The sequence below is a fragment of the Xyrauchen texanus genome, chromosome 26 (assembly GCF_025860055.1).
Source record: "Xyrauchen texanus isolate HMW12.3.18 chromosome 26, RBS_HiC_50CHRs, whole genome shotgun sequence".
Taxonomy (NCBI): Eukaryota; Metazoa; Chordata; class Actinopteri; order Cypriniformes; family Catostomidae; genus Xyrauchen; species Xyrauchen texanus.
The window spans coordinates 12,727,473-12,849,628 of NC_068301.1; the positions used below are offsets into that span (position 1 = coordinate 12,727,473).

Here is a 122,156-nt window from a genome sequence, read left to right on the forward strand (position 1 = left end):
ATGCAGAAACATGGAAAAAGTCCACATAAACCTGTAAACTTGAATATGCTAGCAGAACTAAAAAAAATTAATTAGGTAATCAGTTTCATCAGTTTTTTTTTTATTAATAAATTACAAGTTTAAGTAAGCAGAACTGTCACATCTAGATTTTGTTCAAAACTTGAAATACTGAGTAAGTTAACTCATGCATTTGAATGATACTTTACTTATAATTAAACTCTTGGACTGACCCTTCCAAGTTTCAGTTAAATTTAAGTTTCTGTAAATTTAAAGAGACAAGTTCATTACACTTGAAACATTAAACAATTCAGATTACTTAAAATGTGTAAGTTTCCTGAACTCAAAAGAAAGAGAAAGTCATTTATTTGAACTGAATTTGAATAGATTTATTTTCCCTACACAAAACAATTAATTATTTTGAGCATTTGGGTTTACAGTCAATCTATTTTCATTTGAGAACTCTGTTTTAAGTTTCCAAACATCATTGTTTTCCAAAGTATGCGTAATGGAGACCGTTTTCAAAATGCTTCATTTTTCGGTGGAATAAAACGCCGTTCCAGTTTGGATGATAGGCCAAATGTAGCAAAATCAATGCATTTTCAAAATCTATTTTTGTTTTACAACTCTGTTTTCAGTTTCCGAACACTGTAATTTTCCAAAATATGCAGTAATGTAGCAAAATCAATGCTTTTCAAAAGAAAACATCATCCACTTGAACCCGTTGTTGTTTGAGAACTCAGTTTTCAGTTGACTAACCTCATTGTTTTACAAAGTATGCTGTAATCGAGACTGTTTTAGAAACGCTCCATTTTCGGGGGAGAAAAACGCTGTTGTATCTTGGATGAGAGGTGTAAACATACTGTAGCAAAACATTATATTTTCAAATGAATGGTAGTTGCTCATCCAAAACTCGCCACCAACGGTTGTGGTCCCAATCGGTTGCTAGGGCCTATTAAGTGTTTTTAGGGGTTATGAGGAGTAGTGATAATGATTCTTACACAACCTATATTCAAATTAGAGAAGGAATTATAACATATTTAATTAATGAGTAAAAAATATGAACCACTACATATGTATAAGTATTAATAAATATTAATGAGCTATTATAAAACCAATTAAATTATTTCTTTCACTCTTTATGTCCTGATTGGTCACCAGCACTTTGGAGAATTGGCAGAGACTCTTGATCATTGGGTGGTGTGGACTGGGCTCCATACACACCACATACACAACACACACATGCACACAACTCTGCCAGCTGCAGCCCTTGGCTTTTATATCTCGTTAAGTCCCCCTCCAGCAAAGATGTGTGTGTGTGTGTGTGTGTGTGTGAATGCAGGGGTATGGTGCTGTGTTGAGCAGGTGTGGTTCCAGGAGGGGGTGTGACTGCTGTGAGGTTCGGTGGAGTGATCAAGAGGGATTTGAGGCAGAAATGTGGAGGGACAGGATGTGTGTGTTCCGAGGATTAGATTAGGAGATTGGCAAGGCGTTTGGCATTACACTCTCACTAGGGTCCATGGCAAACAAACTTGTGCGCACTCTGTGAGGGTGCAGATGTGCCACCATTGGAGGGTAGAACTACACTATTAAGACCTCATAGTGCTGCTGGTTTAAACAATATATTCAGTTGTGTGTGTGAGTGAATTAAGTACAAGTGAGTGCTTGTTTTTTAAGTGCAATGCTGAATATCAGGGAATTCACTCAAGGAATCTGACACATCTGGTATCTGAGAATGTATAAGGGCATAAGACCTTTAGTATGCTATTGTCTACATAGAGTACAGTAGTCCCTATAAAGAAACAAGCATTATTATGTGTTACATTTCATAAAGCATGTAATGTTTAAAATATATACAAAACTGAATGGCCAACATTTATGTAAGAAATCCAAGCTGGCAGTTGTAAATTAAGAGCAAAAGGGAAGTAACTCAAAAGTAAAATAAAAATCAAATAAGACTTTGTTGTAAATCTTCATGTAAAGTGCACATCGTAATGGTGGTGTCTTGAAACAGTAGTGGAGACAGAATGGAGAGGAAGGGTTTCTAACTGAATAATACATGAACACAATATGTGACAGGTCTGTTATAATGTATGAGGCTTGTGTAGCTTGTTAACCGAAAATAAAAGCATAACTGGTACCCCAGACGGCAAGTCTAATGACTAAACCAGCTGGATAGGCTTTACTGAGAAAAAAAATAAATAATAAAAAATAAATATATATATATATATATACTATATATATATATATATATATATATATATATATATATAGTAAAAAACAAAAAAAACAAACCTTGTCACAGTGGTGTCCAGATGTTTCCATTAAAATACTATGACGTTTCAGGCATTTTGGGGATGTATATTTTTACAGTTCATAAACATATCATTAAAGGATAATATTACTATACCACCATATTTGAACAACAAAAATGTGCCTGATAGCCACCGTCAAAAGTGTTATCCACACAATAACAAAACAGAACAGGCAGAAAAGAGAGACACAGAGAGAAAGAGAACAACGTAAAGGAGATTTAAAGCATTGTGTGGGTTTCTTTATATGTAATTTTCTCACAGTTTGAATAGTCTTGGCTTCCATCAATCAAGTCTATTGGACTTTCTGAGCATTCACTGTGTGAAATCAGGAACAGTGTGAAGGTCTGTGTTGTGTTTGGTGGATGTAGCTTAAAAGCACTAGGAGTTACAACTGATTTCTATTTTGGGAAAAATCCTAAACCCAGTCTGTAGAATAATAGTTTGTTGACTTTGTCAAGCAAACATAATAACAAAAAAGTAATACCAAAATAAGAAGAAACATTACTATTTCAATAAAAAAATCAAATGAAAAGTGATAGATCATGATGAGAGGTCTGAAAGGCCCTGTTAAGGTGATTAAAAAACATGAATTACCATATGTTTGATTAAAATTTATATTAGGGTTGAGTTTTTTTTTTACATTGATCCACACATAATGTAGATTTATACAATACATAAGATAATTTTTACTGCCCAAAAATTAATATACATTTATCATATTTTCATGCTAAATTTTCTGTATTCCTTTAAACATATTATATACATTTTCACTGCACACAGAAAAGTGACTTACAGTTAACCAATTAACAGGCTTTTGCTGCATTTTTATTGGTAGCCATATTTTTGCCATCAGTTTTTTTTGTTGCAGTCTTTTGTTAGTTTCAGTTATGTCTTGTTTTGCTGCTGTAATTCCAATAAATGCCCAATAGCTGTAGATTTGACCATGCTGGTTATTCTTTAGAAGTGAAATAGGAGGGATGGGGCAGACAGTTAAGGACTCAAGTGTGTATGTGACCTTTCTATATTGTAGCAAGTCTGTGTATAAGAAACAGAGTATGAGGGCATTAGAGACTACTGCAGCCACCCCTTTCACACACTCACTCCCTTCATCTGCCAGTGAGCTTTAACTCATGCAACATTAATGCCTTGATTTATTCCCCACACTTAGTGAGAGAGGGAGAAATGTCAACCATTGTCAGCATCTATACATCCTTCCACTTCTCTCAACTCTCTTCTCTGATGCAGAGGTCAGCAGCACAGTGAGTCCCATCCGGGCATCCTTACGGAGTTTTGCTGTTAGCCTGATGTATTCGCAACTTCCTCTTCAGACTTCAATCATGCCAACACTTTTGGATTAGTCAGGAAATGCTGACAACACTTTCACACAAAAAATAAACACCCACACAAACACTTTACTTGACTGACACAACATTATAAATCACAATTTGGTGATAAGATTACAAGTGGGCTTCCAACAAATGTGGTATAATCAATATAAGAGACAGTAGATTAGATTTCTGATGGAGTTTGCATGTTCTCCCCGTGTTTGCATGGGTTTCCCCCACAAGTCCAAAAACATGCAGGTTAAGTGAATTGGAGACTCTAAAATTGCCCCGTATGTTCCACTGGGGGTTGCATCAGGAAAGGCATTCGGCGTAAAACTTGTGCCAAATCAAATTATATATATATATACACACACACACACACACATACATACATATACACAGACTATCACGAAGCGGACCCTGCACCAGCCCGGGACAAACGCAAGGAAAGAGAGAGATTCGATTTCTGATACGCCTATGTTTTGAATAAATTGAATACCTTGCATTTCTATGTGCTCTACTTACATGCCATAAAAGTTTTATTTCTTTTTTATTTTAGCTGACCAAAGGACTCCTAACATAAAAAGGCTAGATTTTCATTATGAACATGGTATTACATTACTAACCTTTCTTCATGGACTCCCAGGGGATAACCTAGCCATAACACATGACAAAGTGTGTAAATGTATGTATAAATCATTAAAAAATATAATTGCAATAAAGACAGAAATATTATATCAAACAAGTTTATTTGTTTAAGTACACACATTTTTATAAGAGTTAAGAATTTACTTCTTATAACATGAAACTGTTTGTATTTTTGTTTTTGTCAAAATTAGTGCACCAACTTTCATCTTCACAGCAGCCCAGCAACACGGAACTCACTAGACAAAAGACACATCTTTTCAAACAGTATTAGCAGAGTGTTCCACGGTCATGACCTCATTCAGGGATGGGCTCTCCAAACTGGAACATATCTTCATCGTAGAGGTCTTCAGGGAGCTCCTCATCTCCATCAGTAAAGAACGTGGGGAAGGGTGGGTTCTTGTTGTTCTTCAACCGATTTGGTAGAATTGTGTCTCTGACCTGATCAGGCAAACATAACCACAACATTTAGGCAATTGGAGATTAACATTGCTTAAAACTGATTCAGCATCTACTCCTGTTTGTCTAGATCATAGGTATGTTCCTCAAAATTTGACAAGGTACTATTATGTCATCATTCTATACTTTTGAAAATAAAAAGTGCATGCAAACACAATGCTGATAATATTTGATCGATTCACTGATGCTTATTAATGCACTTTGTACACACAAAACCTCTCTGTATTGATATAGATGAATCCCTCAGCACGAGTGCAAACAAGTCTACCAAGGTCAGTGCTTGTACTGGCGTGGACAGTACAGTATAACACTCTTACTTTAGCAGAACTCTGCTAAAACTGAAGACAGCAAAAGCAAAAATAAGACACTCACTATGAACTTTGTCTTCACCTTTAAAAAGTAACTCCTACGGACGAGTGTAGTAGACATTCTTGCATATTTCTGAAAGTGTGTGTGTGAGAGGGGTTTTACCTTAACCATACAGTTGCGGTGGCCTGGTACAGAACCGTTGACATAAAGAACGTTATATTTGGTGTTTACTCTCCATACCTGCCATAGGGAACAACTGAGTGAACCTACAAATGCACACACGCTATTTTCTCTCATGCATCATCATTACACTGTGACACCAGGTCACTTCATAAAAAGCCTAGGTTTGCTGAGGTTACACTATCTTTAAGTTTTTAAAGTGCACAGCTGCGCTTTGAAATTCTGTTCACTGTGTACTGTTTGCATCTTATGGAGTGGTGGTGGCGTAGTGGGCTAAAGCACATAACTGTTAATCAGAAGGTCACTGGTTCGATCTCCACAGCCACCACCATTGCGTCCTTGAGCAAGGCACTTCAGGTTGCTCCGGGGGGATTGTCCCTGTAATAAGTGCACTGTATGTCGCTTTGGATAAAAGCATCTGCCAAATGCATAAATATAAATGTAAATCTTGATATACCATATGGGTATTTAAAGTGTAACATGTCCATGAATGTTTTTTTTGTAAAAGACAGATCTTGGGGTAGAAGAACAGAGATATCGTTCAAATGAAGATCATGATGCATTGGAAAATCCCATTGCACCACCAAACAGAATTGCAAAATAAAAACCCCCCTCTAAAGGATTCCCTGTCTACCATTGGTAGGAAAAACCAGTAAATTCCTTGCTCAAAAGCTTAATACTTTGAGCAGGAAGTTGACATGTCAGACCATTCAAACAAGCAGCAATGTTTTGAAAGTGACACAAAGAAACAGCATTTACATTCTTTGGGAAGTCAACCAAAAAAAGGCTTTAATTACATTGTATTTTAACATTAGAAAAATTACACACCTCACCTAAATTGATTTACAATTCAGTTTGCAGTTTTAAATGTGCGTGCATTCCATTGGTGTACCTTTAAGCCATGAGCAGTGTCATAAACATTTCCCATCCTGCCTGGCATTTTCTTTCCTTTGAAAACTTTAGCTGGGTCCTGGAAGTGAAGAGATAAAGCCATTAAACATTCAAAGGTCACTTAAAAGGTCAAACTAAACTCTTACAGCAAAGCTCTCTTGAGAGACCGAACTGGACAGTTACTTAGATGGCTGCCCAAAAATACTGACATGAAAGTAGTCAGAGTGGAAAGTTTCCACAAACTCAGAAAAAATCCAGTCTGAGACACTGCACAGCAGAATACACTTTGTTTTCCCGGGAAGACATTCACCTTGAATAGCACCTTTGTGTCAGCATTGAATTGCAGCATCCTTTTTTGTAAAAGCTCAGCTACACATTAAAGGAATCTTTTGACTTAAATACAAATAAATCACTTATCGACAGCATCTGTGGCATGACATGTACAAGTCCAAATAGACTTCCATTGTAAGTGGATTTCTGTCAAAATATTATTTTCTGTGGCTAAAGGATTCATTTGTATTTAACCAATTTCTTAAATGCAAAATTACCACATATAAAACGAATGTTTGCTACAGCAGAACTGACACTGCAGAGCCCACTTGGATGAAGTGACTTCCATACATTGCATTTACTGCACATCTACATACACAAACAAACTTACCCCTCCTGGTCCCAGAGATCCAGGCCTCCTGTGCGTCTTAGTTTGGCCATGAGAAGCAGGCTGACCTTTGAATCCCCAGCGCTTCATTACACCCTGAAAACCTTTTCCAATGCTACATAATAAAAAAAAATTATATTTTGTTAAGATGCAAGCAAAACAACATTTTGTCTTTATATGTTATGTTACAGCATTGGAGATCTGTGGATGATGCTGCAAACAGGGAATGTCTCAAGTGTGCAATAGGGCTGAAAAGGCTGAGACACTATAATTTATAGCTCTTTGAAACAAAGCTCTTTTAATGAAATGTGAAATGTTTTAGAATTCAGTTTATTTTCTATTATTCATTGAGGAAAAGCAGAAATGACAAAAAAATTTGTATCCTAAGAACATTACTGGAAGTATATTCAGTTTCATTATTAATATAACATTATTATCAATGACCTAGCTGATGAAACATCTTAATCTCTCATTGGTTTTCAAAGGCCTTTTTCTCGAATATAATCAAGTGTAAATCTGCGTAGAAAATAAATCTCAGGCTAATTTACTGCAGAAAGAACTGATGTGGATCTCAGCCAGCCCTTCCATCCTCTCGCTGAGATTCACACACTTATTTTCTGATTAGGAGATGAGGCTCTTGAAATTAGATGGATTAGCAGTAAGGAGGGAAAGTAAGACGCACATTTTTGCTGACAAAAATATCAGTCAGTCATGCTTTTAAGCACTTGAAAAATAAATTTCCCTGACAATCCCTCTCTGTCAGAGCATGAAAACAGTAAGTCCGCAACAAAACTTGCTGTCAACTTAAAAAAATCTACTATTGAGTGGAAAGAACAATGTTCAGTTTAACTCTGTGGCTGCATACAATTACAAAACATAAGAATAGGATGTATTAACACTGCTTATGTATAGAAGACTCACGTTTTGGCTGTGATGTCCACATACTGGCCTGGACGGAAGTGAGCTGCATAGAGAGGTGTGCCTGAAAACACATACAACACAAAAAACAAGACAAAGACATGAAAATGTGAGCATGACTGGTGTGCAAATGTGTAATTATGGGTACGATGCAGAAACTTCTTTATCTGGTATAGAAAGAGTTTTACAAGTTACCTGGTTTGATGATAGAATTGTCTGACACACAAAATGTGGTAATTTTCTGTTTAGGAGGAATTCCTGCATTCTGGAATATCTCTAAATATCCCTCTGACCTCTAAAAGAGAGATAAATTGACTTTCAGTTACTTCACAAGTGGTCTACCAACTTATATTATCCTAGTTCTTAAAAAAACTGTTAAAAAAGGATATTGAGGGGAACAGAATGAACAGGGAGAAAGAGAATACATAAAGTAAACGGCTCTGCTGTGTTTTGGGAGTTGATTGACTGAAGGCTCATCGTGGAGGTCAGGAAAATTGACAATCACAGTTCAAGCCTCACTTTGTGGCAGCTATGAAGTACAGAGAGAAACAAACACCGCCCTTTCCAAATCTTAAAAAATGACTCACAATGACTTTTTGAAAACTCCATAGAACAGTATATGGCAGCCATTAAAAAAAAATGTCTCCATGAATTATTCTCTCATCTGTCCATTACTGCTACTCTTTTCTTTTCTAGGAACAAATTTCACTTAGAGAGAAATGAGAGTTAAGGCCCAGGTATACTTCACTTTTGAGTTGTGCGCACAGTTTTGAAAGTATACATCACGTGGATGAGCAGGAATGGACGCTTTCGACACATGTGCAGTACAATTGCTTCGTTATACACCACCAGAATATAGAGGGTAGCACCAAATTGTATCACTTACAGGACATCCACTCTTAAGTATTAAGAGGAAGAAAAACTGAGCCATGCGAGGAGCAAACGTGTGAGCAACTAGCACTTTGCTAGTTTTTTTTTATTATTTTCATGTTATAATCAGATAAGATTCGATATACCTAGTTACAAAAAAAAATTCTGCGAGGTAAACATGGCAAAGAAGTCAAAATCCTCAGGCTCTGGAGACATTAAAAGACACTTACTTGCTCAAGCTGAAAACGCTGACCAGGGACTCGATTTGGATGGCGTGGCGGGAGAGATTCAACGCCAACTGTCCAACATGTCTGTGATGCTGACGAAGGTTGTTGCTGACTTGGAGGATCTCACTGTAATATGTTGTTCGATCACGGTGATGAAAACAAAGTTCTCTTGAGTTGGTTACAAGATTGGCAGATGTTGAGAAATGGATTGATTATCTGGAGTTATCGGAAAGGAAGTTATCCGCTAATCCACTCGCGACCAAAATAGACATTGAAAGCATTTTGAAAAAGCTGGAAGATCTTGAAAATAGGAGCCGAAGGAATAATGTATTGATTGTTGGAATTCCTGAGCATGAAGGCAGAGAGATGGTGAAATTCCTAGATGAGCTCTTCCCAAGTCTGCTCGATATAACAGCCCATAAGCTGGAAATCGAGCGAGCTCACAGAGTCCCAGCTCACAGATCGTCTGAGGGAGACAGGCCCCGATCAATTCTGGCCAAATTTTTTAGATCATCTGATCAAGATCTTGTGTTGCGTGAGGCAAGGAGCAAAGGAAAGCTTTCTTGTAAGAATCAAGATATTTTCTTGTTCCCGGATTTTGCGAAGAGAGAAATGCGATCGATTCAAGGAGTGTAAGAACTCTTGCATCAATGGAAGATCACTTTTGCACTGATGTTTTAGGCCAAACTGAGAATAGATAGGAAGGATACCAAACAAGCACTGTCCTTCATAAAAACATTGGCGTGAGTAAGCCATTTGGTGTTTCTCATGTGAGTGGATTGACTCGCTGGTGTATTTTTTCATGCGGCCTCCGAGTGAATTTGACACTATACCATCCGAGGAACCGGGATGCCTGTTTTGTTTATTTTTGTGCTGGTTCCGCCTAGCGGCTGGAGTTTGTTTTGTGGAATAATACTGCTTTCGGACAGTTGTGGATGAATCTGTTCGTTCCTTGTGCTTATGCCTCTTGTTGGCATGAGTATCAAGTACAAGCATATGGCTGAATCACAAATTATGTATCAATAAGTCCCCTTTCTGTTGGTCAGAGAGGATTGTGAGGGGTTACACTCCCTACTACTCTGCGACCTGTATGAGAGTGGAATGTTGAGATCTTTTGAGAATTTAGGTCATCATTTTGGGATTCCCAGATCTCAGTTGTATAGTTATTTACAGCTGCGCCACATGCTCTGTACGGTTTTTGTGAGTAGCTACTTGCTTGATGTTGTGAACTAGATGTGAACCTGCAGTTCTGCTTTTGAATGGCCAGCGAGGAACGCCCTGAAGCACTCCGGTTACATTAAGCTTGTCATTCAGCATTCAGGATGCACACAAGTGGTTTTATGCTGCTCTGTATTGGAGCCTTTATTATTTCTTACTTTGATAGTTTTGTGCAATAAGATAAACCCTTATCCACATGGTGCTGGAGCCGGTGCTCATTCTGTTAACAAGTTTTAAAAACAACAACAAATCAGTCTGACAATAGTAATAATAATAATAATAAAAAGATCTCACATTAAAATCAACCAATGGAAATGCCCACATCCTTTAATGGCACAGTTCCTTTTCTAATTTTATATGTTATATAAATTATTCATAAATATATTTTATTTATATTATTTATATAAATATATTCATATTACTGTTGCATTAAAAGCAGCTTGTGATTGTTGCATAAAGATCAAATGACTGGATGTTCTCTAACATAATTCATAAAGATTGTTATATAGTAGTAGTCATTTATGTTGTCGTTCGTCTCAAATCAGTGAAAACATGGCCAGTTCTGATACAGGTTAACAGGTGCGAAAGTGGTAGGAGAGAGACAATGAAAAAGGATGAGTGAATATGGAATGAGAATGAGAAATGAGAAAGTTGCTCAAAAGAGGAGCAGAATTGCCTCCCATTTTAATTTTTCAAAATGCACCCGCACACAAAGGTCACCTCTACATCTACTGAGAGCTCAGTAATTTCTTTCTAGGAGCTCTACAGTTCTTATTATCCTCCCTCTCCAGAGAAGCACAAAAGCTCTAGTCTATTACCCAATTCAACCTCAGAGAGGTTAAGGATCTCAGGAAGGGCAGAGATGTTGACAAGTGCAGACTGATTGAAAAATGTTACTCACATGAAACGGAGAGACGTTTTTTCCTCCCACAATGAGAGCTGCTGTGTGCCCATTAAACTCTTCTTTGGATAGGTGTTTAACCACGTGACAATCCTGGACCTAAGAGAGAGAGCTTTTGGTGTGTTAATGTCACATTTACAGTGGCGAGAAAAAGTATGTTAACCCTTTGGAATTAGCTTCTTTTTTTGCATTAATAAGTCATGATCTTCATCAAAGTCACAAGTATAGACAAACACAATGTGCTTAAGCTAAAAACACACAACCAATTATAATCTTTCATGTCTTGGTAACACTTTATTTTTATGGTCCCAAGTAGATATTTAACTGACTATAAGTGACTTATCAACTGGCTTGCTATAGCTAGTAAATACAGTTTTAACAAACATTCAGTAGACTTTCAATAGCCTGTATAACAGTAGCAAAATAACAGCTTATCGACTGACTTGATATAGCTAGTAAATACAGTTTCAACAAATATTCAGTAGACTTTCAGTAGCCTGTATATAGATCTTTATAAATGACCTACTTACATTATTGTTGAGAATATCAGTTCAGCGTTTTCTTGGTGAATATAAATTAGTTCAATAACTGGGGTCTCTGATATTCGTATACAATAAGGTAATATTTAGTTAAAATAAATTATGAGACATTCAATGTCTCTTCACAAATTTGGACAGTTTTTAAATATTTCTTGTTGCTTAGAACTCTCAAAGATATTGTTGGTGAAGCAAAAACATGTGTGTGAAAAACACTTTGGTGTAAAGTGACTTCATAGAATTCAATGTATTCTGCAGCGCTGACACGAGAAATGTTGTTATTTCACAATAACAAAAATGACCGATTATGGTTTCAAAATGGCAAATTTCTCAGAAAGGTGAGGAGTTTGGATCCCTGATTTTTTTTTTTTTTTTTCATGCATTTATTTATTTTGTGGAATTTGATAATTTTCCATGGCACACCTGACAATCTTTCAGTGGTTGGGAAAAACTGCTCTAGATCATGGATCTTCCCTACTAAAGATTGATTCTGGTGTCATCAGCTCAGGGCCCATATATTCACAAAAAATCTTAAGGCTAAAAGTAGCTCCTAACATGGAAATTTAGGAGCAACTCTTAAAAATTAGGGCGTGTCACTCCTAACTTTAGAACTTGTAAAATTTGAATCCAAGAGTAATTCATGAAGCATTTTAATGCTAAAAGTCGCTCTTAAACCCACAACAGCTTAGAAGTCCTCCTAAGGACTTAAGAGTGACTCACAAATGACCCGAAGCATGGCTGCTATCGTCAATACACATTAAAAAAAGATGTATTAGAATATTATGACATAGGCAATACCTTTTAAAATGGTCAATCTATCTATCGTATATATACACATATACAAATATATCGTTGTCTGTGTTAGCTGACAAATAGCGGTTCCCTGTCTACCAAACACTGAGGACTATTTAAAAGAGCATGCTAATAAAACGTGACGTCATCCTTAGCAACGAGATCAACTCCACCTTACGCTTCAGATTTCCTTACTAAAACTTTCTCTTAGCAGTTTTTTTAATAGGTTTTAAGCAAAAACTCCTAGTCGTAAATCTTTGTGAATACGGACCCAGATCTTTAAAGGAATAGTTCACCAAAAGTGCAACTTTTGACATTTAGTCACCAGAGGCTCGTCATGAGGCACATTAAGACCCAGCTGCCCCCCTCACTAGACCCACTGCAGTTTGCGTATCGTTCAAACCGTTCAACGGACGATGCCATCGCCACAACCCTCCATCTGGCCCTCACCCACCTAGACAATAACGACTCATACGTTCGAATGCTGTTCATAGATTTCAGCTCAGCATTCAACACAATCATTCCCCAGCACCTGATTGGAAAGCTGAACCTGCTGGGCCTGGACACCTCCCTCTGCAACTGGATCCTGGACTTCCTGACTGGGAGACCTCAGTCAGTCCGGATCGGGAACAGCATCTCCACCACCACCACACTGAGCACTGGAGCCCCCCAAGGCTGTGTGCTTAGTCCACTGCTGTTCACTCTGCTGACTCACGACTGTGCAGCAATGCACAGCTCGAACCACATCGTCAAGTTCGCCGATGACACGACCGTGGTGGGTCTCATCAGCAAGAACGACGAGTCAGCATACAGAGAGGTGCAGCTGCTGACGAACTGGTGTAGAGCCAACAACCCGTCCCTGAATGTCGACAAAACAAAAGAGATGGTTGTTGACTTTAGGAGAGCACAAGAACAAGCGTCCGTTGCCTCCGCTTCTGAGACCGCCAATCCGCGCATCTAATCATGTGGCTCATTGTGCATGACAACGTGGATACTCCGCAAGTGGAGGCTCAAGTTACTCGCTGTGATCCACGCATAAATTTCCACGTGCCCTGCAGAGAGCGTGAACCAATAATTGTGACCACGAGGAGGTTACCCCACATGACTCAACACTCCCTAGCAACTGGGCCAATTGGTTGCTTAGGAGACCTGACTGGAGTCACTCAGCACACCCTGGATTCGAACTCACGACTCCAGGGTTGGTAGTCAGCGTAAATACTTGCTGAGCTACCCAAAAAATGCCAGCTTGCACTTTTATTAATGCTTAATAATAATAATAATAATAATAAGGGTGTAAAAATGCATCCATGTGATGAGGATGATGAAGCCATCTCAGATTATTTATGTTATGCAGTGTTCGGATTCTTAATGACAAATAGCATATTTCTACAATGGCATTTGTAACTTTTGATCTTGCATGATGCTGAATCGCCGCTATTGTAGGTGTCAGCGCAACACAAAGAAAATACTGAGTGGTCCTGTAGTATTGAACTATGCATCCAAAGTTCAATACTAAAAGGTATGTTGTTTTAAGAGTTTTACATATTGGAAAACAAGCCAAAACAAAAACATATTTTGTTGCAGTGTATAATGGGGCGAAGACTTCCCACTCTCACCTTTCTGTTCACTTCAATCTATCTTTAACTCCACTTCAATCTATCTTTAACTCACAAAAAAACAAACTCACTCATATTAATAAAGCTGCTAATTGACAATTTTCTTCACAATAAGAAATGCACAGTGACATATATTATGATTCAATAAGTCACAAGCCAATACATTATAATCTAGCTGAAGCAAATGTGCACACTCAAGGGACAAGCGTCCCCGCGACACAGTGTGCATCAGCTGGGTGCAGTTTCAATCTCTCCCCCTCAGATCGGGACATTCGCGCAACTCATAGAAGAGGCGCTGTACTGACTAAGTCCTAAACGAAGTCTAGTACTGGTTACTAATACAGCGGATTAAGTTTAGACGTGCGCCCGTGCAGCCTCACACATATCAAACGGAGAATTCAGTTTGGTTACTATTATCTAGCAAGTTTATTTTCCTCCATATATTATACAGCGGCAATATCTTAACTCATAATACATGTAACAAAAACAACAAACCGTTATCACCACAAAGGCAAGACACTACTAGGCACAGTCGAAAACTGTTTGCTTCCCAATTAGCAACACCTGTGTCTGTGTTTCCTCTTAGTTAAATGGCCTACCCGGGCTGACCCGAGATCAGCTGAACCACAAAGCACATACAGCCCCCTAGTGACACAGGACAAAATTACATAAAATAATACAAAATGAATATGGCTCATACAGGCGCTGACCGCACAGAGAAATGTCAGTTTGTAGTTATTTACATGATCTGCTTCCGTATTATTTGAACTTGAATAAAGCTATAACGCATTAAATATAACTGTATTAAATGTAACGCTAGGGTATTTCCTTTAAAGACGTTCGACACGTAAGTTTTGCTTCAGCAGATTGGCAGCTCCTGCTCCACTTATTCCACAGCGAGTGCCATTCTGTATTTACTTTGTATTTTTGCATTATAATTCCCTAATACTTTACGATCTACATCACCTGAAACTTTTTGGAATGTTTAGTGCATCTGGACTGTGAGCTGTGTAATGCTTCCTCTCCTCAGTCAGGCGTGAGTTGCAGTGCTGCTCTCATGCGTTATCATTAGAGTTTAAAGTGATCTCATGTTAATTGAATTAAATTAGATCAAATGACTATTCGACAATTCGACAACTAGCTCATTATATAGTAACACAGGGTTTAAAAATAATTTAGAGCTAAAAAGGCACCAATGCAATGGTTGTTAACATTACATGTAACTTTATTGTGCTTCAGTTTCTTGCACACCCTTGTTTTCACATGGCACTCCCAGAGATTTGTTTCTGGCTATGCCACTAGTTTTACTTATTTTGGGGAGAACTATTCCTTTAACCACTTTGTTTCTATACCCTGGTCATTACTATGTTAAAAGTGCTTTATGCTAATGTTCTTCTTTAGAATGACAGATACTAAACTGACACCAACTTGGGCCTCTCAGGCTGTTGTACCTGAAGCATGGTCACTACGTGTCTCTCTCCAGATTTGGTCCACACAGGCATCATTCCGAGTTTAACGGCCACAAGGCCAACCCTCCGACTCCCTAAGGAAATGCAGTGAATTCAGCATTACAGTTTTAATATCCACACAACTGCGACAACAGCAAGATCAATCGAGCACATATGTAAAAAATTACAATACTGGGCACAACAACTGCCATCCCAGCAGACCAAATTGCACCAACAGACTCCAGAGTTGGTGTGACCCACCTTCCACCCATTCATGTCTTGGCCAGGGTTCATCCTTAAGGGGGTTGAGTTTGTCTATAGTCTGTTGTCTGTATTCCTCCCCAACAGTCTTTTTTAGAAAAGAAGCATTGTCTTCTGTGAGGTGCTCATCCCACCAGGTGTCTGTCTGATGTGTCCTTACACACTGCACGACAGGGGCTCTGCTGAAAAAGAAGAGACAGCGGTATGATGGAAATCAGTATCAGGATAGATGGTTGAACTTTGTTTCCTGCTGACAGTGCTTACATTTCAAGAATGTAATACATTATGTTGCATTGCCTTTTCTATACAGTTCAAGACCTAAAATATGGTCTTCCACAAACAATGCATTGCACATGTAACAGTGAGAGTGTGCGTTTGATTTTTTTGAGCTACTGAAGCTCTAAAAACCTGTGCACTTCAAACTCAAGGCTGTATGTAATACTAAACGTTAAATAAGACAGCAACACAACAGCAACACACACACACACACACACACACACACACACACACACACACACACATATATATATATAGACATAAATAATTGCTATTTAGTTGACAATACTCATTTAGTTAAATATCTTAATAAACAGCAAAAGCAAACCAAGATAATACGCATTTACAAACACAGTATTTTACACATTTGCTATAGGTGAGATTAAATATGTTTTAAGTCAACTTTATGTTGTTAATGTGAAACCATCTGTTGTCAGATACCTTTCTAGTGTTGCTCCAGCTCTGCAAACGATTGTTGGGGCTCCTCTTAGTAAAGAATCACTAAGCCTGAAAAACCTACACGTCCACGCTGCCATCGTTATTACATACAAGAATCACACAACACAACACATTACAGTTTAATAATTCAGACAGACCGCAGCATTGTGTCAGACATGACAGCCTCGTGTTTGTCCTGTCTTACTCGAGAATGTCATTCCATACACTTCCGGCGTAACACGGAAATAAGATCGCTGTTTCTGATGCTTGATTTTCGTTCCTTTAAAATATAGTTCCCCGTAGGTCTACTGTAGGAACTAAAGAGCTTATTATTATTATTCTGTTGTCGAGCAAAAAATAAATAATATGTACCTTTATTATAAAATTACTGTAGTATTTTTTAGCTTTGAGAAGTACTCTCTATCTTCATCTTTTTCAAAAGCACTTAACCGGTCACAAAAAAAAAAAACAAAAAAAACGTTGTAATATGGCACTATTTCAGCTCAGCATTCAACACAATCATTCCCCAGCACCAAAGTGTAATATGGCACTTTTTGTACCACTGTCTGAAGATGATTCGCTGATGTTTTTCCTCTTTTGTAAGTCGCTTTGGATAAAACCGTCTGCTAAATGAATAAATGTAAATGTAAATGAATACCCAGCAATTTAAAATATACTTATTTTTTACTGGTGTCGAACCACCAACCTTCAGTTCCAGTAAACAGACAAAAACCTGAGGTCTGGAGCATGTTGTTTCAGAATAATAACACAGTAATACTCATTTCATAATGTGTCATAATCAAATAACACCACTAATGGTATTTTATCTAAATAATAGCCCTGACATAAGAGAAGAAAAAAAAAATTTGGTGCCTAGCTTCTTCAGAGAGGGGAAAAGGGGTTAGGTGTACCTTAAGTTCCCTTTTTACTCAGTACACTCAACATTGCGTAGCATCGTGTATGGGGAATACCTTCTTATAAAACCTAGTTGAAACCTCTCTACAATAACGGCAGTATTGTAATATTGGCTATGGTGTTTAAGCCCCGCATGTTTAGGCTCAAAAACAGGTGCACATACACCATTTCCTCAGAAATGCTTCCTTCAAGACAGTGATCATCTCTTGTCTAGAAGCCCTCTACCATCGCTGTCGATATACATAATGAACGGGCCTCAGCATCCTGATTCCCCGCAGTGCTTTGGCAGGGTTTGTCTATCCTTACAAAGCAATTGTATATTGTATATTGTGTGACATAAATATATATTACATTTACATTTATGCAGACGCTTTTATCCAAAGCGACTTACAGTGCAATTATTACAGGGACTATCCCCCCGGAGCAACTCCCCATATATTTCGCCCCACGCCCATACATTCTTCCAAAAGCTTACTCATTGACAGGACAAGCTGGATCAGCACTCCACGCAATGACTGTGCTCCTGGTATTTCAAGCCAAGCTCCTCAGGCAAATGGACAAGCATGGCTTTGATCCTGAGACATTCAAAGAGCTTCGCACTGCTACAGACTTGTCTAGATATCACAAATGTCACTGCACAGGCCATCGGCAAGTCCATGAGCATCCTGGCATTTCTGGATCAACATGTATGGCTGACCCTCACAGAAATGAGTGATAAGGAAAAAAACACTCTGTTGGATGCTCCAGTGTCTCCAGCCAGCCTCTTTGACAGCTCTGTGAATAAGTTTGCTGAGCATTACGTCATGACTCAGCAGCAGTCACAGGCTATGAGACACTCCAAACGGAGTATATCACAGCCGCTTCTCCCTTGCTATGTTTCAAGCCAGTGTCCAACTAAAAGCCCCCTACCTGCTGCCTCACCGGCACCTGCATATCAGCACGTGCAGCAAAAGTGCTCCTGATGGGCACAACCCTTTGAAGCGGAAACCAGAGCCCGTGGTTCCCTCTGGGTCTGCTCCAAAAAAGGCTCCCCATCCACCCTCTACTGCTTGTCGGGAAAGGAATACTGTTGTTCACAATATTGTTCAAAATGTTGTTTCTGTGTCTTGCACTCAAATAAATGCAATAAAAAATGCAATAATTGCAAAAAAGTATACAGCACTCGATGCAAATACACGAGACGCTCACACATTCTCAAAAAAGAGCCCTTTTCCTCTTCAAAGCACGCACATTATGCGCAACCGCTTCCCTATAGCGCATCATATCATACATTGAGCAAACCAAATTGCCCTCTGTCTCATTACGCAGAGGCATAATGTGGGTATTTCAGAATGGGTGCAAAAAACAATCAAACATGGTTATAAGATACAATTTGCATGCTTGCAACAAAGCCATTCAAAAAGTCGTTCTGTCTTCCACGGTTTCACCCCAAGATGTGCCATTGTTATGAGCCAAAATACACAATCTCTTTTTTTCTTGTTCCAAAAAAAGATGGCGAACTTCAGCCAATCCTGGATCTGAGGCAAATAAATTGTGCACTCATAAAGCGACCATTCAAAATGATTACTCAGAAACAGATCTTATCGCATGTACGCCCACACGATTGGTTTGCATTGATAGATCTGAAGGATGTGTACTTTCATATCCAAATTGTATCAATTCAAAGTCCTGCCCTTCGGACTGTGGCATCGATGTGGTTCTCGCCCTGCTGAGACTGTTGGCTGTTACTGGCGCAATCAGAGGATTTGTTATGCCAGCAAAAATACTTACTGCTTCAGCATCTAAACAGTTTGGGCCTCAATGTGAACTGGGCAAAGAGCACACTCTACCCCAGCCAACAAATCTCCTTTTTGGGAGTCCGCTTCGACTCCACGAGTGGGCGCTCACACCTCACGAGCAAGCGCGTTCAGGCCATTCTACAGTGTCTGTCTCAGTTCAAACTGGGGAGAACACTTCCACTGAAGCTGTTTCAGGAAGCGTTGGGATTTACGGCAGTGGCATCCGCCGTCATTCCATTAGGTCTCTTACACATGAGACCTCTGCAGTGCTGGCTGAAGCGCTGTGTGCCACAACATGCTTGGTGCCAAGGGTGCATGCGCATCATTATATCCCACCACTGTGTAGCTGCTTTAGCACCATGGGCAGCTCTTGCATTTTTACCAGCAAGGTGTTGCGCTGGGGCAAGTTATCAGGTGGAAAGTGGTGACCACGGATGCTTCCAACACAGGTTGGGGGCAGTGTGTGTTGGACGCCTGACTTTCGGCACCTGGACAAGGGCGAAGAAAGCATGACACATCAACCGCCTACAGCTGTCGGATGTATTTCTAGCCTTAAAGGTTTTTCAGTCTGAAATATTGAGTTGTCATGTCCTGGTTCGCACGGACAACATGAGAGTTGTGGCATATATAAACCGCCAAGGTGGAATATCCCAGGCTGCCAAAATTACAGCGCAGACCTACTGTCATGCCAAGGGGTGATACCAGGCAAATGGAGACTTCATCCATTCATTGAGGATTTGGGAAATATTAGGCAAAACAGAAATCTATCTATTTGCCTCAGTGTAGAATTCCTACTGCCCCTCTGGTCCTCAAAGTCCCAAACCCCGCTGGGAGTGGACGCAATGACACACAAATGGCCGGCAAAACGCAAATATGCATTTCCCCCAGTATGCCTGATTCACTCTTTCATATGCAAAGTCCAAGAGGACAAGGAAACGGTTCTATTAGTTTTGCCGAAATTGCCCAACCAGCCACGGTTGCCGGAAACCTTGGAGATGCTGTACAGCTCACCATGGGAAATACTACTGAGGAGGGATCTCCTCTCTCAAGCGCAAGGCACAATCTGGCATCCACAGCCCCAGCTGTGGAACCTGCATGTGTGACCCCTGAACAGGGCACACTAGACATTCCAGAAATTACACGTTAAGGCATGAACACCATTTTACAGCCCAGAGCACCATCCACAAGATGCCTCTACTTGCTAAAATGGAAGGTGTTCACTGATTTGTGTCTCTTACATGGGAAAGACCCAGTAAACTGCCCCGTTTATGAAATTCAAATATTTCTTCAAGAGCGATTAGACGCAGGACTCAAAGTGTATGTGGCAACTATTTCTGTGTATCACGCACATGAAGCCGGTGCCTCTATAGGCAAGCGTGATTTAATCATAAAATTCCTTAATGAAGTAAGACAATTAAGCCCACCTCGGCCGGCTACAGTCCAGACTTGGGACTTAACTTTAGTCCTAAAAGCTCTCGCAGGACCCCCTTCAAGGCTTTGGCCTGGTTGATTTGTGCATGCACTCCATTAGAACTGCACTACTGCTGGCTTTGGCCTCAGTAAAAAGGGTACGTGACCTGCATGCACTATCAGTCGACAATTCATGTCTGGAGATTGGTCCTGGTCTTTCAAGAGCCACTGTCAAGCCCAGCAAAAGCTATGTGCTTAAGATCCTAACCACGCCCTACAAAGCACAAGTGGTTCACATTCAAGGCTTCTTTCCTCCATTTAATTCAGATAAGGAACAATCATTGCATTCATTATGCCCTTTGTGGGCACTACATGCATACGTTGAGCATACTTGCCAGTTCAGACTGTCTGATCAGCTCTTTATATGCTATGGAGGACGCACAAAAGAAATGTCTGTCTCCATGCAAAGGCTCTCTCACTGGATTGTCACTGCAATTGCCCTGGCTTATGAGTCGCACATGCAAGTTTTTACAACCTAGACGTAAAGTCTTCTCTGTTTAGAGCACTTGCTATTCATTGGTCAAATATATAAATTATGCCCCTTCCTTTAAGTATGGGCTCCCATCATTTACACAACTGCCTGCATGCAGGCTATTATAATTTACCATAAAGTCACAATTATAAATAAACTCCCATCTCAGCTGGGTTCATAAGGCGTTAATTCATACTATATGACTATAGTTCATATATTGTTATGAGTGCTCCTCTCCTGGCCAACACTGCGGCATACTCATGTCGGTCGCCTTCCCACAAGACTGCGGCGTCATGTTCCTCTCTGGGAAGTTATGTTGAGTAGAGCGGCATAATAAGATTCTGTTCTCTATATGCATTGCTAAGCAGTGTCAAGTGTACTGAGTCGTAAGGTAACATCTCGTTACGTACGTAATCTCAGTTCTCTGAGACGAATGGAACGTGACATTGCGAACGCTAGTCACACTACAAGACTCTTGTAGAGTTCTTGAGGTACGAGTGATGCGCTCCATGTTCTCAGTCAGAAATACAGAGGAAATGGTGTTTGTGCACCTGTTTTTAAGCAGATAGTATCACGCCAAAACATGCTGGCTTAACAGGGCTTAAACACCATATTTCAGCTAGGTTGTATAAGAAGGTATTCCTCATATGCATTGCTATGCAATGTCTCGTTCCCTTCGTCTCAGGGAACCGAGGATACGTACATAACCAAGACATTTCCCAAGGAAACTTCTGTGTGGTACCAACATTATTTACACATAAAAATTTATGGCAAGTACAAACACAAAACACCAATTGTCAACATTGTGTAAAAAAAGAGCACCTTTTCCAATTTTGCAAACCCTTAATCAATTCTAAATATTTTTCATCGCAAATTTCTTATTCAAAGCACTGATTGTCAGGATCCTGTCACTTCAGTCGGCTTGGTTAATAGTTCTTTTGTCAGGATCCTGATATCCATGTCTAGTCTTTTGTTTATGTGTTGAGTAGGCTACATGGTTTCTGTTTTGGTTCTCCTGCCGTGCTCTCCTGTCAGTTCTCTGTCTTGTTTCTTAACCTGCCCCCTCATTTGGCTCATCTCCCTAATTACCCTCTTGGGTAGGTTTGCGCCAACTGTGCGTAAGGTCTCACGTAATTTGGGAAGTTCACACTAAGGGATTAGTAACTACTAGTTAGTTTGTAACTAAGTCAGTGCTTAATTTGGTGAGGCAAGACTTAACTAGTAGTTTGTAAGCTCTCCCTAAAGTAATGCGTAGTCGCATAATATGAAGCTTACCTGTATTTATCTAATAAGCAGCCTTGAAATTTGTACACAGAAGTGTTAAACAGCCGTGAACTTCAATTTGTTGTTACGGTTGATGTTCAAACCTTGTTTGCTCACGTAACTGTCAGCTGTTATAAATTATATCCCCATTAAAATACACTACCCAATAAAAGTAAATTTGATAAATAGTATATTTGCCCTGTGTAAATAACAATATATATGGAACTGTATCTAAAATAAATAAGAGGTGATAAATAAATAAATAAATACTAATATAACAGGCTGGAAAAATAGACATTTATTAATTTTAATATCCAATATATATTGAATGTGTTAATTTGACACTGGTCGACACGTCCTGAAAACTGCACTGTTTAACGGTTTCAAGCTGAAGAGCCGCTTAAAAGTACGTTTTTTTCTCTCACGTAAATGTAAACGAGTGTAAATGTCAACATCATACTGTATGTCGAAAGAATTGAAGCCTGCCACGCAAAACATGAGCTCACAGATGTCATAATATTTCAGTCTGCTTTTTTATTGCAACTGTTGATCCTGGTCAAAATCTTCCGTAAATATTTAGTTTATACGTAGGGTTACATTCTACCTAAGTTTAATGGTGCAATGCTCAAATATTTAGTAGTGTGTAAAATTGTAACTTAGTGCCCATTTACACCACAACTAGGCTATGTTGTAACTTACGTATAGCTGGTGCAACAGGCCCCTTGTTTCTCCATCTATTTAATATTCCTGTGCACTTTGTCTTAAGCCAGTTAATTCTGTCAGGGTTAATATAAGGAAGGGTCGAGGACCCAAGTTCAGATGCAAACAAAACAGTTAATTAAAGAGGAAGTATGTAATTTCTACGACACTAGCACTACCAAATTGAACTGCAAAAATAAAGGTTTTCACAAATTCTTTCTGAATATGGCCCTCGTCTGCCATTGGTCAAAAAAAGAGATAGTTCCAGGTCTAAGCTGGACTCTCAAAACAAACACAGGAATCTTTGTAGCGCCACAGAGACAGTGTTTACAGTTTTTAAGAAAATTAACAGATTAATGGCTTACTTATAGTTGTCTCTGCATATTAAGCTGGGAGAGGAGAAAGTATTTTAACACCAAAAAAGATACACACTTCAGCTTTAAATAAGTGCAAGAAAAAGAATCTCCGAAGGGCAAAAAAAAAAATCACATTTCCAGCAAAATAGACTTGGAGACAGGTGGAAAGGGTGATTGGAGGGACTGGTTGGGTGGCTGAACCGGAGGACACAAAAAAGGCAGGTGGGCCAGGATGAAGACGAGTGGCAGCCCAGCAGGCAGCGGTTACCCACAGATGGCATCATGGCAACTAGGACAAGGCAGACAGAGTCAGATGGGGAGCCAGGAATAGAGGGGCCCAGGGAAGGGAAGCCAGGGTCACAAAGGCTGGGCTGGACAGGAAGAAAATGTGGCCGAGACAGGCCAAGACAAGACGACCAGGGAAGCTGACAAAAGACAGATCAACAGGAAATACGATTAACGGGACGAACATGACAAAGTATAATGCACAAGGAGAGCACTATCAGACACCAAGAAAGAACTACAATGACCTGGCACAAGACAAAGCACACAAGAAGATTAAGGCCACTTCCACACTAATACGTTTTCAACACTAATACGTTTTTGTTTGAAAACGCACATTTTCTCTACATTCTGTCCTTCCATCCACACTGAGACTGCGTTTTTGACAGGGAAAACTGAGTTTTTTGAAAATGCTCTACCAAGTGGATACATTTGAAAATGCTGTCTTCGCTTTGTAGTGTTGACAGTGGAAATGGAGATACTGTTGTCAAGTCAAGTCATTTTTATTTGTATAGGGCTTTTCACAACACACATCAGCTTTACAGAAATCATGCTTTAACAGAAGATAAAACTGTAATAATAAAGTCTTAAAGTCATCATTGTGTAGTTTAATTAAATAGGATTGTAAAATAAATAATTAAATACTTGTATTTAGAACCCCAGTGAGCAAGCCAAAGGCAAGAAAGGTTTCTTGTGGCAAGAAACACAAAACTCCATAAGATGTTTGTTAATGGAGAAAAATAACCTTGGGAGAAACCAGGCTCACTGTGGGGGCCAGTTCCCCTCTGGCTAACCACCATGAATATAATGCCAATATTAGTTATTTGTGTGCAGTGCAAGTCATGGTTTAAAATGTGTAAACTAAGTAAGTGTTAAGGGCCAGTGTTTTAACAAAGAATTTGTATGAACTGTAAGATTAATGACTAATGTCTTTTGAAGTCCATCCTTGATTAACTGCAGAAGTTCACATAGATGCAATTGTGCTTGTTGGTTGATGAAAGATTTTGTTGGCAATTTATTTGATAGTCTATGTGTTCCATTTCAAGAGTGTAGTCCAAAGGTGATGCAGGCAGAGATCAGTGAGGTGCATCACTATTCAACCGACAGGTCATTTAGGTGAGGTTCGTTGGGGTCCTCCTAAGTCCAAGGTACAGGCAGTGGCATATCCTGCCTTACAGCTGGAGTTGGCATCAGTTCATCTTCTGAAATTCATCGTAAAAGACTGAAGTGATGTCTGTCTAGCACAGGCTGCAGTTAGTCGTCATCACTCAGTGACACACAACAGTGTTTTTCCTGAGACCTGAGACCTTTTATTCAGAAGAACGATGCCATTCTATCGGATGTCTGAGAAGTGACGCTGAGGTTTGAGAATGTCCTAAAATGAACACTGTATTCTTGTTGTCTCTAGATATCCCCTAGTCTTGTCCCATTGATCTGAATGTTTAATTATACACAATGGAGCTAATTGAAAGGCTGGGAGCATGTGTGCAGGGAAGTGTGTGCGTGAGCAGGTTTGTGTGTTTAAACGTCAAAGATTCCTCTAACTCACAAAGAGTTGATCATGCCTCTAGGACTACATTTTTCAAGGTCTTTCGATGCCTGTCAAAGAGCCTCTACATTCAAGCATCACACATTCATTTTGCATTAAGTGAATTACAGTGTTGTGTTTTGGAAAGACTCTGAATCGATATTATGGAGTGTGAAGACTTTATAATTCTTAATGGCTTGCAAAGTAAGCAATGCTGAGCTACAGTGCATACTGTAAAGTATAATGTAACAAAATCACAAATAGCGAAGTCAACAGCACAAACATTGGGAAAACATTTTTATTGGCAACATGCAAAATACAGTCCTGCGTCCGAATATCCATACTTCCCTACTATATAGTATGCCAAAAACAGTATGCCAGGGGAGTAGTATGTCCGAATCCATAGTATTCATAAGACAGTAAGTGAGAAATGCCCGGATGACCTATTACTTCTGGCGGGAATCCGAAGTGTGGATCGGTTGAACCCTTTCCTATCCCAAAATGCATCGGGAGCTGAGGAGACATCACGTTAAACCACTGGATTTAAAACAAATGGCGGAGAACCAAGGGGCGTTTTCATCAGTAAGAGCTTTATACACAAATAACATTTCTCATTGTGCTTAAATGGAGCGTGTTTAACTGAACTTGTGTGGATTATTTTCACTGTTGTTGTTGTCACGTCATATATTTTGGTCACGGGACCATGAGATTACCATCCATACTGCTTCTCACATATCTATAGAACATACTGTTTTAATGGCCAAAGAAGTGCATTTCTCATCAAATACAGTACATACTGTGACAGTACGCAGTTTCGGACGCAGTTCTGGCGTCTGTAATAGGTACGCACGCAACCCCCCAATACAGCTAATACAGCACCATAATACATACCTACTAATTCAAACATCTGAAAAGATTATGTTAAGCAATTTAGTAAAACAGCTGTAAAAAAGAATAAAAAAATCTGATCCCTAAATACTGTATGTATTCATGGAATTGAGTCCAATCCACATGCTTTCAAATAAATATTAATATTCTTTTTTATAGAGCTATACGCAGTATACTTTCTGAAACATTTGTAGTCATGAAGGCCCCACATCAAAAATAAGTTATAAAATTAAAGAAAAAAAAGGTGTTTTTAGGTGTCTTAGTGCCATCCTGCGCCTTTGTCCTTCAAATATTTTTTTTTCCAATATTTTTTCTGTCTAAAATGTTTTTTCTCTTTCTAAAAGTTTTTTTTTTTTTTTACTTGTAAGCATGAAATCTTATGCTCACAAGGTGACAGATGACAGCTGTGGAACTTGATCTCTTGCTTTATATCGAGATCATGATTCCAAAACATAATACCAAAACATGTTTTGCAAATCGTAATCAAGGAAAGAAACATAATGTTTGAGAGTCTATTAATACATGAAATACTACAATTAAATAAATATGCCTATGTAAACATGCAGTAGAGATGACTTTGACTGTTGCAACACCTGTCGCTGTATTTGTCAAAAGTCATGATGACACATTTCCACACTTTTCCATCCATTGTGTTAAAAGACTGTGACTTTTATCCTCGTGGTTTAGAGCATGCAGACAAAACACTAAAGAAAAAAAGAAATGTTTAGACAGACAATTTTTTTTTTTGTAGGACATTTTGTAGGAAGGCACTGACACCTGAAAAAATTTGTTTCACCAAGAGATTTTTTTTATTCACAGTGTGGTTCAGGGCTTCCATAAGGTTCTAATAATAATTATAGGAAAAAAATCAATGATAAAATGGTTGCACTTTAGATTATAGAGGACTAATAATATTTACTAAATGAGCATTGGTCATGCACTGGCCAATTACCAATAATCACTTGCCTCCTACACAATCTCTTATTGGAATATTGTGCTATAATGGACTATATAGCCCTTTAATAGCAGGTCTGTCAAAATAATAAAAATACAAAAAAGAAATAAAAAACACAGCACTGACAAATGCAAGTTGGAATCAGTCTGACATCTGAATCTAAAAGAAGACTGTCCTCAGTTGCATATTTAACTCTTTCCATATTTACACAGAATATGTGACAGTAGACCAAATGGTGCAGGCAGATTGTTGATTGGTTGCAATGAAACAAATTTTATGTCCCATTTTCCACAATGTCCCAAAGAAATATTTGGGCAATTAAGTCACATTAAAAAATGTATGAATGTCATTGCATTATATAACAAAATATCACTTATCGAGCTAAATATTTAACAAAAAATAAGGCTTTGTTAGGTTACAAATGATAAAACAATATATATACTGTTCAATATTAAGATATACTGTACTTTATAAATCCACTGAAAATCAACTTGTGGACAGCTGGTTAAAAGTAATTGGGAAATAAATAAATCAATAATGCAGATACCACTTGATTTAATATTTTGTTATCCATGCAATGAAATTATTTCATTTTAAGTGTGACCAATGTGTCCAAAAATGTCCAAATACATTTTGGGGCCACTGTACTGTACAGTATGTTGTTAATAAGACTAATAGTTGTATAAGAAGAAAAATATATGCTATGGAAATCCTAAGGTGTAAGCTTGATTGATAAACATCCAAAAAACTAGGATTGACCTGCCTCTCAATACTTATAGTGCTGCTGCAATCTCTGAAATGATCAATGAAGTTGTCATTAAGCTTTGAAGATCATTGAAATTGTGTATCGAGGCAACTCTATGGCTGTTTGTAGCTCAGGGGCTAAATGCCATGGAAGACTCATAGTCCGATAGACATTTGGGCTTGATGCCTTTTCCATTGTAGTAATCCACCACTTGATTGGGGACCTCAGCCAGTACGCTTTTAGCCAACGCTGCAGGAGAGGCCTGTGTTGAAGAAAAGACAGAGGGAAGCATGAAAAGAATAAAACGGAAATCTCACACTCTTTTTTGCTTGAGTGGGTGATGCAGGAAAGGTGTCACTCTTATTTGTCTCTGTCTGCAAAACTGGTGGAGACAAACAGGAGAAAACAGCTGGAGAGAACTAAAAATAAAAGCACACGCTCAGTTTCTCGCTGGAACATTAGTATTGGATAGCCATCTTCACACCTCCAGAGTTGCGTTATATTTATGAATTGTGTGATATTGCTGAAGTTGACCTGAGATAGCAAGTTTCCTAACAGTCATCTCACTGTGAGGAAGAAGCCAAACAAAGCCTTCTTTGGCTGTAACTGAATGAAAAGCCTGTACATAGTTTAAATAAAGACAAAAACTAGAATGATTTTAAAAAGCAACTAACTACCTTTTTTCCATACAATGAAAGTGAATGGTGACTGAGGTTAACATTCTGCCTAATATCTCCTTTTTGTGTTCCATGGAAGAAAGTTGTACACATTTGGAACAACAGGAGAGTGAGTAAATGATGACAGAAAGGTTGAACTATTCCTTAAAAATCATCTAGTAAAACAACTCCCACAGTGCTTTTCACAGCTTTCACCATAATAATTACAATAAATTACTTATGAATTACTAAATACATTTGTATCAATAATTTCACATTGAAGTGGAATTACTGTGAAATATTTTGTCTGTTTTGACTGTGAATGTCTCACTCAACTCTTGTAGGTCTATTGGAGAAATAATATTAAAGGAATATTCCAGGTTCAATCCAAGGTAAACTCAATTGACAGTATTAATTCTACAGCTGCAATGTCTGTGTCCCTCTCCCCTCCATCCAAGAAATGTTCCTTGCAAGGTGCTCCAGCAAAGCCACCAGCATCATGAAGGACCCCACCCATCCCTGCCAAAGTCTCTTCCAGCTCCTGCCTTCAAGAAGACAGTACAGGAGCATCCGAACCAGCTCTGCCATACTGCTCGACAGCTTCTTCCCTATGCTGTCTATTGATCTTAACTTGTATTAATTGTAATATTCTTTTAAAAAAGCTGAACTTTGAATGACCTCAACTTAGACGTAAACTTAAGAGGCAAGGATATATCTGGATGGGAAAACGCTGCACTTAAAGAAATGTTTTCATAATGAAGGTTGTTCAACATGAACTATTTCACACTCCTTAATTAAACTAAACACAGGTGCTGTAAAATCTAAAAGCTTTGATGTTTTCCTTCCATGATGTTCCACATCTCAGATGCTTGTTATTGGAGCTGAGACAGACAGCTGGGAGAAAAATGCACAGACCAAAGAAAGGGTAGAGATGAAAAGAAAGGAGGACAATTTTTTATTATGTATGACACCCCCATACTTTCTCTTCCTGAATAAAACCTGACCAGAGGTTCCATACAGTCTCCTAAATCACCAAATGTGGCATGAAGCATTTGTATTCATTAGAAACATCTGGCCATGAAGCTTTGATTTATTAGTCATCTGTTATACTTCCAAAACTTTATGTTCTGTTCTTGTAGTCATATGTTTACCGTTTACAGATCTTCTTATAGTGTTCCATGAAAACGGATTAGTTTAAATGGCAGCAACAGTCAACTTTTAAGCTACTGCCAAAATAATTAAAAGGGATACATCATGAGCAATCCAATTTTGTTTATCTTTTGAAATAAAAAAGTTAATTGTAATTTGAAAACATGGGCATTTCAGAACTTCCTCAAAACTTTCTGACATCAGACATATGAGTACATTTGAACACTTGAACACATGATTGGCAATATTTACACATATATAATGTCTGTTTGTTTTTAAGAAACTCGGCTTGCCCAGTCACAGTGAGGCAATAAGAAGGCAGGATAGATTTTAGTTCTAAACACCAGAATAACATGTCTGATGAAGAGTTAAATTTAGGAAAATCTGCCAACCGTTGGGCTTCTCCTGGCTATGTGTAGCTTCTTACGCTCTGCATTTCCTTCTAAAAAAATCCCAATGTCAGAAGCTTATATATAAACAAGACTCCTGATCATTTCAGTCCGACCTTGACAGGTTTAAGATTACATTTCAGTGCAGAATGTTTTGTACACCTGTCACAATGTAATGCAAAAGAGGCTGTTATTGAAGAATGGAGCAGTTATAATGGAAAGTTACATGGGGGAGTTACATATAATTATATATAATGAAGTTCTAAAAGTATGTTTGGGAGGAGCTTGTGCATCTAGGCCTGCCAATCATATCCCAAGAATATGCAACGGCTGCGTCCTTCGAACCGCCGATGATATTACAGGAGCCCTCCACCTCCTCATCTCTACCTTTATATTTCATAAAACCTGTACCAATTATTTCAAAATTGTCTTTCCATTTATTGCTTTAGTCCGATCATCCAGGTGCTCAAGCCCCTCTGCTATGGACAGCACGTCAAAAACAGAACTACAGTACTGTGCAAAAGTCTAAGACACATAAGATGTTTCAAAAAAACATTTGTCTTAAAATAGTTATTTATATCTTCAGCTTTAGTCTGTCATTAGGAAATATAAATTTAGACTCCCAAATATTCCTTTTGCAAATAGAATAGAATAGAAGAACAGGGAGCCCTGCAACAGATGGCATTACCCCCAGAGGGTCCCCCACTGAAAATCGAGTCAGTCTGGGATTACATGAAAAGACAGAAACAGATAGAAGAACTGTGGCGAATTCTCCAAGAAGCTTTGAACATCCTTTCTGCGAACAACCAAGGAAACCTGTGTTCAGGTGTGCTTAGGAGAATTGGTGCTATTTTGAAGGCAAAGTTGGTCACACGAAATATTAATTTAGCCATTTTTATGTTTACTGGACTTTGATTCTGGACTAAATGACAACTATTTCACAAGTGCCTAAAACTTTTGCACAGTCCTGTATATGTACCAGTGAACTCATGAAATACTGTATATTAGACTGAACAGCAAACCCGCAGCTTATGAATAATAGTGCAGAATAGCGCTGTATCTCCTTTCACAGAGGCAAAGGATTTTGAAATGATTCTGACCACAATTTTTTTTATTGCCACAAAAATAAAATACAATTAAAATAATAAAAAGAGCAAATAAAATATGATTTAAAGAACAAACATTAATGACCCATTTAAAAAATGTCCATACAAGGGCAATAAAACTCTTAAGCTGGCTATTGTCTAGCCAACATTAAGTTTGCCAGTCATATGATTATTGTTTTTACTTACATGTTTGAAGTTGTGGAAGGGGACAAACTGAACGATGTCCCTCAGGACAGGTTCTCCTTTGGGCGAGCGCAGTATTCCATCATCACCATCCAGCATCTGCATGTCACTGAAATCTGCGTTGCCCACACCGACGATGATGACAGACATGGGCAGGTGAGAGGCATGGACGATGGCCTCTCGTGTGTCTGCCATATCTGTGATCACTCCATCTGTCAGTATTAGCAGAATAAAGTACTCCTAATGCCATAGAGGAAGGAACAGAGGGATGGAGAGTGATAGAGGGAGGGAAAGAAAAAAAAGGAAATGTGAAAGAGCAAACAAACATTGAAACTCACACATACATTAGCGGAGCACTTTATTAGAAACACCTATACACCTACTTATTTGTGCGATTATCTAAACAGCCAGTCATGTGGCAGCAGTGCAATGCATAAAATCATGCAGATACAGGTCAGGAGCTTCAGTTAATGTTCACATCAACCATCAGAAAGGGGGAAGAAAGTGATCTCAGTGATTTCGACCGTGGTATGATTGTTGGTTCCAGACAGGCTGGTTTGAGTATTTTTTGTAACTGCTGATCTTTTGAGATTTTCAAACACACTCAGAATGGTACCAAAAACAAAAAATATCCAGTGACCGGCAGGAGATGCCTTGTTGATGAGACAGGTCAACGGAGAATTACCAGATTAGTTTGAGCTGACAGAAAGGCTAAGGTAACTCAGATAACCACACTGTACAATTGTAGTGAACAGAATAGCATCTCAGAATGCACACAACATGTCGAACCGGATGGGCTACAACGGCAGAAGACCACGTCAGACCTTTTGTAAAAAGGAGTTAACATGATCAACGAGTGCGTTTATGTGCACATTCTTACACCAATTATTAAGCCTTGTGGGGTTGTAAATGCATTAAACGACTTTCCTTTATCTGTGTAAGGTCATTAATGGCATAGACTGATCAACTGGTGTAGATTTGAACCCATCACCCCGATTCTGCATTTGCATGTATACACCCTTACCGCCGTTTTTACTGGCTTCTCCAGTGTGCCCAATTGTTGCATGCCTATTCGTGGTTTGAAGTTAAAAGCAAAAAATAACTCGATTATTTCAAATCTCATGTAAACACTGGTTTCTTGCTTTGTCTGTTTTTTTTTAAAGACGTTGATTTTTTTGGAGTAAGTAATAGAGCAGAATCTTAAATATTTATTTTTCATTTTACATCACAATGTTCCTTTAAAAAAATGTCAAAAACCTAAAATGTGTTCATTTGTTTCAGGTTTAAATTTATCCTCAAATTGTACATTTTCAGACTGTTTCTACCCTTCTAGATCCTACTGAACATCACAGTAGGCAATAAATTGGGCATTTCTTCCACACCATGTTTTCTGTCAAGTAAAACTGCTAATTGACTTGTTATAAAAAAGGCAACAGCAGTAAAGCAGATGGTGGCGAAATGGTGCTGGCCAGGAATTGAGCTCTTAAAAGTCCAATTAAAGGTGTTCTCTTTCTAAGTCTCTCTCTCTGACTCACTAACCATGGCCTCTTTGGTATGCATCTCCTCAGAGGCAGAGTTGGCAACTTTCTGGATGATGGGAGCAATATTAGTGGGACCGTATAACTGGATTTTCGGCAGGCAGTTCTGATAAGCCTCCACCACACCTTGAATACCTGCAAAACACAATAAAATGGGTACAGTCATTTCTGAAAACCACTCAGGGATGAAGTGACATGGGAAACATGTAACAATTAAGCTGGGCCTATATTCAAAATATAGCACACCCTTGAGTGCTTTATTGCTTTTATAAAACCGTTACTACATATCAAAAATATTAAGGACATAATATTCATTTAAGCATGATTTTATCATGCAAATTCCATAAGTGCATCCTTCCACATGAAGATCAATTCGGACTGTATTGAAATTCCTTTTTGAAAAGAAAATATACATTTTTATCAAGGCGTGACGTTTCTTTCATTGAAACTTATGTGACTCACCAGCACATTCTGGGTTGTCCTCATCAAAATTCACAGCGAAATCATGTGAAACCTAAAGAGAGAAGAAAGACAGCTTAGTGACATGACAGCAGCTTCGATTTTCTTTTCCAAAAGCACAGAGAAAAAAAACAGATCAGTTTAAACTCTGAATGCACTTTGAAAACAAAATCTGTTCAATCAGATTTACACACTTTAAAGTTAACTGTTATCTGGTGTTGGCATGATGTAATTAGAGCCCGTCTAATGTAACATTTAATTTATTTATTTTACTCATAGAGTTTGTATGGTTCATTCATTCATTGCAACCAATGAATGGGACAAGAAGACCATGCATAAAACATTGAGGTTTTCTGTGGCTTGAACCACGGTCAAGAAATGTATTTTTGAGTCATCTAATCACATCCTGGTCATGACCTCTGATTGGAACATGGCAACCAATCAGATGACCTGATTTTGAGTGATTGGCATATATTAGCAGGTGATGAGGTGATTACTGTAAAAGGGTATCAGCAGTTCATGAATTATTCAGAAATCTCCTGTCAGGTAACTGTGAGGGATTCAGAGCACTCTGGTTTCCATGGTGATTTATTGTGTTGTATTGGAAACTTCTTGCAGTCATAAAATCAATTTACAATTTCATTCACCTTTATATTCTCTACTTCATAGTCATTTGTACAAAAAAACAAATAATACTAATTATTTATCGTAAAAACCACTTCATTGCTCAATGTAAACGTGATTACTGAATTATATATGATTTAGTCTTAAAGGTGAAGTGTGCAATTTCTGCATTTCTAGTCTTAAATAAAAATAAATTATTTTCAAACAGGTTTTCCAAAAAAAAAAAAAACACCCCGTCCTCCATTGGTTGAACAAACTCACAAACTCACACTATCGGTTGAGCCAATGTTGCTGTGTCTGGCACGTTGGCATGCTCAAAAATACACCAATGTTTTTATAGTGCTACAGAGCTTACATTTTTTGAGTAAATCAACCTATGGTCTTACTTACAGCCTTTTCTGTATACTATACTGGTATAAGTGAAAGTGTTTAAACATCAATAAATTAAAAATGATACAATTCAAACTCATTTCAATATTAAAACTCTATATTCTATATATACAGTCAAAGTGACTGGTCATTTGAAATAACTGACCAAATACCATTAAATTACAAATAATTAAATGTAAATAAATGATATGCCCTGAAAGTTTAATCAAAACCAAAGCTCTTTTATTTTTACATATGAAACAATCAACGTACTTTGAATTCCGGCGGGATTTGCGCTCCAAAACCAAAAGCGGGAAACATTTTGTCGCTGAAAACAGATCAGAAGCAGAGAGGATTAATAAGAGTGTGTTGAGTCCCAGAGATGAGCAAAAAGGTGAGGAGGAATGTGACATTGTGAGGGGTCAAATATAATTGACTCAGAGCTTAAGGGAGTGACTGAAGTGTACACACACAATCCTTGACATGACAGCAATACATCATATAGGCCCTGGCAGTCATAAAGCTGAATGCATAATTGATTGATTAATTAGTCTGAAAATTTGGTTAAGGCCTGTTCTGAGACTGATGTAAACCATTGATTAGTCAATTTCAAGATGGAGTTGATCATTTAGTTGGTCTATTAAATTTTGTTTGGCAAAAAAATCATGGCTGGTTGCCTGCTTGATTAACTGATTTATTGGTTGACTGACTGAATAACTGATTGATTGAGTGTTTGATTGGTTTTGTGGGTTACCTGTCATAGTCCTGGCAGATCTCGCCAACAGCAATCAGGGCTTTGAGGTATTCGTTGGGCTGGTAAGGGTGGATGTAGTGGAGGGAGCAGCTGTTTCGAGGATCGCCATTTGAAGCAGTGAAATCAATCGCTACCTGTACAACAACAACACTATTTTTATATAGACACAAATTTGAATTTATTATAAAAGAACGCACACACCAGAGGAATGGGAATTATGCACTGAAAAGTTTGCAATCTGGATAGGCAGTGTTCAGAAACAAGGTGGAGACATCAAGGAAGAGTCTGTACTATGTACTAGGGCTAGGTATTGATACGGATTTCTCAATTCGATTCAAATCTCGATTTGATATTGATTCATATGGGTACATTTCTGTTACAATGTCTGTTTTGTTTTCATATCAATTAAATTATCTCTATGCTAATGCCCTTAATTAAAAAGGATTTTTTGATTTTCAAATTGTACGATTTGAAAATCAAAAATGTAAATCTTACAAATATTTTTTTTTCATTTGTTTTTCATCAAATTGGTGACATTTTAGCTTTTGAACATTTTTCAAATTCAGTCTATTCCATCAAATAATGCCTTGAAATTGCATATATTATGTTGCATATATATTGTTGTTACATTTTATGGTTTATTGAATAATTTATACTATTTACAAGTATTTACATTGATATGTAGAACACGCGCTTAATCAGTACCGTCTCTTTAAGACATCAGCCAGTAAGCACATATAACGAGATAAGACATGTGTAATTCTTTAGTGCATCCATATGTGATTAGACTCAAATGTTTATACATTTTTGTTTTTAATCCACAACTGACTGAAAAAACAGAAAGGGTAGTATTAAAAGAGACATTATTCAATGACATATGGATCCGTGGATCTCGTTTTTTGAAACACAGAACGAGTTAAACTGAACTTTTACTCTCATAGCGTTGTGAAAGGACCTCTGTGCTAATAACTTCTCCTCTATACTACTCAATCACCGGTGAGTGAAATCGACATTTTATTCACTAAGCTCAAGATTTGGCTGCACATGCGATTGATTTACTTGCATTATAGAGGGTTGCCCCATAGAGTGAAAGATTGATCTGGGGATTTAATAATTGAGATCGAGATCGTTGAAACAAAGATCGCGATGCATCAGAAAATCTATATTATACTGTACAAGATAAATTCTCATCGATTCAGTTACACATTAAAGAACAGAGGTGTCCAAAAGTAGTTAGAGGATGCTTTTTTTATATTCGGGTATTGATAGATGCCAATTCAAGCCATTAAGTTAAAAGAATGGCTCATCGGAAAATAAAAATTCAGACATTTACTCACCTTATTGTTGTTCCAAACCTGTATGACTTCGTTTCTTCTGTGGAACACAAAAGAAGATTGTTAGGCACAATGTTAGCCTAAGTCACCATTCACTTTCACTTCATATTTTTTCCATACAGTGAAAGTCAATGGCGACAGAGGTTAACATTCTGCCAAACATCTCCCTTTTGTGTTTCATGGAATAAAGAAGGTCATACAGATTTGTATACATACTGGTGGATAAATGATGACAGAGTTTTAATTTAGATTTAAATTAGATTTTTGGTTGAACTATCCCTTTAAGATTATTCCAAAAACACATCACAACAGTTTCCTGATTGCTTGACTGAACTACAGTTACAAAGATCCAGCCTGTATTGACTCTTGATTTCAGTGGGGTTTGTTTTCTTTTAGTCATCTACAAAGTCTTAATAATGGCATTAAGATAAATAGTGGTAATAAAATTGAAAATGCCTTCCAAAACCACTTACTGTGAACTGAATTTGACAACCTCCCATGATGTAATCCAGAAAAGAGTGCATCTTTATGATCTAAAACAGATAAAACAATGAATAAAATAGTTACATTTGTAATCCAAGGAGAAAGATTGTTGCAAGTGACCTATTGAGCACTTAAAAAAAAACTAGTGTGATTTCAGATCTACTCTTACAGCATTACCAATCCATGGAGAATATCATGTTAAATGTTCACCTATACTTGTTTTGATACTCTTATTCGGACAGGACTAGTTTTCCCTGAGGAGGTTAGGGAAATTCGTGTTTCACAGATGTACTTTGGGATTTTAATCCTGTCCGAATTTCGCACACAACTTCTGTAAAATTTCCAGAGCAAATTACCTACTGTTTTTCGGCTAACTCTAGGGTCCTCTGAGAAATCTAATCCCATCTAAATGTGAATGTCTGTGATTGCTCATGTTGAATTTTTACAACGCTTCTTCTAATTTATTTTGACCTACATGAACTAACGTTACAATTGTACTTATGTGCGCCAATCTTCTGCCTGCTGCGCACCTTTTAATTTGGATGTAGATTTTTTGCCAACCAACAACGACAAAAAAAATTATAATAAAATTAACAAGGAGAGTCAAATCGCAGAAACTGATAAAACTGGCCACTGTAATATCACTTGAGATACTCAACTTAATTTCTCTGCTCATTTATGTAATGTTATAATTATATAATTCACAGATAAGAATTGTTTATTTCACTGGGTTTATTATAAGCAGCCACTTCTATAAACTCATGCAAATGTTATTTTAATAGGCTTTAAAAAAATTATTTAATGTATAATTAATACATTACAATTAAATCATTAATTATTTAAAATAACATTTTAAATGATGAGTCATTTTAAATTTAAACAAATAAAGTTTAAAAGATACATCAATTTTATCACCTATATTATGTGTTCAACCTTCTGTAATGCACACATCTGGAAAACAGACACTCCCACCTCTGTAAGAAACACAGAGACCTTTAGTCCCGTCTGATTCAGCATTAAACTTCTTTTAAAATTCTAAACGTTGTTTAGAAAACAAATCCTGTCCGAATAGGCTTAGACCAGCTAAGCCTAGTCCACATTTAGTCAAGGCTGCTTTATGCTGGTTTGGTTGTAGACTAGTTGGCAGACATTCTCACCTTGCACAGGGTTAGAATCACCATCCCAGAATTTCTGTAGTTCTTCTTTTTCATTTGGTATTTAGGGTTGATACACTCCCATTGTAGCTGTCAGAAAAAGAGTCAGTAGAACACAAAACATGAGCACTGCGTTCATTCATTCACTCACTCATCTCTGCCCTAAACCCCATTAAACCACATCATGGATTGTTCAGACTTGCAAGTATTTCATCAGATTTCAGAGATATGCTTGTGATGGATTAGTATAGAGGTGGATTAGTAGAGAGGAAGATGCCCAAAGGCTTACAGGCACATTTACAGATACAGAAGACTCAGTATAACAATAGCTCAGGAGAATCTTAATGAGCATCACATCAGCTAGGCCTACTGACAATGTCAAATATCCAAAGATCTCAGCCTGTAATTCATGGAAAATTGTGCTGAATTAGTTCAAATGATACAGTTACTCTCACAGACACTTAGGCACGATTATCTCAGTCTGTTCTAAAGATCTTAATAAATAAGGTCATCTCACTGTAGAGCATGTGTTAAGTTTCCCTCCACCCCTAGAGACTCAATATATCTCAGTTTCCTGTTAAAGCACATGTTTGTGAACCCCGCTGGCAGAGTAATCAATGGGAGCTGATGGACGAGGTTTTCCACTGATTAACAAATGTGATGGGAAGCATCTGTAGAAGCCTGTCTGCTTTGCACTCAAGAGGATGGTAGTGAGTATGAAGTTAATGTAATTTAAAGCCACACATTGAGTACTAATCAGCAAAGCCTGTAATAGATTTAAAATGAGAAAGGCAACAGAACAGAGTGAACTAATTCAGACTCTTAATAGGATGATGTTTATTGTGTATTTGGTAAGGTAATAGTGTGTGTCTGTTTAGGTCTGATTTTGTGCAGCCTGATCTCATGAAAATTACGTGACCGTGGAAAAAATTTTGTAAAACCAAATTACGTGCTTCATTACACATTTCGCTGCAGTTTACCAGTGAAATGTCCAAAAAGTGCCAAAAGCGAGTGAATGGTGTCTTAATCAGACAAGATTTTTAAGTCGACGTTTAGATGGAGATTTTAATGAGTAAAACGTACCACACTAACCTTAAACTTCGACCTAAACCAAACTGATAGTGTCCTAAAAGCAAATGAGAGGTAAACAAAACAAACATCCTTACCCTAAACCAATGCCTAAACCTAACTGATAGTGTCCTAAAAGCAAATGTGTCATGAAAAGCACATTTTCTGTAGCAACAATATTGTTTGTGCCACTTTGTGTCACATGTCAGTTTTCATGCTTGGCACAAGCCTCGGTCTTCCAAGTTCAAAGCCCAACAATTACGTGATCACATCAAAGGAGTAACGCAATATTCTATTGGGTTACATTTAAAAGTAATGTTACCCAACACTGGACATAATATTGATTAAAGTTATTGAGTAAATTTAACCTAAACATTTCAGTTAACACACAGTTACTTTTACTTACAATCTAGTTTACATTAGGGATGGACTGAGTCTTCATGTTGTGAGCATCTGAGTCTTCATGTTGTGATTATGCAATGCAGGCTGTACTTCACTTCATAATTCATACTTCAATACTCCATATTTAATTTATTAAAAAGTGATCTTTTAAAAGGATTGTCAGATTTAAAAGATAAATGAGATGCATAATCTACATCATGTGCTGAGGATACCTGAGCAGTTTTGAGACAGCACCACCTATAGTTCAAAAGATAATCCACACTTGTGTGCTGATTCTAACCTTGCCATGTCTCTTTACCATCAGTCTGACATGTTACCTGAGTGGCACTGTCAGAGAATATCTGGTCACTTTTCTGAGGTTATGGGTTTGAACCATCACCTCCACAAATCATACAGTTTACATTTCTGTTGTTACTGCTTTCTAAATGGTTGCTGGGGTTTTCTCCAATCAAATTTTTATATTCATTTTGTTGTAAAGTGAATAAGAAGTTGATTAATGATTATGATGATTAGCTGTGATTGCTCTATGCTTGGTATGTCCCTTTGGTGACTGTCAGCATTGTGGTGCAGTGAACTGTGCAGTGACCTGTTAAACAGGAAAGTGTAGGTTCAAATCCATCCTGAGGTGTTGTGTGTGTTTGTGCTTTTTGGGATCTTTGGGTTGTGGTTAATGTTTTGCAATGCTTGCCATTTCGGTGCTTGGCCCCGTAATTGCTGCTTGCAGCTATATTTATTTTTATATTTATTCACTCTTTTTTCATTTGCTTTCTCTGTTTCTGGTGTTCCTAACACTAACCCTAACCCTCTTTTTCACTTTTCTCTTTCTCTGCAGGTAACATTGCGTTCACAGTGACAATAGATCTGATGTCTCCACATAATCAAGGACAAAAAGAAGGTCAAAAGAAAAAGGGTGAATCAGTGGGAGAGACAAACACAGGCAGAGAGGCAGAAAAGACTCGATGGAAAAATTGTCAGACTCAATGGAAATAGTATCAGATGTGACAGGTAGGAGGACTAGAATATCAAAAGGGTAGCTGGAGATGAAAAAAGAAAACTGGGAAAAAAGGGAAATAAAATAAAGAGAGAGAGAGAGTCAAAAGTCAAGAGCAACCATAGAAAACTGCAGTACAGAAACAACTTTGAAATATTGAAAAAGAGCCATGAATCTATAGACTATAATAAGCAGTTTAACTGATTTTGTTTTTCCACCCAAATTCATTCATTTCCATATAATATTAACGATTCCACTGGGTTTCATTCGTTATAATTTTTTTTAAATCGCAAAAGATAAAAGTAGCACCCAACAGCATCATTACATTACTGGATGTTCAATAGGGAACTATTTGAGATTTTATCTAACAGCTTAACATGCTTAAGTGAGATCATTTTGATGATCAGCTGCTAAACACCTTGCTGCCATTGGTCCAAGTCATCTGTATGTGACCTGAAGCGCCACTTACTACTTTGTTTACATTTTTCAGTTAGTATTCAACATGAACATACCCGCATGCAAGACCATGTCATGAGATTTGCTTTGTTTAATTAGTCTACAAAAGGAATCAAACCTACTCAAATACACTTACATGCCAACTGCCACAAAACCATTCAGACATCAGTGTAAGATATGCCTCTATAACCATTCCTTTGTATGAATTCTGAATATTAACACCCTTTTATACACCCATCTTTGCAGTTATATTAGTGTTAACAAATGACAATAACAGAGTGCAATTGGTGCATATTATGGCCACGTATAATATGCTGATAAGCGCCATGAATTCAGAATCGAAACAATACAAATTAAACATTTTCTACAGCGTATATATTACTTTATATCATAATCAACAGCTTCTTTACTGACCTCATGTGAATTCTACTCATAACATAAGGCATAAAGTCATTGATAACACATTTTTAAGGTTTTACATGTCGCGTCCTCATATTTGAATGTACTGTAACTCTGAATGCCTCCCTTAGTGGTGTGTCTGGTGTCTGAATGTTCACAAACAGTACACCGCTGCTCAGCTGTTTAGGATTTATGTGTACTGCTGAACAAAGAACGAAGAAGAACTTCTCCAGAAGAACATGTATCTGACCTTCAGTCACCAGACACCATAAAAACACCACTACACTGAAGAAAAAAAACCATTTTGTGGTGCAGTAAATACAGCAAAAAAGATGAAGTACTTTCTACACTGAATAAGTTAAAGTGTGAACTTAAAAATATTCCACAAATTCTACATTTGTACTCAATTCAAACATCTAAAAGTGAACAGTCTAGCTTATTTGTAAATGTTATATATGATTGTTTATCTTTACAATGTGTCATCATGTATCAATCCTAAAGTATAATAAGTATAACTAATCTTGCCATATTTATATGCTAATTTGAGCCCTGTCATGCAAAGTGATGTTGTCCAATAGACTACATGCATTAAGATTCCCTGTGGAAGGCTCCTGTATGTTATGTGGTACATGATTAAACATGTGCTTATAAGAAAAGTTCCAAATGTGAAATGTACCTATAAAGTGTTAATATCAATTGCACTTAATTTTTTCAAGTACCATGTAAATTAGTGATGGGCGATACCACTTATTTTCTTTTCGCTCTGATACCAAGCACTTTTAGGCCAGTATCACCGATATCGATACCAATAATGACACCTCTAATAAATTACATTTTTATGAATTCTTTGGGTGAAATTAGTACCTTAAATTATTACTTAAAGTTTTTGTATATATTTATGGGCCTAAACTGGAAAATTATTAGGCTGCTTTGTTTACCTTTTAAAAATTAGTATATATAAGCAACATATAAAACCACAAAATTAACCATAGATATTAACATATGGTTACTATTACTGAATATAAGTTGCAATATGGATATTACAGTAATGCTGTAGCAAACCCATGGTCAATTTATCAAAACCTTGGTTACTGCCAAAACAAAAAACAAAAAAACATGGTTACTGCAGTTGTGGTTACTAGTCATGGTTAATACAATATTACTACTGTAAATCCATAGTTTTCATAAGGGTATCATTTATTAACGAGGATTAAATATCATTATCAATGTTTTAACACCTCTTAATTTAAATAAACCAGTAAAAATGGTCACACGAGTCCATTATAATACATGTCATGTCTAGTTTTGTCATTACTTGGTGTGAATAACTCCAGATGCTGTTTTTCTGTCATTAATTCAGGAAAGCACTGTTCCCTCTTTGGGTGAGCGCTGTCTGACTGCTGGTGTATTTGAGCATTTCTGTGCTTCAAGATGAGCAGAAGAAAGAATTTTTCCAGTGCCTGTGCAACTATTCGCTCATATAATTATTATTTTCTACTTCGAAGCTTATGAGATGCATTAATATTCATGTTATCTAAATAATGAGATCACTGGTTAAAAAAACTTCAGAATCGATATTTTTATGAGAGGATCGATATTCTTGATCAGTATCAGAACTATCGATACTTTAGTATCAATCTGCCCATCCCTAATGTAAATTAGATTGTAAGTAAAAGTAACTGTGTGTTAACTGAAATGTTTAGGTTAAATTTACTCAATAACTTTAATCAATATTATGTCCAGTGTTGGGTAACATTACTTTTAAAAGTAACCCGTTAGAATATTGCGTTACGCCTTAAAAAGGTAACTTCATTAATTAAAAAGTTTATTTTTATGGAAAGTCAAGCTTTACGTTACTTTTGCATTATTTTTGCGTTACTTTTTTCTCACAGGCACTTTCTCTTCTGCTATGCTATGCATTTCATACAAATAAGCCATGCATTGCATACAATAGACATTACAGGTCATGCTAGCTACTGTACAACACTCATGTCGAAGCAACATGGTATCAAACAGATGTGTTCAAATCATATTTATAATAAAGAATTAATAACATTAATATCCATGATTTGTTTTTCCATCAACATGGCAGCCAATATGAATAATGAAGAATAACCATTGTCTTACCTAAAGCAGTAAAGTCCAACACTTGAACCTGCATCATATATGTCATCATGTGCTGTGCCCATCGACAATGTCAGAGTCAACTTACAATGTTTTTCAAAAGTCTGGATAAAATTCAGTGGCGAATGCCAGACTAAAATGTTCAAGGAATGTGTCTGATAATAAAATTATATTTTTCACTTGAGTCATCTCAGTGCATGCTTGTTTTGAGTTGTTCCACAGTGTGTACAGATGCCACTGGTTGATCGCATACAACTTCAAATTGCATGTTGATACAACTTGAACGGAATAGTATTTAATGCTACCATAATGTCATAAAAATGGTTTAAGTCATGAATCAAACTATTTGTTTATTATAAATCATATAATATTTTTTTAGAAACTAAGGCATTTTCTCTACCTACACCATCAATGTAGAATGTTGCTCAGAGCAACTGATCCAGAGTCAGCTTTTCTCATCCCATTCTCCCAATTATGTAACATGGAGAAGTTTGGCTGCATAAGTCAGTGAATTGAGCAAGTATTTCAACCTGTGTATTATGTCCTGGCCAGTGTAAGACTAGTCTTATTATTACTCTGCCTAAATGCGTTTACAAATTTTTTAATGCTGTGTGTATTAACACATGAATCAACCGCGTGTCACTCAACCAAATGTTGAACTTATATTACGCTAAAACACACAATTTTCCCGGCTTGTATAGCTAATGCGCATGCATGTTAGCTAGTTGATTGACTGTATCTAAAAAGTGATTGGCTTTCTACCTGCAAGGCGGGACTTCCTTTTACATCCATTGACTGTTGGGTGCTAGAGCTTCTTGGTTGGGCGTTCTAATTTCTCCCATTCATTTAAATAGAAATGACTTGTCTCTGCTAAATAGTCTCTGGCCTCTCACTCTACAGAACTACAATGCCCATCATGCACTACGTCTCCTCCCAGAAGTTTGCACACTTTTACTATTGATTTCTTGCAATACAGGGAAAGTAGAAGTGTGCAAAAGCAACACATTACTTTATTTAAAAAGTAACTCTTTTTAAAAAATATTGTTACTTTAATTGTTATTCGAAAAAGTAATCTCATTATGTAATGCGCGTTTCTTTTAACGCACTACCCCCAACACTGATTATGTCCTGAAGTCATGTAGATTTTTCTTAATTTAATACCATTCAAATTTGCCTAGAAATATTGTGTGCAAAAATATGGCAAATCTTACTAGTGATTTTTTTTCAGTGTACATTTAATGCTTAGGATTTTTTTTTATTTTATATTAAGAGCAATAGTATTAGTACTAAATAAAATTATTATTGTTGAAATATTACTCAACTATCCAGTCTCTTGAGTGAGTCTGTATCAGCAATAGAGTACAGAAACTTTGTCTAAACTAAAAAAGAAAAGTCTTTAATGTTCGATTCGGTATATTTGTGAGCTACAAAATTTCCACAAACGCTCAGTGCACTTAGAATTGAGGTTCAAAAGTTCGATATCATCAGACCTCATCAGATTATAAAACAAAATGTCAAAGACCCTGTGTGGAATGTTTCTGTATCTTCATAATCAGGTGTTTTCTTAATGCAATGGGGATGCACATATTGTAAATGTGATTTGGAGAAGAGCAACGCAAGAAAGGTGAACAAGTTTATTTCAATTAGTAAAATAATATTTTATTTCACTTTGACAAGAGCACTTTGTATGGATGAAGTGATCTATTGTATTGCAGTGTCTGTTTTGTTAATGTGTGTGCGTGTGTGCATTTGTGTGTGTGTGCGTGTGTGTGTGTGTAAGCATATACCTGCTTCCCATCCATGGCTGATTTCATCTCTTTGAAGGTGGTTTGAAATTCTCCAATGAAGTCGTGTTTGCCATTAGAATCCCAGTCCCATACTGTACACTAAAACAAGAAAAAGGTGATCATTTTTCAGCAAAAGATGACATGATGACAAAATAGCTACGTGACAAATTCTAATCTGAAAATTACAGCTAATCACTTTCAATGGGCAATATGAATCATCACAGGATAATAGCAGTACATCATTAAATTAAATAAACTTTATTGCCCATTAAAGAACAAGCAAAATCCTGCATTTAAACTAAGCTCATGAACCACATTTAAATCTGTAAATATTCTTTGATTTAGGTGCAAGAGATCAGTCCTTGGAGAACTAAGCTGAAGATGCTGTGCAAGGTAGTTTCGTAAAGCAGTACGATACATTCACACAGTCAAATACACACACAAAACTCTAAGACTCATGCAATGAGTATGTGTGTTTGTGCATGTGTCTATTAAAGAAAGAAAGGGGTATATACAGTATGATTTGAAAGCATAAAATTGTAAAGAATTGGAGTTAAAAAAAAGGCTTTTAATGACATTAGGATTATGAAAGGTATAAAGAAGGGATGTACACAATTAATTGATTAATCAAGTACTCAATCAGCTTTAAATAGTAAAAACACTTCTAGAATATTGCAAGTTAATTTTTGTTTGTGCCTTTGCCTGCCGTGTGCAACATTAAAACTGCTCCTCTCACCTCTCAGTATGTTTCTATGTGTCCCTGCAAATTTATGTTGTTATTGTTGTTAATTTTTTTATCTAGATTTTGTTGTTTATGCATGGTGCTCTTTTTTTTATATAAGAAAAACTGGTTAAAAAGTTTTAATTCTACATTTCAAGTAATCGATTACTAATTTTTTAGTGTTAGAGTACTCAACTACAAAATCAATTGAAATGCCCATCCCTATATAAAGGTGAAAGTAGGTATAGCTAAGTAGCAAAGATTTAAACGTAAAGGTAAGGTCTTTTTTATCATTTTATCATTTTTATTATACTTTCACCTATCATGTCTTATTCTACAGAGACAACAATAAGTAAGCCAGTCACAGTGTAAACAATGTTCGTATGCTCAGGATATCTGTATGAAAATAAATGTATCATTATTTCTGCAGTTGTTTTTGGTAGTTATTTGGCCTTGTTAATTGAAGGCCATTTAAAATATTAATATAGAGGTGTTGTAGTTAACTTTTCTGCTGAAGGAGCGAGAACCAGCCACATAACTCAACATATAAAACTCACACCTCTTCCACACAATAAAAAGTTTAGCTTTAAACCTCCATTAATCTTCACATAAGCATTCATGCACAAACATTGATTTTTATCCTGCAACTGCTTCCAGGAGCAATATATCTCAGAAATGAGAGATTGTACAGAGTGTAAAAAATGCACACAAAATAAACAGTGTGTCCAAAGACCAAGCTCTGAGATTAATAACATCACAAGTGCATTCAAGATGAAAACAACATCAGCTTTTCTTACAACAGTGAGACTAGATGTCACTGTGGCAGGGCGGAGGGCGGGGCCAGGGCCGGGTCGTGATCCTACACACCCGGTCCCGTATTAGGCTAATTAAGCCTCCGAGAGGGATAAAGGTCGACTGCAGAGGATTGTGCGGGAGAGAGAGATAGTTTACAGACATGTCCGTCATATGTGTGTGTTTTTCTTTTAAGTTTATCATTAAAACTATTATTTATATTGTCAAGCCGGTTCTCGCCTCCTCCTTTCCATTGATCCCTTTACAGTCACAATTAATTTTATAGATCTTTTATCTAGCCAATGTTCAATCTGAAACAAATTTAGCAGTCTAAAGTTTCAAGATAGTTCCGGAAAAGCAGTTTCTATAGACTGTGAAAGGAGTTGATCGTCATACAAATGTACATTTGTATTTGGCAGATGCTTTTATACAAAGCACCTTACAGAGCACTTATTACAGGGACAATCACCATGGAGCAACCTGGGGTTAAGTGCCTTGCTCAAGGACACAATGGTGGTGGCTGTGGGGATTGAACCAGCAACCTTCTGATTACCAGTTATGTGCTTTAGCCCACTACACCACCACCACCACTCCATTTACAGAGGAGTACTGCTGCCGAAGGTCATCTTGTAATTATAATACTTATTTAATTTTAATATCCTTTGTCATGTTGTTGGTTTAAAGATTTAATGGTCACATCTGTACGACGGAGTGTGTTTGTGTGTCATTGTGAGTGGGTGTTTGTCAGAGGTGGCAGGAAAAACAGCACACTGTAGCATTGCTGTTAATGACTCATTGATGCTGAGACATAAGCGGGTGGTAATCAAAATGTGAAGGCCATTTAAAATATTAATACAGAGATGCTGTGGTTGACTTTTCAGCTGAAGGAGCGAGAACCAGCCATAACTCAACATTTAAAACTCATACCTCTTCTACACAATAACTATATTCTGTCCTTCAAGAATAATGATCTAACATAATTTCAATCACATTCATTGCATAAATATGTGCTCAAACAATTGATCATGAGTGTACATAAAAGTTCAACTCTGCACTCAAAACAGCAGTAGTATTACTACAGTAAAGCATGTAGAAACAGAGTGAGCTCTCTCAAAGCAACAAGCAACTAAACCAGCCTGATATAATGAAAATTACATAACTCTGGCGACATTTTAGCAAAATGATTACGTGATTCATTACACATGTTGCGGCAGTTCTGAGATGACATTTGCAAATGAAATTGTCTCCCAAACAGATTTAGTTAATGCAGTCGAGTTTTTAATCAACTAAACCTACCTCCCTGCCCTTAACCTTAAACCTTAATGTTTGTAAATGTAGTTGGTTTATGTATTACAAACGTTAAATGTATCGTCTTATAGGGCGGGGTATTGATACAGATTTCCCAATTCAACCAGTGTGGTGGTGGTGTAGTGGGCTAAAGCACATAACTGTTAATCAGAAGGTCGCTGGTTCGAGGCACTTAACTCCAGGTTGCTCCAGAGGGATTGTCCCTGTAATAAGTGCTCTGTAAGTCACTTTGGATAAAATCGTCTGCCAAATGCATAAATGTAAAATTAGATTCTGATTGATAAGCTCTCAATTAGATTTCGATTCAATATTAATTAATATGGGTATATATTATTTATAATGTCCCTTTTGCTTACATATGAAAGAAATTCTCTCCCAGCTAATGCTGTTAATTATACAGGGGACCTTCTAACTAGGTACATTATGAAAATATTAACTTTACTAATTATATTTGATTGATTAATTAACAAATCTGTGTATTCAATCAATACATAATATAATATATTTAACATATAAACGTTTTTTACTTTTATAATTTAATTGCATAATTTATACTATTCACAAGTCTTTACATTGATTCGTTGAACATATGCTAAGTTGAACACAGCATATCTCTTTAAGAAAACCAGCACAAGACCTTTTGTAGATGAGCACGTTAACGAGAGAGGACTCGAATGGCTTTTCACCACTATACTACACAATTACTGGTGAGTCAAATGTAAACATTTACCTGCCAATGGTCAAATATATACTTTTTACACACATTTTAGCAAGGGTGTAACTTTGGTTTGAGAAGTGGGGGGGACACAATGATGTTCTCGATCGAAAAATGTTTTCTATTTGAATCCCATTTCCTCCATTTACATATAGGCTACATTTAGGGACTATGGCGATACAAAATCCAGGAAATGGATAAAAAGTTGTTTATAATGATAAATTTTGCCAAAAGAATAATAGGCTACTAAACTATATATAAGAAAAATATGTCTTACCTTATTTATTGTTTAATAGCCAAGACTTGAGAGAATCATTTTATAAAGTAAAAAATTTCACAAAACAAACTTTTATTTCAAACTAACCGTTTAATCTGACATTAGTCAGAGACACATCCACCAAACCGCAGGTACACAAGATTATTTGTTACACAAGATGCAAAATTGAAATACAATCTCACAAACATAAAAACAAACATTTAACTTTAATATAAAGAGATTTTTTAGTGTCCTCCATCTATCAATTCAATCCCATCTCTCCATATACTAACTATAATTTCTGTGTGCTGCGCTCATTTGTTTTCATTTCTCCTCATGAGGCGGGATCCTAAACAGCACAACCTTGTTACCGTCCGGACAGTCAGCGGCTGTTTGCTACGGAAGCGTATTGCATTCACTTGAGAAAAAAAATCCACTCTGTTTTTCTGAATTAACGACTTAATTATCTCAGAATTACGAGATAATTTTTCATTAAAAAAATATTTTGTTCTGTTTTTCTGAATTAATGAGATCCCTCAAAATCCTGCCAGGAGCTCTATGGGAGCTAATGTGAAAATGTATTAGTTCATCGACAACCACAGAACTTGCTATTATATTAATTACAGATACAAATTTGATTATTTATATTAAATTATTCTCTTTGTAAAATAAAAACAAATCAATACAATAGCTTATAAAAACATCACCAAAGTGTATTTCAATGCATAGTAAAAACCTTAGACATGTATGAAACACATATAGGCCAAACCCAAAATGGCCAAAGCGGTTAATAAAGAATATGAACATTCAGCTAAACTGTGGGAAAACTGATTTAGAAAGCAATATTTGTTTTACTGTGAGCAAAAATATCATGCTGTAAAACTATAATGAAAATAATATGCTATAAAATCATTATGAACGAATTCTCCTAAAAGTGGGCTCACTTGAACAAAAAAGGGGCCCCTTTTAGGAGAATAATTTAATATAAATAATCAAATTTGTATCTGTAATTAGCTACAATAGCAAGTTCTGTGGTTGTCGATGAACTAATACATTTTCACATTCATTAGAATTAAAATTTCGTGTCCTGGTGTTTATTATTAATATAACAGATTCATTTATTCATGGATTTTGATTCCAGTAGCGGCTACATATGGATTATTTCCAATTTCCAATAACTCCAGAGCGTTGTAAAGTCCAAAAGTCAACATGTTTTGAAAAAGGATAGATGTAATAATTTCCAAAATTCACAACATGTTTTTATCTAACGAAATATTCGCCTCAATCCATGTTTGTTGGCGTTTAGACTTTCAAAACCATTTTCACTGTGGTGGAAAAAACTTGCTGTACACAAAGCGAGGCACGCACCTTCGGGGCAGTCTAGCTAATATATAATATATATAGGCCTATGTATTTATATAGTCTAGCACTATTATATATTACAAAAAAGATCGTATAATGTAGGACTATCTCATGTTAAGCTAGGCTCCATTTGATCCATATTATTCTATTTTATTCAATACATTTTTAGGGTGATGACGCCATAAAATATGACGACAGACATTAGAAGCTTCATTCTAAAACCTCAATAGAAGTTTCGAATGTAAATATGACGTGACATTTGGTACAGTCTAGTATGAACGGTCAGAATGACCGCTATGGCCATTCTAGTAGTTATAGACTTCCGGTAGTTCTAGTGTTAAATGCAAGTACAAGTCTATTGCTTGATTAGTGTCCTGTGGAAGATCAAAGCGTGTCTCAGCCATGACAGTATTACAAATGTCATAGACAGTAATGTCTTTGTATTGAAGGCCAAGTTTAAAATATATCTCTATAAATTCATGCGCATCCAAGTCTCAGACGACTCAAAGTAAAATAAAACCGGATTAAACTTGAAAGGCGGGACATGTTTACTTCCATGCAATCCAGCTAAAATAGAGCTCCTGGCAGGATTTTGAGGGATCTCATTAATTCAGAAAAACAGAACAAAATATTTTTTTAATGAAAAATTATCTCAGTAATTCTGAGATAATTAAGTCAGTTAATTCAGAAAAACAGAGTAGATTTTCTTTCTCTCAAGTGAATGCAATACGCTTCCGTAGTTTGCGGATTGCTAATGTCGGCAGATATTTTTTTAAAATTAACTTACATTTTAAATGAACAAATATTGTAAGTGAACAACAATAGCTCAAGTTTAGAAAAACATTTATTATTAAGACTTTAAAAAATATTTCTGCATCTGAGTATGAGTTGAGTTGAGAATAACAATAAACTAGCAGCCAGAGTCTGCTTGTCATACATTGCTGACAGAAAACGCTGCGGTTTAAAGTGGACTCATTTTCATGGTACACAGAATGTTCTAGGGCTAGGCAACATTAAATGTTTAGCTAACAGTTTGAAGTTACCTAGCAACAATGTATGTTAACGTTAGCTCAGTCAATGTTAGTATCAACAGGTGTAGACAAAATAAAAATTACCCTGACCTGATCTAATTTACTGAATCAACCAACTCACATCTCCTTTCTTTTTTTCATCCATGAAGATATTAAAACCTGTTGCTGGCGTTTCATGACTGACTACTGCGATACCGGCTGCTCAGTAGAACTTTCAGTGCGCTTACAGTTACACTATTAAGAGTGTGCACGAGACGTTCCTGCCTGTCTCTGTCAATGCGCGCGTCCACGTACAGGCACGCAGACGCGCGCACTGACAGAGACAGGCAGGATGTCTGTATTCTGCTCGGTCCTGCTCCTCCGTGGCGATGACGGCGCGCGGTTAAAAAAAATAATAACAAATGAATTTGAAAGTGGGGGGGACACGAACAGGATTTTGAAAAGTGGGGGGGACATGTCCCCCCTGTCCCCATAGAAAATTACGCCCGTGCATTTTAGTGTGAAATTTGGTTGCAAATGCGAATGATTTCCTCTCATTGTAGCAGAGGATCGATCTTGGGATTTAAGAATCAATATCGAGATCATGCAAATGAAGATCAAGATGCATTGGAAAATATATATTTTTACCACCTCTATCTATAACGTGATTCTAAGGGACCAGGTTGCAGCTAACAGTTACACTGCCCTGTCTTACACAGTATATCTATTGATCTATTTCACAACAGACATGACGTGATGCAGTGGTTTTCAGTTCTGATATTTAAATCCATGGATCTGAATTCAATACGTGTTTGCACTGCAGAGACATTGCTGTCTGTGGAGCACACAGTGTAAAGAAGCCATGAATATTAAACAAAACAGTTCATGTTTGTTTAGAACGATGAAACCTTAAATAGTCGTTTTCCCATCTGTCTGATGCCCTTGAATATCCAACACTGAGAGCATCAAAGTAAAGAGCCAACATTGAGCTGATCGAGTAACTTAGCTTTCATAAATTATGATGTTGGCACTCTTTACACCCTGTCTTTTACTTACTTTATAATTTACATAACAGCAAGCTATGTGATGTGAACATTTTAGAATGGCTTTACTTCCTAATATCTTTTGTGCAAAATTTGATGAGTTCTCAGTATAGGCTAAACCTTATCTCAATGCTACATCGTTATGAGAATATATAAAGAGCGAATCATTCTTCGAGTCAGATTATTACAATATAGCTCCAAATCCCACTTCTGCATTGGCATACCAATGAGTATTTTACACATGCAGTGCTGAGATCTCTAGGTATGTGTGTTTTGATGGAAAAAAGAGAGAATGAAAGTTATACAATCTTGGTAGATTCCGCGCACTGATTAAACAAGCAAACATACACGCGAACGGAGTATTTAATGGAAACTGAAATATTTGTATCTTTAAATAACTGCAAGAACAACTGATACAGCAAGATCATTATTTTTCCACAAGCACACACAGCAGTCAAGACCACACTATATAGTTATGCAAAATGTATACTTAACAGATACTTTGACTGTAATGATCTTGTATCTGATATAAATTATCAGACTCACTACACATCTTTTGGATTAAGTGTTTACAAAGTAAAGTCTTAGGATGTCTAATCAGACAATTCCAGAAATAAATATAATTTCACTGAACTTGATAAATAGGGCCTGCGTAGCTCAGCGAGTAAAGACGCTGGCTACCACCCCTGGAGTTGCGAGTTCAAATCCAGGGCTGCCGAGTGACTCCAGCCAGGTCTCTTAAGCAACCAAATTGGCCCAGTTGCTAGGGAGGGTAGAGTCACATGGGGTACCTCCTCGTGGTTGTTATAATGTGCTTCACACTCGGTGGGGCACGTTGTGAGTTGTGCGTGGATGTCTTGGAGAATAGTGTGGGCCTCCACTCCTGCTATGTCTCCGTGGTAACTCGCTCAACATGCCACGTGATAAAATGGGTGGATTGACGGTCTCAGATGCAGAGGCAACTGAGATTTGTCCTCCGCCACCCGGATTGAGGTGAGTCACTATGCCACCACGAGGACTTAGGGCACATTGGGAATTGGGCATTCCAAAGTGGGGAGAAAAAACAAAAAATAACTTGATAAAAAGGATTTGGCTGTCACAGTGCACCTGTGAGGTAATTTGCATCTGTTAATAAAATAAAAATCTCTAGTCATTCCAGCTCCAATAGACACCCTCCAATAATTACATGTCAAGATAAGCCTACATAGTTTAATTTACTTTGAGACTGATCTTACTTTCTGGTCCCAATTCAGTCATGTCTGGTACTTTTGTTTACAATTGGATCCAAGAACAGGAAGTTCTCAAAACCAGGACAGTGTGGGTTTGGATGGACTAAAGGGCAATAACATCAATTTCTGCCCTTGGTTCCACCATGTCTGCCCTTCTCAGCTAACTGTCAGGGCCCTCCACACAGCCAGGCTCCATTTACCCACTCAGTAATTAGCTCACTATGAGAGATGTCAGCTGCAATGGTGAGGCAGAATGGAAAGGACTAGCTTTACATAAATCTGCCAAGATGATTCTGATCTGATGTGACCAAAATTGTCAAGCTGAAACTAGAATAAAGTGCAAGAAAAAACCTATCCTGAAATAAAATCCTTGTATGGGATGTGTTGGTGTTGATACTGCATCAGTAGTATGTCAATGAGATGATCCAATTGTTTATAATATGTTATAAACTTCTTGAAGAGCATGTCTAATCATCACCTGTATGCTATTCTTAGATTATTGATTTATAATAAATTAATAGTGGATCCAGTCAAAATATAATTTTTTCCAAATGTTGAAATTGGCATGTCTACCTATAGCATTTAAAGGGATAGTTCACTCAAAAATAAAAATTATCATAATAACTATTCCTTTAAAACCTGTGATGCTAAACCAAATCAGGGTTGTGGCTTGATTTTTGTTCCAGGGCATTATTGAGATTATTGCAAATGTCATCATGCAAAAGGAAAAGTAAAGTTTGTCATACCCTTAGTTCTCGCTCTTGGTCTCCACTGCAGAGTGTGTTTAAAGAAACTTTGAATGATTTCCAGACAGGACTAAGGTTGTTCATTATAGTCTGCAAAATAGAAAAAGCCAAGATCAGTTAATACACAAACATTATATTTACAGAATATGTATATACAGTGCTGGGCAGATTACTTCTGAATTGTAATCTAGTACTGATTACAATTTACATGACTAAAATTGTATTCAGTAATAGAATCTCTTAGATTTTATTTTTAAAGTAATCTAATATGATTGCTTTTGGATTACTTTTGACCTAATTCTTGTTTATATGTCCCTTATATACCCTTGTTATTAATGACACTTGTGGCCATTAAGTGAACTGCAGCCAGGGGTCTGACTATGCAAGACTGTAGTTTGAATTAATCACTTTTCTTTGCATGATACATTGACTGCATTTATACGAAAGCCTATGTCGGCATTACATAGCTAGCCAGCTTTATCAATAGATGTTAGCTAAATTTGGTGGATGATGACAGTAGCCGTTTATAAAAGTGGTCAGCAGGTGTTCCTCTCCAGGAGACCTTGAAAGATCTGCCAATGAGGAATGACTAAAAACATCCAAGCGCAGTTCCTGTGATGCCCAGGTCAGAGAGGGTGGACAGGAGGATCTTCTGTGTCGAAAGCAGCTGACAAGTCAAAGATGATGAGGACGGATTACAAGTACAAGTACTTGATTTTTGTAATCTTATTAGATTATCCAGATGTAATCCATTACTACTCAACACTGTTCATATAATGTATGTTATTATGTTGTTGCATGTGTGTATCGCACCTCTGTTCTGTGCACCAGTGATGCTGTGCCATCATCATTCACTCTAAAGATTTCCAGAAATGGATCTGACTTGCTAAAAAAATCCTAAAGAAAAACAAAAACTTCTCAAATTCATTCTCATTAATAAGATACATAAAACATTCACAATAGGGAAGAGAAGAGAAAGACAAAGATAGAGAGCTCTTTAATGAATTTTTTATTCATTCATGCCTCAATCCTAGGCTCATCTGTTGTAGTAATGAATGGCCTGTCTTTAGTTACTCAAATTTAGAGACTGAATGGGACTTAACCTGAATGCACATTCTTTTAATATTGTTTTTTTAAATGGTCCTTTGTGCATTTAGACTCAACGCTGTGTTCATTTTGATGATGGTATATTAAAAAGAAGAACATATTTTGTTGCCAGATTTAAAGAAGAAAATGATCCATTGCTTTAGCTTTGAAGTAATCTATATGCTTGTGTACTACACTGTGTTGACAAAATTATCTTTTAGCAGACATTTTCATTTTAAATGTCTCTGAAAAGGGACCAAAAATATTGCACTCAAAATAAGTTTGTCTGTGTTAACAATGTTACCAAATGTTTGTCTCTATTTTATTAAAAAAAAAAAAAAAAAAAAGTGCCTTCAGTGCAATTACTAAGATGTCACACCTTGTCATCCAGTTTCTTGGCACTGAAGGCTAACTCCACATAGTCATCATTCCCAGACAGCTCTTCCGCTGTGACCTGTGATTTTTAAAGAGTTCATCGCTCAGGTTATAACAATACAGAGTGACTTTTGTGTGTGAATTAATTCAGGGGTAAGAAGTCTATTCTTACTGTAATAGATGATTTTCCGGATGTGTTTCCTTGCTTCAGTAAAGCTTTGGAGAGTTTTCTCTGTGACACAATCTTTAAAGGAAGAAAAAAGACCATGAAGCAAACAATGGCATGCAAATGAACTGTAAACCCTGACAAATTGAATATACTCAAAGAATCATTCAAGTAGAGAAGTGAACTTATCAATATAATTACAGTCAACTAGTTACAAGTATACTTAACTCAAATTTGCAATGATATAGTTTTACTTTCTCTTAATAATTGTAATTGAACTGGATAATCCTGAACGCAATGAAAGCTACTTCTTGAAGCATTACTTGAAATGCACGTTCACATGCAATATACACCAATGGGAACATTAATCTAGGGTGACCATATTCTGTCCATGTCTATGTACTAAAATAAAAAATTTGAATATTTACTATTACTATTATTTTGAATGGCCATGGAACATGAAGCAATGTGAGATAACAATTTTACCTGGTCAGAAAAAGTAATCCGTTAATTTACCTGATGAACTTTCACCTTTTGCTGACCCTTTATGCTTCGCAGAGCTAATGTGTGCTTCTAAATCACTTGCACCTTTATTAGCAACTGACACGTAAGTGCAGCTTTACATGTCATACATTCTGCTTCCTACGGATCTCGATCTGGACGAAAGTATGGGAATTTTTTGTGCAAATCTTCTGTAAATGTGCACTTTTCTTTGGGCATTGTTTCCACTCAGCTAACATTTGCTGCTAATGTCAAGCAACTGTTTAATGCCGAACACAACAGCGCTTCGTGCGTTCGCGGAGAGATTGACAGGCAGGAATTTGGCCAATAGTTGCTGCAAGTCTCTTATCTCAATTGGTGAGCGAGAAGGCGGGACTTACAAAGAGGGGTTAAAGCAATGCAAATATGCGCACACTCACAATAAAGTATTAGAACAGATGCACATCATAACGCAACTACAGCCGAATCACGGACATTTTCGCAAATGTAGAAATCCCGGCCGGACGCATTTTTAAGGTCCGAAAAAGAGGACATGTCCGGGAAAAAGTTAATTAATTAATAACTAATTAATCACAATGGTGACTTAAAATGAAACAACAAATTGTAACAAACAATATCACCAACACTAAATTAAGCTATACTGCACAATTGCTTTTTAATTACAACTTTCCAAATGCCACCATGCTTTATTTATTTACTACCCAGTGAGCAGAACCAGTCAGATTTAATCAGAATGTGTTCTCAACTTGGACAAGTTTGACAAGCAAGAAGCACTGGAAACAATACTCTAAAACGTACTGTGTTGCAGTGTTGTGCAACTAAAAGTAGCAATGCAAGTTAACTAAATGTTTTATAGTTCGGCTATTTTCACAATAGCATAGCTTTTCCAACAACGTTAGCGTTGAAGTGGCGGTGAAGAGCTTCAAAACATTTCATCACTATTTTTGTATTAGGCTATATAACAAACAAAGCTGTACAACATGTAGCACTAAGAAATCCAGATTTCTTAAGTAAATTAGTTTATTTTGACAGATACATTTTGTTTATAATTCTTAAGACTTACACTGACACCTAGTGGCCTGGATGCAGCATCATTCAAACGCAATAGTTTTCAGTTACATACACCTATGTAAAAATGTACAAATCACAGCCATGAATAATTTAATCCATGAGTGAAAATGTTCAATAATAAGGGGGTTACTGAGATTTAGAAGTTTTATTCAGCTATTTATGTGATTCTAACATGGCAGCCCCAATGAGGGAACCCTCTCCATGAAGAATGAAACCATTTTTATTAGGTTGCTGATATGCCAGGGGTCTTCATCTCTTGTGAGCGGTCACGATTTTACACATATGTTTCAAAACTGCAATTAATTTCTTAAGGAGTGCAGCTTTTTTAATGAGGAAAAATTAGTGCACCTTTTAAGTGAACTAGTTAAAATAAGCAGATTCACAGATTCACTTATATGTCATGTTGGAAAGTATAATTAATTTTAGTGAATCGGTTTGTTCGAATCATTCATGTAAATTAATCGTTCAGCAATTCAATTTATCTGCAGATAAATATTTAGTTAATTGCTGCTGTTTATCACTTTGTAAGCCAGAAAGATTAGATTTTTTGTTGTTTTTGTGTCAGATAAATACTGTTCTGATTGCAGAATTAGTATATTGTTCAAATGGTTTTCTTCCATAAATAGCAACAATTTCAGTACTTTTTAGTATCTTGTAGAGTAGATAACTAGTTTGTTTCAGCCTGATCTCATGAAATTTATTGGACAATGGTAACTTTTTAAATCCAAAATGACACGTTTCATTACACGTTTGGGTGCAGTTTCCTTGTCAAATGTCCAGGGACCACCAAAAGGGAGTGAAATTGTGTTGTAATCAGATAAGGTTTATCTGATTCATTAAAGGGATGTTTTAATGAGTAAAATGTACCTCCCTAACCTAAGTCTATAGCCTAAACCTAACCAGTAGTGTCCTCAAAGATAATAAAGATAAAGATGAGGTGAGCATAACAGACATCCTTAACCAACACCTAAACCTAAACCTAACCAATATGGTTCAAAAAGATAAACGAGAGGTGAACAAAACAGATATCTTTACCCCAAACCATATAATAAGTGTTTATAAAATCATAGTACCTGTGATTTGTGAATAGAACGTTGTAGCTCCTCTAGTGTTAATTTCACCAGGAAGCGGCATGTAAAACTCAGTTTGCAAACATATAGTTATAGTAATGTTCATTCTATAAGACTAGTTAAAATTTTTTTTTAAAGGTTTAGCTTGGCTGTTGCTGGTTTAGCTACTGTTATGAGTATCTTGGAGCTTAGAAAGCTACAATTTCATAGTAGCTTCCCCAACACTGCCTTGTTGAGTTCAACTCAAAAAAATTATTAGCCAACATCTGTATTTTCAAACCACATCATATACACTACAATAATAAGTAGTGAAAACTAGTGAAAATGTAAGTAGTTATAACAGTATTGACCAAAGTCCATACTAGCACAGGAAAAACGTCTTTTTTTAAAGTCCGGCTCCATTATGTTCTTGAAGTCTTCCTCAAATCCTCTTTACCCTCTTATGTAACTCCATTTAACTATATATCATTGATTGTAATCTTGTTTTATTATAGAATAGATTTAAAGAATTTTGAGTATAGGCCTAATAGTCCTTCTGCCCACCGGGCACCTAACTGCTCTCTCGAGCCATTTGCTACCCTTTTGAATACACACAATGCCTCTCATGCACTCAACCACTCTCTTACGTACTCATTACATACACATACTTTCATCTACCCCACTGCGCTTCTGCTAAATGTGCACTCTGCTGCTTTTCTTTACAATCACCTGTCCGAGCGTGCACTCCATGGCACCCAGGAAGTCAGCCTCTTTAAGTCCATTATGGTTGCTGCTGATGTCATGCAGCTCAAAACGGAGCCGTTGCACTTCCTCAAAATAGTAGTCTACAGTGAAGACTTTGGAGAAGACAGGACTGATGCTGCTGCGTATCACCTCTGTCCGGTCCACCTGTAACCAGTCATAACGTGACAAATGTTAGAGTTCTGGTGTCGATTTTGATTGAATTCACCACATTCAGGTGAGGCGGCTTTAAAGCTCTTCCCAAATTTCCCTGTCTGGGAGCAACACAGTCCTATTCAAATCCAATACCTCAATCCAATGCATATCATGAATTGGTTCAGTTTACAGTTATTGTACTTAAAGTGCCAATTGTATTTGCTTCAAATGGCAGATAATTACAGGCATTATGCCAATAAAAACCTCTTAAAATTACATAGCTCATATCCATCCTAAAATTTAAAGAAAGAATTAAAAAATAATGTTTTGCATTAAAACATTGAAGCCTTCGTCTAGAACCATTTGAAAGATGCATTGTGACTTTACTTTTACAGTAAAAAAAGGATATACTTTTTTAAGTATAATTATTATAAGCATTCTGTATATAAAAGTCAGTGCAGAAAATACAATACTACCATTATGTGTAAATACTTATTGCATATTTTTGCATTACAGTAATTCGAATATGAGAATGAAACTAATTTTTGAATTCCAGTGAAAATGTGCTTAATTGTCATTAAAATAATATGCAAACAATGACAAATCCAAACAATAGTCCTAAAATTGGTCGTAAACATTTCATGTGCAATGTACATATATATGGCTTTGAAGTGAAATATGACAAGGACATTTTCTTGACGGTTTCATGAAATTCACACATAACCGCATTACAAACACATTAATTTATTTTTAGCTTTAGCGCTTTCTGGTGGTATTCAAATGGCACTGCCTCATTAATTATGGATGGTATCCTTAACTATGCCAATTAAAAAAAAACATATGCCAGAAACAGCTGTTTGAGTCGAAACTGAAACCTTTTCACAGGTTTTCACAACTAGTGAAAACTAACAGGCCACTTCAAACGCTTGAGCTACTGCAGCACTTGAATTACTGCAGCACTGCACCTCCTCACCTTCTTCAGTTTTATTAGTGAGGCACAAGACAGCATGACAGTTAGGACAGTTTTTTTTGTTTTTTTTTGTGTGATCTGATGGAGCCGTTTTAAATTGCTTTCACATCACAGCACAGAGTACAGCAACAAACAAAAGGCTCAATGTTTGGTCAATATTTATTTATTTTTAATTTTTTTTGTAAATTCTGTTTACAACGACCATAAGTGTTGGCTACCATTATTATTCTCCCACAGAAAAAACCTGTGAAGGCATCATTTCAGCCCAAATTTCCTAGACTATACATTCCATTGACAGAATTTATTAATGAGCTATGAGTCTGTTTAGGAATGTTTGTGATTTCACCACTTCAGCTGTCAAAATTCACACATAAGCCCTTTAATCTGCTTTAAGATGCTCTCTCTTTTTTCTTTCTTGTTTCTTACTGAAAGACCTGAATTTTTTTTTTAACTTCAAGCAATTAAAACTATTTTACATTGTTAAAACAAGGTTTTGTCAAGCCAATATTATAGTTTGTCTCGACAAACTTTCAGTATCTAGTTTAATCAGTACTTCTGTACCACACAAAATAAAATATAAATATCTTCTTTTCCCTAACCTAAGCCAAGTAATTTTTTGTAATGTAGGGCAAACATGCAGTTTGCATAGCAATTTATAGTATAATAAAAACAATTTCGTCAGAACTTTTCATATAAAAATAAAACTTATCCCTATAAAGCCTAACATGAAATAACAGTCAGAAATGGTTTTTAAATGGAGCTGTTGTTGAACCTAAAGACGTATATTGTATATATTAGTGCTGTCGATTTAATGCGTTAATTCAGTGCGATTAATTTTCTTAAAAATAACGCATTAAAAAAATTTACGCAATTAGTCGCAATGCCCCCGGACCGTAATAAGGAAGATTCCTGAGAAATGCAAGCTTGTAGTACCACCTGTTTACTCCAGAGGGCAGTAAGTGAAACTTCAGCTGTATGGCAACGCGCAGTTTATACAGAGAACAAAACAACCCTTCAGCAAGCAGCACAACACAAACATGCATTATGTTCTTGTGTTCAAAACACTTGATGGAGCGCAAATTCAAACTAAAGGATCTCAAGATGTATTCACAAAAATATATTTTTAAGTATTAAAATATATTTAACTTGACACAGTGACCTAAAAAATTTATGTTTATGACGCAACACATCCCGAGACACTACACAAGCATCTGTCTGATGCAGGTGTACATTGACGGGTCCTTAAACAAGCCCTCATAATAAATCTCAAACTGATTGACAAATTCACTTGCAAAATGGATTGCTGTGAACTGTATGCTAATGATTGGATTATGATCAATAATATGGTAGTAAACAATCAATTGTATTCTAAAGCCACTTTTTGTATTTTCTTATTTATGATTAACTCTTCTGCCACAAGAATGTAATGTAATTAAAATTACATTAAAATAGCATTTAATATAAAACCATGAGATTTCTATAATGACTGAGCAAGCAGCATATGTAAAATAAATCACACTTTAAATATACAGTATCTTAAAAAAATTATATGTCAGTTTTTAAAGCTTTCAGTGGACATGAATGGAGTGGAATGATGATTGCAAGATATACCTCAAAAGCCTGTTGTATCACAACTGATACACTCATTTTCAACATGATTTTTCTATAAAAATAATGAAATTATAAGTAAGTACATGTTGCGTCAATTCAATAAATATACATTTTTAAATATCAGTAACAACATAAACGTTATTGTTAATTTTACTTAATCAAAATCTGCAAAGATTTCACATCCAAAAGATGTGCGCATCACAAAAAAATAAATGAATGTAGCCATTTTAGAAATTCTATTTCAAGGTAAAAGCATGGACAAATTTCACCAGGAGGCAGTAGACATCTAGTACACTGTATACAATTATGTTTTTTCAGACTACGTTTTAATCATGTTGATGACGTAGAGCAGGAGTGGGGCACCCCGCTCCTGGAGGGCCACTGTCCTGCAGAGTTTAGCTCTAACTCTAATCAAACACACTTTCCCTTAATTTTTTCCAAGTAATGCTGGAGAGCTTAATTAGTTTGCTCAGGTTTGCTAGATTAGGGTTAGAGCTGAAATCCGCAGGACAGTGGCCCTCCAGAAGCAGGGTTCCCCATCCCTGATGTAGAGGCTTTAGAATGTCATGTGTAAAATATGATACAGGCAGCATTATAGGATTGAATATTTGCTAAAAAAAAATTTCATTTGAAACAGGAAGAAAGGGTCCTTTAAGAGGGTCTTGTATAAGCTGAGGGGATCACATATTCAAGCGTGTATGAAACATTTGTTTTCAATGTTGATGGCCATGAGACCTTGCAGCTCAGTACAATATAACTATACAAGGGATTGAGCCTATTGAAGACTTGAACATACTTCAAACCACTGTCCATGGGACTGCATCTTGAGGACTACGCAGGGATCAGGCTTGGACAGAGCATCCCTGTCAGATATTCCTTTGCAGGCCACACGGAGCTCCACTTTTGTTAGACATGGGCTGTTGAAGAGACCCAGTGTGGTTGCGGCTGACTCATAGATGTTACTCATTTTGCTTTCCTGTGTTCAAGCTGTGATGGAAAAGACAACAAGTTTAGTTCAGTGTTAGTGCTGTATGATGCTGTTTACATGTCCATGCCATTTTATTCAAGAGTTTCCATGTTCACTTTATGAACTCAAAGGTCAAACAATATAAAATTGATGTTCAGTCATGCCATAAAGTCGAAACATAAAATTAACCAACAATTAACCAACTCTGGCAAGAGAATGTTCAGTGAGTACATACTCAATGTGAACATGCACACTGCAAAAAAATAAATAATAATTATATATAAGATAAAGTATTTTGTCAATGTCAATTAACATTCTTAAAACAAGACAAACTTACTTGAGAAGCAAAATGGCATGTTTTTAGAGACATCTAACAAAACATAGTTGGGTAAAACATGGCTAAACGCCCCCCGGGTTGAAAGGCACATTTGATTTGATTTGATTTTCTCCCAAAACACTTTCCTAAATACCTGTTTGTCACTACACTGCAGAACATTCCTGATAGTGTTTTATGTCTAAAGATTGATTTTGAGGTAATTTGATCTATATTTAATAATTTTTAAAATGTTGCAAATTTATGTAGTTAATGAAAATCCCTGAAATGATCTCATACATTTTGAGACAAGGATTTGTCATTTCGGTTTTGTTCAATGTGATTAAATCAAAACTTTTACAATAACTGTCCAGTTAGTTAAAATCCCCCCTATATTGCAGGGGTTAAAGGCCATTAAACACATTGCTTTTTTAAGTGGGGTGAACATATTTATTATGACGAATGTTTTAATGGGCTCACATTGACTGATCCAATCACAATAGAGATTCATTTGTTTATAGAATACTTGAGATTTCTATATGTGATAAAAGTTGTTTTACCCTTTTCTCAAGTGGTTATTTTGAATAAGCATTATCATCATTTGTTTCTCAAAAAATAATTTTGCTGTCTCAAAAGTATTTGCATTTGATTACAAATGTTGCACTATAACTATTGTCCCAATATCTACACAATATCATTATAACACCCCTGGGGGTCTTTTACCCCATATGTGGGGGCGTTGTACCCCAAGTGTGGAGTAAAAGGCTCCCTCGCCACCTTGTTTGAATAAATTTTGATCAAACGAACCTTCTGTTATTATTTATTTTCACACAAATGATATAGCTCCATCATCATCCTCCATCCTTAAGGTGTGCCTTAAACCCTGTTGTATATATACTGTAAGTACATACATACATACATACATATATATATATATATATATATATATATATATATATATATATATATATATATATATATATATATATATATATATATATATATAAACTTGTATGTATGTATGTTAGTTACATTATATAAAACCAGCATGAAGCAAATTGTACTGGCAAACATTTGACACTAGTCTCTGGAGGAAGGCAGTCATTGAAATCATTTAAATGAAAAATACTGCACTTCTGAATGGACACGTTCTAACACGATAATTGTGCTGTGCTGATTAAAACAGAAAACGGAAGTCTAAGTTAGAGGAACCGATTACTTTGTCTTCTAATGAATTTGCTGGTCACTCATGCACCATGTGGAATGAGCTCAGCGCTGTTCCTGTGGGAGAGATTCCCTGCAACACAGAGCGCAGAGCTGACCCGAATACTCAGGCTGCGATCACACCACAGTCTCTCTCCCTCTCTGTGTACACTCAATTATTCATGCCCTCTGCTTCTTTTGAGTGCCACATTTTTATTATCATTATAGTTATTTTTAGATAAAGGAGGGCGACATGCTGTTACGGTTTACTGAAACACTATAAAGCATCCTAACCCTATAGGTGGACATAACCGTTTTTCCAGCTGGCAAACCCGTGCAGTTTGTACAGTACGCGTATCCCACTTTGACGCGTCATTTTAATGCACCTGGCACCTCAGATTAATTGAAGCGGCTGCGCGTGAATAGCGCTGTGCAGGTGTTCGTGTTGCGCGCTCGGACTGTTCTGCATAAAATCTATTGGAATAATCCTGGAAAGCGTGTAGTCTAATACAATATGATGAATTAATAAAGCATTCGCTGGACCAGCATTACGTTGACCTAGTTTTCCTGCTGTTAATATTTGTGGTATACAACCAAAATGGGGTGTGCGCAACAAACACCACTTCAGTTCAAAAGCCTGTCCACATGCGACATCGGCCAGTACAGTAGGCTAACACCTAAGGCAGACAAAAACTTGTGCGACTTCTTGTAAAAAGTGCATGCACGCTTATTATGTAGCCTAGTATTAAACTCAGTGATTCTATCTTTGAGAGACACCAATTTCTAAAAACATTTGTAGCCTGTAGCCTATATCAAATGAATTGCCATTCAGTGGCAATAGAGATGATACTACATACCATATAGTAGCCTATATCATTAACTACTATGCGCACAACGGGCGTTGCATGCACCGAAATGGGAAATACAGTAGGTCCCCTATAGCTACACTTTCTACAAAAACAGTCAACAGAATCATACATCTTTTGTCGAAATATGATGTCAAGAAAACATTGCATATTTCGGTCACGTTTATTTTAGATGGCTGTTACTCCATCAATGCGTAAAACATCTCCTGAAACCTGACATCACCTGACAGACATCAAGCCATCTGGAAAAAAAGTGTCTGCGTGAATTCGTGAGAGTTCTGATGTTTTGCGATAAAAGGCACCACACTTACCCACTCTTAAAGCACGAGAGCAAATCCTATGCAATGTCTGAAAAAGTTCTTCAGTCTTCAGATCGTGTGCAGTGCAGTTGGCGCACTGGATTCATTTTCCATCCAAGGACACCGATACCATTTCCAGATTCTCTACGGAGACGATAAAAACAGCTCCATCGGGTTGTGCGTAAAGGTGATGGATAGTCCTACAGTCTCCTCTCTCAGCATAAGAGCAGGGCAGGCGAGTGCACTTCAGTTAACTTGATTGTTTAATCCCTCTATTCTGTGAAAGCTAGAGAGCAGGTGCAGGGTGCGAACATTGTGTAACCCTGCACTCTGGCGGTTAGTTTAGTGAATTACAACTGCTATGATATAAGGGTAGATAGAACCTTTTAAAGATAACAGATCTGTTTTGATGGATGAGATAACAAAATTAAGTATTAAGAATTGTTTTACTAAAATGTTTAGTTCTTTCTTTCTCTTTTTTTTATGACCACATGACTATTAAATTATAAGACTAGTAACTATTCTACTTGACAAATATGGTTGGTTTTTCACACTTAGGCCTATTTATGTATTTAGTTAGTTAGTTAGTTAGTTAGTTAGTTAGTTAGTTAGTTAGTTAGTTAGTTAGTATGGAGAGAGGGCTTAAACAGTAAACCAATGGGAGTTGCCAAAGGTCCAGTCAGATATGACTCCTATCTTACTCTCATTTGTTCTGTGTGCATATTTAGATATCTCTTAGGAATTCTTGTGATTAGGGCTATGCTTGTGGCTCACAGAGGTAGCTTATCTATAATTCTGTTCTATTCTATTCTACTCTATTCTGATGTCCTGAACTTTGATTCGAGCTGTGATTGTGGCTTGCAGTGGATTCTAATATATTATTTTATTCTATTCTGATTTCCTGAGCTTTGATTCAGGCTGTGATTGCGGCTCCCATCGCTATCTATAATTCTATTATATTATACTCTATTCTATTCTAATATTATGATTTCTATAATTCTATTCTACTCTGATAGCCTGAACTCTAATTCATGCTGTGATTGTGGCTCGCAGTGGTATGTATAATTCTATTCTATTCTGATCTCATGAGCTTTGATTCATGCTGTGATTGTGGCTCGCAGTGGTATGTATAATTCTATTCTATTCTGATATCATGAGCTTTGATTCAGGCTGTGATTGTGGCTCGCAGTGGTATGTATAATTCTATTCTATTCTGATCTCATGAGCTTTGATTCAGGCTGTGATTGCGGCTTGCAGTGGTATCTATAATTCTATTCTATTCTGATATCATGAGCTTTGATTCAGGCTGTTATTGCGGCTTGCAGTGGTATCTATAATTCTATTCCATTCTATTTTGATATTCTGAACTTTGATTTAAACTGTGATTCTGGCTTGCAGTGTTATCTATTATTCTATTCTCTTTGGATATCCTGAGCTTTGATTCAGGCTGTGATTGTGGCACACATTTGTATCTATAATTTTATTCTATTCTATTTTAATATCCTGAGCTTTTATTATTGCTTGATTGTGGCTCACAGTGGTATCTATGATGCTATTCTATTATACTCTATTCTATTCTATTCTATTGTAATATCATAAGCTTTGATTTGGGCTGTGATTGTGGCATGCAGTGATATCTATAATTCTATTCTATTTCAATATCCTGAGCTTTGATTATGGCTTGATTGTGGCTCTTATTGGTATCTATAATGCTAAACTATTATACTATATTCTAGTCAATTTTATTCTGATATCATGAGGTTTGATTTAGGTTGTTATTGTGGCACGCAGTGATATCTATAATTCTATTCTGATATCCGGCAACCTATAATTCTATTCTATTCTATTCGGATATCCTGAGCTTTGATTCAGACTGTGATTGCGGCTCGCAGTGGTCCACGCCCAGGCTGAAAAGCAGCGCTCTGGCTCTGTGCGATACATCCGGGGCACATTCAGGGGTGTTACTCAAGCCTGCGAAGATGGCGACTACGGGCAGAAATACACTCCTATCGGTTAGCACAAATGTAAATAACAGCACTTCCGAAAGCCAAAACCCCGATGAGGATGACGGACAGAATTTATGGTAGGCCAAACCGGTTCTTTTATGCCCCCATTAAATCCTGGATTCATGTGCATAACATGCCTTTAGGTGTCCCAGAGCCGCATGTGACAGTTAGCCGCTAACTTGCCAATTATCCCAGCCGGGCAGGTACACACAGGCCAGCCTTAATCAATGATGGCAATTATGCTTATTCTGTAAACCCATGTGTTTTTAACAGCTAACCCCACTCGGTTTCTTCCTTTGTTCAGGTCGTCAATATTGAGTGAGGTATCTACGCGTTCCCGATCAAAATTGCCGTCAGGAAAGAATGTGGTGGTTATGGGTGGGTGTTGTTTCCTCTCACATTTAATGTCTCTTGTGATCGGTGCATCCTCCTCATCTGCATCCATTGACTGGTTAATATTAAATAACGTGTAGAGTAAGAGGAATGCAGGGACTGCATGACCATATTTCATAGTAAAAGCGTGAATGTTCGCATTGATTTGATTGTGTGCTGTTATTGATATTGAGAGCTCGGCTGAGGGCACGTCATTGTCTCCAGTCATCATCGTCAGACATAGTGCGCAAGGAACACATCAGTGTTTGTTGCGGGAATTTAGTTTTACAATCATCAGCCATTTGTTCAGTTTCAAAGCTTTGTATGTAGTTAAGACTGTAAGGTTTGGTGAATGCAGATAATCCGCACTATCAGACATAGTCTGTTTCTCAAAGCCTAGTGAGCTTCCTACATAGACAGCATGTTTGCGTAGGAACAAAATGCTGCCTATGATGTTTAAAAATGATCCCACGATGTCAAACAATGGTTCCTAGGGGCTCGTGCATTTAAATGCTATCTAGGTAGACAGCTGACTAGGTTTTGAGACAGCCACTGATTGGCGCATTATTGCTGATTCAATGGAAATGCTTTTTACTCATCATAGTGTCAGAAATGACAAACTGTCATGCAAACTCTGGATGTTGTTTTTATCTATTAAATAAATAATTTAGAGATACAGTTTCTATGTTTCTGTGTTTTTCAGTATAGGTTAGAAAAAAAAACATCTCTCATTCAAAGCTGTTAAATATATAGGCTTTTATGAAATTGCCATAGAATACTTTAATTTATAGCAATTAAGGCTTTAGTTAAAAGCACTGTAACATGTAGGATTCACATGGCTGGTTTTTGGAGTATTTCTCTGTTTATTGTAAGAATGTGCAAGGAAAGTACTGTTTATCTTTGATATTAAATGTTTTTAATGTTTGTCTGAGTATGTATGTAAACACTGACTTGTCTTACAGGTGAGGTGGGGTCTGGGAAGACCACCCTCGTGGCCAGACTACAGGGTGTGGAGGAGTATATGAAGGGGCGGGGCTTAGAGTACCTGTATTTCAATCTTCATGATGATGACATTGATGGTAAGAATTAAAAGCCAGTTAAGAAATTGGATGTGTCCTTTATTGAAATATTGAAATGTATGTTGTGAATTTTAATTAGAATAAATGCTATAATTGGGCACAATTGAGCATAATTGATTTAAATTCAGATCTTAATGTTTTGTTGTGTAATTTGCATGTGATTCCTTTTTGACGTACCATTAGGCATGAAGCATAAATACTGGTACTGTTTTAACCTTGTGTGACCCCGCGTCCTTCTACGCAGACATTGTGTTTTGGCTTCACTATATGCAATGCATAATTTAAATTAATTTAAAACGACTGATCTAAGTTCAGAAGACTCTGGGCTGTCAGTAAAGGGTTAAACTTTCATCGTGTCATGTGACAAAACAACATGGTGCCGATCACAGCGGACATTTCTCTTTTGGAGAAACGCAAACAAAACTACATCTGGCAAGAAACCTCATTAAGTTTTTACATTGAAACCTGTTTGAGTCAGTCTCTAGTTTCATCCAATGTGCCATTTTGTTTTTTAAATTTGGTTGGTTTGGCTGTTAAACACAATGACCATTATAGTGAACAATATTGTTAGTGTTTCATTAGAAATCCTATATTTACTGTGCATTTTAACATTGAGAAAAGGCTTTATATGGAGTTAGGATGAAAGTATGGTGCATTTTGAACTGTTCTGAGACCAGTGCAGACAGACAGCACACTGGAGGTTAAGTCATTCACTAAATGGGGTGCAAGGGAGCATGCTATAGATTTCCTATGAAGCTAAGTGCATTCACTCCTAAAATTTGAACAAAAGTTCAGTTTTAGGCTGCAGATGATGTTTAGACCAATCATCATGTTTGGCTGACATGGAACAATAGTTATCAGTACATAGAGTCTGAATTTATAATGTATCATTTTATTTTAACATGGTTGGCAGTGATCGTAAGATTCTGGCCATTACTTTGAATCAGAATAAATTATGCTGATTTCTGATTAGAAAAATGCAGCATTGGCTATCACTTGTTTGTTTGACTGGGCTATGTGAGAACATTGAGAAATATTGTAACAGAAATTAAAATAGATGTATTATTAAAAGAAATTATTTGTGCTTTTCCAAATACACATCGTTCAATAGCAGCTTTACAGAAAATCAACAGTGATGTCTATAAGGTCTCAAAAACATGAATAACCAACACTCCTGGAAACATAATAAAACAAAAAAAGAATAGAAAAAAACTGTTCTGCTGTCCAAATATGTGGACACATTTTTGGAAAACATTTTTTATTTTTTTTTATTTTTTTATGTTTAATAGGTACAGTTACTAATTACAAATAAAAAAGGGAAATGGATAATGTGCACAGCAGTCACGCTCTGGTCTCAGGAGGTTAAGTGTTTTTTTGTCTAATGACAAACAGCATAGTAATTAAATAAGGGTGTGCAACATTCAATGATAGAACTGTTACCAGCCTTTGCTGTGATTTGGCAGATCATGCACGGTGTAATGCATGGGTGCTGGATGGAGACCTGTATCACAAAGGCCTGCAGAAGTTCGCTCTGTCCACGGAAAACTTGGCAGACTCACTGGTCCTATTCGTGGTGGATCTGTCCCGGCCGTGGCTAGCCCTTGATTCGCTGCAGAAATGGGGCAGCGTGGTGAGAGATTATCTGGACAAGCTCAGAGTGCCTCCTGAAACCATGAGAGAGCTGGAGCATAGACGTGAGTGGTGTCTTTGCATGTGTCTTTCGATTGGTGAGTGTGTTTGCATGCTAATTATCCTATAGGAATGATCTAGTGTGGTGATGCATTTTGATCTCTGAGAGTCCTAAAGATTGCTGCAGGCTTCGGTAAATTATATATCTTGTATGTGCATGAATTAATTTCGCAGTTCATTGAATGTGTGATGCTTAATGTGACTGTCTATGCAGTGGTCAAGGAGTTCCAGGAGTATGTGGAACCAGGAAGTGACCTTGATGGTGTGCCCCAGAGAAGGAATCCAGAATCAGAGGAAGAGAGCATCCTGCTGCCCCTGGGGGACAATACACTTACACACAACTTGGGCCTGCCTATAGTGGTGGTCTGCACTAAGGTATATCTGCTGCCTCAAGTAACATTAAAGGCCAGATGACTTATTTTTGTTGATGTATTTCCTATTGAAACAGAATGTTTTGGCAGGGTATATTGAATGGCTCGTTCATTTCTTTACATAGCCTAAAGGCTTAAAGGGATAGTTCACCCAATAATGAAAGTTTACTCGTCATCATGCCACCCCAGATGTGTTTGAATTTCTTTCTTCTGCTGAACACAAACAAAGATTTTCAGAAGAAAATCTTGGTTCTGTAGATCCATACAATTCAAGTGAACGGTAACTGTGATTTTTGGAGCTTAACATTTTCAAAGGCAGCATAAAAGCAATACATACGACTCCAGTGGTTAAATCCATATCTTCAGAACCAGTATGATAGGTGTGGGTAAGAAAGAGATCTTTAAGTCCTTTTTTACTATAATTTCTCCTCCCTGTCCAGTAGGTGGCTGTATGCATGAAGAATGCGAATTGCCTAAAATGAAAGAAGAATGTGAAAATGGAAAATGATTGTAAAAAAAAAAAATTGAGCAGATGAAAGAAAGTCATACACATATGGGATGGTATGAGTTAAAGTAAATGATGAGAGAATTTACATTTTTGGGTGAACAATCCATTTAAGCTATGTCGCAGCCATCAACCATGATTGCTGCTTGCTAGTTGGTTGATGGTGGTATTAGGGGGCTGGACATTCTCTTTCTAGAGAGCATTTAATTGGAAAGTAAGCTATGTATTGCATCATTATTTTAGGTCAGAGGAGAGACTGAACATTTTAAATGCATATATCTAAGGTTAATCTAAGTGTACTTTTGGGAGTGTAGTAGAATATAGATGGCATCAAAGCTAAAAGACTAAATTAATTCAAAGCCATATAACTCCAGTTCTGATTTCATGTAATCTATTCTGCAACTAGCAGGCTGTTTATTGTGCTACACCGTCACCAAAATGCATTCATACCACTCTGAATGATTCCTGATGTTCAGCTGGTGCTGTTTTAAGATTTAGATTTTTTTACTTGTGCAATATGATAAGCTTGGCATTTCTTATTTTTATTTATAAAGTTGGTTTTGCTTTAAATAAAAGGCCCAATTATATCAAGTTACTAAGCAAGCATGGAATTGTATATTAGTGGAGTCTGCCTTTTCATAATTCTCTCTCTCTCTCAATTTCAATTTAAAAGTACTTTAATGGCATGATTGTGTTTACATACAATATTGCCAAAGCATTAATACACAAAACAGATAATGACAAAGACAAATAATAATAATAAAATGGTAACAAATAGCGATAAAGATAGAATTAAAATAAGGTGCCAGGTAATGAATCAAATAAAAATAAAAACTATAATAACAATATACACTATACAATATAAAATAAAATAAGCATTTAACAGGACATTATGAACATAAGAGAATAAAAGTACTGTGAATGAAGTACATTAAGGCAGTGATTGGTTTCTGATGAGGTGCAGCTCAAAAATGAATTTAGCTGCAACTGATGCATGATGGTCCTCCCCCAGTAATACCAGCATCTGATCAGTTTCTGCCAAACTGGAAAACTGTGGCATGAGGTTTGAGAGTTTGTGGAGGTATTTATCTCTCACCTCTGTAAATTTCTCACAGTGAAGGAGAAAGTGTGTCTCTGTCTCGACCTCACCCGTGTCACAGTGACCACAGACTCGTTCTTCCTTTGGAAGTCATGTTTGTCTGTGTCTGCCTTTTTCAGTGGCCAGACTGTGATCACACAGTCTGTATTTGGTGAGGATCCGTCTCTGTTTTGGATCTCTTAGAGTGTGGAGATATTTTGCTAAATTATATGTTCTGTTTAGGGCCCGATAACATTCCAGTTTGCTTTGGGTTTTACTATCATTTTCCCAATGGTCCAAATATATTTTTGCTTATTTTGCTTTTTTTTTTTAATGATTTGGTTTATTCTGATTTGGTTTAGTTCAGCAGTGCTGATCTGAAACTGGTGTTTGTTAGTTGTTAGTGGGTTTGTGAGTTTCAGAGCCAGCTGACAAAGGGGACTGGTTTTAGGCTTCAACACTTTGTGTTTTAAGGGCTTCATGTTGCAGTGTGTTAGGGGAACTTGAATTTAGGTGTTCCAAAATTTGACGGATCGTTTTTCAATATGTATAATAAGGGGGTATCTGCCTAGTTCGGCCTGGCATGCATTAGTAGGTGTTCTTCACTGAACTCTTAGAATGTTTCTACAGAATTCTGCATGCAAGGATTCTATGGGGTGTTTGTCCCATCTAAAGTAATCTGCCAGACAGAGTGGACCCCAACCTCATAGCCATACAGAGCAATAGGCATCATAATACTATCAAAGATTTTACACTAGATTGTTACAGGAATGTCAACTTGGGTAAATTTGCCCTTAATAGCATAGAATACTCTTCTAGCTTTCTCTTTTAGTGCATTCACTGCCAGACCAAAACCCCCTTTAGCACTAATTTTTAGACCGTGGTAGTCGTAGTGTAGGGTGTGTTCTATTGCAGTGTTCCCCAGAGTGAATGTGTATCTGTGTCCTGTAATCTGGCTTTTTTTCTGGAAGGTCTTAATTTTTTTTCAGATTCTCTCTCTCTCTCTCTCTCTCTCTCTCTCTCTCTCTCTCTCTGTAGTGTGATGCTATCAGCACTCTGGAGAAGGAGCATGATTATAAAGACGAGCACTTAGACTTCATCCAGTCTCACATTCGACACTTCTGCCTGCAGTGTATCCTTAACCGGCACCCCATCCAAACAAGAGCTGTAATGACACTTACATTTATTTTTGACATTTAAATTTGCTTGAATTTTTAAATGTCTGCAGTGTAGTGTATTTTCTTTTTTTATCAGAAGACAATAGCAGGGCTTGCTCTTGTAGAAGAACTGCATCTTAGACCCTGTTTCCACATGGTATTAAGATGCGTCTCGGGTGATCCAATCACATGTGGTCAGGTGAGACACATCGCTGTTTACACCTGGTCATTTAAATTCCTGTGACCACTTGTGATCTGATTTGAAGGGGATTGTCTGTTTCATGATGACATACATCAGTCACCATGTCAGGGTGTTACTGCATGATAATACATCGAACAATTTCAGAAAAGACAAAGAAAGCACGAAAAAAATGGCACACTGTTTCACTGCTGCCGGGACACATACAGGATGAATTAGCATTTACACCTCAAGTGTGATCTGGTCACATGTGTTTTTGACCACATTCCTATGTGCTTTTTGTAATTTGATCACAAAACATTTTAGACCTGTATTTAGGGCTGACCACATGTGATCGGATCACCTGAAATGCATCATAATACCAGGTGGAAACAGTGTTTTAATGTCTGGTTTAACATTGGAAAGCGTATATGGAGCTCAGATATTCCTGCTAAAATGTAGCTTCATCTTGTTGTTCTCCTTTACAAGTGATCTTCAGATGGGGCAGCATTACTCTACACATCTATGAAGGAGAACAAAAATCTAGACTTATTATATAAATACCTCATTCACAGGTTATACGGCTTTCCTTTTAACATCCCAGCTCAGGTGGTGGAGAAAGACTCTGTGTTTATGTAAGTGTTTGGGTGGCGAGCCACAGATGCAGACTCTAGCAGAAAAAAAATATATTTTTTGTTTTCTTAAATTTCCTTAAGAACAAATTGTGGAAGGTTTTTTCATGCACTACTTCATAACATTAAAATGCAAATTTCATATTGTGCATAAAAAAAATGTAAAAGTAGCACCATTCGAAGGTATACGCATTCATGTTGTGTGTTTCGCTTTCAGTCCATCGGGATGGGACAATGAAAAAAAGATTGCCATTCTGCATGAAAATTTCCAGACGGTAAAAGCAGAAGACAACTTTGAAGATGTAATAGTGAAACCTCCAATTAGAAAGGTACGGTTTCACTCTTAATTAACTCTTAACTGGATAACCTACAATTAACTGGATTTGCAATTTCCAAAGAGTCTCTTTTACCCTACAGTTACTAATATCTGACTTTGCTTTGCAGTTTGTGCATGAGAAAGAAGTTCAAGCTGAAGATGACCAAGTATTTCTAGTAAAGTTGCAGGTAACCGCTCTATATATGCACAATATCAAATGATTTCAAATGATATCCAGCATGCCGAGGAGGTATGTAGTTTTGTGTTAAGAAAAGTAACTGGTTGCACACTAGGCATAGATTGTTCTTATTATACTCATTTTGGTTGAAGTCTATGTGGGATAAATTGAGATTCATTCAGAATGCAGCTCAATATTGTCAAGTAACCTTTTGCAAGTCAAATGAATCATTACTGAATAATAAATATATAAACAATGAATTATTTGTTTCCTGTATCAGTCTCTGTTAGCTAAACAGCCTCCAGTCACTGCAGGAAGACCAGTGGTAAGTATTTTACATATTCTACATTCAGATTTTAACATGGGACTCTGTATTGAATCATGTTTTGATGTTTTCTTTCTGGCTGTGAGATATTTACATTCAAATGCATTAATGTAGAAGACCATTTTTATTCAAAGCAACTTACAAACCAGCACAAATACAGACACTAGCGTGACAACATATCATATCCTATGGGTGAGTGTGTATCTGGGTTCCCACAGTCATGAAAAACCAGGAAATATCAGACAATTTAAATTTGTTTTCCAGGTCTGGAAATAAAGGTCTGTTCCATTTTCAGTGCTATAAAATGTTAAGTGATCTAGATATTGTTTTTGTGTATATATATATATATATATATATACTCAAATGTGCTTGCAAGCCAGAGTAATGTCTGATTTGTCACTGAATCTTTCTTTTTTAATGTTTTTTGAGTCAAAACTGTTAATAATAATAATTAAACAAATTGAAAACGCCTGGAAATGTCATGGAAATTAGTCAAGTCAAAAGGTTGGGAGGCTACAAGCTACTTTAATTTGATGAACAGTAGAATTCAACGAAACATTTCAGTACAAAAATGAAGACTCTGTGACCCATTTATTTGCATAAACCATCCAAACAAACCGATTCTCTAAAATGAAATGGACATCTCTATAGAAAGAGGACAGTTTAGGATAATGCTTTTAATTAGTGCATTCACTGACTTGAGAAGTTAATCTCAGTCAACAGCATTTGTGGCATAATCTTGATTACCATAAAAACTGATGTGGACTAATTTCTCCTTTTCTTTAAAAAAAACTAAAAAATCGAGGTTACAATGAGGCACTTACAATGTAAGTGAATTGGGCCGATTTTACACAGAAATGTGAAGCTTATAATTTAATAAAAGCACTTGCATTAATTCTTCTGTTTTAAAAACCAACTTACCTCACTGTTACCCAATTTTTTGCTTTTTTAAAGAAAATGAGGGACGAATCTAAATGAATTTTTGTGGTAATCAACATTGTGCCAAAATTGCTATTGATTGAGCTTAACTTGTATTGAACCTGAAATCTTGCTTGAATGGACAAGTTACTGAAAACAATGAAATAAATAAAAAATGTAAATAAAAAAATAGTAAATTTTTTTGTTTTTGTTTAACAGGACCCAACAAACAGAGCTCCCACCGGCTCACCAAGGACGACCAATCGCTCCGCAGCAGCAAACGTGGCTAACGTCATGCCCATGCAATCAGGTACCAAGAAGATTGATCCCAACATGAAAGGTGTGTATACACACAACATATTTAGGATGCATGCCTCTTGTCTCCTCTCCACCTTTCTCTGGGTTGTTCCAAAACCTAGTTTGCTGCCTCATTGCCTTAGCATCCTAACAGAGATGGAACCTTACAAGTGACTGATTTGGAACACCGTCTACAAAGGCAGCAACTTTGTGCGCTTTGCATGGGAATCTTGATTCTTAATTGATTCTAAGAATCTGATGTTAGCATGTTGCTAAGCTAACTTTCAGCCTGTCAGTCACAATGTGTGGCACCTTGGAACCTTTTTGGAATTGGCGTGATGCCCTAATAAGCATAAAAACATAGCACATAGAAATACTATGAAAAAAGGCCAATTTTTAATTAGAGTGAACTGTTTTTATCCCTAGGGTTGCCATTGAATGTATTGAATTAGTATATTTAAAATCAACATTTCTCTCGCCTCGTTCACCATCTAGGAATGAGTTTTTCACTGAGCCCATCATAATGGTTTCTGGGATTGCCTTCTTCATAAGGGATACATGCAATGCTGCACTAGAATTTGGCCAAAGTGAGGTATCTTAGGAGGCAGCATAATTATGTTTTCTTTTGGAACGGTCTTTGTGTTGGGTGCTCACTAAAATGCTTTTGACATAGGCAGCTTGCTAGGTTTTGCAACAGAGTTTCTCTCTCTTTCCTTCTGTATACTTTCTTCTATTTTCTCTTCTTTGCTGCATCTATAGCTTTCCAACTTTTGGGAGCAACAGTATTGGGAACACACCTTTCTACTTCCTGGGGATCTATATCTCCTATAGAGATTGGGGACAATGCAACATTTGCCTTTCAACACGAGATCCCATCCTCTTTCGTGTTTCAGTGTTTGTTCACCTGGATGTTGGAAATGTTGATTATGAATACAATTTTAGTGTGTTCAGTGACTGTTTTAGGATCTCAGATCATATGAAAATTGCTGCCCATGTTTGAAGAGGATTAGAAGAGATTGTTGGTATTAGGTCTGCTTTGGCTTTTTTCATTGCTGTCCACATTGAATTTCCCCCTTAGACTTTTAATCTTGATTATCAGCATGTTTTTAATTCCAGTTTAGAGTTTAGTAGATTACCATTTTGAGCTGATCTTAGACCTGTTTTGATTTTCTATTTAAAGGAATCTTCCAGGTTCAATACATTTTGAGCTAGAATTACAGCATTTGTGGCTTAATGTTAATTACCACAAAAAATTATTTAATCTCGTGCCTCGTTTTATAAATATTTATAAAAAGCAACTTAGAATGAAAGTGAATGGGGCTAGTCCATAAATGTTAAAATATACACTTTTTCGAAAGTATAGCCACAAGATGCAAATATTATGTGTTAACAAGTTGCAGATGCACCGATATGGAAATGTTTGGCCGATACTGATTTTATCAAAAAATGGTTGGCCAGTTAAAATATTTTGCAACTGTTTTACTTAGAAATTATACTTTAAAGTACTAAAGCTTTTTTTTACTGTTTTAACAATAAATAATTTTCATTGAACGTAAACTGGATCTGTTGAACACATCACAGTCCAAAAGTTTAAAGAGAGCCACAATGAAAGATAAATAGAATCGTAAAAGATGAAAAAAAAAAAATATATGATAACATGATAGATGATGTGATTTTGTTTTTAATTTTTTTACTTCTAAAAAACTTACATTGTACATGTACAGTATGTACTGTATATAATAGAACAGTTTAAATTCATACCATGCATATTTTGGGCTATTTCATGGAAATGTCAACCCCATCATTTATATAAAATAAATTTAAATAATTAACCAAAGGAACAAAACCCTCATTTTAAATTCTTTATCATAGTGGTATAATGATAATGCCATCCAGAACACTAGAGGGTGCCGCTTGCTCACAAATTGCTGACTGAAGCGCTGATTGCAGACTATATTTGAAAAAGCAGCCTTTAGTAACCGTGCATGAACATATTGCGATTTCAATCTTGATTCAATCAGTCATGCAGCACCGTGATACTTTAATGCTATGGTTGGGTAGGGAAGGCTGGTCTTAGGTCAGGATCTGCTGGCGCCTCAGGCATTATTATTGTACTGATTATTATTGTTTTCCTCTTGTGGCAGGAGGTCAAACCAGTGAGGGTGTACTCGCTAACTTCTTCAACAGTCTGCTGACTAAGAAAGCGGGCTCGCCTGGCCCGGGCGGCCAGCCCACGGGGGGAGGGAACAACACTCCAGGAACAGTCCGTAAGTCAGGTGAGAGATTCTCATTGAAACTCTCATATATTACTTCATTCATGTGTGCAATCTATGTCACCTCATAAATGTGGTGTGTTTGAAGTGTTTTCACTAATGGCTTAAAGGGATAGTTCACCCAAAAATAAACATTTTGTCATCATAGTCTTAGTAAGTTGCTCTTGTTAGACTCAGTCACCATTCACTTTTATTGCATTGTTTTTTTCATACAAAGAAAGTGAATGGTGACTTAGGCTGACATTCTGTCTAACATCTCCTTTTGTGTTTCATGGAAAAAAGAGAGTCAAACGAGTTTGGAACAACAAGAGGGTGAGTAAATGATGACTGCATTTTCATTTTTATGTGAACTATCCCTTTAAGTTTTGTATAAACAGACTTCCAATATAGCTACAGATACTGAATATGTAATAAAAGTTGCTCTGATATATATTACAACCTGTAATCAGTTAGATTCAGTCCTTTTTTTAAGATTCTCAACCCGTTTTCAACATTGTGAAAGCAGTAATGTGACAGTCAACATTTGAAAACACACTACTTCTGTGGACTGTGCTTTGTAAGAACAGAAACATTGTCAATCAGTTTTCCTACAAAAAAAAAGCTTAAGAGTCTTAAAATAGAATTAAAATATCCACAATGGAAGACTTGCATCTTATGAATCATAGATCTCAGAAAGAGTTAGGCAATGTTGACACAAAAGCTTGATGTTGAAAATGTTGGAACATTTCTATGAATCAGAAGATGTTATTAGTGTGAGGTCACTTAAGTTTGTCCCTTGTTCTCCATTTTTGCTTGTCGTTATATTGTTTTCATCACTCCTGTTCTCCTCCACCTTTATCCTCCCATCCCAGATCTTTGACATCATCGATGGTAAAATAAACATATTTAATTAAATTCTTCATTGCATGTGCAGCTAAAACCTCAATCCTGCTTCTCTTTCAAGCTGACAAGCTCTCACCCTGATTGTTCACACAATGCATATCAGATTACTTGGTAATAATAACCCAGTAATCTAACTGAAACTGAGACAATCAAGTCACATGCGAACATGAGAACTTTGAAAAAAAAACTTAAAATTACAATTTTGTAATGATGTGGTTGAAAATGAGAAAACGTAGTGTTTGGGCTGAATTACTCAAAGTAATCGCTTGTGTTAAAATGTTTACCAAGGGTTTCTACAGTAAGTCTACATATTAAAAATTCAGCTTGCACACTCCAAAACTAACACAACTGATGCAGTGTTCAAATCCATTACTGATTTGCTGATTTGCGCTCCTTTTTTTTCTTTCATATTGTTTGCATCTTCGATTGTTTTTAAACCCATAATGCAGCTTGATTTTATGGGAGTGTATTAAAGGTAATGTACCTCATTGGCCACAGTGACCTCTCCCAGTCCTCACCCTATGCCCTCATATTCGTTTTGTGACCATATATGTGTGTGTATATGTCTACTTTAATTTTTGACATGACCCTCTCTCTTTATTTACATTTTGTATGTATGAATAAGTGCGAGTGAGCAACATTTCTGCTTCTGAGTCGTGTCAATTTGTTCATCAGTCTCAATGTGTAACCCTTTTTAAACTGTCTTCCATCACATGTGCGTTAGCCAGGGGGTGTTGGCCACGTTAAGGTGTGTTCATGCAACACTTTCCCTCACTTGCATCCAATACATTTTCTTTAACCAGTGCTGCACTCCCACTAACATCTGCTGACATTTTTTTTTATTTTATTTTTTAAGCACGCATACTGTAAATGTTTATCATGGTCCTGCTTTATATTACACTATCAATGTTGTGGAAGGTCCAGTGTCATCTTCATGCATGGCATTCTCATATTATGTTGCTGCGTGTCATGAGTTTCAAATTGCCCAGTTAATACAGCATGAAGTTTAATTAAAAAGCATTGGTTGTCTTTTATTTGTCAACATTTTCTTGTTACTGATTACGTGCAATGTTTTAAAGCCCTGAATGAGCAGATAGTTCACAGCACAATTTCCTGGCAAAATACCTTAATTAGGAAGTTCTTAATGCATGGTTAGTGTAATTGTGTTTGCAGTATGTTCCTCAAATGTTCCACAGCAGCATATCACACATCAAGTTTAACACCATGAATGTGTGCGAGTCCATGTGCGTATGCAGATCCATTAACACTTTTCAAATTCTTTCAACTCAATTCATTCCACCATTGTATTTAATTTTTTTTCCTTCAATTTCTAAAACAATTTTTTTAATAATACATAATTCCTGTTTCTGTAGATCTTTCTCTACCTATGAATACACAAATAGTTTTATATCAATATAAATCGATAGTCGAACGCGAGCCTGTCGCTGTGTGCATACACAGCGCATGAACGCTACAGCAGCTCTGAGACACCATGCTATTTCTGTTCAGGAGTAAAGATGTCTTTATAGACCTTCAGACTCGAGTTAAATAAATGCAGGTATCTCCGGGCCTCCTCAAACACTCGCTCTTGACTTCCACTGTTGTTGTGTTTACCTTCATCTGTTAATGTTTAGCGGCAATTTTATCCTCTAGTTAGCACTTCTTCATTACAGCAATGGCTCAAACGTCAGCGTTGCCACCTTGTGGACACACTAATTAGTGCAAATATTTCTATAAGCATTCTGCGCGTTCAAAGACGCACGGTTAGAAAAACTGTGCTTTCCGCGTTCAATGCTAGAGCACTTGGCTGATGACGAGATTTGCGTCACGTGTCTGACCGAAATAAACTTTGGGCTTTATTATTAGATGATATGCATTGATTTTGAATCTGGCCTGTTCTGACTGAGAAGCAGATCTGTAATTAATACAAATAATTCAATAAATATTACGTTTAAAATAAAATTATTTGGACCACATAAAATAACTTTTAGTCCAAACATACCCAAGCAGTGTTTGCATACATGAAGGAGATAAAAACTTTGGCTATTAATTTATTTTAGATGGCCAGATGTATTTTTGAAATAGTTTTTTTATTTGGGGTATATTTAATATTAATAATACATTTATTGAGCAGACTATATTTTATATAGGTTACTGCATACTTGGATTATTATGATTTATTTGCTGATAATTACCCTGATACTGTAATTAGAAAAACAAAAAATTGCTTATCCCTTATTTTGAGTGTGAAATAAGTAACAATGGTTAAAATTTAGTTTCTGCTCAGAATGAACCAAAATGAAAAAAATAAAGACATTTTTATTTATTTTTGATTAATAATTAGTATGTAGTCCCTGTTGGCCAGACAGAGAAAACCTGCTGTAGCTCAATTATCCACCTTTTTCCTGACTTCTCCATGGGCGACGCCATTACAGCGAGAGACTTCCTCTTAGATGCTCCACACTTCCGCTTAGTTGTTGTTATTATCAACTAGACTAACGTTACTGCCTGGTAAGGGCGAGCAAGGGTTTGGATGAATATGCGCTGTTATAAGGTGTTATAACAACTACAGGTGGCTTAAAAACTGCTGTAAAATGAATGTCACAACAAGCCCCCACAAAAGCTACCAATGCTGAAACATTTCAAGTCAAACCAGATGTAATAAGCAGGGGTTGGAATAAACTAATTCTCTGTCATTCGGCCTTTTTTTAAAAAAAACATTGATGGATAATTCCAAATAGCCTGCTGTCCGTTATTTTAGAAGATAGCCATCTTTGGAACCAAGCTCCTTGTTGTTTTTATTAATCATCTGTACGAGGTCCATATCTCATGTCGCGCTGTGAGTGTATGTGAATGAGGTAGAGAGAGAGTTGTTGTTTTGAGAGTGTGTGAGAAGGCGGCACTTGTTAATGTAGAAATAATGCCATAAATTGGAAGATGTTTAAATGGAACTTATGAGGACCACAAACACACTTTTGACGGACATGTCCTCTTTTTCAAACCTTAATAAAGTATCCGGTCGGATTTCTAGATTCCACAAATGTCTGGGATTAGTTTTTTTGCATATTGAAGTGCACAGCGAGAACCGTAATGAAATCTAGCACTTCATATTCATGGATTCTCTCTCTCTCTCTGCATGCTTAAGACTGTGTGTGTGTGTGTGTGTGTGTGTGTGTGTGTGTGTGTGTGTGTGTGTGTGTGTGTGTGTGTGTGTGTGTGTGTGTCTCACTCACTCACTCACACACACATATACAGGACACGTGCAGCGAGTGCCAGATTCCAGTAACTTTACTATGTAAATGTGTGTGATTGTGTACTTATCTATTCAGGATTGCCGTCTAAACCTAGTAGCCATATGCATTAATTAGTGAGAAAGTGATATACGTTAAGTAAACTGACTGTTGAGAGTGATAAGTTGCAAAGCGGAAGTCTGTTGCATCTGCATTGGAAGAATGCGCTAAGCATAATGGGTAATTTTGCTGCCAGTGAAATAGGTGGTCTTTGCATGTAAACTCACTGAATGGCTCCTCAAGTTCTTATTTGGGCTTCCCACGTGCTCTACTAAATCAACCACAGCCACACAAACACTCACATGCTAAAGTGTTGATTTAAGTGTACATGTATTGCTGCTATCGCAAGCTGAAATGTCACTGACTTTAAAGCTTTGGTTAACACTTCTTCCAAATAACAAACATGTGGTTTTAACTGTGGTCAATGAAAAGCTGCCGTACACATATTAATATACTCTGATTGTATCTTGGCCATTCACAGGCTCCAAGCTGGGGTTGACAGACGTCCAGGCTGAGCTGGACCGGATCTCCAACAAATCCGACCTAGACTCCGCTCCTAATGCTACCACGCCCCCTGGTGAAAATGAAGAATCCTGAGGCGGGGTTTATTCACTGGCAAGCCCCCCTCCCCCCTCTTTTACACTCCGCTCTCTCCACCAACCCTGAACCTGCCTCCCTTCAGCCACCTCTCCTCTCTCTTACTCTTTCTCATAATATTGTTCAGATGGGGGGATTTATTCCTGTTTATTCCTTGTAAAGCCAGTGACTTAAAGCTGCATGTCAGGCAAATTATGATGCTATGTCTGTCTCCACACACACGCACACATGTACGGCAGATGGGTCCGTTAAACACAGACAGACTGAAAGAAGGTTGATGTAGTAATTAAGAACACTAGATCAGATCAATGTTGGACACTAAAAGAGAGACTTAGAAAGGAAATGGAGATGTAGAGCGAAGTCAGAACTAGAAAGTGAGGGGTCTATGTGAAAACTTTGTTAATGTATATGCAAGTTAGATACTTTTCCATGGTTTTGGTAGTGAATCATGTTCTTATGAGTAAAGAACCATGTATGTCTACAGTGAATGTCATTTGGCTTCTCACAAACAAATGCCCATTTTTACTTCTCTAAATGTCTTAAGCCTCATCTGAACAAAAAGTTATAGAACAATTAAGGGAAGCATCACATTTCAGTCATTGTAGCAACCAAAGGATATGATCAAACAATGTGTTGGATGTGGCCACCTTGTGTTGGTATTTTCGTTAAATGATCGGCTTTATTATTCTTAAAGGGACAGTCTACCCAAAAATGAGTTACCATAATTTACTCTCTCATGCTATTCCAAACCCAAAAGTCTTTCTTTCTTCCATTGAACACAAAAGGAGAGGTTAGGGTCGATTTTGGGACTGACAGCCTCAGTCACCATTCACTTTCATTGTATGGAAAAAAGATGCATTGAAAGTGAATAGTGACTGAGGCTCACAATCTGCCTAACATCTCCTTTTATGTTCCACAGAGAAAAGTCGTACAGGTTTGAAATAACATGAATGTGAGTAAATAATATCAGAATCTTTTTTATTTCTTTTCTGTGAACTATCCCATTATTATACACTCCTGCACTTCCCTATTCTTAAAGCGTATCAATAACAGGAACAGTAACTACAGAACAAACTTAATGACATGATATCAATACTTTATTTTATAATGTCTGTAACCCCTGACATTTTTTTGCGGCTGAGAAATTGTCAACAAGAGTCACCTAGTAAAAACTCATCACCTGGTATCCATTGAGTACAGTCAATTTAAATATTGTACTTTTACACAATAGTAGGCAAAGACACTAAAAATAAACTCTTACAATGCTGATTGGAGCAGAGTAGTTCAGTAAGTTGGACACAACTTGTTGCAACGCACCAGAGACTTTTTAGGCTTAGACATGATTTATGAAGTCTTCTATCTAAGCTAAATCTTCAGCTTTGAGCGTTTATCATTGAGATTATTGATGACAGAGTAAAAAAACTACAAATGTATCTATGTTCATAATAACTTATGAAAATTGGATGTTTATGTGTATGTCTTTTCTCATCTCTCAACTACAGCTGGTTATGACACTGCTTATAAATGGATGCACTATAGATAATGCGAACAAGATCAGTATTACTGTCTTTTTATTGGTGTGTGTGTCTGTGTGAGTGTGGGGGTGGGTGGTTATGAGCTAAATAAGTAAATTCAGCAGGACTCTAAGTGGAATTGTCTGTTTAGCGACTGTAACGGCTAGAATTTATTACTGGGAGGGGAGGGGTGGTGAAGCAGAGGTGGTCATGGCAGGTGAGATCTGAGGTCACCCTCACCTGCATGTACAGTCATCAACCAAACTTCTTAGGAGGGGGAAGGGGAAATAAACAAGCGCAAAAATGATCCTGTAATTTCACAAGATGTAGTGATGTTTCTCTGAATCAGGTCTGTAATCATTCTATTAAAGTTGTATTTATTGGGAATGGGTGGTGTCTGTCAATGGTGTGGGTGGAGAGACAAGAAACCAACAAACCTTTTCATGCTATTTTGTTCTGGACAAAGTGAAATTGCGTAAAAAAGAAGTTGGGAAATTTGCTGTCTTCTGAAAAATGTATGATGTGTAATATCAGGGTTTACATACATGATACATTCCTGATATTCAATAGGCTATTTTAAACAACCATTTAATCTTAATCATTGCCATCACAATTGCATTATGTCCCGCATATTTCATAGTGACTTTTAACGACCAACTGAACTTGATTGTCATCTAAAATTAATTTTAGCATCATAATTCAATTGACATTTTCATAAGAAGCTCTGCAAATGCGATCCGAGGTAAAAATCAATTTAAACATTTAAAAATGTTCAAAAGCTCCTTTTCTGAAAGTGAGCGTTGGATTGGACAAATAGTTTTATCTAATCTTGAAAAAAAGTAGAAATTTTTGAGGATGTCATTCAGCCACTTTGTTCGTCTACAGAACAGGGTAAGGCTAATTTAAGTTTCTGTATAGAAAAGGCAATTGTATAGACCTAACAATACTAAGTTTTACATTTGTAAATTATTTTATTATTATTTAATGCTTTATTCATTTGGTCATTTATTTAATACAGGGAATTTTGCTGGGTTTTTTTCCAAAAGTAACCTAAACAATAATTTCATTTTGGGCTATATGTTAGTGTTTCAAAAAAGCACACTGAAGCTTTTCTCCTAGTATTGTGTATTTATTTTTAATTTAAAACATCTTTGTGCGTAGAAATAATGTTTTTGTATTGTTTGTATTGTTCTATTATTTTGAATGGTGTGGAAAAGCAACTTGTGCGCTATGCCGTTAAGTTCAATTCATAATCACGTACAATAAATTGCTTTCAAGGATGTATGTTGTCATGATTAACACAGGCTAAAAATTTGTTTGCAAAAAATCCTTGGATGGTGTTAAAGAATGTTGGTTGTGAGTGCTATGAAGAATAATTTACTCTATGTAAACTACTCCTCACACCCAAACTATTCAGCACTGGTTGTATAAATACTATTATTTGATCACAAAATGAAGGCCTTACTGAGGCAGCAACAAGAAGTGAGTCTACATAAGACTTTACAGCAACCACAATGGGACAAACAGAGACAAAGATGAATCCCAGTGTATTGAACACAAACTCCTATTGGAACAGAGAGAGAGGGTGAGTGTGTGTGTGTTCAACAGGAAACAGTTATAGTTGAATGTAATTTTAAATCATACTACTACACTGAAAACGCTAATAAGTTGACTTTACTCAATTGATTGAGTAAACTCCTTCCCTCAATTGAATTGAGTAATTGTGTCTCCAAAACTTGTGTTAAGATCACTTAATTTGATGTTCATATAGAATGAACTTAGCTATTTAAGTTAAGGTAACCACATGCAAGTAGACAACTCAGATTTTCCTTTTAAATATTGTTGTTTCTACATAATAATTCCAATAGAATCGACTCAAATTGAGATCATGCAGTAAAACAGCTCAAATAAAGATTTCAACTGTGGTGGTGGCGTGGTGGCTAAAGCACAGGGCTGTTAATCAGAGGGTCCCTGGTTCGAACCCCATGGCCACCACCATTGTGTCCTTGAGCAAGGCACTTAACTCCAGATTGCTCCGGGGGGATTGTCCCTGTAATAATTGCACTGTAAGTCGCTTTGGATAAAAGCGTCTGCCAAATGCATAAATGTAAATGTAAACTGATTCTAGGTGAATCATAAATTAATCAGTTCTCCACATGAACGCATATAGGCCTATGCCTTTACTTCAGTTGCTCATGCACAAAGAACTGGAATTGTGTTTATTTTGTAATTTGACCAAAGGGGACAAAGATTACTTGAATGGTGACATCACATGAAACAACAAACAAAAAAACATAAATAATACTACAAAAGAGTTAAAACATCTATGAATTCTTAAAAATAACCATTTAAATGCATCCATAAGTTACCTTTGACCAATGAAACATGATTAAATAATTAAATGTCCTAAAGCCTAAATTTTGCACTCAATCGTTTGAGTTAACACTTAAGTCTATGGATTTAAGATACATAAAAGGAGCAGATATTAAAGGTATGGCCTGAAACTTGCCATTTCAAGTAACGTTTAAGTAAGACAACTTGATTTTTCCTGTAATGACAACATTAGGTTTTACAGTGATAATCTATTATACATGTGACACATATATAGTTAGCCCATCTGAGTTTCAGTAAATGAATAATAGCCTACTATACAGCCAAAACCCATTTTACAAAGGACACGTGACACAAGGTCAATTTATTTATATAGCACATTTAAGAACAACTAGTTTAGGCTATACCAATGTGCTGTACATAATACAAATTAAACAATAACAGGATACAGAGGAATAAAAAAATAACAACACAAAAACAAGAAATTACCCATAAAATGGACAATAAACATTCATGTAAAAGCCAAGGAATACAGATACGTCTTCAGCCATGATTTAAAAATAAGAAGAGAATGGCAGACCTAACGTCTAGAGCCTACTGTTCCATAATCTAGGGCCAGCAACAGAAAAGGCGGGAGGTATATGCAGGAGAAATTTGACTGAGGATCTGAGGGTTCTAGGGGATTGTTGATAGCTCAGAAGTTCTGACAGATAAGAAGGGGCCACGCCATTTTTGAAGTGGACCCAGCGTGACCACTTCAAGGAACCCGTATGCAAAAAACAAAGTTGTACACCGTGGCGCGAACTCATGCGAACGCCGTTAGGAGAATCACCTGTGCACATATAATATGTTTTGTTTTAGTCAAGTTCTTTTTTACAGTCTTATATTAAAGGTTCATAACAAGTACGAGTTTGTACATACCGAACGCGTTCTTGTGCTCAAAGAAGCATAGAACAGAACGCAATTGTTGCATGTTTACATAATAATACAATCGGGAAACAGCGCGAACAGAAGCAATTCGGTGTGAAATTAAACGTGGAAAAAGTGTTCATGAAGCATAATACATACTGTATTGTCAATTAATATGACTTAAATGTTGATTAAATTAAATGACTTATGTACTGAGTGATCTTAAGAATTCATTGTTTTGATCGTAAGTGGTCTAGTCAAATAAAGTCCCCATTATCATTTACTTATCCTTTAAAGTACTAGTATCGCTGTGAAACCACGTACACTGCAAAAGCAACGCGATAACACTATAGAACGCTCTCATTATAATCAACGAAGCAGTTCACACTAGGGTTGCGTCATTAAAAGCATTTAAGATGGGGTGTAACAAAAAGCGCGATTTCGGTTTAATTTAGGCGTAGGAAACGGAATCCGACACGTTCAATTTGAGTTGCTCAATTTTATTTAGTTTGCACACTGCATGACTCAGAATCCTGAGAGCATGAATTACAACAGGAACACATTATTGCTAAAAAGAAAAGTGTCATGCCTGATGAGAGACATCTGCAGGTGAGTTAAAGTGTATAGGCTACATGCATTTGTGTTTTATAATAACTTCTACTGCAGGGTTGCCAACTTTAGTTACCTGGCTGGATTGAGATTGTGATGACACAGGCTGAATCAATCACACACAGGCATATTTAACACTAGTACTATCTTTAATCAAACCCTGCAGTGCAAATAATAATCAGTAACAATGACTTACTTGCATTGCCTATTGAGATACTGGAGTTCTTGAACCTTTTTAATTTGACAAATGTGTTTACTTCAAGGTGGCGGTGCTATGGGAAATCAAGCTTAACAAATGTAATTTAATAACACTTATTTGCCTTCTATTTGTTTAGAATATCCCTGTACAAACTAGTAGACCGCTTTACTGAGTTGGGGCAGTGCTTCTAGTGAAAATATTTGTTTCCTACTGAAACATAGTTTTACTTTCATCAGGCTCTTAAAAAATGTCCAGTAAGTCAATTCTTGAAATATCAGGCATCATTAGAACAGGAGGAAAACTTTGTCCAAAAGTTGTATATGATGCATGTAGGTCAAGACTTTAAAACTCTTTGTTATACATTGTGCTTATAATGCACTGTAGTTTTATATATATAAAAAAAACATCATGGTGCTAACTTTCATAAATTCTGTTAGTCAAGTCCAAACATCACGACACACATTTTTAGATTATAGGCTACAAATAAGAGTCAAAGCACAAAGGTGAAACATTCAATATCTGTTCATTCACAACTAGTCAGTAATCCTTATGAAATAATATTCCATACAATCAAATATGTATTGAAATATCCTGTACGTGATACATCATGTCAAATAAAAGAGTAACATCTAAACAAATCTGTGTATTTGTGGATATACTTCAAATACATAAACAAAATGCTAATTTCTTCATTATTAATAAAGACAAAAATCAATAGTATTAAATATTTTTTAACTTTAGCCCATACCTGAAGAGTATAAGTATACATACAGTATGATACATACAGAATTTAAGTTTGAATAAAAAAACACCATCTAACACCTTCCTTCATCTCTGTTTGCCAGGATTTGAAATTGAAGAATGCACTACCAGCGTAACTCAGAGAAACAAGAAATGCGAAAAACTGGAACAGAAAAAGAGAGACGCAAACTTAAAAAAAAAAAAAAACTTAAGGCAAACTAAAAGACCAAATGTATTATTATTGCTTTTTATTTATTTTTTGTGAGGTCCTTATTAGTAAACATATTGTTTGAATCAAGGAGCTTGGTACAAATTACATTGCATGCTACTATATAGATACCTAAAAATTATGATTTAAGATTATTACCGTTGATGCTGCCCAGCAGATGAAATCATTGTGACCTTTGTCCCGTTTATTCACCAACATTGCCTCGACAATAGCAGCCGACATGTACAATACAGCTGCACTGCAGTTGAAAACGAAAACCTAAAAGGTAGAGAACTAGTTATATATAGATATAGATTTTAGACTCAGGTACTTATTAGTATTTATATAAGGGTATATTATGCATATTATGTTGTGACTGAATTATGTTTTGTAAAGCACTTTGGGTCAAGTCCTGTTGTTATAAATGTGCTCTATAAATAAAGGTTGAGTTGAGTAGTTAGAACTAACAATTCACACTGTAATACATTCTTTCAAAATAATTCAGGTATTTTGTAAGTTTTGACTAAAAGAAAAGCTGTTTTTATTTTTTATTCAAGGTCTGTTTCCACATACTATGATGGTATTCTTTAAAATTCAATCACAGATTTGTATATACAAGAATTTACTATGAAACTGTATTGAAGTGTACACACCAGAGTAGTCCATGGAACCTGTTGGATTTGTCCATTGGCCAAGATGATGATTAGGAGGAAGAGTGTGAGAACCCAACAGAAGACAGACACAAACAACACCCATCCAAATGGGGGAAATCGGAAATAGTCTGTGCTTGCAATCAAAGTCCACACCAGCAGTCCTAAAATCTGTGGTATAGAAACATGCATTTAAGCTGCTTTAAAATATTTAATGCTCTGGAAAATTATATTAAAATGTTCTAAAACATGATCATTCTGTTATCTGTAACCAGGGATTAAACTAGGATTTTAGGAGGGGGTTTAGGTGTACTATAGGCAAGATATGACATGACGACTCCTCCCCCTTCCCAAAAAAGCCCATATTTGTGATATATATACATACCAGTGTTTGCTAGGAATAGAGTAACAAAATAAAACAATTGATCAAACAAAAATGTAAAACACATATATGGATAAATATCAAAATATCCTATATGATGTTTGCAACTGCATATGGGTAGATATCAGCAATTGATTCCGAAGGTGTAGGATTCCGTTTCAGATATTTAAAGCCCAATTAAATTCCAGTAAGACCAATTCTGTAACCAACCATATCAGTGTAGTAGTTCATGTTGTTATATGTCTGACAAGCCAGTTAAAAGTGTAATTTACATGCAGTATATGGGGAAAAACAGAAAAGCAGAATGTTAGGTCTTTAAAGTTTCAACTTCTTGTATCTTTCAAAGATGTGGGCAGTGGTGGCTCAGCGGTTAAGGCTCTGGGTTACTGATCAGAAGGTCAGGGGTTCAAGCCCCAACACCACCAAGACACCACTGTTGGGCCCTTGAGCAAGGCCCTTGAACCTATCTGCTCCAGGGGTGCCGCATCATGGCTGACCCTGCACTCTGACCCTAGCTAGGCCCTTGAACCTATCTGCTCCAGGGGTGCCGCATCATGGCTGACCCTGCACTCTGACCCCAGCTTAGCTTAGCTGGGATATGTGAAAAATAAATAATTTCACCATGTATATGCAGAAATGTATGTATATATAATGTGTGACAATTGATCAATTAATTAAATTAATTAATTAAATTAAATTAGATGTTAAACAGAAAGTTTTTAAATCTTTCTTATTTAAGTTATATATTTGGATGGGTTGTGGCAAACCTGCTTTAAAATAAAAACATAAAAGCAAAGCCATCATTTTCAAAACTGGGTCATTGAATTAAACTAGCCCTTGGCAGTGATTTTAAATATAGTTCACTTCCTCTAAAACACACTGACCTTATCTTCCCTCATCGAGTGAGGAACATTTAGTCTGACCACAATCACACAAAGAACAAGATGAGTTTCATTGTCAGATTCCTTTTAGAGAATCTGGAAAAAGAGGCTTTGTTGGCTTCTTCATTAAAGTCCTGAGACCTGAGCATGACTGCTGTGTGCATTTTCCATTTCCCTTTTTGATTTGTAACTAGTAATATCTAATAAACGTGCAAAAAACAAAATAAATAAATAAATCTAGAGCAAATAGTTTTCCTAAAAAATTTCAGCAACATATGTGGAAAGCGGTACCAAGTTGTAAGATTTTAAATCTTACACCAAGCTATAGAAAGTATAATTTTTTTATTTAATTTTTGTTTTTATTTGACAAATTGTTTATTGAGATTCCAGGAGTGTTGGTTATTCATGTTTTTGAGACGTTACAGACATTTCATCAGAAATCAGCATAATTAATTCTGATTCAATGTAATGGCCAGCATCATCCAAGCACTGCCAACCATTTTTAAATAAAATTATACATAATAAATCCTTAATCTACTGATTACCATTATTTCATGTTTGCCAAACAGGTAAAGGGGTCCAAACATCATCTGCAGCCTGAAACTTTTGGTTTGGAGTGAATGCACTAAGCTGCATAGAAAACGTCTCGGTTACACACGTAACATTGGTTCTCTGAGACGATGGGAATGAGACATTGCGTTTGCTAACGCATATGGGGAGTGTCCTTCAAACACCATTCCTTAGAATTTTCTGACTGAGGGACAAGGAGTGCATCACTCGCACCTCAAAATAACTAGGAGTCTTCTAGCAAAGCCAGCGTTCGCAATGTCTCATTCCCTTCATCTCATGGAAATGAGGATACGTGCGTAACCAAGACTTTCCCTTTCAAGTCAGTACACTTGACATGCATTTGCTAATACATATAAGGAACAGAATCCCATCACACTGCACTACACAACAACCTTCCAGAGAGGAAGTCATATAGTATGAATTAACCCCTTCATGAACCTAGTCAGGAAGGGAGTTCCTTTATAATGAAAGTGCTTGTGACTTTATGGTGAATTACAATGGCCTGAATGCAGGCGGTTGTGTAAAATGATGGGGAGCCCGAACTTAAAGGGAGGGGCATAAGTATATGTTTGGCAAAAGAAATACCAAGCGCTCTAAACAGAGAGGACTTGTAAAGAGAGAGATGTTGCGTCTAGGTTGTAAAACCTTGCAAATGTGTTTTGAGAAAACCATCCTGCTGCAAAACATAAAGCTTGTAAAGTCACTCTGTTCCGTCATGCCCACGAGTAGGCCACGCCTCTAGTTGAGCGTGCTTTAACACCAATTGGGCAATCTTACCATGCAACTCTTAAGCCAGGGCAATCGCATCAACAATTCATTGAGAAAGTCTTTGCTTGGAGACATACATTCCTTTTGTGCATCCTCCATAGCACACAAAGAGCTGATCAGATTGTCTGTGCTGGCGGGTGCACTCAACGCATGCGTGTAGCGCCTGCACAGGGCATAACAAATGCAAGGATTGTTCCTTATCTGAATTAAATAGAGGAGGGAAGAATGCTTGATGGTGAATCACCTGCATTCTGAAGGGCATGGTTAGAACCTTAGGCACATAGTCTTTTCTGAGTTTGTCAGTGGCTTTGAAAGACCGGAGCCAAACTCCAGACATGAATAGTCAATTGATAGTGCATGTAAGCCACGACCCCTTTTACTGAGGCAAGAGCCAGCAGTAGTGCGGTCTTAATGGAGAGCATGCGCAAATCAACAGTGTCCAAAGGCTTTCGAGGGGGGCCTGTGAGCGCATTTAGGACCTAAGTTAGGTCCCAAGTCGGGACTGTAACTGGCCAAGGTGGATTTAATTGTCTTGCTCCTCTAAGGAACTTTATGATTAAATCATGTTTGCCTATAGTGGATATAGTTGTCACATACATTTTGAGTACTGACAGAGTGAGTCCTGCGTCTAATCACTCTTGAAGAAGTATGAGAATTTCATGTATGGGGCAGTTTACTGGTTCTTTGCCATGTGAAAGACACCAATCTGTGAACACATAAAATTTTTGCATGAAGAGGCATCAAATGGATGGGGCTCTGACCTGTAAAATGTTGTTCAAGACTGAATGCATCAGTTCTAGTGCATTTTGCGTGCTCCTTTCAAAGGCCACACGTGTAGGCTTCGCTTCTCTGGCTGGAGATTCCAAACCATACCTTGTGTTTGAGAGGGAAGATCTTTATTCATCTGTATTTCTCATGGAGTCCCGTCCAGTATTTCTACCATCTTAGAAACCAGAACTGATTGGGCCATTTCGGCACAATTAACAGAACTGTTTCCATGCCCACTCGGACTTTGCTGATGACAGAATAAAGGAGGCACACCGGGGGAAGCGCATTCTTGCGTTTCGCCGGACATACGTAGGCCAGCGTGACATGGCGACATATATACGCCACTACTGTTGTGTTGTCTGAACAAATAAGAATGTGGTGATTCACAATATAGGAATGAAAATCTCTCAAAGCTAGAAAGACAGCCAGAAGCTCTAGGCGGTTGACGTCACAGCCATCTCCAGGTGTTTCCAGGTGTCGAACGTCGGGCGTCCATTACACACCACGCGCCAACCTGTGTTGGATGCATTTGTGGTCAGCACTTTCTTTCTGAAACTTGACCCAGCATAACTCTAGGTAGAAGGCTGGCGCTGTCCATGGTGCTAGAGCATCCAGACAGTGGTGAGTTACCACGATGCGCATGAAAATGAAATTACTTCAGTGGTAATGTTCTTTCAGTTTGAACTGAAACAGACACCAAAGAATGGTCTGTACACACTCGTTCATGAGGTGCGCACGCATGAACTCCTAAAAAGGAGATTTACTGGCTGGGGAAAAGTGTGTTTTCGGCCAGTTGACATTAGACCAGATTTTCGCTCAATAGTGCCTCTGATTGGCTAGTAATAACCAATCGCTGAGGTAATTCAAAACACACACATCATTCATTTTCAATGGGGCGAGAGACAGACTGAAATTAAGGACTTTAAATTGATACGCAGTTCCCTCGAATGTTCCCTCTGACATTCCCGTGAGGACTTGCCATGCATCTGCGCAGCTGGACAGCAGGCTTATTAATTCATATGAAATAACAGTGTTCTTTGCGAGAAGATTGTGTATTGTGGCTCGTAACACCGGCACGTCTTCAGATGAAACTGTGGAAGACAGAACTCCGTTGAAACGGGGCGGCCAACGTGCAAATTGGATTGTATAATTTTGTTCGATTGTTTAATGCACCCAGTTGGAATCCCAGTAAGAGCTCGCCACGTGTCCGCGTAACAGGACAGAGGGCAATTTGGTTTGTTCATAACATGATATAATGCGCCGCTCACCGTTGGGAAGCAGAGTGTCTTGTGCGAGCACTGTCCTCTTTCCAATCTTTTTATGTTCATACATGATATAATGTTCTACTCACCATTGGGAAGCGGTTTAGCATGTGATTCATGTGAGACACAGAAAACAACATTTTGAACAACAATACTCCTTTCCCGATAAACAGCAGTGGGGAAGAGGGGAACAGTATTATTCTGATGCAGCGAGAGACATGACATCTTCATCATCCCCAGTGTCAGTACCGCTGAATGAGGCTGTGTGCTCCTGAGGAGGGCCGGAGCTCGTCATGAACATAATGTATCGGCATAGATGCGTTACTTGGAGATTGAGGGACTCGCGGGGCGTGTGCCGGCATGAGGACCGTCTCGAATTCATCCTGCTCGACCTTGCGGCCTCGCCGTGCCTCCTTGTGTGTTACAGAAGTGGCTGGTGGGAGGGCATGGGAGGCTGAATCGTCCCTCAGAATTTCACGAGTGAAGCGTCTTGAGACTCATGCCCTCACAGTGAGGGCAGTCTGTCACTGAGAACAGATTCTGCGTGGGCAAGGCCCAGACAATTAATGCAGCACTCATGCTGAAATGGCGGCGAGATGTGCCTCTCGAACAAGGAACACTACGGAACGAAATCTTTAAAAAGACTCGAACACGTAAGCAACCCTTTAAGAAATATATTTATACACACTATATAATAATATACAATTGCTTATATCACAACTCCTGCCGAAGCACTGCAGGGAATCAGGATGCTGAAGCAGTCTGTTCACCAGCAAAGCGTCAAGCGATAAGGTGAAGTGATGTTCGCTGGAACACTGCAGGGGAGCAGAGAGTCTTATTGCAGTGAAGATCCTACCTGCTGACTCATGTAGTCGACAGCAAAGCAGTAGAAGGCTTCTAGACGAGAGATGAATCACTGTCTTGGAGGAAGAATATCCTTAGGAATGGTGTTTGAGCGCCTGCTTTTATATAAAACAGCTTCACGCCTAAAAGGGCGGGACTCAAACACCAGAGCCAATATTAGAATATTATCGTTATTGTAGAGAGTTTTCAACTAGGTTGTATGAAAGGACACTCCTCAAATGCATTAGCAAACGCAATGTCAAGTGAACAGTCGTAAGAGAACTGTAGGATGCTCCCTAGTGAATGACTTGTCTGTCTGCACTGGTCTCAGAACAGTTCTAAATGCACCTTATTTTCACCCTAACTCCATATAAAGCCTCTGAAAGTTAATTAGGTTTCTTGTCAGATATAGTTTTGTTGGCGTTTCTCCCAAAGAAAGACTCCTCTGTGATTGGCACCATGTTGTTTTGTCACGTGACTCAGTGTGTTGAAAGTTTAACCATTTACTGACAGCACAGAGTCTCCTGAACTGAGATCACTCGGTTTATTACAATTTTAATTACGGTACGCATTGTGTATAGCAAAGCCAAAACACAATGCCTGCTTTGAAGGATGCGGTGCAACAACCAATTTAGAAACAAAGAGATATATTTATCTTACTGATGTTAATTAATGATATTTAGATGTCAGAAGATTCATGCATTAGCACTGAGAATGACTTAGATGTCTTTCATTATGCACTGTATTGCATGGTGTATTGTGCATTGCAACAAACTGTATCTATACCCAACAATAGTTTTTTATATATTTACACTATTTGCAGCCTTTATTGAGTTTTGACATTTTGTACTTATTAATAGATGTCGAATGATAAATCTGCCAAATTTACATGAAAGCCTTTTTGGGAATGAACTGTTGTTTGAAATCAGTATGATATAAGCTACTGATATAATAGTGTGGGCATCATAAAACATGTAGTCTTTTTTGCATAATATTTTGTGGTCACTAAAGTTGTCATGTAGGCATATGTATCTTTAAGGACATAACATGCAACACTCAGTAAAATAGAAAAAAGTATCCAATCAAAGACAATGATGTCAGGTTACATAGCCCTAATATATAAACTGTGAAAGTCAGAAATACTTCCTTCAGAATACAGAGGCAGGTGCTTTCACAGAGGCTATATCAACTGTGACCGCGCAAACAGCTAATGTTCTTGCAAAACAGCACAATGAGGACAAGTTAGATCTGCTAAACCGAAATTAACATGTGGTGTGCTGTCCTATCAACCATGTTACATTATGTTTCTGTTTGTCCTAAAATATGTAAACTTTGCACAAACATTAAAAGTTCTATAAATGAAAAAAAAAAAAAAAAAAACATTTTCATCCCTGATGTAGAGATTGTTAAATTGAATAATAAATTAACAGGGAAGTAGAGATGGTAAAATACATTTATAAGCTCAGCCTTTATTCAGTTTTTTAATGCCTGATAGAAAAGTATCTACCTTTGTAGAGCAATACAATACTTTAAGCAATTGCAGAATAGTCCCATTAGTCACAGATACACTTCAGAAAATTGAGTACACAACTATTTCTGGGCTTAAAAGTTACAAAAACCAAATCAATGCAGAACATTGTATCTCAAAAGGAATACAATGTGGCCCGTTTAACTACTTAACTACTTAAAGCCCGATGTGGCCCGTTTACCAAAATAGTTGCCCATCCCTGGTATATAATATGTAATTAAAATAAAGTGTTAGACTAAAAGTACACCTGTAAAATGTATTTTCTTTTCACTTTACATCCTACATCGGCTGTCTCGTTTAAATAAGGCTTGTTTAAAGGAGGACACTCGGTATACTGCTGCCTTTAAAGGACGCGTCCTCTGGAGAACGCATCCTTCCAAATGAGACACAACATATAGTTTCTGCAAACGGAGACTTATTGTCGTAACACGTTAGTATGTCGTGGAGGTTATCTCTGTAAATAAAATAATTTCTTGTATAACCTATTTATTATGTAGAGACTAGCCTACATTTGGTTGCATTGCAATGCGGCCGTCCATGGTAGCTACGGCAGGTTACATCGAATCCGTTTTTGCGTCCCTCCGCGCTGCTTTTCAGTTGTTTTACCATGTAAGTATGCACTGGAATTATGTTTTTACCATCGTGCTGCATTTTGCTGTTTATTTCAGGGTCTTTAGCAGGGACTTAACAAGTTTAAATCAACTTCAACTTTTTTTTTTTAAAAAAACGACTCTCGAGACATGCGTTCTGTTCTATTCATGTTCTATTAATTATTATTATTAGCGAGCGGCCCCTTTAAGGGTTCTTAACAAAGCGCTATTCTATCCGTGCAAATTCCATGGTGGGATAACTGAAGCAGCACGCAGACAGACATAATGAAATGAGCATCTGCAAAACACTAGATAACTTTATATAGACTTCCGCACCACATGAATAACTTCTGTAGCCTCTCGAATTTGTTCCACAATTATTTATTTTTTTCAAGAAAAAGCTAATTTAAGTTTTAACTAGTTATATTTACTCACAAGTTCAACAACGATGAGGTACTTCGGCACGATCTGCATGAACATTTTGTCATACCACGGAGTGGATGAATTCCCGAATTCCTGGTACGTGGTGCTGGTTGGTGGTGGTTATTACAGATCTAGTGTTTGGATTCTCCGCCATAGATGCGACCCAAAGTCGTTCTGCTCCACTGAGAATGTTAAATTGCTTCCGCGTGCAGGTGGATACAAGCCAAAGCTGCGTCCCATCCGATTAAATTGAAAAGTATTTAATGCCACTAGCATAAGCAGGAGGTAGCAACTCCATACTGTTCATCAATACTGTTTCCACTGCAAATCATCATACAGTCTGGAAAAGAGAGTTTTAAATCCATCCTCAGGTTGCAACTCTGAAGACTCCACCCACCCAAATCCTTCACGCATTAAATTCCAGCTACCACGATGAACTTCCTCTAGAAATACACCTGCCCAGGTTAGACTGCAAGAGGTACTAACTTGTTATGGCTATAAACTAGAGTTTTAATAGTTTAAATGCCAGAGCTCTGAAGGCTGAAATATAACTTTAAAATTCTTTAATACAGTCAAAGAATAATATTTCACGTTTTCATGTGGTGGCCTAACATCTAAAATAACTGGTTTTACTCAAGTCAAAATTTCTATTTTACATAATTGAAACAACCTGAATAGATTTGCTTACACTTAACAAAATTAGATGCGGATAGATAACAAATAGGGTTTGTTGACATTACATTTTCATGGCAAAAAAGCTGTAAATTTGGATAAACTTAGCAGAAATGGTAAGCGATTTTTCACACTAAAATGATGTTAACATGCATTTTGGTTTCATCTTTGGCTATACTTTTGAAACAATGAGTAATTTAACCTTTATGGATTGGCCCCATTCACTTCCATTGTTATTTCCTCACTGTAAACCAGATTTTTAGTTGAATTTTTTTAAGGATGGGCAAGTCTAAATGAATTTTTGTGGTAATCAATAATATGCCACAAATGCTGTTGATTGAGTTTAACTTGTATTAAATCCATACTATTCCTTTAAGGGAACAATTGCAGGTTGACACTTTTTAAAGGGATATTAGCAGAAGCTAGATCTTGAATGCCTTACATTGTATCAAAAGGGAATTGTATAGCTTGCCTTAAATCATATATTTCTTAAATATTAAGTTTGAAAAAATACATAGCAACCCTAAAGCTTATATAATTTACAAAAACAAAGATTTAATGAGCCTGTACATTAAAGGAACAGTTCACAAAAAAATTAAAATTCTCTCACCCATTTATATACTTTCTTCTGCAGTACACATATGAAGATTTTTGGAATAATATCTCAGCTCTGTTGAGCCATTCAATGCAAGTGAATGGTGGACAGAACTTTGAAGCTCTAAAAATGAAATAAATTAAGCAACAAATTAATCCATAAGACTCCAGTTGTTAAATCCATATCTTCAGAAGTGATATGATAACTGTGGGTGAGAAACAGATCAATATTTAAGTCTTTCTTTACCACAAATTCTCCTTCCTGCCCAGTAGGTGGTGATATGCATGAAGAATGTGAACTGCCAAAAACAATAGATGTGACAGTGAAAGTAGAGATTTATAGAATAAAAAAAAAAACAAGATTTAAATATTGACATAAAAAATGGGGTGATTCAAAATTATATTCTGTGGTAATAAACATTATGCCACAAACACTGTCAATAGAGTTTAACTTAAATTATAAGTGTATGTTCAAGCCAAATCTATTCCCTTGCAGCACTCACCCAAAATGCATACTGGAAAAGTGATGTGAGCTAAAATGTAGATTGAAATCTACAGCAGGAAGGATAATCATCACTATCCCTCTGAGCTAAGTACACTTTCCCAGTTGTCTACATTTCCCACTGCACCCCTTTACATTTAATCGTTTAGCAAACACTTTTATTCAAATAAGCATATCAATTACACCTCCCCATTCTGTTTGGGAATGTGCTAATTTCCTCATGTTTTTTTTAAATTCCTTCACACACATGTTTCACATCATAATATTAAGTAGTTGAAGATAGTTTTAAGATATAATCTATATATTATAATATCCCAAGGGGTGTCAGTGGTGGTGAGTAGACCTAAACATCAAACATGTAGTGTCCTAGGCATATTTTTTTTATCTTAATAACATGCAAATCAATCTTGTTCAGATCAGCGAAGATCATTCTCAGCAGTGGTGTCAGTATTATCAGACTGAACTCACTGTGAATTTCACGACAGGAAACCATAAGTTCTGCTGCTGAAATCAGTCTGTCTGTGCTTGAAATTTGAACCACTGGGAACCACAAGGGAGTGCCAAAAGAGTTATATTTTTTTTAGCTGTAAATTATTAAATACAATCAACAGGATTGCATAGTTTCATTAACTCGACCCTCTAACCCAAATATCAAACCTAACCGTCAGTGTAGGAAACATGTAGTTTTAGAGCCAAAATTCAACCTCCAATTCACCACTGTTTGTGAACACAATTACAGTGTTACATATTGTTTCTACAGGGCCTGCAACCATGTCACTGAGTGTACATGATTACTTGCGTTCCATGGGACCAGAACCTGTCTCAGAGTTTGCTCGTATAATGTGCTTGCACCACAGGTAAAGGTGAAAATATTTGAATTGATACAAAAATGCCTGATGGGAGATGGCGCCTCTCAGTAATTCAAAAGAATTGGGTGGATTCCAGCGTACATCAATATTCAAAAAAGCATGTTGATTTCCAGTGTGATCATGTTGGTATGATCCCACCGTACCTCTAGAATGAGCCACCAGATGGAGCTACAGACAAGCCCATAAGAAACAGTGGTAAAGCCACAACAGAGATGGATCAAGAGTGTGAAATCTAGCTGCATAAAAAAAACTTTCAGTGATTTTCAGCGTTTTAAATGGCATGTGCTATAAGTTGTCCAATGTTTAGTAAGACATTGGTAATAACAGTAATAGCACTGATCAGCCACAACATTAAAACCACTGACAGGTGAAGTGAATAACATCTATTATCTCATTACAATGGCACCTGTTATGAGGTGCGATATATTAGGCAGCAATTGAACTGTCACTTCTTGAATATCATGTGTTAGAAGCAGGTAAAATGGGCAAGTGTAAGGATCTGAGCAACTCTGACAAGAGCCAATCTGTGATGGCTAGACGACTGGGTCAGAGCATCTCCTAAATGTCAGGTCTTGTGGGATGTTCCCGGTATGCAGTCGTTAGTACCTACCAAAAGTGGTCCAAGGAAGGACAACCGGTGAACCGGCATCACAGTCATGTGTGCCCAAGGCTCATTGATGCGTGTGGGGAACCAAGGCTAGCCCATCTGGTCCGATCCCACAGAAGAGCTACTGCAGCACAAATTGCTGAAAAACTTAATGCTGGCCATGATAGAAAGGTGTCAGAACACACAGGGCATTGCAGCTTGCTTCGTATGGGGCTGCGTAGCCGCAGACTGGTCAGAGTGACTATGATGACCCCTGTTCACCACCGAAAGTGCCTACAATGGGCACATGAGCATCAAAACTGGACCATGGAGCAATGGAAACATCGATCATGATCTATATAACTCTGCAGAAAATGTTATGACATATCAGATGAATCCAGCTCCGTTCCTGCTTGGTGTCTGACTCTATGCTACGTGCCTCTGAGTGATGACGACTAAATGCAGCCGTTGCTAGCCAGACATCACTTCAGTCTTTTATAATGGCCTTCAGAGGATGAACTGATGCCAACTCCAACTGTAAACTGATATCAGATACTTCTATGCCACTGCCTGAACTTTGGATTTAGGATGGACCCCACCGAACCTCACCGAAATGACTTGCCGGTTAAACTGCGATGCACTTCATTGATCTCTGCCTGCATCACCTTTGTCTATTGATGGACTACACTCTTGAAATTGGCTATATTTAATTGCCAACAAAAGCTTTCATCAACCAACTAACAAAGGACAGTGCATCTATGTGAACTTCTGCAGTTAATCCAGGATGGACTTCAAAGATATTAGTCATTAATCTTAGTTCACTAAAACAGAAAATGTTTAAACACTGAACCTAAACACTTACTTAATTTATTCATTTTAAATCATGACCTGTACTGCACATAAATAACTAATATTGGCACTATATTCATGTTGTTTAGCCAGAGGGGAACTGGCCCCCACAGTGAGGGGTTATTTTTTTTAAATGGTTATTTTTCACCATTAACAAACATCTTATGGAGTTTGTGTTCCTTGCCACAGTCGCCTTCTGCTTGCTCACTGGGGTTCTAAATGCAATTATTGTTTAATTATGTAATATTATTAATATTTAATCAAACTACACAATGATCAATCTAAGACTTTGTAGATATTACAGTTTCATATTTTTGTTAATGCTGCTTTGAAACGATGTGTGTTGTGAAAACAGTTAATACAAATAAAATGACTATACTTGACTTGAACTGGAAGAAGGTGGCCTGGTCTGATGAATCACGTTTTCTTTTAGATCATGTGGGCACACACTACAAGAACAATTATAGCAATATTATCTTTAATATTCAGTATATTGCCCAAATATTGTTGCTTGAGGTAGTTCAGTTTAGACAATTTAGTTGATATGTCTATGTGTCTGCAATTTTAAAAAGGACATAGTTTACAAAAAAGATCTCTTCTGTCACGTATAAATGATTAATCCATTAACTATCCTTCAGATTCATAACCCATATTATTCTGACACACTCTCATTACTCAGTCAGATACTCTGTGCATGTGACATTTCTTGTATCAAATTTAATATTCCTCATTGCACTCCCTTTGCTGCCTTGAAGGCAGATTAATGAGAAGAACTCTAATTGGCTGAAATTGGATTGATAAGTGGCTGCAGCAAATTTGTATAGAGAAAGTTATGAATTTTAATCTGTTTTTAAGGGGATGTATGTGCGGAGCTGCTGCTTAACACTCGTTTAATAGAAAAGAAACATATTAGTTAGATAGGCGACAGCTGAGCGAATTAGTGTAGATAAAAATGGAGAGAGAAAAGAGATATTTTAGGGATGCATGTTTTGAAGCTTTCTTGCCAGTTTTGAGACTAATGTACAAAAACTTTCACAGATAAAACCAAATTATGTCTCCCTCCCCTCATCAACAATGGGGACTTTTGGCACTCTGGACTTTTAGGAACTGAAATGTTCGAAATCTAGTTCAGAATCTAGTGACGTAAATACGTGCTGTCCTACCAATAATAACTCGGAGTACACATATACCTCATTTTTGTTACGTTGCTTCAACTTTCCTTTTGAAATCGGCCCTGCGTACCAAATGGGATAAATCCGCCTCCGAAGGGCACTTCGAAGGGGAACGATTTTGGCCGCCATGTTGAAGGGTCGTTCCGAACCGAAGGGCTCATAGATGGCTGCTTCGAAGGCCCGTTCAAAACGGGCGTTTCCAGGGTTCAACTGATGAACATCACTGCCAAGCGGACCGAAACCGGAGCATGCGTCACAAACATGGATGTTTGCCAAGTGTAATTTAGTGTAAATTAAACCATCTGCAACTGCAATCTGTTTCTATAAAAAAAAAAGAAGAAAAAAAAGTGACATCCCTTCATCTCCAATATAGTCTATAAAAGCTTTTAACGATTATTATAAACTAAAAACTAAATAAGCCCCAGGCTTTTTGTTTGAAACGTATTAATGCTTGTGCTATTTAATGTAAATTCGCTGGATCAGTTATTCTAAAAGAGTTGAGATAAAAGAATAATACAGTGTGATTTTTTTTTAATTTTTTTTTTTATAAATGCACTGTACATTTGTTTATTGGATACTTTTTTTAATAAAATAAAATAAATAAAACACAACTAAAAATGTCCTTAAAGTCATAAAGATTTCACTTTCTGAATCATATGTAAATACTTCTGATTAGGTGCAGATGATGTTCATTAGCGCCAGCCTTTGTGCCACAGCAGCGGCTCCTATGGCTTGCATAGATGGCGCTGAAGTGCGTTCAACCTTCTGAAGCTCTCACTATGGAAGGTAAATGCACTCCTGGAGAACAAAACGGCTCAATAATACGAAAAAATAACGACTCGGTTACTAACGTAACCTCGGTTCCCTGAGAGGAGGGAACGAGTATTGCGTAAGTAGCTTACGCTATGGGAAAACTCCGTTTCTCGAGAAATATTGAAGTCTTTATGTAAAACGCATTGCAGCTGCACAGCAGACAGCAATGAGCGAGGCAGCTCGGTCATTGGCTGTGCTGCGGCAACTTGCTCAAACCAATGACGGGGCGACTCTGAACGCGCGACCAATGAGAGCCCGCCAAGATTAGCCTGGCTAAGGCTATATATTAGGCGCCCCGTCATGAGAGTTCTTTAGGTTCAATCGACTGAAGCGACTGACCAAGCACAAGCACGGCAGCTTACGCAATACTCGCTCCCTCCTCTCAGGGAACCGAGGTTACGTTAGTAACCGAAGTCGCTCCTCTCGAGAGGTCTCTCCTATTGCGTAAGTAGCTTACGCTATGGGAACACCATGCAAAACGCCGTGCGTGCTGACTTCAGCTCTATAAAGCCAGAGGCGGATGCCTGAGCCTTAAAGCAAAGTGATTATCCAACAAGCCGCCAACGGCGTAGCTATATAATGGGAAAATACAGAGCCTTTGCCCCAAGGAGGTCCATGGTGGGGTGCTCATTGTAAAAACACAAGCACATAACTTATGTACTGATTTTTCTATGTATTGATATGCATAAAAAATCCTCTAAGTCAGTCAGAGACGGACCTATAAGGGAGGAGATAATGCTCAGCATATACATACTCCAGTCCATTCTACAGTCAGGCTGATAGAATGTTGGAGTGCAATGAGGGGACCTGTAGGTTATAAAACCTGATAAATGTCGAAGGCGAGGCCCAGCCTGCCGCCGCACAAATATCTTCAATGGGTATCCCACTCAACCACGCCCACGAGGAGGCCATGCTCCTCGTAGAGTGAGCTCTGACGCCTAAGGGGCATTGAAGGCACTTGGCTTCATAAGCCAGCGCTATAGCATCCACTATCCAGTGCAATATTCTTTGCTTGAAACTGCGAGACCTTTAGTGCGGCCGCCAAAGCATACGAATAATTGTTCCGTCTGTCTGAACGGGGCAGAACGTTCCAAATATACTCTTGAGCGCCCTGACCGGGCAGAGTAAATTAGCGCCGCTTGGCCTGCTGGGGACGATAAGCTGCCAGAGATATCACCTGTACTCTGAAGGGTGTGGAGAGCACTTTAGGAATATACCCGTGCTTTGGCCTAAGGACAACTCTGCAGTCGTTAGGTCCAAATTCCAGGCAAGCAGCTTGATGACAGCGCGTACAGGTCGCCCACTCTCTTGACTGAGGCGACGCCAGCAAGAGCGCAGTTTTGAGCGAGAGCTGTTTAAGGTGCACGGTTCGGAGAGGTTCGAACGGGCACTCTTGAGTGCGTCCAGGACCGTGGCCAGGTCCCAGATCGGCACCGAGGGGGCGAGGGGGTTCATCCTCCTAGCCTCTTAGGAAACGTAATGATTAGGTCGCTTTTCCCTAATGAACGTCCCTTATCAGGATTGTGTGACGCCGCTATGGCAGCCACATAGACTTTGAGCGTGGAGGGTGTGCGCCCGCCTCCAGCAGCTCTTGCAAAAAGGCGAGTACACTTGGTATCTCGCAGACGATTTGGGGTTCAAGCTCTTGGTATCACACCAGTCACTGAACACTTTCCACTTTTGGGCATATAAGCATCTCGTAGAGGGCGCCAGCGCCTCCGTGATGGTTCTCAAAACTCCACTGGGGAGGTTCTCGGAACCCGTTGAGGGGCCATGCATGGAGGGCCCACAGATCGGGCGGGGTTGAAGAATCATCCCGTTGGCCTGCCTGAGGAGGTCTAGCCTCAGCGGAATCGGCCATGGGGCAGATTGCATCATCTGCATCAGTTCTGGAAACCACGCCTGGTTTTTCCAGAGAGGGGCTACCAGGAGCACTGCACATTTCACTTCCCTGATCCGACTGATGACCTGAGGTAGCATCGCGATCGGGGAAAAGCATACAAGGGGCTGCTCGGCCAGACTTGGGCGAAGCGTCCGCTGTTCTTCGAGAAGAAAAGGGGGCAGTGCGCATTTTCCCTGGAGGCTAAGAGGTCGACCTCCGCCTTGCCAAAGGTTTGCCATAACCACTGAACCGGTCAGGGGTGGAGAGACCATTCTCCTGGGAGAACCTTGTCTCTGGACAGCATGTCCGCTCCCTGGTTCAGGACGCCTGGCACATGCGCTGCTCTCAGCGAGCGCAAGTGGTGCTGTGACCATGAGATGAGCTCCCTGGCCATAGAGTGCAGGGAGCTCGACCTGAGTCCACCCTGGCGATTTATATACGATACTACCGTCATGTTGTCCGTTCGGACCAGGACGTGTTCGTTTTTCAGGTACGGAAGCAGGGCTCTGAGAGCCAAGGCGACTGCTTTCATTTCCAGACAGTTTATATGTAGGCGCTTTTCCGGGTTTGACCAAAAGCCGGAGACAGGCCTGCCCTCATAAAGGGCCCCCCATCCTATTTTGGAGGCATCTGTCGTGATAATTTTTCTCCGTGTGTTCACGCCCAGACTCACGCCGGTTCGATACCAGTCGACGGCTTTCCAGGGCGTCAGGGCTTTTATACAGCCGTGATTTGCTCTGATTAAAAAGTGGCCCGAGCGTGAGTGGGGACACGGCTCTTGAGCCAGCGTTGGAGAGGACGCATGTGCAACAATCCTAGCTGGAGTACAGCTGATGCCGAGGCCATGAGACCGAGCATCCTTTGAAATCGTTTGACGGGCGCGCACCGGTCTGAATGATGTTGCAAGGCGTCGAATAGAGAGCGCCGCTCTGATGAGAGGCGCCGTCATCTGCACTGAGTCTAGCGCTATTCCCAGAAAGGAGATATTCTGGCTGGGGGATAGCACGCTCTTTGCAAAATTGATTCTCAGACCCAGGCATTCTAGATGGCTGATAATCCAAGATCTGTGCGTCGTTAACTGACTCTCTGATTGTGCTATGATTAGCCAATCGTCGAGGTAATTCAGTATTCGCGACTCCCGCTGTCTCAGGGGAAAGTGCTGCGTCCATACATTTCGTGAATGTACTGGGGGCCAATGATAGGTCGAATGGTAGTACTGTGTACTGGTATGACTGTCCCTCAAAGCTTAATCTCAGAAAAGGCCTGTGATGAGGCGCTATCGGAATGTGAAAGTAAGCGTCTTTCAAATCCACTGATAGAAACCAATCCCTGGGGCTGAACTTAGGATATGTTTGGTCGTTAACATTCTGAACGAGCTGAATCATTAAAGCTTTGTTCAGATGTCTGAGATCTAGGATGGGGCGGAGGCCACCGTCCTTTTTCGGACGAGAAAATAGCGGCTGTAAAAACCTGCCTCGCTCATAGAGGGAGGAACAGTTTCTATAGAGCCCTTCTCTATTAGTTTGAGCACCTTGGTGCGTAGAACATGTGACACATCTGTCCTCACTTTCGTCTCGACCACCGCTGAAAAGCGGGGTGGTCTGCGAGCGAATTGAAGCGAGTAACCGTGTTTTATTATGTTCAAAACCCATTTCGGCATGTCGGGGATTTTTTTCCCAGGCTTTTGCTCGCACAGATATGGGCTGAATGCTGGCTGGAATTTGGAACAACGCCTCGAAAATTGCTCTTTTACTTAAATCAAAAGCGTCGCAGAGGCGAACACTTGTAAGTAAAAAAGGATATCAGTGATGCGCGCCGGATGGTGTAGCAGAAGGCTTCGAAGGTGGCTGAAGGCGCCGGCGTCCTCTTAGCAGTCCTGCTGTAGGCTTGTCAACGGCGGGCGAAAAGACTCCAACAATCCGGAGGATCCAGCGAAGAGAAGGTCTTCGCTGAAGGAGATTAAATCTAAAGAACTCTCACGACGGGGCGCCTAATATATAGCCTTAGCCACGCTAATCTTGGTGGGCTCTGAGCGCGGGCGTGAAGCGCGCTCATTGGTCGCGTGTTCAGTGTCGCCCCGTCATTGGTTCGAGCAAGTTGCCTCAGCACAGCCAATGACCGAGCTGCCTCGCTCATTGCTGTCTGCTGTGCAGCTGCAATGCGTTTTACATAAAGACTTCAATATTTCTCGAGAAACAGAGTTTTCTACTTTTTAAACAGAGTAAGCTACTTACGCAATAGGAGAGACCTCTCGAGAGGGAACTACACTTTACAAGTGCTGTCATTGTTTTCAGTGATGTGCATCCTGTACATATCTGTTCACATCTAAAAAAAAAAGTGTTTTGGATTTCATGACCCTTTAAAACCAACAGCAGTGGCATTGCAAATGGATTTGGGACCTTAAAGGGATAAATCACCCAAAAGTGAACATTTTCTCATTCTTTACTCACCCTAATGCTGTACCAGATGTGTATGACTTTCTCTCTTCTGCTGCACACAAACAAAGATTTTTAGAAGAATATATCACCTCAGTCCATACAATGCAAGTGAATGGTGGCCAGAACTTTGAAGTTCAAAATCACAAGGCAGCATAAAAGTAATCCATATGACTCCAGTGGTTAAATCAATATCTATATACAGACTACACTCACTGAGCACTTTCTTAGGAACATATCCTAATTTTTAGGATCCTAATAAAGTGCCCAACGTGGTCTTCTGCTGTTGTAGCCCATCTGCCTTAAGGTTCGACATATTGTGCATTATGAGATTATATTCTGCTCACTACAATTGTACAGAGTGGTTATCTGAGTTACATTAGCCTTTCTGTCAGATCAAACCAGTCTGTCCATTCTCTGTTGACTTCTCTCATCAACAAGGCATTTCTGTCCACAGAACTACCACTCACTGAATTTTTATTTTTTTTGGCACCATTCTGAGTAAATTCTAGAGACTGTTGTGTGCGAAAATCCCAGGAGATCAGCAGTTACAGAAATACTCAAACCCGTCTGGCACCAATAATCATAAGCACAATAAAAACAACAATCATTGACCAATGCGCTGTACAACCCCAATGTAACATACATAAGACATAACAATAAAAATCTGATAAAATAGTGTAAACATGTAAAATATTAAAACAATTATAATAATGATATACAAAGTCTTTAATTTAGACTTTAATGCATATAATGAGGAAGCAGACAGTCTGACAGTCACAGGGAGACTGTTCCACGGCTTTGGTTCAGTAAACGCAAAGGCACGGTCACCCCTTAGCTTTAATTTAGATTTTAAAATACAAATGTATGATCAGAGGACCGTAGGCATGTAACAGGCTTCTTTACGGATAGTAAATCAGAAATATAAGAGGGTGCCAATCCATTTAGAGATTTAAAAACAAAAAGTAATATTTTAAAACCAATTCTATAATGGACTGGCAACCAGTTGAGAGGTATTAAAATAGGAGTACACCAGTTAAAAGTCTAGCAGCAGCATTCTGGACTGTTTGGAGTTTTGCCATGGAAGATTGGCTTATTCCTCCTATATATGAAGAATTACAGTAGTTAAGTCGAGATTAAATAAAAGCATGAATGACTCTCTCAAAATTTTTAAAAGAAAGAATCTTTACTTAAATTTAGCCAGGATTTTCAAGTCGAAAGAAACTCGACTTGACTACTGCATTTATTTGTTTGTCAAACTTATGGGTAGGATCAAATATAACACCACAGTTTTTCACCGACGGTTTAATGTAGGATGCCAAATTACCAAGGCTAAATGATGGTTGATGTAAACATTAACTGAAGCTCCTGATCTGTATCTGCATGATTTTATTCATTGCTCTGCTGCCACACCATTGACTAGATTAGACATTGAATAGATTAAACATAGACTAGACATTGATTAGATAATCACATTAAGTGGAGTGGTATTGTTGTGGGCTAAAGCACATATCTGTTAATCAAAAGCTCGCTGGTTCGAGCCCCATGGCCACCACCATTGTGTCCTTGAGCAAGTCACTTAACTCCAGGTTGCTCCGGGGGGATTGTCCCTGAAATAAGTGCACTGTAAGTTGCTTTGATAAAAGCGTCTACCAAATGCATAAATGTAAATGTATTAATAAATAGGTGTTCCTAATAAAGTGCTCAATGAGTGTGTAAGCATGCATCACAATTCTGTCATTTTTGTCATGTTTTATGATCAGTAATGTTTCTGAAACAACTTAAACAATGCATTATTACATAAATGTTGAACTGTTAGTTTCAATTGGATTATCAATTATTAACTATCCTTATGCAAAACAAGTGAGTGCATGGATACTATCACATTGAAAGCTTTTGTCTCCAAAGGGCATGAAGAGCTCTATACAAAGAGAACACCAAAGAAAGAGTGAAAAACACAAACCAATCAGTGCGCAGTTGTATGTCTGTGTTTAAGTGAGGTTACCCACATAAAAAATTGAATCATGTCCTTGCAGGCCCCTCTCCCACCTGTGCTGAGAGAACAAAGAAAAGAGGGTGTAAATAAAAAAGATTTAGAGCCTTTGAGTGGATCAGAGAGTGAGAAAATGTGTCTTTTTTTCTATTATATAAAATAGAGGGAGAGTGAGACAGGGTGAAGGGAGAAACATGTCTAAACACGCACTCTACCCCCTTTCCCTATGCGTGCAAGCATATGTAAACAGAAGACCTATGGACACATAAAAAAATAATACATTTGTCAGAACTGGTCCATAGAGTTTCTTTCAGAGCTAAAGAAAGACCTGATTATTGTCATCATTGCATGTTTATGGATCAACCATATGAAACAATTGGCAAGTTTCAATTCAATACGGATTTTAAAACATACAAGATGACTCTCTTGTTTGTTGGTTGGTTTGGACACTTCTGAACCACATTTTCAGAATTGAAAATTGGGCTAATAAAAGCTTGATTACATTTGGTTGAATTAATGATACTTTTGTGACTCCTGAATATTATTGAAGACTATGATAGATTTTAGTCTTGTTTCAAAACAATTATGTTTGCTATTTTTAATCAACATAATGTCAATTACAGTTGAAGAAAAATACCCATTTCTCTTATTAGCTTTAATTTCTAAAATGGTCAAATCTACAGTATGACAAGTGTAAAAGCACAGAGAAAAGGAAAAAAACGAATATTAGGGATGGATGTGAGCTCAAGAGAAAAAGAGAAAGAAGAAAAAAACATATTGGTAAAAAAGAAAGGGCGAAGAAATATGAAGAAACTTTTTCTCTTCTGTTGACAGGGGAGCAGAGAGTGATTGTTTTACAGGATGACAAATAAATGAAACATATACACACTGCTGCACAAAGCTCCATCTCATTCATCCTTAGAATAAGTATTTAATAAAAACAATTCATATGATTTTTGGCTTATTCCATTCTTAATCTGTTTTGGAGAAGTGCTGTAGATTCTGAGTGAATGTGGGATTGAGGTTGTCCATCGTGACTCATTTCACTTTATCGCTGGTGTCATTGCTGTGTTGTCAGTTTGACAAACACAGAAGACATGATAAGGAGAGATTCCAAAGACAAGAAATCAACACATGTAGACACAAACACTTTTACCCATACAAATAATTATTTACATTTTAAATAGAGTAAAATGCTTTGGAGGACCTATTTATGCATGCGTTATGAAACACAGACAAATATGAGAAATAATGCAGTCAATAATAGCACAGCTCAAGCATGAGGCTCAACTCAAGCTCTACATTATCCCAGGATTACTTAATTAAGTTTATATTATAATTAATTCATAAGGAGGGAGTATAGTTATGTAGCCAATTCAGGGATGGAGATTAATATGATGCCATGGTAGATAGGGGCCAATGGGGGGTATTTGGCCAGGACACCAGGGGTTACATCCCTAGTCTTTAGGAGAAGTGTCCTGGGATTTTTAATGACCACAGAGAGTCAGAACCTCAGTTTAACATCTCATCCAAAGGATGGTGCCTTTTTTACAGTATAGTGTCCCCGTCACTATACTGGGGCATTAGGACCCACACAGACCATAGGGTGAGCACCCCCTGCTGGCCTCCCTAATACCACTTCCAGCAGCAACCTTGGTTTTCCCCAGGAGGTCTCCCATCCAGGTACTGGCCAGGCTCAACCCTGCTTAGCTTTAGTGGGCAACCAGGAAAGAGATGCAGGGTGAAATGGCTGCCGGTAGGGATTTTAATAGGGATTTTAATGTAGGCATAGATTTAAAGAGAGCTGTATTGTGGTTGTAATGGTGGGGACAATTTCCCCCATTACACCCCAATGTTCATATTACTGTAAACCTACCTAGCTGCATGACGAGAACCTAAGCGCTCTAAACGTTGTTGTTTAATCTATTAAATAATAGCATATTTAGCAGTGTCAGGCTCCTTTTTTACTATGAACTGTAAACGTTTTGTGATTGTGCACCTACCTCTATTTGTTTTGGATGTGCGCACACAACCACACAACCATTTTGATATTAATCCTATGCCACTGGTTTAATGGCGAGTTCCATAGTGACAATTTGCCCCATATAGTGTGATAATATGCCCTGCAATTAGGGTATGTTGTCACAAATGGTCAACTTGTGTTTAATAAACTGTATCTTTTATCCTGGGGAAAAAAATAGGTTTTAGTTGGCAACACTTAAAGGTTTGTGACTATATAAAAATTTACTTTAAAAAATAAACATATCTTGAGATGTATTCACAAGAGTAAAAATCGTTTGTGTTCATGTCTGTGTGTGTGTGTGTGTGTGTGTGTGTGTGTGTGTGTGAGAGTGAGTGTGTATTTATCACTTTATGGGGACCAAATGTCCCCAAAAGGATAGTAAAACCTGACATTTTTGACCTTGTGGGGACATTTTGTCAGTCCCCATGAGGATAACAGCTTATAAATCATACTTAATTGTGTTTTTTGAAAATGTAAAAATGCAGAACGTTTTCTGTGAGGGTTTTAGGAGTAGGTTTAGGGGATAGAATATATAGTTTTTACAGTATAAAAACCATTATGTCTATGGAAAGTCCCCATAAAACATGGAAACACAATGTGTGTGTGTGTGTGTGTGTGTGTGTGTGTGTGCGTGCACGTGCGCGTGTGTGTGGAAAAGCCTCTACAGGTCAACAACACTGAGTCCAGTGGCATATTTTAATACCACTGTCTAGTATGTGGGAGAGAGCAAGACAGACAGACAGACAGAGAGAGAGAGAGAGAGAGAGAGAGAGAGAGAGAGAGAGTTTGGGGCCTCTTGAGGGAACAGAGATATCCCAGTGGCCCTCATTATCTACCTATTTTGTGTCACTTGTGGTCAAGCATAAATATGTATTGAAGGATCAATGTTTGTGGGAGTGTGGGTGTGTGTGTGTTTGCTCAGTCTCAACATCACTGCTAGGCCTTTATACCCATCGAGACACAGGCCAGACTCTGTTTACTTCAAAGAGACCCTTGTTCACAGACAAGAATTATGTCCATTAGTGTCATTTTCATTTGAAAAAAAAACATTACTGTCTAAACACACTCTGAAACTACAAACAACTACAGCCATTAACTACACAGACCCACACCACAAATGACATTATTCCTTCACAATGAATATTACTTTACCTTGCTTAGTCTACAAACCTTATTAAGGTGCGTATGTTTTTACTTAAGATCAAAGAAATGTATCTTACATGGGTACATGCTTTCACAAATCACACATTTATTACACCTCTCGGTTGATTTCAGCATTGGTTGCGCTAGTCTTGCTGCTTCTTGGCTTTTTTGCTCAAAATACCTCAATTGAGAGCCTAATCAACCATATATCCACTGGGAGTCAGGGATAAGGCACAAAGAGAGAAAATGAGTAAGAAACTGGGAGGAGGCAGTGGACTGTATCTCTCTTGGCCTCCCTTGCTAAATCCTCTGGGAGCTAGAGGGAGTGTCTGGTCATCAAAAAGGGGAGTGGCTGCATTCACCCATCAAAAAAGACCACCAATCCCCTGGGCCTAGGCCCCTGTCCAATTCATTCCGCAGAGCTGTCACTCAAGTGAAGCTCCACACTTTCAAACCATGAAGTCCCAGCGTTTCTGTTCCCAATTAAATGATGGACTCTGTCCTGAAAGACAACATATACATAAATGCAACTGCTCCACAAAAGGGTCATTACTCTAGGTAGGACTCTATTTTAGATTTGTCGAACTTCATGGCAATGGGCCATATTCGATGAGGTCATCGAATTTTAGATTTTACATTTTCTTATACGCTGTTGATGCATGAGGAGAAGAAGAGAGAAAAGACAGAGTGAGTCAATAGAGGGAGAAAATCTACCTGCACAGATGGAAAATCTGCAGTTTCAGTTAATTAAATTTTTTACATTCACTTATGTATCTCAGCATGCATTCACTCTCAAGCACACACAGACTGAGTACATGCTCCTCATCATAGCAGGGGGTTTGGTGGATGTAAATTTAGATTTATATAACTCTCATATTCTAGTTTGCAGAATTCCTTCCCCATGTTTTCCATTCTGAAGAAAGATCATTTAAATTCAGCTCTTAATTCAGAACTTTTTATCCTAATAATAACAGAACGTTATCATGATGTTAGAATGCTGGAGAACATATATCATATGGCCAAAAGTATGTGGACATCCTCATCGGGTTTGACTATTCCTCTAAGTCCAGTGAAAACAAATCAACTTTGTTGCAAACATTTTAAAAGCATGGCAAAAAGCATTAAGCACTCCATTTTCTCCAATTAAAGCTTCCATTCATCTAGGAATGGTTTAGTGCTAGATGTTAGAACATGGATGCTGGGATTTGCTCCCATTCAGAAACATGAGCATCATGAATGTTAGGCACTCAAGTTGGGCAATGCGACCTGGCTCACAGTCGGCATTTCAATTTATTCAAAAGCATTCAAACCTGGGCTTTGTTCAGGACAGTCAAGTTCTTCCAAACCAGACATACTAATCTATTTCTATGGACCTCACTTTGTTTCATTGCCTAACCCTTCCCTTAACCCCTTACCCCAACCCCCACCCAAACTTCTAATGCTTAAACCCCTAACCCTAACCATAAAGTCCCAAATATACTTTTAGTGAAATCAAAGGAAGAGTGAAAAAAAAGACATCATTTCGACATAAATGTGGCCAAAAAGAAGGTGTTGAGTTGCGGTATGAAAACTTCATACCAGCTGTAAAACAACTATACTGAAAATGACTGCCATTAGTCCACATTATTGGTCGGTTAGACAACTTTGACAAATCTTTTTCTGGTTAATTTCTTCACTCAGTCGAGATCAGTCCACATGAACACACTGGAGTGCAGAGTTGCCGAGCTGTTGCAAACTTAACTATGGTTGTGTCTCCCTAGTACAGAAGTCAGGGCACTGATCAGGAAGTCAGCCATTTCTAGGTGTGTCCCATTTGACTCTTAAAGGGGAAATGTAAATTTGACCTCATTACGCCAGTCCTGATTTCATCGCATTGGCTCCCCATCAAATATAGGATTAATTTTAAAATGTTATTATTTGTGTTCAAATCCCTAAACAATCTGGCCCCACAATATCTTTCTGATTGTTGCACCCTCACAGACCATAAAGATTTCTTAGACATAGTGGTCTTGACCTGCTTACTATCCCTAGATCCAGACTTTAAAACAGAGGAGACGTGCATTTGCAATTGCCGGTCCCAAGCTCTGTTTGTAATATCTTTCATCCATAATGTAATGAATATAAAAAATACACTCTTTTTTATTAAATTTTTCTTAATTTATGTCATTTATCTTTCATAATAACACATAATACATTTATATTTATGCATTTGACAGATGCTTTTATCCAAAGTGACTAACAGTGCATTCAATGTATATACATTGTATCAGTTTGTGTATTCTAGGAAATTAAGAAAATGCACTACATTGTTATTTATACACGAATGTTGTTGATTAAAACCAGCTGCATTTAAATGCCCGACATAGTAAAAGTTTCTAAGGTTATTGAGTCATAAGTGTCCCAGTGTTCAGTGGATGAACACCCGTGCCAGAGCCCAAATTCATATTCACGGGTGTGAGATGAGTTGCACCCTATATCTGTATGATCGTTCACATAGAGACATTTTCCAAGACCCTGTCATGTCATTTTGTTCATGATTATGACTAAGATTAAGATAAAATACTTTCACAGATAACAGATGGCAACCAGTGCATGTTATGGCCACGTAGAGTATTTATAGTGTGTTAACGTTTGCATTAGCACTATGAATGCAGAATGCAAACATAACAAATTACACATTATCTACTGCATATATGTGACTTTAATTCATCATTGAATGGTTAAAACTGCTTCTTTTACTGATCTCAGGTGGAATCTATTTATAGAATGAGGCATGTAGAAGTCGATAACACATTTTAATGTCACATTGATTAATGTTTTACATGTAATGTGATGACAGGACAGTTTGTGTCTCACATTTTAATGCTCCTCTAAATCTTGGCCCCATGAGCGGCGTGGGCGATTTCTGAATGTTCACTAATAGGCTACCATTGCCAGTTGTTTCAACCTTCTTTCTCGCTCTGAGGGAAGAACGAAGAAGAAATTCACCATGAGTGTATCAGAGCCTTAAGGCAAGCATAAAACAGTACTTAGGTTTTTAAACAACCCCCTAATCTTAATGTAAGTCTTTGATTCTTAACTTTCACCGCAGACATGAATGATACCCCAAATATTGTGCTTTTTCTTATTCCAAGCAATCAGACTTACAGTCTATGCCGGAAGGTTGATAATGCAGGTGTAAGAGTCCTATAGACTTGCACTGAAGGAGGGATTCGAGCTATATCTAGGGATCAGACTATCAAAGAGACAAGCTCTTTAGGCATGGGCCAGTAAGCGGCAATTAACAACCACACAACAACCACCCAGAACACCCTAGTTACCACCTAGCAAAGCACTAATATCCTCTAAGAATGCCAAACCAACCACTTATCAATGCACTTGTTGAAGTGAGTTTTGCTCAGACAAGCATCCCGATTTCCTTCAGAAAATGTAGATATCCTGATCTATATGCAGTAGGACTTTTGTATGATTTATGCTTCTCAAACACAGCGCTAGATACATATATGCAGTACTTTGTGTGTACCAAAGTATTCGTTACACACATGGATCACATGTAGGCTTGTAAAATTAGCTTTCATTGGCAACGAAGATTACACTGGACACTGACAGATTGTCAATCACAATAAGCTTTGCTGTGAGAAACACATATTCCCTTTTCTCTCTCACACAGACACACACAAAGGAACACCCTATTAGAGCAGGTAGGGGAGTATGGGAGGTCACTGGGTCATAAGATCATAGGTCATGTGTCTGATTTCCCTGTGCACTGTCACAGGTCAGAGGGGTGTGGCTTATTTCAAACCTGCCTCTGGCAATGAGACGGAGCATCTCTCCCAGCAAAGCATGATTGACACCCCCGCTGCCTCTAGCCTAGCGTGAGGGTTGTGAAGGTCACATATACAGTATATTTCAGAAAATCAGTGCACACACAAAGCCTACCCACATACACACTGCTCAAGGGCCATTAATGGTTCTGGAGGTGAAGATGCTTTGGAGGTTGAATATCAATAATAGAATTAAGATTTTGTCTTAATGCCCTTTAGGTTATGTCTGATAATGCCTTAATGTTTTGTGCTGTATATGTGAGAATATTTTGGAAAAGTAACTATGTCCTGCAGTGTACTCTATCTAATACTGTTTTAAATAGCATTTAGCTATTATTTTCTTTTTATAATTGTTATGCTTACAGCTTTTATGACATCAAATTAACTGAAAGACTATGGAATGTTTGTCCTTTATGGAATATACCAGGTTCAGTTCAGGTTAAGCTCAAACGAAAGCATTTTGTGGTATAATGTTGGTTACCACAAAATGTAATTTTAACTTTTCTTTTAAAAAAGCCAACATCTATGGTTACAGTGAGACACTTACAATGGAAGTGAATGGGGCAAATCCAAAAGTATAACCACAAGATGTAAACAATATGCATGTTAACATGATTTTAGTGAGATAAAATCACATACTAACTTTTTCTTTGTAAAGTTATATCCAATTTTACAACATCGTTGTCAAGACATAATGCTGTAAAACCTAAAACGACTTTAAAAATTACAATTTAAACAAATGCACAACTCAAATAAAACAGAAAAATGAATATGTGATTTTATAAAATTATAGCCTTCACATTTTCTGCCTACAAAACTTGGCCCCATTGACTTCCATTGTTAGTGCCTCAGTCTAACTCAATATTTACTTTTCTTTTCGAACGAGCCGAAATAAAAATGTTGTTGTTATCAACTACATGCCACAATTTCTGTTGATTTAGCTTAACTTGTATTGAAACAGGAATATTCCTTTAATTAATTTGTCATAAGGAGTGAATAAAAATGGAAAATATGGTGATGGGTTACAGGACCGAATACATACACTTTTCCTTATACCTTCTTTTTTAACCTAAAATCTTTCTGCTTATAAAAATAAGTCCGTGGACACATTATACGTCAGATACCCATATGCGATCTAAGAGGCAATAAAGCGGTTCTGTCTTCATCTAGAGAAATCTCCTTTGTGCTGCTGTGCTGCATAGACAGGTGAAAATCTATTCTTGGTTATATGAGGATCCCTTCAGCTGTCTAACCCAAGCTGCCCCCATTTTCTTTCCCTTCATTTCAATACAAAAAAGAGTCTTCTTAACAGCTAATTAGAGCCCAAGGCTCAGAGAGATTAAGAGAGACAGAGAGAAAGAGAGAAAGAGTATCAACTGCAATAGATTTTTCAGATTTTTGCTGAGCAAAAAAACAAGCTCAGTCTTTAATCTTTTTTTTTAAGACTGTAAATGTATATTTCCTTTTCATATTGTTTTACTTGCTTATTGTTTGTTTGATATAGTTTTTGTTTTATGCTGTTAGCTCAGGAGTCTTAACTGAGTTCTCAGTTGTGTTTCATTTATGTTTCAGCTTTATCATAGATGTTTCTCCTAAAATTACTTAGAAGTGAAAAAAAAAAAAAAAGAATCAAATGAGACAATTGTTAACATATAGTAAGAGTATAGAGCTCCAAAATTACCATGATTAGCATAGCTCTGATATTTTAATCTTGGAAGAATGTATTCACATTGAAATTGAGTTATATAATATAAAAATATCAGCTGTTTAATTGCAGACTTGGACATCCTGGCATTATAAAGATCTCTATTGAAACTCTTTAGAAGATATGAGTTATTAGGCTACTTTTTTCTTCTTTTTATTTTTAGAAACTTGTGAGAAGCAGAAAAAGTCTCCATTTGCTCTTTAGGAGAAATAATTGAGGTATTAAAAAGATCTCGTTTGTGATTTTTCTTTCCCGTGGTATCGCTACTAAAGCTCTGACGTCATTAATTATTGACATCATACATGATATCACTAGTTAATATGATTTTCTGTTTATAAATAATGTATCTTCAAGCTTCACTATTCACTCACTTCAAGGGATAGTTCAGCCCAAAACTCATATAACTTTCTTTCTTCTGCGGAACACAAACACATTTTTTTTATTTATGGATATATGATGTGTGTTTGGGGTAAAATTTTTCAGGCTCCAAAAAGGACATAAAGGCTGTATATAGGTAATACATACAATTAGAGTGGTTTTAAAGGGATAGGTCACCCAAAAATGAAAATTCTCACATCATTTACCACCCTCGTGCCATCCCAGATGAGTTTGACTTTCTGAAAAACAGAGCAATATTTAATTGTTTTTACTATAAATGTTCCTCCCTGCCCAGTAGGTGGCGATATGCACAAAGAATGCAAATAGCCAAAAAACAAAAGAACAAGAATGTTTTATAGTAAAAAAGGGCTTAAAGGGTAACTAAACCCTAAACCAACTTTTTTAGTTAATGATCTGTAAGCATGGGGCTTTATTAGTACTGGTCATTGATTCAAGTAATTTGTTTGACATTTGTGTATAAAGTGTTTTAATTCTACAATATATGGTGTAAAAACGTCTGAGTGCTGCCCTCTTCAGGTTGAACGGTGGCTACTGCAGTTGAATTTTCCTATTGGCTGTTGCGGTACTTCGTGACATAAGCGGTGACAGCTGACGTAAGCAGGTTCCAGCTCACCACGCCAGATTCATGTACATGTCGTCTTGCGACCGTGTGAGGAATAATAATAACAGAGTCTGACAGCAGCTGTCAATTAATCCGTCACTACAAGTCTCAGGTGCCCCCCGCTCAGCCCCGCACTCGGTTCGTTCCCTCTATCCCCGCCGGGGTCTGCCCACTTTTCCTGCATTTTCAAATATTTCTAGTGGGTGGAGTCAGACTCTGAGCAGGTGTTTAGTTACCCTTTAACTATTGATCTGTTTCTCACCCACACCACTTCTGGATATATGGATTTAACCACTGGAGTATTATGGATTACTTTTATGCTGCCTTTGAATGCTTTTTGGACCTTCAAATTCTGTCCACAATTCACTTGCACTGTATGGACCTTCAGAGCTGAGATATTTTTCTAAAAATCTTTGTTTGTGTTCAGCAAAAGAAATAGTTCATACACATTGGGATTTCATGAGGGTGAGTAAATGAGAGAATTAAAAGTTTTTGGTGGACTATCTATCCTTTGAATCCATGTCTTCTGGATCGACACAATTGGTTTGAGAAACAGGCCAAAATGTAACTCCTTTTTCACTGTAAATCTTGCCATCTGCAGTCTCTTTGTCGCGATCATGATTTGAAGCTCGATTACAATTATTTGCAATTGATGCATACGCAGATTGCTCCAAAGAGACTGTAACGTCAAGAATTATAGTTAAAAAAGGAGTAAAATGGATGATCTTATCCAAAATGGATCTTATCGGTTCAGGAGACATGGATCAAACCACTCGAGTCTTTTGTATAACCTTAATGCTGCCTTTATGTCCTCTTTGGAGCCTGAAAGTTTTGGACACCACTGACATGAATTGTATGGACAAACACACAACATATATCCATTAATATTCTCATTTTGTGTTCCACAGAAGAAAGAAAGTTATATGAGTTTGAGACGGCATAAGGGTGAGTAAATGATAAGAGAATAATAATTTTTGGATGAACCATTCCTTAGACTAAACCGGTTAGACATTAGCAGAAAACTCATAGTTTCTCGGTTTACCTCACAGTTCATCTCTTTTATCTAAGTAAAATAATGCTTTCATCTCCCCGGTTCAAATGTGTGTCTCTCCCCACCCATCCCCTCTGCTCTACCAACAGACACCTGCACATGTGCACGGATG

The 122,156-nt window shown here is 37.5% G+C and overlaps 4 protein-coding genes across 11 annotated transcripts; 1 reads left to right on the top strand and 3 right to left on the bottom strand.

Annotated features, from left to right (window-relative positions):
• Positions 1–4,387: 4,387 nt before the first annotated feature.
• mrpl3 (mitochondrial ribosomal protein L3) lies at positions 4,388–16,506 on the bottom strand. 2 transcript variants are annotated; one of them, XM_052092285.1, is made up of 10 exons: positions 16,284–16,506; positions 15,567–15,745; positions 15,309–15,400; positions 10,914–11,012; positions 7,893–7,992; positions 7,701–7,761; positions 6,783–6,894; positions 6,123–6,200; positions 5,213–5,290; positions 4,388–4,723 (listed from the first exon to the last, which is right to left on the bottom strand). In XM_052092285.1, exons 1-10 carry the CDS (start codon positions 16,376–16,378, stop codon positions 4,580–4,582), a joined length of 1,038 nt encoding a protein of 345 aa, XP_051948245.1. In that variant the 5' UTR covers positions 16,379–16,506; the 3' UTR covers positions 4,388–4,579. The 2 variants fall into 2 exon arrangements, with proteins under 2 accessions (XP_051948245.1, XP_051948244.1); XM_052092284.1 differs by having other exon boundaries at positions 15,567–15,748.
• Positions 16,507–27,583: 11,077 nt separating this feature from the next.
• cpne4b (copine IVb) lies at positions 27,584–65,701 on the bottom strand. The gene is made up of 16 exons (XM_052092878.1): positions 65,625–65,701; positions 62,761–62,951; positions 59,216–59,395; positions 55,872–55,943; positions 55,704–55,778; positions 55,052–55,135; positions 54,239–54,328; positions 45,057–45,155; positions 37,833–37,919; positions 36,666–36,725; positions 34,859–34,992; positions 34,378–34,432; positions 33,115–33,166; positions 32,654–32,787; positions 31,118–31,354; positions 27,584–27,893 (listed from the first exon to the last, which is right to left on the bottom strand). Exons 2-16 carry the CDS (start codon positions 62,929–62,931, stop codon positions 27,762–27,764), a joined length of 1,662 nt encoding a protein of 553 aa, XP_051948838.1. The 5' UTR covers positions 62,932–62,951; positions 65,625–65,701; the 3' UTR covers positions 27,584–27,761.
• A 1,881-nt stretch (positions 65,702–67,582) lies between these two features.
• Positions 67,583–86,541, top strand: LOC127620104 (cytoplasmic dynein 1 light intermediate chain 1-like). Of its 7 annotated transcripts, none has more exons than XM_052093207.1 (15): positions 67,583–67,695; positions 67,923–67,996; positions 68,953–69,069; positions 70,533–70,763; positions 70,973–71,133; positions 73,751–73,844; positions 74,547–74,682; positions 74,897–75,008; positions 75,124–75,183; positions 75,454–75,498; positions 76,636–76,756; positions 78,858–78,989; positions 79,269–79,298; positions 79,838–79,856; positions 83,640–86,541. In XM_052093207.1, exons 1-14 carry the CDS (start codon positions 67,592–67,594, stop codon positions 79,843–79,845), a joined length of 1,425 nt encoding a protein of 474 aa, XP_051949167.1. In that variant the 5' UTR covers positions 67,583–67,591; the 3' UTR covers positions 79,846–79,856; positions 83,640–86,541. The 7 variants fall into 7 exon arrangements, with proteins under 7 accessions (XP_051949167.1, XP_051949169.1, XP_051949163.1 ...); XM_052093209.1 differs by lacking the exon at positions 79,269–79,298 and adding an exon at positions 80,593–80,616; XM_052093203.1 differs by lacking the exon at positions 79,838–79,856.
• A 1,399-nt stretch (positions 86,542–87,940) lies between these two features.
• Positions 87,941–99,290, bottom strand: cmtm8a (CKLF-like MARVEL transmembrane domain containing 8a). Its single transcript, XM_052093318.1, has 4 exons — positions 98,944–99,290; positions 90,920–91,087; positions 90,426–90,545; positions 87,941–90,221 (listed from the first exon to the last, which is right to left on the bottom strand). Exons 1-4 carry the CDS (start codon positions 98,986–98,988, stop codon positions 90,108–90,110), a joined length of 447 nt encoding a protein of 148 aa, XP_051949278.1. The 5' UTR covers positions 98,989–99,290; the 3' UTR covers positions 87,941–90,107.
• Between the last annotated feature and the right edge of the window lie 22,866 nt (positions 99,291–122,156).

What these genes read in the sequence shown, in the direction of transcription:
- mrpl3 (XM_052092284.1), bottom strand. Translation starts at nt 16,378, where the DNA reads ATGGCAGCGTGGACGTGTAGGTTTTTCAGGCTTAGTGATTCTTTACTA. An exon ending in ACGTAGTGACCATGCTTCAG is followed by an intron (nt 11,013 to 15,308) that starts GTACAACAGCCT and finishes TCTCTCTCTTAG; the next exon opens with GTCCAGGATTGTCACGTGGT. An exon ending in ACACTGCTCATGGCTTAAAG is followed by an intron (nt 5,291 to 6,122) that starts GTACACCAATGG and finishes TCCCTATGGCAG; the next exon opens with GTATGGAGAGTAAACACCAA.
- cpne4b (XM_052092878.1), bottom strand. Translation starts at nt 62,931, where the DNA reads ATGAGTAACATCTATGAGTCAGCCGCAACCACACTGGGTCTCTTCAAC. An exon ending in CCAAGAAACTGGATGACAAG is followed by an intron (nt 55,136 to 55,703) that starts GTGTGACATCTT and finishes GTTTTTCTTTAG; the next exon opens with GATTTTTTTAGCAAGTCAGA. An exon ending in ACCAAGAGCGAGAACTAAGG is followed by an intron (nt 45,156 to 54,238) that starts GTATGACAAACT and finishes TTCTTGTTTTAG; the next exon opens with TGTACAGTATGGGACTGGGA.
- LOC127620104 (XM_052093203.1), top strand. Translation starts at nt 67,592, where the DNA reads ATGGCGACTACGGGCAGAAATACACTCCTATCGGTTAGCACAAATGTA. An exon ending in AAAGAATGTGGTGGTTATGG is followed by an intron (nt 67,997 to 68,952) that starts GTGGGTGTTGTT and finishes CTTGTCTTACAG; the next exon opens with GTGAGGTGGGGTCTGGGAAG. An exon ending in TCACTGCAGGAAGACCAGTG is followed by an intron (nt 75,499 to 76,635) that starts GTAAGTATTTTA and finishes TTTGTTTAACAG; the next exon opens with GACCCAACAAACAGAGCTCC.
- cmtm8a (XM_052093318.1), bottom strand. Translation starts at nt 98,988, where the DNA reads ATGTTCATGCAGATCGTGCCGAAGTACCTCATCGTTGTTGAACTT. An exon ending in AGGTTCCATGGACTACTCTG is followed by an intron (nt 90,546 to 90,919) that starts GTGTGTACACTT and finishes TCTACCTTTTAG; the next exon opens with GTTTTCGTTTTCAACTGCAG. An exon ending in TCTGCTGGGCAGCATCAACG is followed by an intron (nt 90,222 to 90,425) that starts GTAATAATCTTA and finishes TTTCTGTTCCAG; the next exon opens with TTTTTCGCATTTCTTGTTTC.